Below are 144,179 nucleotides of genomic sequence, written 5' to 3'. Positions count from 1 at the left end.
CTTTAAGATCTGCTAACTTCTTCTCTACCTTGGATCTCACTAGTGGGTACTGGCAGGTTCCTGTAGCAGAGGCGGACCGGGAGAAGACCGCATTCACCACCCCGATGGGACTTAGCGAGTTTACCTGCATGCCGTTCGGACTCTGCAACGCACCAGGAACCTTCCAACGATTAATGGAGTGCTGTCTGGGCCACAGAAACTTCGAGACGGTCCTGTTGTACCTGGACGATGTCATCGTATATTCTAAGACTTATGAGGACCACCTGAAACACCTGGCGGAAGTGTTCGAAGCTCTGGCAAGCTACGGCCTAAAGGTGAAACCCTCCAAGTGTCACCTCCTGAAACCAAAGGTGCAGTACCTGGGACACGTGGTGAGCGCTGACGGAGTGGCTCCCGACCCTGATAAGATCACCGCAATTAAGGAATGGCCAAGTCCCTCCAGTGTAAAGGAAGTGCGGCAGTTCCTCGGGTTGGTAGGCTACTACCGCAGGTTCATCCCCGGTTTCACCAAAAAGGCAGCTCCTATGCAGGACCTCCTGATAGGCCAGTCCCGGAAGGCCAAGAACCAGAAGCCGCCCTTCAGATGGGAGAAGTTGGAAGAAGAGTCCTTCCGCCAGCTGAAGATGGCCCTCACGGGGGATGAAATCCTGGCATACCCGGATTACAGCCAGCCCTTTATCCTCTACACCGACGCAAGTAACATCGGGCTAGGAGCCGTGCTGTCCCAGATCCAGCAGGGGAAAGAGCGAGTAATCGCTTACGCCAGCCGAAAACTGCGACCCACCGAAAGAAACCCTGAGAATTACAGCTCATTTAAGCTAGAGTTCCTGGCAGTGGTGTGGGCAGTCACCGAACGCTTTAAGCACTACCTCGCTTCTTCCCGGTTCGTCGTGTACACGGATAACAACCCGTTGACACACCTGGACACGGCAAGACTCGGTGCCCTAGAGCAGAGATGGATGGCCCGCCTGTCCAACTACGAGTTCACCATCAAATACCGGGCAGGACGCTCCAATACCAACGCGGACGCCCTGTCCAGGATGCCAAACCTACTGGACGTAGGAGAAGATCCAGAGGGACTGGAAGAAGTCGAACTCCCCGCGTTTCACCGTCATGGGACTATCCAGTATTCCCATCGGGTAAGGAGTAAGCAAGGCGCTACGCTTAACCCCTTACCTCACTACAACTGGGCGGAAACGCAAGACAGTGACCCTGCTGTCCGGCTGGTGAAGGAGATGCTGACTCAGCCAGAGGCTCGCCTTGACCCAGACGCTCCGGAGGAAGCCAAGCAACTGTGGGCAGAAAAGAGTAGACTGTTCCTTTACAAGGGGAAGTTGTGCCGCAGGATGGTTAACTCCCGGACGCATGAACTAATCTGGCAAGTAGTGGTGCCACGACGAGACGCAGCCATGGTGATGGAGGCATACCACGATGGAGCTGGGCATTTCGGATGGAAGAAGCTGGAGTTCCTGCTGCGCGGGCGGTTCCATTGGGTAGGCATGAGGGGAACCATCGAGAGGTGGTGCAGAGACTGTGGCCCGTGCAACCTGAGGAGGAAGGACCGTGCCAGCCAGAAGACTCCCCTGCAGTCCATCGTCACCCGGCAGCCGTTGGAACTGGTAGCCTTGGATCATGTAAAACTGACCCCAAGCAGAAGTGGCTACGTCTACGCGTTAACCATCGTGGATCATTACTCCCGGTTCTTGGTTGTCGTCCCCGTCAAGGACTTAACGGCTCAAACAGCAGCTAGAGCCTTCCAGCAGCACTTCTGCCGTCCACACGGGTACCCGGACCAAGTGCTGACGGACCAGGGACCTGCCTTTGAAGCGGAGGTCTTCCAGGAATTCTGCAATCTGTATGGCTGCCGGAAGATAAGGACGACACCCTATCATCCGCAAACTAATGGACTTTGTGAGAAAATGAACCAGGTGGTAATGGATCTTCTGAAAACGTTGCCCCTGGAAGAACGCAGTCTGTGGCCTGAGAAGCTGCCCGATCTGGTGGACCTATACAACCACATCCCGGTAGGTTCCACCAACTGTACCCCGGCTTACCTAATGAGGGCGAGACCTGGTAAGTTACCTGTTGACCTGGAAATGGGAGTCCTGACACCCGAGGACACTTCACCAGAAGCAGACTGGGACACAGAGAGGCAGCAGCAGTACCGGAAAGTACAGGAGAGCGTGGAGCGAAGTCTCTGTCAGGCTAGGGAGAGACAAGAGAAAACTTACAACCAGTATGCTCCCGCTGTTCCCCTGGTGCCCGGAGAGCAGGTCTTGAAGAGGAAAAGACGGCTCCACAAGTTGGACGACCAGTGGGAGAAGGACCCGTACACCGTACTGCCCTCAAGCCACGAGAACCCGAAGGTCTGTACCATCAGTAAAGACGGAGGGGAGACCACAGCCATTGTATCCCGGGATCACCTGAAGAAGTGTCCTGAACAGCTACGGAACCCTGAAGAGGAACAAGAAGACCATCGACCCGTAGAGGAAAGGGAAGACATGGTTAGTACTGTGCTCGGAGACTTCCCTCGGTCTTGGACTCAAGTCAATGGTGCAGTTGTGGTACCCGTGCTCACCTTCCTCCAACCAGCATCCCAAGCACCTACGGAGCAACAGGTAGAGCTGGAAGAACAGCCGGTCCAGGAGGCAGAAGACCCCACACCAGCAGACCAGGAGGATCAACCCTTTGCTTGCAGTGAGCCTGCCATATCCCTAGTGAGCCAAAGGGCCCGTAGACCGCTGCCCAGTTTACCCTTAACAGCTCCTACACCCTGTAGTTCAGGGCCAGACAGTCAGCTCCGTAGGTCCACTAGGGCCACTAGAGGCCAGTTACCCGCACGTTGGAGGATTTGAAGTGTATAAATTGTTTTATTTGTGGTTACCTGTTTTTCTTGTTGCTTGTGTATAATTATGTGTTTCTAGTTGTTTATAGGAGTCTTTGGTGGATTTACCGGGAATCCTGTGTACATAGTTGGAGCGTAACCCAGGACGGACTAAAGACTGTTAAGGACTCGGAGCAGGACAGACCCCTACCTGGTTACGTCTCCCTGTTTTGGTGAAATGGACACCTTGCTTTCTTCAAAGACTGCACCCAGTTACGGACATGCCGTGACCACCTTTATGTGTTTCTTTATTGTATTGTTATTGTTATATCTTGTTATGTTTTTCTAAAATATGTTTAGTCCCGGAGTACTAAATTTCACTAGGGGGGAATGTGGCACCCCAGGGATCTGGTTTCCACAGTAACAGCAATGTTATGTCTGAGAGCAGGTGGGAGGTCTCTTGGTCAGGAATCCTATGCATGCCACACCCCCTGCCCAGTCCTGGGAGGGGAAGAACTTCCCCTATATAAACCTAGGGCTGAGGCAGGGTTAGTGAGTAGAGAAGAAGTAGAGACAGAGAAAAGAAGCAAATATAGGAACAGAACATCAGGAGCTCTGTGGGAGCAGTGTTACAAGGAGTCAGGGGCTGGCAGCTGCAGAGCTCGCCCTGACTGAGAAGATTTCTTACCGGACCCGGAGTCCGAGGCTGTGGGGACTAACTCCTACCCAGCAGCAGAATCCGTCAGGCAGGGGATTCCAGGTCCTCTGGCCAAGAAACCTGAAGGCACGGTCACACGCATGGGACCAGCACCGCCGTCGTGGAGCGGAAGCTACTAGAAAGGCCCCGAGTCACCGGCCATACGGGTGAGCACCACACGGTACACTCAGGGACGTGGGCTACTTATACCCGCCTCTAGCAAGGTAGCCAGAAGAGTACAGTTAGTTTGGGAGGCCTACAACTCCGCCTGGCCAGGGGAGATCCCATCTGCTCAAGGACTGACCAGGCCCCAATCGCTAGCCAGTACTCCGGGAGGGTCTATCTTTGTCACCAGTAAAGACCCTGAACTACACCGTACCGTCTCCGAGTGGTTCCTGCTACCCCCATCATCCACGTCGGCTGCCCTGAGGCCATACCCCTCCCGTTGGGGGTTATACTATCACGCTGCACAATCCTACCACCGGCCTCAGCGGTCTGCCCTGCAGCAGCAGCTCCTTAGCTGTACTCAACGGGTGGCGTAGTCGTCCAACATCTACCGCTGATACATCGCCGCTCAGTTTGACTCCCTGGGCACGGACCGGGTCACCGCCACGAGACTACAACCCTCAACAGATCCGTCTCCGGGTAAGCTCCCGCGTGCGCAACGCAGCGCGACACAGGCCCAGGGGCGCGTCAGAAAGGTTTTAAAAAAATATATATGATTTCCATTACTCTGTCAGGAGATATTTACGCTACATGTGTCTATATGTGCCCACCCAGATTTCTATGATGTAAGTCGCAGCCTATAATGAAAATAAATTTAAATTAGTATTGTCAAAAAATGGAGTCCTTAAAGGGTTTGGCAGTCCCTAATTAAACACTAAGGTAACCCTCGTAGAAAAAAAAAAGTATACTCACCTCCCAGACTGGCGCCATTCCAGTGATGTCTGGCTGCTGATAATTTACAGAGTTCTGAAAGATGGAACTCCTTCATAGGGAAATATAATGGCTGCAGCCCATCAGTGGCCTCTGATAGGTTGCAGTGCTCACGTGATATAATATGTAATTTCATCTTCTACCTCTGGTTACTGTGAAGTCAGAAAAGACTGAACTGCGAGCGCTGACACTGCTGGAACGGCGCCGATACGGGAGATGAGTATAAGCTTTTTTTATTTTATTGGGGCCAAGCGTGGAGTATTACTATTATATAATAATAATTTATTATTTTAGTTCTTTATTTATTTATTTTTTTAATTATTATTATTATTATTATTACAAAAATAATAATCAAGTGATTTTGGATTTTTGTTCTGCTTATTTGCTTTAGACAACAAACAGACAATACGGTAAAATTTCCAATTTATTACATGTTTACTGCCTTTCTGGAGAGTTCATGGTCCAATAACAAGATGGCTTATGTTTTACAGGTAGCAGAGGCGAGCCAGCAGTGCAGCTGGATCCAGTCACAGTAAATGTAGCAGCATTCACTATCAGCCATGTGTTTCCTGCAGCCTGTGGCTCTGCAATGTAGACATTTTTGGCAGGTTGTTACAGCCGCCGGGGTCTCGCATAGGCATGGCAACAAATCCTTTATTTTATTTCCTTTTGCATTTTTAACAAGTGTAGTTTTGCTGGTGCAGAGTGTGTGATGAGAAGCTGTGCGGGAAAGTCAAGGAACTTTTAGAATTTTATACAGACTATAAAAAAATAGAAGCATTTGAAAACAAAAAAAAAGCGGAAAGCAGACAGGAGTAGAGCAAAAAAAAATTAAAAAAACGTATAAATAAGACTTATAAATTGTGACTACACTGGGCAATCTGAAGATGATAAAATTACATGATTATGAGGATTTTAAAGGAAATCTGTCAGAAGGATCCTCTCTCCTAAGCCATCTATATTTGGAAAGTTGAATAAATAATATCTTGATATCAGCAATGTGATGTTCTGTTCCAGAGAAATCCACGTTTTTCCTAACATGTAAATGTTAAGATCGATGGGTGGGCCTCAGTTGTAACTGAGAGCCTGTCTCTGGGGGCGTGTATCTTTTCCGCCTGTATGACATTGACCAATCATAAGCAGCGAGCTACATGAAGGGGAAAGAAGAACACGCTTCCACAATCGATTATTAGGAGGTTTTTTAGTGTGATACCTAATGCCGGACAGTGTTCTTGTCTGCCTCACCCGCCACACTATCTGCCATGATGGAAGCTAAAGAAGTGTTAATAATCACACTCATTTCTGCTCTACTCCAACCCATATGTTATCACTAGTGTTGAGCGAGCACTAAAATGCTCGGGTGCTCGAAGCTCAGGCCGAGCTCACTGTGATACTCGGGTGCTCGACCCGAGCAACGAGCCCAATGTTAGTCTATGGGAGACCCGAACATTTTTGCGGCGGCTCCCCCGGCAGTCTGTAGAAAGCCTAAAAAGTGCCCAAAACGATAGTGACAGTGCTCAAATGACATGAGGACAGCATGGGGATCGCCCCAGGAAGCATTTCTGACCCCCAGGTCACTGCTGTCAACAACGTGGTCAGAGGTATTAGGCCACTTTTACAGGCTCACAATAAAACGTTCAAAAACGAAAGTGAAAGTGCTTTCCTGTGAAATATGTTAACCCCTTAACGACCATGGGTCTTTCTGTTTTTGTGTTTTCCTTTTTTGCTCCCCTTCTTCCCAGAGCCAGAACTTTTTTAATTTTCGTTCAATATGGCCATGTGAGGGCTTATTTTTTGCGGGACGAGTTGTACTTTTAAACACCATCACTGGTTTTACCATATCGTGTGCTGTAAAATGGGAAAAAAATTCCAAGTGCAGTGAAACTGCAAAAAAAATGCAATTCCACAGTTGTTTTTTGGGTCCTTTTTTTACCACGTTCACAGATTGCTAAAACTGACCTGCCATCATTATTTTCCAGGTCGTTACGAGTTCATAGACACCAAACATGTATAGGTTCTTTTTTATTTAAGCGGTGAAAAAAAAATCCAAAGCTTGCTAAAAAATCAAAGAAAATGACACCATTTTCCGAGACCCTTAGCTTCTCCATTTTTCGGGATCTGGGGCCAGGTGAGGGCTTATTTTTTGCGTGCCGGGCTGACGTTTTTATTGATACCATTTTGGGGTAGATCCGATGTTTTGATCGCCCGTTATTGCATTTTATTGCAAAGTTGCAGCGACCAAAAAAACGTAATTCTGGCGTTTAAATTTTTTTTCTCGTTACGCCGTTTACTGATTGTATTAATTCTTCTTTTATATTAATAGATCGGGCGATTCTGAACGCGGCGATACCAAATATGTGTATGTGTTTTTTTTTTTATATATATATATATATATTTTATTTTGAATGGGGCGAAAGGGGGGTGACTTAAACTTTTATATATTTTTTATTTTTTTTATTTTTTTAAAAACTTTTTTTTTACACTTTCTGCTTGCTTCTATAGTCTCCAGAGGAGACTAGAAGCAGCAGTTGTCTGATTGCTTCTACTGCATACAAGCGATGAGCAGATCGCTTGTATGCAGGAGAAATGCTCACTTGCTATGAGCGCTGACCACTAGGTGGCGCTCATAGCAATTGAGACATGACAACCACAGGCGTCTGCTGCAGACCCTGAGTTGTCATGCCCACCCATTGGTGACCCGCGATCACGTGGCGGGGTCACTGATGGGCGGGGCTTAGGACTCCCGGAAGCGCGAGTTAAATGCCACTGTCAGATATTTAACATGTTAACAGCCGCGGGTGGATTGCGATTCCAATAATCAGCTGACATGTGCTCGCTTCAGTGCGGGCTCACCGCCGGAACCCCCGCTGAACCGACCTTCCCGACCTGGTGCGTACTATTACTGACCAGGTCGGAAAGGGGTTAAGGAACATCCTTTCCAGGGTAAAGACTTGTGTATAAGGTAAAATAAATAACCAAAAACAAAAATACTCCTCCACACCTTGGGCTATGTTCACAAGTAGCATTTTTTATGCGTGTTTGTATTGCTTTCAACCGTGACAAATGCATTCACCGGGAAATGTCATTTTAACATTTTACAACCTTATCTGGCCATGTGCTGTGTGACACATGCATACAGTGCTAAAAAGACATGGGAACAGCATGGGGAAGACCCCTGGAAGCATCTCTGACACCCAGGTCACTGCCTAAAAGTGTGCCCATCAGAAGTGATCCTTGCCGCATCAGAAGATGCAGACTTGCAACTATCCCCGTGCAAGTCCTTGTCCCAGGGCAGTGTTCAATTGTACCTCCCCCATAACTTGCAATACAAGCGCAAGTATGCAGCCTGCCACCCACCCACCCCCAGGCTGCAATACCATACTGCTAGCTTGCTTGCACTTGAAATTGGGCCTTTTAGGCATGTGGAGGTGGAATCTGACCACCACGTCATGGCTGTGTCGGTAGCCTGGTATTCATACTCAGTCCCCAGCCGCCCGGCGGCCGGGTGTCCACGCTTGGTCCCCAGCCACCAGGGAGCGGCCGGGTGTCCATACTCAGTCCCCAGCCACCCCGCGGCCTGGTGCCCACACACAGTCCCCAGCCGCGTGGGGGTGGCCGGGTGTCCATAAACGGTCCCCAGCCGCCCCTATTTGTCCCGGTGCGCCTTATACACAAGTGCGCATACCAAAACATTACCTGTGCCCTCCCCAGTGCATTTAGTGGGAAGGACAGCCTAACCACAAACACGTGGACAAGTGAATGTGGCCAGGAATGGTCCATCTCACTGACGCCTTCACACTGGGTTAATATTGTGGAAGCCGGGACACAGTTGGACACTGGGATGCAACACGTCCTCCAGACATAGAGGATTGCGGGTCCGGGGTCAATCAGGCTTCAACACAAAGTTCAGAAGGTAGACAGCAGCAGTGGTCGGCCTCCTACACAACGAGTAAATTATTCATGATCATGAGGCCATCCACCTCCTTAGCTTTCTGTTCCTTGGAATGCAAGCGCATGTATGTAGTAGCAGCTAGGCCTGAGGTGGTCAGCGTTTTGGCGCATATTCTACCTCCTTCGAGGATTGCTGGATGTTTTCCTGCTACTATCCCAGTTCTATGACTCCCGTTAAAACAAAGCTTCAGGTGATGAATGATGGATGAGGTGGTGGCAAAGGAGAAAGAGCAGGAGGAACAGGGACCATTCACATCAATATCAGGCCAGCCAACCACACATGTCTTGTAGGATATGTTTCTGTACCAAAAGGAGCGGTTCAGCTACACAGTTATAAGGCATACAGTGAATGCAATGCCTACCAAAAATTTCGTGGCACTCCAATGCGCCTTGGAAGTGACATGGAGGTCAGAGGGTTTTAACTAAACCGTTTTTTCCATTTATAGCAACTGGGTCTCCTGTACACTGTTGGCCTAAGCAGGGAATGGAAGGCTTTCCAAAAATTATTAGGCACTGCAATGCCCCTTGAAACAGACGTGGATTACAGCGTATTAAAAACCTTCTACCCATTATTGGGGAGTGGGTCTCCCTTAGTGTTCGCCTATGCATTGAAAAGCAAAAGCTGACAAAAATTAGGAGGAAATGCAATGCCCATTGCAAGAGTCGTGGAGGTTAGAGGTAATTAAAAACAACATGTCAATGCCCCTTGGAAGAGCTGTGGAGTTCAGAGTGGTTTAACAAGACGGTTTTAATGCCCCTTAGAAGAGACGTGGAGTTCAGAGTGGTTTAACAAGACAGTTTTAATGCCCCTTGGAAGAGATGTGGAGGTCACAGTAGCTTAACAAGATGGTTTTAATGCCCCTTGGAAGAGACGTGGAGTTCAGAGTGGTTTAACAAGACAGTTTTAATGCCCCTTGGAAGAGTGGTGGAGGTTACAGTGGAATAAAAAGACAATATTAATGCCCCATGGAAGAGACGTGGAGGTCACAGTAGCTTAACAAGACAGTTTTAATGCCCCTTGGAATAGTGGTGGAGGTCGCAGTGGAATAAAAAGACAATATCAATGCCCCTTGGAAGAGTGGTGGAGGTTACAGTGGAATAAAAAGACAATATCAACGCCCTGTGGAAGAGACGTGGAGGTCACAGTAGCTTAACAAGACGCTTTTAATGCCCCTTGGAAGAGTGGTGGAGGTCGCAGTGGAATAAAAAGACAATATTAACGACCCTTGGAAAAGACGTGGAGGTCACAGTAGCTTAACAAGACGATTTTAATGCCCCTTACAAGAGCCATGTAGTACAGCATATTAAAAACATTATTCCCATTATTGGGGAGTGGGTCTCCCATAGTCTTTGCCTATGCCTTCCAAGCAAAAGCTGCCAAAAATTAGGAAGGGGAAACTTGCAATGTCCCTTACAAGAGCCATGCAGTACAGCATATTACAAACATAAGTCCCTTTATTGGGGAGTGGGTCTCCCATAGTATTTGCTTATGCTTTCCCAGCAAAAGCTGCCAAAAATTAGGCAACATGGACCACGGTCACCCTGGTGGTATAGTGGTCGTGGAGGCTGAGGATAAGGAGAAGAGCAAAAAACAGCCGAAATGAGGAAGCGTATACCCATGTGTGGGTGTGAAGCGATGCATGGGAATACACCTCCCGAAATAACACAGTGGATTTGACTTTATGTTACTCTGCTGTCATTTGGTGGTGATGAGAAGTCTGGCCCAATCCAGCCCTTGTTCATTTTGATAAGGGTCAGCTTGTCAGCATTGTCAGTTGACAGGCGAGTGCGCTTATCAGTTATAATTCCCCCAGCGGCACTAAAAACACGCTCCGATAACACACTAGCGGCAGGGCAGGCCAGGACCTCCAAGGCATACAGAGTGAGTTCATTCCAAGTGTCCAGCTTGGATACCCAATAATTAAAAGGCACAGAGGAATCACGGAGGACGCTGGTACGATCGGCAAGGTACTTCCTCACCATCTTTTGAAACTTTCCACTCCTTGTGAGAGTACCCCACGCCTCAGGGCCTGTAAGCTGGGCGGGTGTCAGAAAACTGCCCCAGAACGTTGACAGTGTTCCCCTGCCTCTGCTGGATTGGAGTTGCATCTCTCTCGCCTGTACGCCTAGGTTGGGCAACGAACTGTGACCTCTGCCGCTAGTGTGTTCAGATGGGAATTTTTTAAGAGTTCTGCAGCAAGGGCCTTCTGGTATTGCCCCATTTTTGTAGACCTCTCCATCTCAGGAATAAGAGAGTGAAAGTTTTCCTTGTAGCGGGGGTCTACAAGTGTCACCAACCAGTAATGACTGTCACCCAACATTTTGACAACGCGAGGGTCACGGTTAAGGCAGCGTAACATAAAGTCAGCCATGCGTGCCAGACTGGTAACGGGCAAGATTTCCGTGTCCTCACCAAGATGACGACTGACCATGCTCTCCTCCTCCTCCTCCTCCTCCTCTTCCTCCTCCCCCCTGTCCTCAGGCCACCCACGCTGAACCAACGGTATGACACTTGTACAGGTACTACCGTCTACAACGCATGATAGCAGCTCCTGTTCTTCCTCCTCCTCCTCCTCCTCCTCTCCCTCATTGTCCCCCAATGCACGTTGGGATGAGATGAGGCTGGGCTATGTGTAATCGCCCGCTACGGCTTCTTGATCCATCTCATCATACTCTGGCTGCATTGCCTCCTCTTTAATTCTCTGCAGAGAGCGTTGCAAAAGACAGACAAGTGGGATGCAGACACTAATGATGGCGTCATCGCCACTCACCATCTTGGTGGCCTCCTCAAAGTTTGTCAGGATGGTACATATGTCAGACATCCAGGTCCACTCCTGAGGTCTTATGTGTGGAGTCTGACCTGAATATCGACGGCCTTGTTGCAGCTGCTACTCCACAACTGCTCTCTTCTGCTCACAAATCCTTTGCAACATGTGGAGGGTAGAGTTCCAACGTGTGGGGACATCACACACCAGTCGGTGTGCCGGAAGCTGCAAACGCTGCTGCAACACAGCAAGGGCGGCGGAAGCTGTAGCCGACTTGCGAAAATGAGCTGACAGGCGGCGTACTTTCACGAGCAGATCTGGCAACTCGGGGTACGATTTAAGAAACCGCTGAACCACGAGGTTAAGCACATGAGCCAGGCATGGTACGTGTGTGATCTCACCTCGCCTCTGAGCCGCCACCAGGTTATGGCCATTGTCACACACGACCATGCCGGGATGTAGGTTCAGCGGTCTCAGCCACAGATCTGCCTGCTCTTTCACAGCTGTCCACAACTCACAAGCAGTGTGAGGTTTATCACCTAAGCTTATGAGTTTCAGCACAGCCTGTTGCCGCTTGGAGGAGGCAGTACTGCAATGCTTCCAGCTTGTAACTGATGTGGTGATATCTGAGATGGAGGCTGAACATGAGGAGGAGGAGGAGGAGGAGGATGTGCAGGAGCTGTACACTGTGGGGGCAACTCTGACTGACATAGGGCCCGCAATCCTCGGTGTGGGGAGGATGTGTTCCGTCCCAAGGTCCGACTGGGTCCCGGCTTCCACTATGTTTACCCAGTGTGCCGTCAGAGAGATGCACCGTCCCTGGCCACAAGCACTTGTCCACATGTCCGTTGTCAGGTGGACTCTCCCAGTAACTGCGTTGTTGAGGGCACGGCAGATGCTTTGGGACACGTGCTTGTGTAGTGCGGGGATGGCACACCGGGCAAAATAGTGTCGGCTGGGGACCGAGTACCGAGGGACGGCCACCGCCATAAGATTGCGGAAGGATTCCGTCTCCACCAGCCTAAAAGGCAGCATTTCCAATGCAAGCAGTCGTGAAATGTGCGAATTTAGGACTGTGGCCTGTGGGGCGTTAGCTGCGAATTTCCGTTTTCGTTCAAAGGTCTGGAATATGGACAATTGAACACTGCGGTGGGACGTGGACGTTGATGCTGTTTCTTGAGAGTAGTATGGACAGGGGATTGCCTTGCACACACAACAGGGGGTTCTATTGCACGCACAACAGTGGAAGAAGCAATGGTGACACCCGCTGACACTGGTCGTGGACCCTGGGTTTCACCCCACAAAGTCGGGTGCTTTGCTGCCATGTGCCTGATCATGCTGGTGGTGGTCAGGCTGGTAGTTTTGTCACCTCTGCTGATGCTGGCATGGCAGGTGGAACATATGGCCTTTTTGGGGTTATCAGCAGAGTCTTTAAAAAAATTCCAGACTCTGTAAGACCTACCACTTGTACTGGCAACGTCCCTCGTGTTGGTGTTACGGGGAACGGTTGCCTGCCTTCTGTCTGCGACCACCACACTGCTTCTTCCTGCCTATTGGGGTACTCTGCCTCCCTCCCCCTGTGTGCTGCTGGCCTCACTTTGCATGTCCTACTTCCACGTTGGGTCAGTTACTAGATCATCCACCACCTCCTCCTCTTCCACTTGCGTACCACGATCCTCCTCCTCACTTCCTGGCAATTGTGTCTCGTCATCGTCCACCTCTTGTGACAGATTGCCAGCGTCGACTTCTTGTGGCCATGGCTGTTCAAATATTTGGGCATCGCAACATGGGATCTCCTCTTCCACCACTTCAAGCGTATCAGGCGAGGGGCCCAAATATGGAAATGGACCAGTGAACAGCTCTTCAGAGTGTCCAAGTGTGGGATCACTTGCTGTCTGACGACACTCGGCATGGTGGGAGGAAGGAACATCAGGGTGAGGAGGAGTATGCGGTCGAGACTCACGGCTACTAAGAGTTGACCGTGTGGAAGACAGACCGGAGGTGGTGGTGCCCAGGTAACAGGAAGTATTGTCTGCTATCCAATTAATAACCTGTTCACACTGATCAGTTCTCAATAGTGGTGTTGTTCTGTGCTTCCCTAGTAATTCGGTCAAGAAGTGGGAGCGAGAAGATGTGGCTGTTGGTTGTGGCACATTTTCACCTTGGCCACGGCCCCGCCCTCTGCACGAACCATCACCAGAACGTCCACTTCCACGTCCCTTGCCACGCACCTTGCCCATTGTAAATGAAGTAAAATAGCTTACACTTGCACTATCAATGGAAAAAGGGTAATAAAGAGTAGATTAGAACCGTGGAAGAGGAAAACCACAGTTATTGTTTACTGGGGTATACCACACTTTTTTAAATAGAGATATTTGTGGCTGAACAGTGAGCGACACACTCAAACTGCTTTTTTTTAGATACCAAAGGCCCAAAACTGGATAGTACAGCGATTTGACCCGTGGAACTGCGAAACCACACTGGGATGTCGGGCCTACACAAGACTATTTTCAACAGATATATTTTTGTGTCACAACAGTCAGGAGACACTACTGTTTTTCTTTACGGAAAAAACTACCAAAACCTGAATAATAGAGATTTTTTACCGTGGGATGGCAAAACCACAGTTATTGTTTACTGGGGTATACCACACTTTTTTAAATAGAGATATTTGCGGCTGAACAGTGAGCGACACACTCAAACTGCTTTTTTTTTAGATACCAAAGGCCCAAAACTGGATAGTACAGCGATTTGACCCGTGGAACTGCGAAACCACACTGGGATGTCGGGCCTACACAAGACTATTTTCAACAGATATATTTGTGTCTGAACAATCAGAAGACACTATTTATTTTTTACGGCAAAAAATGCCAAAAGCAGGATAATAGAGATGTTTTACCGTGGAACAGCAAAACCACAGTTATAATTTACTGGTGTATACCAGACTTTTTTGAATATATATATATATTTGCGGCTGAACAGTGAGCGACACACTCAAACTGTTTTTTTTAGATACAAATGGCCCATAGAACTGCAAAACCACACTTCTATTTCTCTGGCCTACACCAGACTTTTTTCAACAGATATATTTGTGTCTGAAAAATCAGAGGCACACTTTTTTTTTTTTTGGGGGGGTGGGGGGCACCAAAAGGTTAATAAGATGGGTATTTGTACATTGTGAAGGAGGAAAAAAAAAAGAGGATTTAGATAAAAAAAAAGGATTTTTCCTGGCCCCCGGGACCTGGAGCTAAGTCCAGCAATTTCAGCAACAGGAGCAGCACACAGGACTGTAATGCAGCGTTTGCTGGTATAACCACTGCGTCTCCTATACAGCCTGCCTGCCTGCCTGCCTGATATACCTGGGATGGATATTAGTCCTGAGAAGGACTGTTTGTTTGATCTGGCAGCCTTTACAGACCCTACACTAAATATTTTGCAGGATATATCTCTCCCTAAATCAGCAGTGCTGTCCCTACACTGTCTGATCCGGAGCGACTGTGTCCAAGATGGCGGCGCCCGGTTTTAAATACTCGAGGTGACGCTGTGCGGCCAGCCAATCACTGTAATGCCCACAAACAACATGGCTGCGGCATTACAGTGACTTGCTGGCAATCCCTGCATGTTCATTGGCTCTGTAAAGAGCGCCAAACATGTAGGGCGGAGACCCGAGCTCCCGCCCGAGTAACCCGGAAATGCTCGGTGCTCGCCGAACATCCCGAGTAGCGTGATGCTCGGGCGAGTACCGAGCAGTGTCGAGCATGTTCGCTCAACACTAGTTATCACAGAAAGTTCAGTAGGGAAATCGGTGAAGAGAGAAGACTGATGCCACCTTAGTCCTGTAATAGAATGTCATTGTTGTAACAAGTTACATCATGGCTCTCTGCTGACACCATGAATGCAGAATCCAAACCTCCACTGGTATTAACATCAGTACAAAAACGGTGCTCCTCCCGGAATCTTCATGGCCGAGCAGCTGCATGCAGCCTTACATTACCAAGCACAATGCTGAGCATTGGATGGAGTGGTGTAAGGCCACCACCACTGAAACAGTAGAAACATGTTCTGTGGAGTGACAAGTACTGCATCTCTATCAGGCCTCTGATGGACGAGTTTGAGTCCATCAGAGAACCTTACCTGTCTGACTGCATTGTGCCAGTTGTAACGTTTTGTACAGGAAGGAAAATGGTATTGGTTGTTTTCTGTCCCAGCATGACTATGCTCCACTGAACTAAGCAAAGTTCAAAAAGTCATGGTTGGAGAGTTTGGTTTGGAAGAACATGACTGGCCACACAGAGCCCGGACTTCAACCCCATCCAACACCTTGGGATGAAGTAGAAAGGAGATTGTCAACCCAGCCCTCTTTTCCAACGTAAATATCTAACCTCACAAATGCTCTTCTGGATGAAAGGGCGAAACTTCCCACACACCCCTCCAAAATCTTGTAGAAAGTCTTCCCAGAAGAGAGGAAATTGTTATAGCTGCAAAGGAACCAACTACATATTTATGTCTATTATTTAAAATGGGCAATCAGAAAAGCTCTTTTATTGATACAGTGTAAATAGATACCCCAAAAATGTGACCGTCTTGCATCATGTACGTACGGTGGATGATAGAATAAGAGTTTTATATTTATAAAAATGAAGTGTAAATCTATCATTTTTATCCAAGGAAACAAATGAATATAAAAATCCTTTTACACATAAGATAAAGCAGCCGCTAAAATACGACTAGATCATTAACATGCAGCAAGTGCCCAGATACTGTCAAGGTTGATAATTGTTGTTTTGCGTCCAGTTTGAGCCCAGGTGACTCCAAAAATGACTTGTAAACTACACGGGGACACAAACATGCTTGGTCTTCTCAGGAGGTGCTAGCAGCAGAGCAGTCTGGAATGTGCTCCTGTGTTCACCCATCGCAGCATGCCATCAGAAATATTGGATTTAACGTTGTGCATTCTAAGATATAAAATTAGGCCGACAGAAGTCTGGACGGACGCCCTTGTTTCATACTGCTAACTTGTGGAAAGCTTGTAGCCAAAAGTGCTTGGAACAGTCGCCTCTCTCCAGATGCTGCCATTCATTTCTGTGGGAACAGCAACACTTACATCTAATTACAGTTTGTGCTCAAATTAATAGGACGGGGATGACAGGAAAACTTGTCTGCACCACCGAGATGGAAACCTTCAGTTCATGCAGCTTCTGGAGCACTTTTTTTCTCTTTGCCGCCTGTCAACTTTGCAGTTTTGGCCGGTCACCAAGGAGTGGAGGAATTTCTTGTACTTGAAGTTCCATTAAAGGGAACCTGTCAGAAACTTTTACCTCCCTCCAACCCAAACTATTGAAATGATTGTATATCCACTTTTGACCCCAAAGCGCTGATCCAGCAGTGAGAAATTACGCTCTGAATTTGTGTCTGGAAGTGCATTGGGGTGTGACGATGCACTTACAGCTTCTAAGCTTCATGCTGTGTTTCCTACCTAGCGCACCCTCCCCTGTGCTCACTAACCAGTGGTTTGCTCTGGTATATGGCCACTAACCTGTCAATCAGCCAGGGGAAGCTGCTGTTAGGTAGGAAACATAGCCTGAAGCTGAGAAGCTAGAAGTGCATCATCACGCCCCAATGCACTTCCAGACACAACTTTAAAATCTAATTTCTGGCTGCTGGAGCAGCGCTTTAAGATCATAAATGGATCCACTGGCTAATATTTTAAAGGGCTAGATAATTGACTCGCCCCCTGGGCCGTGGGGCACTCGGATCCGGGCAATAGGGAACGATGGGGGTAGTAGTGGCAACCCGGTTCCGTGGCTCAGGGTGGTCAGGCCAGTGGTAGTCCGTTATGTGTTATTAATTATGTCCGACTACGCCACCCGTGGATTGCGGTTATTAGGAACCGCCGCTGCAGGCAGACCGCTGGGGCTGATGAGGTGTGCAGCTAGGGTAGTATGACTCCCCACGGGAAGAGTGCGGCCCCAGGGCAGTATAGTGGATGGTGGGAGTGATGGTAGTGAGAGTCCCAGTGATGACAGTGCTGGAGGAGCAAGGAGCACACAGACAACAGGTTGCAGTCCAGGGTCTTTACTTGAACAGGTAAACTGACCCACAAACAGTCCCAGCTAGGAGGGGACCTGGATGTCTGAGAGCAACGGGGAAATTGGCCCTGGTCAGGGTGAGGGTGTAGGCCTACCGTGCTTTCTGCGCTCCTTCTGGCTATCTCCTCCTGATAGGGTAACAGCCCACGTTTCCGAGCTTTCCGTGCTTTCTCGCCTGTATGGCCTGCGACGTGGGTTCCTTTCTGCTCCCAGCCTTGTACGGCTTCACTGGTCCCTTCGGTTGTGGCAGGGCCTCCAGGCTTCTTAGGCCAAGGAATGTACAGTCCCTTGCGGACTGGTTCTCTGCTGGGGGATGTAGAATCCTTCCAGCCTCAGACACCAAAGTCTGGTAAAGTAAGTCTTTATCTGCCAAGACAGGCTCTCTTCGCCTCTTGTCTCTGGCTGGTGGCTCTCTCCTACTGCCACACTTCCTCTTAGCTGCAATCAACTTTCTGTCCCTGCTCCACTCTGGGACACGTCTCAGAGCTGAAACAGGCAATCCAGTTCTCTCTAACCCTGTCCCCAGTACCAGCTTTTATAGGGGCAGCCAGCTCCCCCTACTGGCCTGAGACAGGAGGCATTGCATGCTAATGTTCCCCTAACCAGAGAACCTCCCCCTTGCTCTCAGACACAGCTTTATTTACACTTGTGGCATCCAGGCCTGGGTGACACATTCCCCCCTAGTGAAATTTAGTACTCCGGGACTAAACAATAAACAAAGACAATATGCATAACAATAAAACATTAATAGACAGACGACGCACAGATTGAGTTCTTTAGGTCACAGTGTGGCCTGTGAATGGGTGTCCATATCACCAAAACAACGGGGAGCCTTAACCAGGTGGGGGTCTGTCCTACCCCAAGTCCTTCACAGTCTTAGTTCATTCCTGGGTTAGGCTCCGAACGCAGTCCATACCAGGTCCCGGTTATAAAAGTCCATAACCTGTGAGTCCTTACGGTAGCTGCAAGAAACTGAAACACACTATCAATAAACATGCAGGTAACTTTGGCAAACAATTCAACATTTGGCAACAGGGTTATTTACAATCTTAGTACACTCTATATTCTCCAGCGAGCGGGTATCTGCCCCTTTGTGCTCCTGGTTGACCTCCTTAACCCACTGTCCGGTGGTGGACCAACCTGGCTTTCCCCACTAGCGTTAGGGGTACAGCTACCAGCTGGGTGTACAGGTAGGGCAGGCAGCTGTCTGCGGGTTCTTTGGCTTACCGCAGGCATGGCAGGCTCACTGTCAGCAGAGGGTTGACTCTCCTGGGCTGCTGGTACAGGCTCTTCTGCCTCTGGAACCGCTTGCTCCTCTTCACCTTCCGGCTCTGGTGTTGATTGTTGCTGTGCCGGTTGCAGGAAATGCAGGACGGGTACCACTATGGCATCATTTATGCGAGTCCAGGACTGAGGGAACTCTCCGAGGACGGTGCTGATCATTTCTTCCTTGTCCTCTGCGGGTTCAAGGTCACTCTGATCCTCTTCTGCACTACGGAGTTGCTCGAGGCACCTTTTGAGGTGGTCTCTGGAGACGACACTAGTGGTTTCTCCTCCGTCCTTGGTGATTATGCACACATTTGGGTTGTCGTGGTCAGACTGCAGTACGGTGTAGGGTTCCCTTTCCCACTGGTCGTCCAACTTATGTAGCCTTCTTTTTCGCTTTAGGACTTGCTCACCAGGTTCTAGGGGACTAGCAGGGGCGTGTTGATTGAAGAGTCTTTCTTGCTTCTCTCTCACCTGGGCCAGGCTCTTCTCCACACTCTCCTGTACCTTCTTGTACTGCAGTTGCCTTTCCGTATCCCAGTCCGCATCCGGGGAGGTGTCCTCAGGTATTAGGACTCCCATCTCCAGGTCTACGGGCAGCTTACCCGGTCTGGCTCGCATCAGGTAAGCCGGGGTGCAGTTTGTAGCCTTCACTGGGATATTGTTGTACATGTCTACCAGGTCCGGCAGTTTTTCCGGCCACAGGTTGCGTTCCTCCAGGGGCAACGTCTTCAGGAGATCAATGACTATATTGTTCATTTTCTCACACATCCCGTTGGTTTGGGGGTGGTAAGGCGTTGTACGAATCTTCTTACAGCCATAGAGGTTGCAGAACTCATGGAAGATTTCAGCTTCAAACGCTGGACCCTGGTCTGTCAGGACCTGTTCCGGATACCCGTGTGGACGGCAGAAGTATTGCTGGAAGGCACTGGCCGCTGTTTGGGCTGTCAAGTCCTCTACCGGGACCACCACTAGAAAACGGGAATAGTGGTCCACGATTGTCAGGGCATAGATGTATCCGGACCGGCTTGGAGCCAATTTGACGTGGTCCAGAGCTACCAGCTCAAGAGGCTGCGTGGTGACGATGGGCCTCAAGGGTGTCTTCTGGCTGGTGCGGTCCTTCCTCCTCAGGTGACAAGGGCCACAGTCTCTGCACCATTTTTCTACAGCTCCTCTCATGCCGACCCAAAAGAATCTTCCTCTTAGCAGGAACTCCAGTTTCTTCCAACCAAAGTGTCCCGCTCTGTCATGGTAAGCCCCCAGGACCATAGCTGCATCTCGCCTTGGGACCACGACTTGCCAGGTCAGCTCGTGCGTCCGGTGGTTGACAATCCTTCTGCACAACTTGCCGTCGTAGAGGAACAGCTTGCTCTTCTCCTTCCATAGCTGCTTGGCTTCCTCTGGGGCATCTGGATCTAGGCGGGCGTCTTCCCGGGTCAGCAGATCTTTCACCAGGCGGACTGCAGGGTCACTATCTTGGGTTTCGGCCCAGCTGTGGTGAGGTAGGGGATTCATCATCACAGTTGTTAGATCCTCCTCCTTCACGCGGTGAGAGTGTTGAGCGGCTCCATACCGGTGAAACGCGGGGAGTTCTACCTCTTCCAGCTCTTCTGGGTCTTCGTCACCTTCAGGTAAGTGTGGCATTCTTGATAGGGCGTCCGCGTTGGCGTTGGTTTTGCCTGCCCGGTACTTGATCACGAAGTCATAGTTGGAGAGACGGGCCATCCACCGCTGTTCCAGGGCACCCAGTCTTGCATTGTCCAGGTGTGTCAACGGGTTGTTGTCCGTGTACACGGTGAACTTTGCGGAGGCCAGGTAATGCTTGAAGCGTTCTGTCACGGCCCACACCACCACCAAGAATTCTAGCTTGAAGGAGCTGTAATTCTCCGGGTTCCTCTCGGTGGGCCTCAGCTTCCGGCTGGCGTATGCGATCACCCGTTCTCTGCCCTGTTGGTTTTGGGACAGTACGGCTCCCAGTCCCACATTACTGGCATCTGTGTGGAGAATGAAAGGCTGGCCGTAATCAGGGTAGGCCAGGATCTCATCCCCCGTGAGGGCCATCTTTAGCTGGCGGAAGTACTCCTCTTCCGGTTTATCCCACTTGAAGGGTGGCTTTTGACTCCTGGACTTAGACTGTCCGATCAGGAGGTCCTGCATAGGAGCTGCCATCTTAGTGAACCCGGGGATGAACCTTCGGTAGTAGCCTACCAACCCGAGAAACTGTCTCACCTCTTTGATGTTCGAGGGGCTTGGCCAGCTCTTGATTGCCGTGACCTTGTCAGGGTCGGGGGCCACTCCTTCCGCACTTACCACGTGCCCTAGGTACTGGACCTTTGGTTTCAGCAGGTGGCACTTCGATGGTTTCACCTTCAGGCCATAGCCTGCCAGGGCTTCGAACACCTCGGCCAGGTGCTTTAGATGGTCCTCGTAGGTCTTCGAATAGACGATCACGTCGTCCAGGTAAAGGAGAACCGTCTCGAAGTTTCGGTGCCCTAGACAGTATTCCATCAGCCGCTGGAAGGTCCCTGGTGCGTTGCAGAGTCTGAAAGGCATGCAGTTGAATTCGCTCAGTCTCATCGGGGTGGTGAAGGCGGTCTTTTCCTTGTCAGCCTCTGCCACAGGAACCTGCCAGTACCCGCTAGTAAGGTCCAAAGTAGAAAAGAAGTTAGCAGATTTTAGTGCGGCTAAAGACTCCTCTATTCTAGGCAGCGGATATGCATCTTTGTGGGTGATACGGTTGATTTGTCTATAGTCCACGCACATTCTCATGGTGCCGTCTTTCTTTTTGACCAGAACCAAGGGGGCTGCCCAGGGGCTACAGCTATCTCTAATGACCCCAGCTTCCTTCATTTCTCTTAGCATGCCCTTTGCGTTCTGATAATGTGCAGGGGGTACAGGTCTGTGTCTTTCTTTTATCGGTGGGTGGCTCCCTGTGGGGATGTGGTGTTCTATCCCCTTTACTCTGCCGAAGTCTAGCGGGTGCTTGCTAAAGACTCTCTCGTACTCCTGTACCACCCGGTAGACTCCTTGTTTTTGGTGCAGGGGAGTGGAGTCAGCACCCACATGGAGTTTCTGGCACCAGTCCTCCTTTTGTTTCTGGGAGCCATTACCCTCCGCCTGTGGAGATGGAGGCAAGGGTTCCACGGCCCTGATAGCTTTGTGTTCGACAACAAACAGTTTGGCGAGTGTAGCGTACCTGGGTAAGTGTACCTCCCTCTCCCCAATGTTGAGAATGTGGACGGGCACCCTCCCATGACGGACATCAACCACCCCCCGGGCTGTCAAAATGGTGGGCCTGCTGTCTGAGTACACGGGTTCTACCATGGCTTGGTAGTCTATACCTCTCAACCCGATTGCAGTCCGACACCAGATCATCATTTCACTTTTGGGAGGCATGGAAATGGGGAATGAGTCGCTCAGTCTTACGCTACCGATCTCACCACCAGACAGTTCTACCTGCTGCCGTCTCATCAGGGCTTTTATCTCCTTGTTGAGGACTCTCTGTTGGCTGGAACTAGCATTCACCGCCACCTGTTGTAGAATTACAATTACCTCTGAAAGACAATTTTCAATTATGTTAGTACCCACAGTTATTTTAGGGTGACTTTCATGACGGTCAATGTCCACAATAATCACTCCCTGTGCCGGCAGTTCAACTTTACCAATTTTAATGGTCATCTCCTTGAACCCCATCTGCGGCACGGGTAAGCCATTACTGGCGATGATGCTCAAGTTACTGTCTGGATACCGTGTGATATCAGCATCAGTCCAATACTGCTTAAAAAGTACATAAGGGATAGTGGTTACTTGCGACCCAGTATCCAGCAAGGCGCTCATGGGGATACCGTCCAGCACCACGGGTAAAACCGGGCGCCCCCCAACGTACTTATCACGCCAATTATAAGGGCCTGGTGTTCTTATGCCTGGGGGTCGGCCCTCTGCCCCAGGTTGGACCCGTTTAAATTACAGTACCTGGAAATGTGTCCGGGCTGGTTGCATCGACGGCAAATGGGCTGTCCATCCTCTGCGTAGCGGTCTGTGGGCCTCCCTCGGAACGACGGGATCCTCCTCTGTCGACGCCACGGGACATCCTCCGGACTTGAAGCCAGCTCGATGGGTCTTGACGGGTCTACTTGCAACGCCTGGACGGTCCTGGTCAACGCCGCGACGCTCCTGGTCAGCTCCTGGACTTCGTGGTGCAGGCCTTTCGACGGGGCTTGGTTCAGGGCCTGTGCATCAGCCTCCACGGAGTCCATAGAGGAGGGCGCCGCCTCCTAGTGGTAGGTGATAGCAGGGCGCCGGGGGTTTATAGCGCCACTGGTTGCAGATTCACGGAGCACCCTTATGGCCCTGTCCTTAAATTGGGCAAAGGTCAGGTCGGGGTTCTGGAAGAACATGAGGCGCAGCTGGGCCCTGTGGGCGCTGGACAGCAGACCCTCTATGAATTGTTCTGTGAGCAGCTTATCGGTTTCCTGCACACTGCCAGGGTCAGTTTGTTGAATAGCCCTCAAGGCTTCCTGTAGATTTAAGGCATAGTCTCTGATGCTGTCCTGTGCCCGCTGCTTACATCCATAGAACCTCATTTTAATCTCAGCGGAGGTACGTGTATCAAAGATACCCCGCAGCCGGGCCAGAATACCCTTCACAGTCCCTTTCTCCTCAATGGGCCATGATTTTACCTCCTTTTGGGCTGCGCCTGTTAACTGCCCTGTCAATATGCTGACCTTCTGTTCCTCTGTCAGGGGGTAAACTTGGAACAAACTATACAGTCTTTCCTTGAAGTCAGTTAGGGCATGGGGCTCCCCTGAATATTTGGGCAGCCAGGCCTCTCCAGGGATGTAGGGCAAGGAAAAGGGCATCACCGCTGCTGCAGCTGCGTTGGTGGTAGTGGGCGCCTCTGTGTCCGACATCTTCCTTCCCCCCTAGTTAAAAGTGGCCTACCTTCCGACGATCCTCTTCTGTAGGCCGCGGTTCCGCTGCTGCTGCTCTGGACGAGGACCTGGCGTCGCGTCCTGATGACGTCAGCGTCGCTCTCTCTCCCTTCCAGGACCTTGCGCAGCGTCGGTGCGTGGGGCGGAGCTTCGGATCTCGCGCGGTTTTGACGTCCACGCCCCTCTTCTTCCCGCGCGGCGTCCTGAAGATGGCGTCCGATGGCGGGAAGACGGCAGAAGACGGCGGGAAACGGTCCAAGATGGCGTCTGATGGCGGGAATCGGCTCCGGATGGCGGGAAACGACTCCGGACAGCGGGAAACGGTCCGAGATGGCGTCTGATGGCGGGAAACTTCTCCACAGGTAAGTTACAACAGTCTTTTTCAGGCACGCAGTACCCGGTGGTTGCGGGCACGAAATCCTGCCGACTACGCCAAAGCTGACTCGCCCCCTGGGCCATGGGGCACTCGGATCCGGGCAATAGGGAACGATGGGGGTAGTAGTGGCAACCCGGTTCCGTGGCTCAGAGTGGTCAGGCCAGTGGTAGTCCGTTATGTGTTATTAATTATGTCCGACTACGCCACCCGTGGATTGCGGTTATTAGGAACCGCCGCTGCAGGCAGACCGCTGGGGCTGATGAGGTGTGCAGCTAGGGTAGTATGACTCCCCACGGGAAGAGTGCGGCCCCAGGGCAGTATAGTGGATGGTGGGAGTGATGGTAGTGAGAGTCCCAGTGATGACAGTGCTGGAGGAGCAAGGAGCACACAGACAACAGGTTGCAGTCCAGGGTCTTTACTTGAACAAGTAAACTGACCCACAAACAGTCCCAGCTAGGAGGGGACCTGGATGTCTGAGAGCAACGGGGAAATTGGCCCTGGTCAGGGTGAGGGTGTAGGCCTACCGTGCTTTCTGCGCTCCTTCTGGCTATCTCCTCCTGATAGGGTAACAGCCCACGTTTCCGAGCTTTCCGTGCTTTCTCGCCTGTATGGCCTGCGACGTGGGTTCCTTTCTGCTCCCAGCCTTGTACGGCTTCACTGGTCCCTTCGGTTGTGGCAGGACCTCCAGGCTTCTTAGGCCAAGGAATGTACAGTCCCTTGCGGACTGGTTCTCTGCTGAGGGATGTAGAATCCTTCCAGCCTCAGACACCAAAGTCTGGTAAAGTAAGTCTTTATCTGCCAAGACAGGCTCTCTTCGCCTCTTGTCTCTGGCTGGTGGCTCTCTCCTACTGCCACACTTCCTCTTAGGTGCAATCAACTGTCTGTCCCTGCTCCACTCTGGGACACGTCTCAGAGCTGAGACAGGCAATCCAGTTCTCTCTAACCCTGTCCCCAGTACCAGCTTTTATAGGGGCAGCCAGCTCCCCCTACTGGCCTGAGACAGGAGGCATTGCATGCTAATGTTCCCCTAACCAGAGAACCTCCCCCTTGCTCTCAGACACAGCTTTATTTACACTTGTGGCATCCAGGCCTGGGTGACACATAATCATAATAACGGTTTTAGGGAGGGGTTAAAAGTTTCCCTTGAAAATACTGTGGATCACTTTAAGAAATATGTTTCTTAAAGGTACTGTCCAAAATTAAGCAAACATGACTCTTTTGTTCCAGAAATAAAGCCACACTTGTCAACAGACTTGGCCCGATTCACTTCAATTAGACTGAACTGCAATATCAGGCAAAACTTAGGATAGGTGTGGAGCCATTTCTAGAAGAAGCAGTCATGTTTTCTTTTTGAAAGTGTAGATTTCTACTGACGCGCCCCTGGGCCTGTGTCGCGCTGCGTTGTGCACGCGGGAGCTTACCCGGAGCCGGATCTCTTGAGGGTTGTAGTCTCGTGGCGGTGACCCGGTCCGTGCCCAGGGAGTCAAACTGAGCGGCGATGTAACAGCGGTAGATGTAGGACGACTACGCCACCCGTTGAATGCAGCTATGGAGCTGCCGCTGCAGGACAGTCCGCTGAGGCCGGTGGATGGATGGTGCAGCGTAGATGGTATAACCCCCAACGGGAGGGGTATGGCCTCAGGGCAGCAGATGTGGATGATGGGGGTAGCAGGAACCACTCAGAGACGGTGCGGTGTAATTCAGGGTCTTTACTGGTAACAACGATAGACCCTCCCGGAGTACTTGCTAGTGAACGGGGCCTGGTCAGTCCTTGAGCAGATGGGATCTCCCCTGGCCAGGCGGAGTTGTAGGCCTCCCAAACTGACTGTACTCTTCTGGCTACCTTGCTAGAAGCGGATATAAGTAGCCCACGTCCCTGAGTGTACCGTGTGGTGCTCACCCGTATGGCCGGTGACTCGGGGCCTTCTAATGACTTCCGCTCCACGATGGCGGTGCTGGTCCCACGCGTGTGACCGTGCCTTCGGGTTTCTGGGCCTAAGGACCTGAAATCCCCTGCCGGTCGGCTTCTGCTGCTGGGTAAGAGTTAGTCCCCACAGCCTCGGACGCCGGGTCCGGTAAGAAAGCTTCTCAGTCAGGGCGAGCTCTGCAGCTGCCAGCCCCTGACTCGTAGTAGTATTGCTTCTGCTGTTTCTTGTCTCTACTCTCCTTGACTCCAGGCTCAGGCCCCTGGACAGGGCCTGCCTGTGGAGCAGAGCCCATAGAGCAGCTCTGCTCCCTGTCTTCTCCTCTCAGAACTCCCTACCCTGCCTCAGCCCCAGGTTTATATAGGGGAAGTCCTTCCCCTCCCAAGACTGGGCAGGAGGTGTGGCATGCACAGGATCCCTGACCAAAGGACCTCCCACCTGCTCTCAGACGTAATATCTCTATCACTGTGGCAACCAGACCCCTGGGGTGTCACATTCCCCCCTAGTGAAATTTAGTACTCCGGGACTAAACATATTTTAGAAAAAAAAACATAACAAGATATAACAATAACAATACAATAAAGAAACACATAAAGGTGGTCACGGCATGTCCGTATCCGGGTGCAGTCTTTGAAGAAAGCAAGGTGTCCATTTCACCAAAACAGGGAGACGTAACCAGGTAGGGGTCTGTCCTACCCCGAGTCCTTAACAGTCTTTTAGTCCATCCTGGGTTACGCTCCACTAACTGTACAAAGGATTCCCGGTAAATCCACCAAGGACTCCTATAAATAACTGGAAACACATAATATTTACAAGATATGGCCGCTCTCAGTCCTCGGCCAGTGGGGATAAGGATTGGCTGCTCACAGTCCTCAGCCTGTGGGGAGATGGGATGGCTGCTCACAGTCCTCAGCCTGGTTAAGGATAGGGGACACACGGGAACAGTTCACACTTGTCCCAACGGGGACCATATTTTAATTAGCAACACAAGTACCCCTACGGGTAACTATGTACAGTTCCACTTTACCGTACTTCAGTAACGGCATCCTCCTGCTCCTTCTTGTGTGTAGGCTTCAGATCCGTCCGGGTCCTCTTGGCTTTCCTCGTATTGGTAGTACTGCAGCTCCTCCTTGGTTAACGTGGAGGGCGTACAGTCCTTTTGCACCTGGGGAGTTCAGGCCTTGCGACCAGGCGTGGAGAGGGTCGCCGTTGATGACGCCCGGGGTCAGAGGGTGCAACTTTGGGCCTGGGCGCGGGCTGGTGGTGGTAGTGCCCAGGGCTGGAGGGCTTGGCCGCAGGGCTTGTTGCGGGGGCTGGAGCAGGTCGGTGTCTGCAGCGCCCGGAATCGGCGGCTCCACCAGGGGGCCCGGGAGCAGGCTGACGCTGGCAGCGTCCGGGACAGGGAGACTCCTCTTACCTGCTCCCGCGACCGCTCCTGCGTCACGCGTCTTCTCCCGGCGCTGGTCGGGGCCGGCGACGACTGGGGCACTGCCGATGCTGGGCAGCTTAGTCTGCTGCCGATCCGCCATCTTGCTGTCCGTTCCTGGTGTCCTCCTCCCCCCTAGTGGACCGTGGCCTACCTTCCGGAGATCCTCTTCCGTAGGCCGCGGCTCCGCAGTCAATCGTCGGGGTAGAGGACCTGGCGTCGCGCTCCTGTGACGTCGGCGTCTGCTGGGCTCCTTCCAGGACCTTACGCAACGTCTGGACGTGAGGCGGGGCTTCAGTTCTCGCGCGCTTTCGGAGTCCACGCCCCTCTTCTTCCCGCGCGGCGTCCTCAAGATGGCGTCCAATGGCGGGAAAACTCCACGGATGGCGGGAAGAAGGCAGAAGATGGCGCCGGATGGCGGGAAACTTCACCGATGGCGGGAATCTTCACCACAGGTAAGTTTGAAAAGTCTCTTTTTCAGGCACGCAGTACCCGGTGGTTGCGGGCACGAAATCCTGCCGACTACGCCAAAGTTGACGCGCCCCTGGGCCTGTGTCGCGCTGCGTTGTGCACGCGGGAGCTTACCCGGAGCCGGATCTCTTGAGGGTTGTAGTCTCGTGGCGGTGACCCGGTCCGTGCCCAGGGAGTCAAACTGAGCGGCGATGTAACAGCGGTAGATGTAGGACGACTACGCCACCCGTTGAATGCAGCTATGGAGCTGCCGCTGCAGGACAGTCCGCTGAGGCCGGTGGATGGATGGTGCAGCGTAGATGGTATAACCCCCAACGGGAGGGGTATGGCCTCAGGGCAGCAGATGTGGATGATGGGGGTAGCAGGAACCACTCAGAGACGGTGCGGTGTAATTCAGGGTCTTTACTGGTAACAACGATAGACCCTCCCGGAGTACTTGCTAGTGAACGGGGCCTGGTCAGTCCTTGAGCAGATGGGATCTCCCCTGGCCAGGCGGAGTTGTAGGCCTCCCAAACTGACTGTACTCTTCTGGCTACCTTGCTAGAAGCGGATATAAGTAGCCCACGTCCCTGAGTGTACCGTGTGGTGCTCACCCGTATGGCCGGTGACTCGGGGCCTTCTAATGGCTTCCGCTCCACGATGGCGGTGCTGGTCCCACGCGTGTGACCGTGCCTTCGGGTTTCTGGGCCTGAGGACCTGAAATCCCCTGCCGGTCGGCTTCTGCTGCTGGGTAAGAGTTAGTCCCCACAGCCTCGGACGCCGGGTCCGGTAAGAAAGCTTCTCAGTCAGGGCGAGCTCTGCAGCTGCCAGCCCCTGACTCGTAGTAGTATTGCTTCTGCTGTTTCTTGTCTCTACTCTCCTTGACTCCAGGCTCAGGCCCCTGGACAGGGCCTGCCTGTGGAGCAGAGCCCATAGAGCAGCTCTGCTCCCTGTCTTCTCCTCTCAGAACTCCCTACCCTGCCTCAGCCCCAGGTTTATATAGGGGAAGTCCTTCCCCTCCCAAGACTGGGCAGGAGGTGTGGCATGCACAGGATCCCTGACCAAAGGACCTCCCACCTGCTCTCAGACGTAATATCTCTATCACTGTGGCAACCAGACCCCTGGGGTGTCACACTACAAATCAAAAAATCCTGTTTTAATACAGTTGCTCCCAAGATATTGTTATTTCACAGGCCCTAGAATGTTCATGGACGTTACATGTGAATGTTAGAATGGAGATCCTTCAAGTGCATGGTACCTAAACATTGTCAACCATGGTCCAACTTAGACCATTGTTTGGACATCAGAATGAATCTCCTAACTCACAGATTACCTCTGGTGGCATTTGTGCCAGAAGAGTATGAATTAATGAGGCTGTCTTATAGCAACAACCTAATTCCATAACATATGGATATCATAAAAGGGGTTGCCTCACTTAGTCCCTTCCCCAATAAGCCATAGTGAAGAGCTACTCGTGGAAAACATCTCTCATTCTGGCAGACTTATGTGACACCCCAGGGGTCTGGTTGCCACAGTGATAGAGATGTTATGTCTGAGAGCAGGTGGGAGGTCCTTTGGTCAGGGATCCTGTGCATGCCACACCTCCTGCCCAGTCTTGGGAGGGGAAGAACTTCCCCTATATAAACCCGGGGCTGAAGCAGGGTTAGGAGTAGAGAAGAAGTAGAGACAGAGAAAAGAAGCAAATATAGGAACAGAACATCGGGAGCTCTGTGGGAGCAGTGTTACAAGGAGTCAGGGGCTGGCAGCTGCAGAGCTCGCCCTGACTGAGAAGATTTCTTACCGGACCCGGAGTCCGAGGCTGTGGGGACTAACTCCTACCCAGCAGCAGAATCCGTCAGGCAGGGGATTCCAGGTCCTCTGGCCAAGAAACCCGAAGGCACGGTCACACGCGTGGGACCAGCACCGCCGTCGTGGAGCGGAAGCTACTAGAAGGCCCCGAGTCACCGGCCATACGGGTGAGCACCACACGGTACACTCAGGGACGTGGGCTACTTATACCCGCCTCTAGCAAGGTAGCCAGAAGAGTACAGTTAGTTTGGGAGGCCTACAACTCCGCCTGGCCAGGGGAGATCCCATCTGCTCAAGGACTGACCAGGCCCCAATCGCTAGCCAGTACTCCGGGAGGGTCTATCTTTGTCACCAGTAAAGACCCTGAACTACACCGTACCGTCTCCGAGTGGTTCCTGCTACCCCCATCATCCACGTCGGCTGCCCTGAGGCCATACCCCTCCCGTTGGGGGTTATACTATCACGCTGCACAATCCTACCACCGGCCTCAGCGGTCTTCCCTGCAGCAGCAGCTCCTTAGCTGTACTCAACGGGTGGCGTAGTCGTCCAACATCTACCGCTGATACATCGCCGCTCAGTTTGACTCCCTGGGCACGGACCGGGTCACCGCCACGAGACTACAACCCTCAACAGATCCGGCTCCGGGTAAGCTCCCGCGTGAGCAACGCAGCGCGACACAGGCCCAGGGGCGCGTCAACTTTGGCGTTGTCGGCAGGATTTCGTGCCCGCAACCACCGGGTACTGCGTGCCTGAAAAGCAAAGACTGTTCAAACTTACCAGTGGTGAGGTTTCCCGGCATCCGGCGCCATCTTCTGCCTTCTTCCCGCCATCCGCGAAGTTTTCCCGCCATCCGGCGCCATCTTCGGCCTTCTTCCCGCCATCCGTGGAGTTTTGCCGCCATTGGACGCCATCTTGAGGACGCCGCTCGGGAAGAAGAGGGGCGTGGACTTCGAAAGCGCGCGAGAACTGAAGCCCCGCCTCACGTCCGGACGTTGCGTAAGGTCCTGGAAGGAGCCCAGCAGACGCCGACGTCACCGGAGCGCGACGGAAGGTCCTCAACCCTGACGATCTACTGCGGAGCCGCGGCCTACGGAACAGGATCATCGCAAGGTAGGCCACGGTCCACTAGGGGGGAGGAAGATGTCGGATACGGAGGAGAGCTTCACTGCCTCAACCCCCGCCAGCGCCACCGCTGCTGCAGTTATGCCCTTCACCATGCCCTATATCCCGGGAGCAGCTTGGCTACCCCAGTACTCAGGGGAGTCACATACCCTGCATGACTTTAGAGAAAAGCTGGATAGCCTCTTCCAGGTGTACCCCCTCACAGAAGAGCAAAAAGTGAGCATCCTGGTGGCCCAACTAACCGGGGCAGCTAAAAGGGAAGTAAAATCCTGGCCACCTGGGAGGAAGACTGTCGCAGGGATACTAACCCGGCTGAAGGATACCTTTGATACCCGCACCTCAGCCGAGATTAAGCTTAGATTCTACGGGTGCAAGCAGCGAGCGCATGAGAGTATAAGGGACTATGCACTAAACCTACAAGAGGCCCTGAGGGCCATTAAGCAGACCGACCCTGATGGAGTGGGAAACGAGGACAGGCTGTTGACTGAACAATTTATAGAGGGACTGTATTGTAATGCCCACCGAACCCAGTTGCGGGCGATGGCCTTACAGGATCCCCATCTGGGCTTTGCACAGTTCAAGGACAGAGCCATCCGGGTGCTCCGAGAACCGGCACCGGGTGGCGTTATGACCCACAGGCGCCCAGCTATTACTTACCACCAGGAGGCGGCGCCCTTGTCGGCAGGGCCTGTGGGAGCTGATGCGCAGGCTTTGGACAATGACGCGGCTCCAGACCTACACCATCAGGTCCAAGAGCTAGCTAAGAGCGTTGCTGCGCTAACCCGAACTGTGCAGTCTTTACAGGTTTCCACCCCAGGGAAGATCCAGCTGGCATCCGGACCGGAGGACATCCCGTGGCGTCGACCAAGGAGGACCCCACCGGCCAGAGGAAGACCCAGTGACCGATACAGCGAGGACGGACGACCCATCTGCCGCCGCTGCAATCAACCCGGACATATGGCAAGGTACTGTTCTTTAAACGGGCACAACCTGGGGTAGAGGGCCAACCCCCAGGAAAAAGATCACCAGGCCCATCGAACTGGCGCGACAGATATGTGGGAGGACGTCCAGTCTTGCCTGTGGTACTGGATGGCATTCCCATGAGTGCCCTACTGGACACCGGGTCACAGGTCACCACCATCCCGTACGTGCTCTTTAAGCAGTACTGGAATGACTCGGATATTACCCGCTACCCTGACGACGACTTGAGTATCATCGCCAGCAATTGCCAGCCCGTGCCACAGATCGGATTTAAAGAGGTGACCATCAAAATCGGTAGAGTCGAACTGGCAGCACAGGGACTGATCATTGTAGATATTGACAAACATGAGAGTCACCCAAAAATAACTCTAGGAACTAATGTAATTGAAAATTGTCTTGCAGAGGTGATTTTCCTTTTACAGCAGGTTGCCAAGAACGCCAGCTCCGGCGAGCAGCGGGTGCTCCAGAAAGAGATCCGGGCACTGATGCGACGGCAACAGGTGGAACTCTCCGGCGGTGAGATTGGTAGCGTAAGAATGTGTGACCCTTTTCCTATTGCCATGCCCCCAAAAAGTGAAATGATGATTTGGTGCCGGGCAGCTATTGGTCTGAGAGGTAGGGATTACCAGGCAATGGTAGAACCAGTTTACTCAGACAGTAGGCCCACCATTTTGACAGCACGGGGGGTGGTTGATGTACGCCATGGGAGGGTGCCCGTTCGCATAATAAATATCGGGGAGAGGGAAGTGTACCTGCCCCGGTATGCCACGCTAGCCAAATTATATACCATTAACCAAAATTCTATACAATCTGTGGAACCCTTGCCTCCATCTCACCCGAAGGAAGGTAACGGCTCTAAGAAAAACATGGAGGACTGGTGTCAGCAACTACATCTGGGTACTGACTCCACTCCCTCACACCAGAAACAAGGAGTCTATCGGGTGGTTCAGGAGTACGAGAGAGTGTTCAGTAAACACCCGTTAGACTTCGGGCGAGTCAAGGGGGTAGAACACCACATCCCCACGGGAGACCATCCTCCTATAAAAGAGAGGTATCGACCCGTACCCCCTGCCCACTACCAACACGCCAAGGGGATGCTTAGAGACATGAAGGAGGCTGGGGTGATCAGGGATAGCTGTAGCCCCTGGGCAGCTCCACTAGTCTTAGTCAGAAAAAAAGACAACACCATGAGGATGTGTGTAGATTACCGGAAAATCAACCGTATCACACACAAGGATGCGTACCCCTTACCAAGGATAGAGGAGTCATTGGCTGCTTTAAGATCTGCTAACTTCTTCTCTACCTTGGATCTCACTAGCGGGTACTGGCAGGTTCCTGTAGCAGAGGCGGACCGGGAGAAGACCGCATTCACCACCCCGATGGGACTTAGCGAGTTCACCTGCATGCCGTTCGGACTCTGCAACGCACCAGGAACCTTCCAACGACTAATGGAGTGTTGTCTGGGCCACAGAAACTTCGAGACGGTCCTGTTGTACCTGGACGATGTCATCGTATATTCCAAGACGTATGAGGACCACCTGAAACACCTGGCGGAAGTGTTCGAAGCTCTGGCGAGTTACGGCCTAAAGGTGAAACCCTCCAAGTGTCACCTCCTGAAACCAAAGGTGCAGTACCTGGGACACGTGGTGAGCGCTGACGGAGTGGCTCCCGACCCTGATAAGATCACCGCAATTAAGGAATGGCCAAGCCCCTCCAGCGTAAAAGAAGTGCGGCAGTTCCTCGGGTTGGTAGGCTACTACCGAAGGTTTATTCCCGGTTTTACCAAAAAGGCAGCACCTATGCAGGACCTCCTGATAGGCCAGTCCCGGAAGGCCAAGAACCAGAAGCCGCCCTTCAAATGGGAGGAGCTGGAAGAAGAGTCCTTCCGCCAGCTGAAGATGGCCCTCACGGGGGACGAAATCCTGGCGTACCCGGATTATAGCCAGCCCTTTATCCTCTACACCGACGCCAGTAACATCGGGCTAGGAGCCGTACTGTCCCAGATCCAGCAGGGGAAGGAACAAGTAATCGCCTACGCCAGCCAAAAACTGCGACCCACCGAAAGGAACCCCGAGAATTACAGCTCATTTAAGCTAGAGTTCCTGGCCGTAGTATGGGCAGTCACCGAGCGCTTTAAGCATTACCTCGCTTCTTCCCGGTTCACCGTGTACACGGATAACAACCCGTTGACACACCTGGACACGGCAAGACTCGGTGCCCTGGAGCAGAGGTGGATGGCCCGTCTGTCCAACTACGAGTTCACAATCAAATACCGGGCCGGACGCTCCAATACCAACGCGGATGCCCTGTCCAGGATGCCCAACCTGCCGGACGAAGGAGAAGATCCGGAGGGACTGGAAGAAGTTGAACTCCCTGCGTTCCACCGTCATGGGACTATCCAGTATTCCCACCGGGTAAGGAGTAAGCAGGCTGCTACGTTGAACCCCTTACCTCACTACAACTGGGCGGAAACGCAAGACAGCGACCCTGCCGTCCGACTGGTGAAGGAGATGCTGACTCGCCCGGAGGCTTGCCTTGAACCAGACGCTCCGGAGGAAGCCAAACAACTATGGGCAGAGAAGAGTCGACTGTTCCTTTACAAGGGGAAGTTGTGCCGCAGAATGGTTAGCTCCCGGACGCATGAACTACTCTGGCAAGTAGTGGTGCCACGAAGAGACGCAGCCATGGTGATGGAGGCATACCACGACGGAGCTGGACACTTCGGGTGGAAGAAGCTGGAGTTCCTGCTGCGCGAGCGATTCCACTGGGTAGGCATGAGGGGAACCATTGAGAAGTGGTGCAGAGACTGTGGCCCGTGCAACCTGAGAAGGAAGGACCGTGCCAGCCAGAAGACTCCCCTGCAGTCCATCGTCACCCGGCAACCGTTGGAACTGGTAGCCTTGGATCATGTAAAACTGACCCCAAGCAGAAGTGGCTACGTCTACGCGTTAACCATCGTGGATCATTACTCCCGGTTCTTGGTTGTCGTCCCCGTCAAGGACTTAACGGCTCAAACAGCAGCTAGAGCCTTCCAGCAGCACTTTTGCCGTCCACACGGGTACCCGGACCAAGTGCTGACGGACCAGGGACCTGCCTTTGAAGCGGAGGTCTTCCAGGAATTCTGCAATCTGTATGGCTGCCGGAAGATAAGGACGACACCCTACCATCCGCAAACTAATGGACTTTGTGAGAAAATGAACCAGGTGGTAATGGATCTTTTAAAAACGTTGCCCTGGAAGAACGCAGTCTGTGGCCTGAGAAGTTGCCCGATCTGGTGGACCTATACAACCACATCCCGGTAGGTTCCACCAACTGTACCCCGGCTTACCTAATGAGGGCAAGACCTGGTAAGTTACCTGTTGACCTGGAAATGGGAGTCCTGACACCCGAGGACACTTCACCAGAAACAGACTGGGACACAGAGAGGCAGCAGCAGTACCGGAGAGTACAGGAGAGCGTGGAGCGAAGTCTCTGTCAGGCTAGGGAAAGACAAGAGAAAACTTACAACCAGTATGCTCCCGCTGTTCCCCTGGTACCCGGAGAGCAGGTCTTGAAGAGGAAGAGACGGCTCCACAAGTTGGACGACCAGTGGGAAAAGGACCCGTACACCGTACTGCCCTCAAGCCACGAGAACCCGAAGGTTTGTACCATCAGTAAAGACGGAGGGGAAACCACAGCTATTGTATCCCGGGACCACCTGAAGAAGTGTCCCGAACAACTGAGGAACCCTGAAGAGGAACAAGAAGACCATCGACCCGTAGAGGAAAGGGAAGATATGGTTAGTACTGTGCTCGGGGACTTCCCTCGGTCTTGGACTCAAGTCAATGGTGCAGTTGTGGTACCCGTACTCACCTTCCTCCAACCAGCATCCCAAGCACCTACGGAGCAACAGGTAGAGCTGGAAGAACAGCCGGTCCAGGAGGCAGAAGACCCCACACCCGCAGACCAGGAGGATCAACCCTCTGCTTGCAGTGAGCCTGCCATATCCCTAGTGAGCCAAAGAGCCGGTAGACAGCTGCCCAGTTTACCCTTGACAGCTCCTACACCCTGTAGTTCAGGGCTAGGCAGTCAGCTCCGTAGGTCCACTAGGGCCACTAGAGGCCAGTTACCCGCACGGTGGAGGATTTGAAGTGTATAAATTGTTTTATTTATGTTTACCTGTGTATTGTTGCTTGTGTATAATTTTGTGTTTCTAGTTATTTGTAGGAGTCCTTGGCGGATTTACCGGGAATCCTTGTGCATAGTTGGAGCGTAACCCAGGACGGACTAAAGACTGTTAAGGACTCGGGGTAGGACAAACCCCTACCTGGTTACGTCTCCCTGTTTTGGTGAAATGGACACCTTGCTTTTCTTCAAAGACTGCACCCGGTTGCGGACACGCCGTAACCATCTTATGTGTTTTTCTTATTGTATTATTATTGTTTTTATCTTGTTATGTTTTTCTAAAATATGTTTAGTCCCGGAGTACTAAATTTCACTAGGGGGGAATGTGACACCCCAGGGGTCTGGTTGCCACAGTGATATAGATGTTATGTCTGAGAGCAGGTGGGAGGTCCTTTGGTCAGGGATCCTGTGCATGCCACACCTCCTGCCCAGTCTTGGGAGGGGAAGAACTTCCCCTATATAAACCCGGGGCTGAAGCAGGGTTAGGAGTAGAGAAGAAGTAGAGACAGAGAAAAGAAGCAAATATAGGAACAGAACATCGGGAGCTCTGTGGGAGCAGTGTTACAAGGAGTCAGGGGCTGTCAGCTGCAGAGCTCGCCCTGACTGAGAAGATTTCTTACCGGACCCGGAGTCCGAGGCTGTGGGGACTAACTCCTACCCAGCAGCAGAATCCGTCAGGCAGGGGATTCCAGGTCCTCTGGCCAAGAAACCCGAAGGCACGGTCACACGCGTGGGACCAGCACCGCCGTCGTGGAGCGGAAGCTACTAGAAGGCCCCGAGTCACCGGCCATACGGGTGAGCACCACACGGTACACTCAGGGACGTGGGCTACTTATACCCGCCTCTAGCAAGGTAGCCAGAAGAGTACAGTTAGTTTGGGAGGCCTACAACTCCGCCTGGCCAGGGGAGATCCCATCTGCTCAAGGACTGACCAGGCCCCAATCGCTAGCCAGTACTCCGGGAGGGTCTATCTTTGTCACCAGTAAAGACCCTGAACTACACCGTACCGTCTCCGAGTGGTTCCTGCTACCCCCATCATCCACGTCGGCTGCCCTGAGGCCATACCCCTCCCGTTGGGGGTTATACTATCACGCTGCACAATCCTACCACCGGCCTCAGCGGTCTGCCCTGCAGCAGCAGCTCCTTAGCTGTACTCAACGGGTGGCGTAGTCGTCCAACATCTACCGCTGATACATCGCCGCTCAGTTTGACTCCCTGGGCACGGACCGGGTCACCGCCACGAGACTACAACCCTCAACAGATCCGGCTCCGGGTAAGCTCCCGCGTGAGCAACGCAGCGCGACACAGGCCCAGGGGCGCGTCACTTACATCCCTCCCAACTCTGAAGAACAGGATTGAAGAACACAACTGCATATTTTCTTACAGTTAAGCTACACATCTAACACTGCCCAGATTTTTATGCACCCACCCAAAAATTAGTAATGCTCCTTCATGTTTCCACACAGTTTAATATTTCTTTTATGGCCACCATGCAGTATCATGCCCCAAATATGCCCCTCATACAGTGTGATTCCCCATCACATATATTATGATGCTCCTAAAAGTACCCAACCAACAAAGTAAGATGCCCCTATAGTGCCCCCCATACATTATGATGCCCCCATAGTGCCCCCCCATACATTATGATGCCCTCATAGTGCCTGCACACAGGATGATATCACAATACCTTCTTTACACATTATGAAAGCCCCACAAGGTCCCCCATAAAATGATGCCAGCCAGCCAGGGACCATGTCGCTTGGGTGATGATGCCTGTCAGGACTGCAAATATTTTTAATTACATTTTGGCCCTTTTTGCCCTCTTTCAAGATGGTGTCTTTTGTCTCATGTGCCCCTTGTCTTCCTGCTTTATAACTCCACCCAGCCTCTAATCAGTGCTAGAGTATTCTGCCTGTGATCTGCTCCAGGTGGTTTCCTATTTTCCTGATCTGCCCTGCAGACTTGTTTGGATCTTCTGTTACCTGCTCTCAGAGACTCTGCTGCATTCAGTTGTTACCAGTATTCTTCCTTCTCCTGGCTGCTCCTGCTGTTACCTCTGAGCCTCAGTCTTCACCTGAATTCTGCTAACAAGTAAGCTGGTTTCTGCTCTGACTCACCTGCTTTAGATAGCTGCAGAGCATGGGACTGTGCTGCACTATCAGGGACTTCCTACCCAGGCCTCCCTGGATTATCTAAATATTGTTTGGACTTCCTTGCATGGACTTGATAAGGACTTCCTTGTTTTCTAGCATCCTCTAGTGTGAACAGTGCTTTACAAACTGCTCTGCTAATTGCATTTTCCCCTGAGTGTTTATGGACTTTGTGTTTTCGTCTGCACTTGTTTAAAACACCATGTGTTTATAATATACACTTTGACACCTATAAGTTGTGTTCTGTTGTATCTTTGCAAAAAGACTCCTGTGGTATCCATTATAATTATTACAATGCCGCTTCTTCCCTCCCAATTCCCCTTGACTGACCAGACTTTCCCTGTGTGTCTATGTAGGAAGAGACCTGACACTCAAATGGATCAGGGTGAGGATAAGCCACCAAGGTTAGGCCTTTTGAACTAGTCTCCCAATTGGCATGGTCTCCTGTCGGGTTTTAAGAAACACTGCTGGGTTCCAGAGAAAAATATACCTGGCTGAACTCATACACCTGGGGTTTTATACATGCGGCCCGTGCTTCGGGCAACAAGAATCAGCTGTCAGGTTCCCTTTAAAGGGACTCTGTCATCAGAGAATGACTGCTCAACCTAAGTACTGGCGCTCGATGCTTCATGGCGGGGCCAGTCATTTAAATACTTGTTCCCACCTACATGGTTTCCATCTCCCTTCTTCTCTGACTCTATGAAGCCATAGCTGTCAATCAAATAAGGGGGAAGGGTGGAGATAGAGGGACAACAAGCAGGTGGGAAGGTGTATTTAAATGTTTTGGCCTCACCATGAAGCACCGTGCGGTAGGACTTAAATGAAACAGTCATTCTGTGCTGACAGAGTCCCTTTAAGTCCTGCCTTGAAAAGGACAGGTGCCACCCCAAAATCACCATGGACTATATACTTTTGGATGGAGTTGGACTAAATTCTACCTAAACACCTCCTGGTTTCTATCCTGAAACGTATACAACTTAATCGCCAAAAAATGTCCTTTTTATAAAGAAAGAGGTGCTGCACAGCACTTAAATACAATAAATTTAACACAACAGCCTGGGAACCATAAAAGATAAGTCCTAAGACAGAAAATATAACTTAAACTAGCAAAAATAGATAAATTACTATGAAACATTTTAAAAAGATGCCTCAGATAGGGGCAGAGTTAGCCTGATTAGAACATGATAGTAAACTAGCACATAAGCACAGTATGGATAGGAGAATAGCATTTGTCCAGGATATAAATAATCATTAGTTTGAACCTGCTCTTTGCCCATACCTCAATGTAAATGCAGCATGTAATTGAAATTGCAGTTGTTCTAGAGTAATATTATCTTATCAAGTGAATCTGCCACTGCACAAGTGTGTCAGGCACTATGCCTCTCCACCCTGACGCACGTTTCACCCAGCTTCTTCAGGAGGCACAACTATGCACTTGAAACCCCCCTTTAATAATCCAGCATTTTCTACTGATGCATATAAAAATATACATATAGATCAGGGATGTTAAACTCAAATACACAGAGGGCCAAAATTAAAAACTTTGAGAAGTCGTGTGCCAACCTTGATATTTTTTAATATTTTATTTATTAAAAAAATGTCTACAATGGAGAACATTTATCCTTATCATCAAATATAATGATGAAACTTTTCATATGGAAACAAACTTAAAGGGCTTGTCTTTGAATAAAATTAGCACATAATCACAAATGGGGCATACTGGAATAATATAATATGTTATGTAAGAGCAGTAAAAAGCATATGACCCAATGGCTTAATTTAAATATGTAATAACAAAGAATAAAAAACCTTGAATTAATAAATAGCACATATAATACAGTATTATGCCAACAAAAGTGCCCCCCAAGCACAGTATGATACCCCCACAGTGAATTCCTCCACAGTACCCTGCATGCGCACAGTATGATGCCCCAACTGTCATCCCCATACAGACCTACACACAGTATAATTGGCCCACATAGTTCTCCACAGTATAATGAGCCCCACATAGTCTTCCATACAGAATAATGGGCCCCACATAATCCTCCATACAGAATAATGAGCCACACATAGTCCTCCATACAGAATAATGGGCCCCACATAGTCCTCCATACAGAATAATGGGCCCCACATAGTCCTCCATACAGAATAATGGGCCCCACATAGCCCTTCATACTGAATAATGGGCCCCGCATACTCCTCCATACAGAATAATGGGCCCCATATAGTCCTCCATACAGAATAATGGGCCCCACATAGTCATCCATATAGTATAATGGGCCCCACATAGTCCTCCATACAGAATAATGGGTCCCACATAGTCCTCCATACAGAATAATGGGTCCCACATAGTCCTCCACATAAAATAATGGGTCCCACATAGTCCTCCACACAGAATAATGGGCCCCACATAGTCCTCCATACAGAATAATGAGCCACACATAGTCCTCCATACATAATAGTGGGCCCCACATAGTCCTCCATACAGAATAGTGGGCCCCACTCTAACATACCTGGCGGCGTTCTTGCATAGTGGTCCATCTCCCACTGTGCTAGAGCGCGCACTTGATTTCCAGTCCAGACTGCCACTCTGGCTTCTTTCCATACTGTCTGCTTTGCTCTGCTTTGGCTGCTTAGGGCGACGCCCGCTGAACTTCCTGTTTCTTGTAGCTGTTGCAGACACACCGCTAATGCGTCCTCAGCCTATTGCTGTCTGTCACCTGGTATTTTAACCAGCTCCTCCTTGGAATCCATGCCTGAGCATCTTGTTCTGTCAGTTGGCTTCTTGTCACTGATATGCCAGGTCCTGTCTATGTTTCCTGCCTTACGGTATCAGTTCCCGTGTCTGAACTGTGTCCTGTCTGTGCACTCTAGCCAGCTGTCAGTCTGCCTTCCTGGAGGCTGTATTTCCAGGCCTGTCTGAACACGCTCCTAGCCTGTTCGTCTCACCCTCTGGGGGCCGCATACATTGACTCGCTCCTGTATTTGTTGCAGTACAGTTCCTCTCTGAACTGTCTCCTAGCTTCCTTCCTGTTTTGTCTTTATGTCCGTTTGTTCCCTTTTTCTGCAGTGTCTGAACCAGCACTTGGCTTTACCTAGGCTCGTTCCTGCATTTTGTTGCAGTAACTGTTCTTGTCTGAACTGTCTCCTAGCTTCTTACCTGTTTTGTCTTTATGTCCGTTTGCTCCCTTTTTCTGTAGAGTCTGAACCTCCACCTAACTTCTACTCGTTGTCATTGTACTTCCGTTTGTGAGTTGGAGTCCTTTCGCTACTTCTTTGCAAGTACCTTGTGTGTATCTGGTTCTGCCTTTCTTTTCCAGTCTGTTCCGTGTGAACAGAGCCCTGTCCCCTTTGCTTTGTCTTTATTTACCACTTCGGCGATTTATCTCTGTCCTGTCTTACTTACCGATTCGGCGGTTCCTGCCTGCTCAGCCTTGTCCACCACACTTGAGGTTTTGCTCTGCTCAGCCCGGTCCACCGCGTCTGCTGTTTTGCTCTGCTCGGCCTTGTCCACCGCGTCTGCGGTTTTGCTCTGCTCAGCCTTGTCCACCGCATCTGCGGTTTCGCTCTGCTCAGCCTTGTCTACCGCGTCTGCGGTTTCGCTCTGCTCAGCCTTGTCTACCGCGTCTGCGGTTTCGCTCTGCTCAGTCTTGTCTACCGTGTCTGCAGTTTCGCTCTGCTCAGCCTTGTCTACCGCGTCTGCAGTTTCGCTCTGCTCGGCCTTGTCCACCGTGTCTGCGGTTTTGCTCTGCTCGGCCTTGTCTACCACACCTGCTGTTTCGCTTTGCTCTGCTTGATTACCACATCTGCGGCTCTGAACCCGTCTCCCAGTCTGTACTGGACCTTACCCAGCCTGCACTCTAGCCTGCCTGTTCCTGTATTCCCTAGTGTGGGTCAACAGCCGTGTCCGGGGTCTGACCTGGAGTGGCACCTGGTCCTTCTGCTCGGTTCCTCCCTGGTGCACTGGTGTCATATGCCGTCATGCGACCTTGGTCGGATCGGACAGATACTTAGTTACGCCCCTCCAGGCACTCTCCGGTTCATGGCACAGTGGAATCACTAATCACGCACACGCCAGTCAGTCCGGGCGTGTGCATTACAGCATGCTCAGGCCATGGTTCCCGTTGAGCCCCACGGCCTTTGCTCTCTGAGACTTTTTCCAGCGAATACGTGCATCTAGAAGAAATTTATTCTTTTTTTTTTTGCTACTAGCTGAGTTCCAGGCGAATTACGCACCCGTCCAGATGGAGCTTTTGCACCCATTCCTGCGGATCCGCCACGGTACTATGGGGATCCAAGACAGAGTCGTGCATTTGTGGAGCAATGCATGCTACACTTCAAGTTCTACCCTCTTTATTTTCCCACCGATCGGGTTAAGGTAGGATTCATGATGTCTTACCTAGCGGGTTATGCCTTGAAATGGATCACCCCCCTATGGGACGCACAGGATCCTATCGTCCTGGACCTGCAGGCCTTTCTGGTGGCCTTTCTAATGGTCTTCGTTGACCCTAACTCGGAAGCCCCTGCTGAAGCTTCACTTCCCAATATCCCGGAGCATCCCCGATGGGTAATGTGTGTGGGTAGCGCACTAGTCCTCCTGCCCGAAGAGACTACTGCCCACCCAGAATTCACACAGGATGACTATGCTCTCCGGAATACTTCTCCCAACCTCAAGAGGCAGTCCAGACGTGCTAGGCATAGAGGCAAGCCGTCATGCCAGGGTCTGTCCTCCCAAAGACCTCCTGACCCCATCCTTGAAGTCTCTGCTGAAGCTTCACTTCCCAGTATCCTGGAGCCACCCCGACGGGTAATGTGCGTGGGTAGCGCACCAGTTCTCCTGCCCGAAGAGACTGCTGCCCACCCAGAATCCACACAGGAGGACTTCCTGCACCCGGTATCTGATACTTCACCCACTTTACTCGGTGAGCCTGTCCAAGGGTACTCCGAAGCAGTGATTACCTTCGAGTCCGTGCACCTCTACAACCTGGCGGAGGACCCCCTGTTGCTTCCTGAATCCTCCGGGATACCACTTGATGACAAATGGAGAGAGACTTCCCTACACTCGGTACCTGATACCTCGCCCGCTTCGTCCAGTGAGTCCGACCTAGTGTACTCCAAAGCAGAGGTTACCCCCGAGTCTCTACACCCCTCCGACCCGGCGGAGGACCTCCAGTTATTTCCTGAATCCTCCGGGGTACCACCAGATAACAAAGGGACAATGACTTTTCTACACCTTGTACCTGATACCTCGCCCATTTCATCCTGTGAGCTTGACAAGATGTACCCCGAAGCAGAGGTTACCCCCGAATCTCTGCACCCCTCTAACCCAGCGGAGGACTTCCAGTTGTCTCCTGAACCCTCTGGGGTGCTACCTGATAATAAGTGGAGAGAGACTTCCTTGTGTGCTGTTCCTGGTACTCCACCTGTTTCGTCTGTTGCTGAGGATGGCTGGATAGGAGGAAGCATCCTAGCTACCCAGATGAGACCAGTTTTGTCTCTTCCTGTGGACAGTAGAAGTAATCTCCTTGAAGAGAAGGATTGGCCCTCAAATTCCCTGCGGAAGATTTTGGCAGGCCTGAAGAAGAGGGGGCGTAAGGTGGGGTACTGTAACATACCTGGCGGCGTCCTTGCATAGTGGTCCATCTCCCACTGTGCAAGAGCGCGCACTTGATTTCCAGTCCAGATTTCCACTCTGGCTTCTTTCCATACTGTCTGCTTTGCTCTGCTCTGGCTGCTTAGGGCGACGCCCGCTGAACTTCCTGTTTCTTGTAGCTGCTGCAGACACACCCCTAATGCGTCCTCAGCCTATTGCTGTCTGTCACCTGGTATTTTAACCAGCTCCTCCTTGGAATCCATGCTTGAGCATCTTGTTCTGTCAGTTGGCTTCTTGTCACTGATGTGCCAGGTCCTGTCTATGTTTCCTGCCTTACGGTATCAGTTCCAGTGTCTGAACTGTGTCCTGTCTGTGCACTCTAGCCAGCTGTCTGTCTGCCTTCCTGGAGGCTGTATTTCCAGGCCTGTCTGAACACGCTCCTAGCCTGTTCGTCTCACCCTCTGGGGGCCGCATACCCAGACTCGCTCCGGTATTTGTTGCAGTACAGTTCCTGTCTGAACTGTCTCCTAGCTTCCTTCCTGTTTTGTCTTTATGTCCGTTTGTTCCCTTTTTCTGCAGTGTCTGAACCAGCACTTGGCTTTACCTAGGCTCGTTCCTGCATTTTGTTGCAGTAACTGTTCTTGTCTGAACTGTCTCCTAGCTTCTTACCTGTTTTGTCTTTATGTCCGTTTGCTCCCTTTTTCTGTAGAGTCTGAACCTGCACCTAACTTCTACTCGTTGTCATTGTACTTCCGTTTGTGAGTTGGAGTCCTTTCGCTACTTCTTTGCAAGTACCTTGTGTGTATCTGATTCTGCCTTTCTTTTCCAGTCTGTTCCGTGTGAACAGAGCCCTGTCCCCTTTGCTTTGTCTTTATTTACCGCTTCGGCGATTTATCTCTGTCCTGTCTTACTTACCGCTTCGGCGGTTCCTGCCCTCTCAGCCTTGTCCACCGCACTTGCGGTTTTGCTCTGCTCAGCCCTGTCCACCGCATCTGCGGTTTTGCTCTGCTCAGCCTTGTCCACCGCGTCTGCGGTTTTGCTCTGCTCAGCCTTGTCCACCGCGTCTGCGGTTTCGCTCTGCTCAGCCTTGTCCACCGCGTCTGCGGGTTTGCTTTGCTCAGCCTTGTCTACCGCGTCTACGGTTTCGCTCTGCCCAGCCTTGTCCACCGCGTCTGTGGTTTCGCTCTGCTCAGCCTTGTCTACCGCGTTTGTGGTTTCGCTCTGCTCAGCCTTGTCTACCGCGTCTGCGGTTTTGCTCTGCTCAGCCTTGTCTACCGCGTCTGCGGTTTCGTTCTGCTCAGCCTTGTCTACCGCGTCTGGGGTTTCGCTCTGTTCAGCCTTGTCTACCGCGTGTGCGGTTTCGCTCTGTCCAGCCTTGTCCACCGCATCTGTGGTTTCGCTCTGCTCAGCCTTGTCTACCGCGTCTGTGGTTTCGCTCTGCTCAGCCTTGTCTACCGCGTTTGTGGTTTCGCTCTGCTCAGCCTTGTCTACCACATCTGCGGTTTCGCTCTGCTCAGCCTTGTCTACCGCGTCTGCGGTTTCACTCTGCTCAGCCTTGTCTACCGCGTCTGCGGTTTTGCTCTGCTCAGCCCTGTCCACCGCATCTGTGGTTTTGCTCTGCTCAGCCTTGTCCACCGCGTCTGTGGTTTTGCTCTGCTCGGCCTTGTCCACTGCGTCTGCGGTTTTGCTCTGCTCGGCCTTGTCTACCGCACCTGCTGTTTCGCTTTGCTCTGCTTGATTACCACATCTGCGGCTCTGAACCCGTCTCTCAGTCTGTACTGGACCTTACCCAGCCTGCACTCTAGCCTGCCTGTTCCTGTATTCCCTGGTGTGGGTCAACAGCCGTGTCCGGGGTCTAACCTGGAGTGGCACCTGGTACCTCTGCTCGGTTCCTCCCTGGTGCACTGGCGTCCTATGCCGTCGTTCGACCTTGGTCGGATCGGGCAGATACTTAGTTACGCCCCTCCAGGCACTCTCCGGTTCATGGCACAGTGGAATCACTAATCACGCACACACCAGTCAGTCCGGGCGTGTGCATTACACCCACATAGTCCTCCATACAGAATAATGGGCCCCACATAGTCATCCATACAGAATAATGAGCCCCACATAGTCCTCCATACAGAATAATGGGCCCCACATAGTCCTCCATATAGAATAATGAGCCCCACATAGTCCTCCGTAAAGTATAATGGGCCACACATAGTCCTCCATACAGAATAATGGACTCCACATAGTCCTCTATACAGAATAATGAGCCCCACATAGTCCTCCATACAGAATAATAATGGGTCCCACATAGTCCTCCATATAGAATAATGAGCCACACATAGTCCTCCATACAGAATAATGGGTCCCACATAGTCCTCCATACAGAATAATGGGTCCCACATAGTCCTCCACATAAAATAATGGGTCCCACATAGTCCTCCATACAGAATAATGAGCCACACATAGTCCTCCATACAGAATAGTGGGCCCCACATAGTCCTCCATACAGAATAATGGGCCCCACATAGTCCTCCACACAGAATAATGAGCCCCATATAGTCCTCCATACAGAATAATGGGCCCCACATAGTCCTCCATATAGAATAATGAGCCCCACATAGTCCTCCGTAAAGTATAATGGGCCACACATAGTCCTCCATACAGAATAATGGACTCCACATAGTCCTCTATACAGAATAATGAGCCCCACATAGTCCTCCATACAGAATAATAATGGGTCCCACATAGTCCTCCATATAGAATAATGAGCCACACATAGTCCTCCATACAGAATAATGGGTCCCACATAGTCCTCCATACAGAATAATGGGTCCCACATAGTCCTCCACATAAAATAATGGGTCCCACATAGTCCTCCATACAGAATAATGAGCCACACATAGTCCTCCATACAGAATAGTGGGCCCCACATAGTCCTCCATACAGAATAATGGGCCCCACATAGTCCTCCACACAGAATAATGAGCCCCATATAGTCCTCCATACAGAATAATGGGCCCTGCATAGTCCTCCATATAGAATAATGAGCCCCACATAGTCCTCCATACAGTATAATGGGCCGCACATAGTCCTCCATACAGAATAATGGACTCCACATAGTCCTCCACACAGAATAATGTACCCCACATAGTCCTCCATACATAATAATGGGCCCCACATAGTCCTCCATAAAGAATAATGGGTCCCACATAGTCCTCCATACAGAATAATGGGTCCCACATAGTCCTCCATACAGAATAATGGGTCCCACATAGTCCTCCACATAAAATAATGGGTCCCACATAGTCCTCCATACAGTATAATGGGCCCCACATAGTCCTCCATACAGAATAATGGGCCCCACATAGTCCTCCATACAGTATAATGGGCCACACATAGTCCTCCATACAGAATAATGGGCCCCACATAGTCCTCCATACAGAATAAAGGCACCAAATAGTCCTCCATAAAGAATAAAGGCACCAAATAGTCCTCCATACAGTATAATGGGCCCCACATAGTCCTCCATACAGAATAAAGGCACCAAATAGTCCTCAATACAGTATAATGGGCCCCACATAGTCCTCCATACAGAATAATGGGCTCCACATAGTCCTCCATACAGAATAATGGGCCACACATAGTCCTCCATACAGTATAATGGGCCCCACATAGTCCTCCATACAGAATAATGGGCCCCACATAGTCCTCCATACAGAATAATGGGCCCCACATAGTCCTCCATACAGAATAATGAGCCCCACATAGTCCTCCATACAGAATAATGAGCCCCACATAGTCCTCCATAAAGAATAATGTGCTCCACATAGTCCTCCATACAGTATAATGGGCCACACATAGTCCTCCATACAGAATAATGGGCACCACATAGTCCTCCATACAGTATAATGGGCACCACATAGTCCTCCATACAGTATAATGGGCCCCACATAGTCCTCCATACAGTTTAATGGCCCCATATATACTCCTCCATACAGTATAATGGTCCCACAGAGTCCTCCATACAGAATAATGGGCACCACATAGTCCTCCATACAGTACAATGGCCCCACATAGTCCTCTATACAGTTTAATGGGCCCGACATAGTCCTCCATACAGAATAATGGGCTCCACATAGTCGTCCATACAGTATAATGGCCACACATAGTCCTCCATACAGAATAATGGGCACCACATAGTCCTCCATACAGTATAATGGGCCCCACATAGTCCTCCATACAGAATAATGTGCCCCACATAGTCCTCCATACAGTATAATGGGCCACACATAGTCCTACATACAGAATAATGGGCCCTACATAGTCCTCCATACAGAAAAATAACCCCACATAGTCCTCCATACAGAATAATGGGCTCCACATAGTCCTCCATACAGTATAATGGGACACACATAGTCCTCCATACAGAATAATGGGCCCCACATAGTCCTCCATACAGAATAATGGGCCCCACATACTCCTCCATACAATATAATGGTCCCTCATAGTCCTCCATACAGTATAATGGCCCCATATATACTCCTCCATGCAGTATAATGGTCCCACAGAGTCCCTAGCATCGCGGGCCAAATATACTCACTCTGAGGGCTAGATTTGGCCAGGGGGCCAGAGTTTGACATGTGTGATATAGATAGATAAAGTGATGGATAGACAAATAGTTTGATAGATCAATAAACAGATAGAGATATGAGTGGGATAGATTTGTATATTTTGGGAGGTCTTCATGTCAATAATGCCACTTGCAGTCCTCTTGTAATCATTTCCAAGCATACATGGATACAGTCCAAGTGGTTTCCGGCTATGTTTTTAATAGTAAAATGTTTCACAATTTCCAATGATAAATTAAGAAAAAGATTATTGCATTTTCATGTGTTTTCAAAAGTACCCACAACAAGCTCCAATCCTGTCTTGTGGCACTGAGCGCTCGTTCCTTCAGATGCTGAAGTCCTAATCCTCTCAAATATTGGCTGTCATGGAACGAGTCCAGGAACATTTACACTAGTTTATTTTAATGCATAATCGCTGTTAATAATGGCAGCACCGTCATTCACAGAATTATCTTTTCTTGAAAAAAGATTTAGGAACTGTTACACCCTTGTAAATTCATGTCAATTTTTCATATTTTCTATTTAACTGGGTGAAAACTTAATGAAATTCTTTCTGCATGTTGAATGCAGTATCGTGCCATGTTTTTCTCAGCGAAACTGTCCCTAAAAGCCAAATAATATTGGCAAATGATTATTAGGCAACGAGCAAATGTTGTCATGATGGGCGTAATATGGCAAAATCTTTTGTGAACAGATTTCGCTCAGTAGATTGCATCCAACAAAGAGCTGCAGGACAACAGTAACTCATGACCGAGGAAAGTAGGACATTCTACCTCTGGATGTCACTCCGAAGACCCCCGATTGCCAAGACTATGAAACATTTATACCCTTCTACATTCCCTGTGATGCAAAATTCAAATTAGATCGTGTCTCATTATTGGTTTCCAAAAACTCATGGGGTTGTTCTGTGAACTGATGCTGTCTCCAAAATAGCATGGTCAAAAATTCACTAAAAGTTGACAAGTTGGAAAAGTTTTACTCAAATTTCTCACTGCCACAGTATAAAAAAAAAGAGAATAATACAAATTCTAAAGTAGCAATGGATAATCAGTAGCATTGCTATATATATATATATATATATATATATATATATATATATATATATATATATATATACAGTACAGACCAAAAGTTTGGACACACCTTCTCATTTAAAGGTTTTTCTGTATTTTCATGACTATGAAAATTGTACATTCACACTGAAGGCATCAAAACTATGAATTGCACATGTGGAATTATATACTTACAAAAAAGTGTGAAACAACCGAAATATTCTAGGTCCTTCAAAGTAGCCACCTTTTGCTTTGATGACTGCTTTGCACACTCTTGGCATTCTCTTGTTGAGCTTCAAGAGGTAGTCATCGGAAATGGTTTTCACTTCACATGTGTGCCCTGTCAGGTTTAATAAGTGGGATTTCTTGCCTTATAAATGGGGTTGGGACCATCAGTTGTGTTGTGCAGAAGTCTGGTGGATACACAGCTGATAGTCCTACTGAATAGACTGTTAGAATTTGTATTATGGCAAGAAAAAAGCAGCTAAGTAAAGAAAAACTAGTGGCCATCATTACTTTAAGAAATGAAGGTCAGTCAGTCCGAAAAATTGGGAAAACTTTTAAAGTGTCCCCAAGTGCAGTTGCAAAAACCATTAAGCGCTACAAAGAAACTGGCTCACAAGAGGAAAGGAAGACCAAGAGTCACCTCTGCTTCTGAGGATAAGTTTATCCGAGTCACCAGCCTCAGAAATCGCAGGTTAACAGCAGCTCAGATTAGAGACCAGGTCAGTGCCACACAGAGTTCTAGCAGCATACACATCTCTTCAACAACTGTTAAGAGGAGACTTTGTGCAGCAGGCCTTCATTGTAAAATAGCTGCTAGGAAACCACTGCTAAGGACAGGCAACAACAGGCAACAAGCAGAAGAGACTTGTTTGGGCTAAAGGACACAAGGAATGGACATTAGACCAGTGGAAATCTGTGCTTTGGTCTGATGAGTCCAAATTTGAGATCTTTGGCTCCAACCACCGTGTCTTTGTGCGACACAGAAAAGGTGAACGGATGGACTCTACATGCCTGGTTCCCACCGTGAAGCGTGGAGGAGGAGGTGTGATGGTGTGGGGGTGCTTTGCTGGTGACAAAGTTGGGGATTTATTCAAAATTGAAGGCATACTGAACCAGCATGGCTACCACAGCATCTTGCAGCGGCATGCTATTCCATCTGGTTTGCGTTTAGTTGGACCATCATTTATTTTTCAACAGGACAATGGCCCCAAACACACCTCCAGGCTGTGTAAGAGCTATTTGACCAAGAGGGAGAGTGATGGGGTGCTACACCAGATGACCTGGCCTCCACAGTCACCAGACCTGAACCCAATCGAGATGGTTTGGGGTGAGCTGGACCGCAGAGTGAAGGCAAAAGGGCCAACAAGTGCTAAGCATCTCTGGGAACTCCTTCAAGATTGTTGGAAGACCATTTCTGGTGACTACCTCTTGAAGCTCATCAAGAGAATGCCAAGAGTGTGCAAAGCAGTCATCAAAGCAAAAGGTGGCTACTTTGAAGAATGTAATGCACACGCCCGGACTGACTGGCGTGTGCGTGTATATGTAGTGATTCCACTGGACCGTACCAGAGAGTGAATGCCTGGAGGGGCGTAACTAAGTATCCACCCGATCCGACCGAGGTCGCACGACGGCATACGACGCCAGTGCACCAGGGAGGAACCTAGCAGAGGGACCAGGTGCTACTCCAGGTCAGACCCCGGACACGGCTGTTGACCCACACCGGGGAATACTGGAACAGCCAGGTTAGGCTGGCACACAGACTGGTGGGAACAGGCAGACATGGCAGGTATGCAGACGGGTGGATGCTGGCAAGCACGACTGGTATGCAAACAGGGAGGTACTGGCAGGTGCGGCCGGTATGCAGGCAGGTGGATATTGGTAAGCACGACTGGTATGCAGGCAGGGAGGTACTGGCAGGTACGACAGGTTGGAGCACAGAGTGGATAGGACCCAGTACAGACTGGGACTCAGGAACAGAACCGCAGATGCGGTGGACAAACACAGCAGAGTGAGGCCGCCCGGAGTGGCGAGCAAGAGCAGAGCAAGACGAGACCGCCTGGAGCAGCGAACAAAGGGTCAGAGCAGAGCGAGACTGCCGGAGCAGCGAGCAAAGGGTCAGAGCAGAGCTAGACTGCCGGAGCAGCGAGCAAAGGGTCAGAGCAGAGCGAGACTGCCGGAGCAGCAAGCAAAGGGTCAGAGCAGAGCGAGACTGCCGGAGCAGCGAGCAAAGGGTCAGAGCAGAGGGAGACTGCCGGAGCAGCGAGCAAAGGGTCAGAGCAGAGCGAGACTGCCGGAGCAGCGAGCAAAGGGTCAGAGCAGAGCGAGACTGCCGGAGCAGCGAGCAAAGGGTCAGAGCAGAGCGAGACTGTCGGAGCAGCGAGCAAAGGGTCAGAGCAGAGCGAGACTGCCGGAGCAGCGAGCAAAGCAGGGAAGAGGGGACCATGCTCTGTTCACACGGAACAGACAGGAAGGGGAAGGCAGAACCAGATACCCACAGGGTACTTGCAGTGAAGTAGCGAGTGGACCACAAACTACAAACGGAAGTACAGTGACAACGAGCAGGAGTTAGGTACGAGTTCAGACTCTACAGAAAAAGGGAAGATATGGGCATAGAGAGAAACGGGAAACAGGCTGGAAGATGGTTAGAGCAGGAACAGACACTGGGAAAAGACACAGACAACAGATCTAGGTATACGGCCCCTAGAGGGCAGAAGGAACAGGCAAAGAGCGTGTTCACACGGGCCTGGAAATACAGCCTCCAGGAAAGGCAGCTGGCTAGAGAACACAGACAGGACTCAATTCAGACATGGGAACTGATACCGCAAGGCAGGAAACATAGACAGGACCTGGCACATCAGTGACTAGAAGCCAACTGACAGTACAAGATGCTCAGGCAAGGATTCCAGGGAGGAGCTTGGTTACATACCAGGTGACAGACAGCAATAGGCTGAGGAAGCATCAGGGGTGTGTCTGCAGTAGCTATAAGAAACAGGAAGTTCACCGGGCGTCGCCCTAAGCAGACAGAGCAGAGCAAAGCAGACCATATGGAAAGAAGCCAAAGTGATAGTCTGGACTGGAAATCAAGTGCGCGCTCTTGCACAGTGGGAGATGGACCACTATGCAAGGACGCCGCCAGGTATGTTACAGTACCCCCCCCCCTTACGCCCCCTCTTCTTCAGGCCTGCCAGAATCTTCCGCAGGGAATTCAAGGGCCAATCCTTCACTTCAAGGAGATTACTTCTGCTGTCCACAGAAAAAACTGGTCTCATCTGGGTAGCTAGGATGCTACCTCCTATCCAGCCATCCTCAGCAACAGATGAAGCGGGTGGAGTACCAGGAACAGCACACAAGGAAGTCTCTCTCCACATATTTTCAGGTGGCACCCCAGAAGGTACAGGAGACAACTGGAAGCCCTCCGCCGGGTTGGAGGGGGGCAGAGACTCGGGGTTAACCTCTGCTTCGGGGTACATCTTGTCAAGCTCACAGGATAAAATGGGCGAGGTATCAGGTACAAGGTGTAGAAACGTCACTGTCCCTTTGTTATCTGGTGGTACCCCGGAGGATTCCGGAAACAACTGGAGGTCCTCCGCCGGGTCGGAGGAGTGCAGAGACTCGGGGGTAACCTCTGCTTCGGAGTACACTAGGTCGGACTCACTGGACGAAGCGGGCGAGGTATCAGGTACCGAGTATAGGAAAGTCTCTGTCCATTCGCTACCAGGTAGCACCCCGAAGGGTTCTGGAGACAACTGGAGGTCCTCCGCCTGGTCGGAGGGGTGTAGAGACTCGGGGGTAACCTCTGCTTCGGAGTTCACTAGGTCGGACTCACTGGACGAAGCGGGCGAGGTATCAGGTGCAGAGTATAGGAAAGTCTCTGTCCATTTGCTACCAGGTAGCACCCCGAAGGGTTCAGGAGACAACTGGAGGTCCTCTGCCTGGTTGGAGGAGTGTAGAGACTCGGGGGTAACCTCTGCTTCGGAGTACACTAGGTCGGACTCACTGGACGAAGCGAGCGAGGTATCAGGTACCGGGTGTAGGGAAGTCTCTCTCCATTTGTCATCAAGTGGTATCCCGGAGGATTTAGGAGGCAACAGGGGGTCCTCCGCCAGGTTATAGAGGTGCACGGACTCGGAGGTAATCAGTGCTTCGGAGTACCCTTGGACAGGCTCACCGGTTAAAGTGGGTGAAGTGTCAGATACCGGGTGCAGGAAGTCCTCCTGTGTGGATTCTGGGTGGGCAGCAGTCTCTTCGGGCAGGAGAACTGGTGCGCTATCCACGCACATTACCCATCGGGGATGCTCCGGGATACTGGGAAGTGAAGTTTCAGCAGGGACTTCAAGGTTGGGGTCAGGAGGTCTTTGGGAGGACAGACCCTGGCTTGACAGCTTGCCTCTACGCCTAGCACGTCTGGACTGCCTCTTGAGGTTGGGAGAAGTATTCCGGAGAGCGTAGTCATCCTGTGTGGATTCTGGGTGGGCAGTAGTCTCTTCGGGCAGGAGGACTAGTGCGCTACCCACACACATTACCCATCGGGGCTGCTCCGGGATATTGAGAAGTGAAGCTTCAGCAGGGGCTTCCGGGTTAGGGTCATCGAAGACCATTAGAAAGGCCACCAGGAAGGCCTGCAGGTCCAGGACGATAGGATCCTGTGCGTCCCATAGGGGGGTGATCCATTTCAATGCATCACTCGCTAGGTAAGACATCATGAATCCCACCTTAACCCGATCGGTGGGAAAATAAAGAGGGTAGAACTTGAAGTGTAGCAAGCATTTCTCCACAAATGCACGACTCAGTCTTGGATCCCCATAGTACCGTGGCGGATCCGCAGGAACGAGTGCAGATAGCTCCATCTGGACGGTTGCGTAATTCGCCTGGAACTCAGCTGGTAGCAAAAAAAAAAAAATTTCTTCTAGATGCACGTATTTGCTGAAAAACGTCTCAGAGAGCGAAGGCCGTGGGGCTCAACAGGAACCATGGCCTGAGCATGCTGTAATGCACACGCCCGGACTGACTGGCGTGTGCGTGTATATGTAGTGATTCCACTGGACCGTAACGGAGAGTGAATGCCTGGAGGGGCGTAACTAAGTATCCACCCTATCCGACCGAGGTCGCACGACGGCATACGACGCCAGTGCACCACGGAGGTACCGAGCAGAGGGACCAGGTGCTACTCCAGGTCAGACCCCGGATACGGCTGTTGACCCACACCGGGGAATACTGGAACAGGCAGGTTAGGCTGGCACACAGACTGGTGAGAACAGGCAGGCACGGCAGGTATGCAGACGGGTGGATGCTGGCAAGCACGACTGGTATGCAAACAGGGAGGTACTGGCAGGTACGGCCGGTATGCAGGCAGGTGGATGTTGGTAAGCACAACTGGTATGCAGGCAGGGAGATACTGGCAGGTACGACAGGTTGAAGCACAGAGTGGATAGGACCCAGTACAGACTGGGACTCAGGAACAGAACCGAAGATGCGGTGGACAAACACGGCAGAGTGAGGCCGCCCGGAGCGTCGAGCAAGAGCAGAGCAAGACGAGACCGCCAGGAGCAGCGAGCAAAGGGTCAGAGCAGAGGGAGACTGCCAGAGCAGCGAGCAAAGGGTCAGAGCAGAGCGAGACTGCCGGAGCAGCGAGCAAAGGGTCAGAGCAGAGCCAGACTGTCGGAGCAGCGACCAAAGGGTCAGAGCAGAGCGAGACTGCCAGAGCAGCGAGCAAAGCAGGGAAGAGGGGACAGGGCTCTGTTCACACGGAACAGACAGGAAGGGAAAGGCAGAACCAGATACCCACAGGGTACTTGCAGTGAAGTAGCGAGTGGACCACAAACTACAAACGGAAGTACAGTGACAACGAGCAGGAGTTAGGTACGAGTTCAGACTCTACAGAAAAAGGGAAGATATGGGCGTAGAGAGAAACGGGAAACAGGCTGGAAGATGGTTAGAGCAGGAACAGACACTGGGAAAAGACACAGACAACAGATCTAGGTATATGGCCCCTAGAGGGCAGAAGGAACAGGCAAAGAGCGTGTTCACACGGGCCTGGAAATACAGCCTCCAGGAAAGGCAGCTGGCTAGAGAACACAGACAGGACTCAGTTCAGACACGGGAACTGATACCGCAAGGCAGGAAACATAGACAGGACCTGGCACATCAGTGACTAGAAGCCAACTGACAGTACTAGATGCTCAGGCAAGGATTCTAGGGAGGAGCTGGATTAAATACCAGGTGACAGACAGCAATAGGCTGAGGAAGCATCAGGGGTGTGTCTGCAGTAGCTATAAGAAACAGGAAGTTCAGCGGGCGTCGCCCTAAGCAGACAGAGCAGAGCAAATCAGACAATATGGAAAGAAGCCAAAGTGATAGTCTGGACTGGAAATCAAGTGTGCGCTCTTGCACAGTGGGAGATGGACCACTATGCAAGGACGCCGCCAGGTATGTTACAAAGAACCTAGAATATAAGACATATTTTCAGTTGTTTCACACTTTTTTGTTAAGTATATAATTCCACATGTGTTAATTCATAGTTTTGATGCCTTCAGTGTGAATGTACAATTTTCATAGTCATGAAAATACAGAAAAATCTTTAAATGAGAAGGTGTGTCCAAACTTTTGGTCTGTACTGTGTGTATATATATATATATATATATATATATATATATATATATATATACATACAGTGTGGTCCAAAAGTAGGTGGACAGAAAGTATAATACGGTTATGAAGGGGGAGATTTATCAAACATGGTGTAAAGTGAAACTGGTTAAGTTGCCCTTAGCAACCAATCAGATTCCACTTTTCATTCCTCACAGACTCTTTGGAACATGAAAGGTGGAATCTGATTGGTTGCTAAGGGCAACTGAGCCAGTTTCACAGATCTAGTTTTCACAGATAGATCTCCCCCAAATCTGTTTTCTTTTCAGATAATTCAGATAACACATAATGGCAAATAATTTAAATACAGATCAAAGAAAATTGATTTTAACAGAGTATTGGAAATCTCAAAATACTGAAACCGTTAGAGCAAATTGGGTTGAAACATTTGGTACTCAAGCCCCAAAGAAACAAACCATTTACCGCATTCGTGACAAATTCAATGCCACTGGCTCAATCCTTAATGCCCCAAAAACAGGTCGACCGAAAACAGTCTGTACAGAAGATAATAAACAACTTGTTGCTGAAACATTTGTTCAGAGTCCAAAAAAGTCCACCAGAAGAGCCGCTTTGGAATTGGGAATTTCACGAGCTTCTATCATGCGAATCCTGAAATCTATTGGGTGGAAAGCTTATCATCCACGTCTAATTCATGGTTTATTGGAGGATGATCCAGACAGGCGGCTGCAATTTAGTGTTTGATAAATCTCCCCCTTCATAACCTTATTACACTTTCTGTCCACCTACTTTTGGACCACCTTGTATATATATACAGTATATACAGTATATATATTTTACAAGAGGGTATTGTAGGAATTATATTTTTGATATTTTTTTTCTCTATGGATATGCGTATGGAAGACTTCAGGATAATTAAAGTGGGATTTCAAGTGCATAGGTGCCTGTAGCATTGACAATAAAACTCTTCTCCTTCTTAGGGTAGAAAGTTGGCAAAGTTCATACAGCCAAAGTACATAACACATTTTCACATAGGGTGGCTGAGGAGTTAGTGACGTTATTTCTGTCATACCGGTGGTCTTGTTGGTCTAGATTGGTGGTCTACAGTGGTTTAGTAGTTAACACCTAATATCACTAAAAGTCTAGAATGATGAAGGGTTTCCTTTAGATGTGCATTAACTATGACAATCCAGGACTGTTGTGTTGGAGTGTGCAACAGTTGCAGGCTTGTGCTAAGGGATGTTGTGCTGAGTACATGGCAGATGGTGCCAAATAAAAAAAAGCAGTTCACCCTCCTACAATGTCTGAGCACTGATAATTCTGCAGAAATCTGCAACAAGTTGTGGGTAGAGATAAGCAAAAGGAATTTTTGTCAAATTTTAAGAAATTCACTCGAACATACAAATTTGAACAATTCAAATAGAAAACTACTAAAAAAGCCACTGCCATTTTAAATAGGACAGAAAATGAGTCAGAACGGGTTAACATTACTACAGGCATGGCCGAGTGAGATTCTTTAAAATGACTTGCAGCTATCACATAGTACACTACAACCAATCATAAGGGAATATCGCAGCCTGTATAAAAGCAGAGGCAAGGAATGCAGCAGCCACTTTGTAGTGAATATTAAAGAAGCACTCCCATCAAAATCTCTTTTCCATTAGGTCTATGACATCACGTGATTAAAAACTGACTAGCTGAATCTTTCTAAGCTCTATGTAGAAATATGAGGTCAATTTTCCCCGTATGAGTCATGAATCACTGCAAAAGTCCCTGGCAGGGTGGAGAAGGGAGTAACTGGGTCAGGAGTTGAAGATTGGAATGATAAATGCAGGGACAGGAGACTTTTTACATAGAGCAGAGAAAAGAGAAGAATTAACTGGGTAAAAGGGCAAAATGAGCAATTGTAAGTACACAGTGCTACATAATATGATGACTGCAATATATTAAGAGGATAAAAACTTTGATTGGAGAAGTTTTTCTTTAATAGTGAGAGGATGTCATAACTCCGAGATTAGCAATCGAGATAAGGAGAGAAAGCCATAAACTCTGAATAAACATTACAGATAGTGTGTGATAGCACAGCAGTGATTAAAAGCTACCATTTATTCACCCATAGTCATATATGTTGAGGTCACTTTGACATTCCTAAGGCTGCATTAGTGTTAGGCCGGTTTCACACGTCCTTATATTTCCGGTACCGGAAAAAACAGTACCGGAGATATCCGTGTCCGAGTGTCTGTGTGCACCTGGTAACACACGGGTGCCGCCTATGTGCCGCATCAGGGTCACACGTACCGGAGCCTGGGAATCAGCGATACAGTTATCGCTGATCCCAAGTGCTGGGTGCTGAACGCTGCCCTCATCATTGTCTCCTGCCGGTGCTGCAATCAGCATCAGTAGGGGACCATGAAGAGAGTAGTTGTTTGTCCCCGCAGTGTTCACATGTAAAAAAGATAAAATAAAAAAATCCATGTACTCACCTATCCTAAGTGTCCCCTGCTCTAATCCATGCGACCGCTCAGAAGAGGAATTGGGGAGGATGACTCCTGCAGCGAGCGGGCCTTGGAGCTGCGCGGTGTCCTGTCACTCACTGAGCTCAGCGCAGCTCCAAGGGCGGGCCTTGGAGCTGCGCTGAGCTCAGTGAGTGACAGGACACCGCTCGCTGAGCACAGCTCCGGGGCCCACTCTCTGCAGCAGTCATTCTCCCCGGCTCCTCGGCATCAGCCGTCAGAGGATTACAGCGGGGGACACTTTGGACAGGTGAGTACATGGATTTTTTTTATTTTATTCTTATTTTTACTGATGGACACTGCGGGAGCAGACTACAACTCTCATCATTATCCATGCTGGTGCTGATCGCAGCGTCGGCAGGGTACTATGATGAGGGCAGAATTCAGCACCCGGCGCTTTGGAACAGCGCTAACTGTACCGCTGATTCCCAAGCGCCAGTACGTGTCACACGGATAGCATCCATGTGCGGTACATGTTTACACGGACCCATTGCGTTGAATGGGTCTGTGTCATCTGTACTGCTGGCAAAAAATGAACATGTCTACATGTGGATCACACGGACACAGGATCCTTCGAAACCCACTGCCATGTGTCTCCAGTACGTGTGGAAACTGTCACCACACGTGCCGGACACACTGACGTATGAAAGAGCCCTTAAGGAGATTGAATGGTGTTCAATTCAGTCCTAGGGGACCTCAGAGCGTTACACGTGTTTTCAGAGCAATTAGAGGCTTTCCCCTTCTTGCAAATCAAACTTTTTTGAAAAATTAATCAAAACTGGCAAATTTGAATGTAATAACATTGTCTCATCTCTAGTTGTGGGTTGTGATGTTTAATATCCCCCGAGGTCTAGGATGATTATTGAATAATATTTAATATTATGTAATTAATTAATTACAGCATATAAATCTGATATAATTTAAGACTGGAAAACGATAAGGAAACGTCTTTTTCTATGGTTTTTTTCAAACAAAATATGTTCAGATTTTTTTCAAAGATTGAAACTCTGTGTTTTTTTTTATTCTTAGCTCTAAGTTACCTGCTTCTCACGCAAGCATCCAGTTCATTGATAACATTCTGTGTGTTTGCCTCTGACACTAGAGGGAGCTCTCTGTCTAAAGGTTAATACCGCCTCGGTTAGTCTTCTTAAGGCAGGCAGACAGAGAAGCTTTTCCAATGAGATCCTTGTCACTACATGTGCCAAAAAGTCAAGTTTGGGAAAAAATGTGGATCTGTATATATCCCTAGACAAAGAGCTCCCCCTAGTGGTGGCTGCATGAAAACCAAATTTTATTATATAAGTTCATGGCTGTGTGCATAATTGGACTGTATCATTAAAACAGAGCTCTGAACTATATAAGAATAGGATATATTTAGATTTGATAGAATTATATCCAAAATACCGTATTTTTCGGACTATAAGATGCACCGGACCTTAAGACGCACCTAGGTTTTAGAGGAGTAAAATAAAAAAAAAATTAAGCAAAAAATGTGTTCATGATGCACTTTTAAGGGGGAGGGGGTCTTCTTCTGACACTGGTATAGGGGTAATGTCCCCCAATTCTGACAATATCCCCCATCCTGGTTTATATGCCCCCCCTTCCTTTTATACATGGTCCCCATCCCCATCCTGGTATGCCTGGCATCCCTCCATCCTGGTATGCATGGAACCCCTCCATCCTGGTATGCATGGCATACCTCATCATTATCCTGGTATGCATGCCACCCCTCATCCCTATCCTGGTATGCATGGCACCCCTCATCCCTGTGCTGGTATACATGGCACCCCTCATCCTTATCCTGGTATGCATGGCACCCCTTATCCCTATCCTGGTATGCATGGCACACCTCATCCTTATCCTGGTATGCATGGCACACCTCATCTCTGTCCTGGTATGCATGGCACCCCTCATCCCTATCCTGGTATGCATAGCACTCCTAATCCCTATCCTGGTATGCATGGCACATCAATCCCCATCCTGGTATGCATGGCACCCCTCATCCTTATCCTGGTATGCATGGCACAGCAATCCCCATCCTGGTATGCATGGCACCCCTCATCCTTATCCTGGTATGCATGGCACAGCAATCCCCATTCTGTTATGCATGGCACCCCTCATCCCTATCCGGGTATGCACGGCACAGCAATCCCCATCCTGGTATGCATGGCACAGCAATCCCCATCCTGGTATGCATGGCATCCCTAATCCCTATCCTGGTATGCATGGCACACCTCATCCTTATCCTGGTATGTATGGCCCCTCATCCTAATCCTGGTATGTATGGCTTCCTCATCTTTATCCTGTTATGTATGCCCCCCTCAGCGTTATCCTGGTATGTATGGCCCCCTCATCTTTATCCTGGTATGTATGCCCCCCTCAGCGCTATCCTGATGTGTATGGCCCCCTCATCTTTATCTTGTTATGTATGGCCCCCTCATCTTTATCCTGTTATGTATGGCCCCCTGATCCTTACCCTGGTATGTATGGCACCTCATCCTTATCCTAGTATGCATGGTCCCCCTAATCCCCATCATGCTGCACATAAAAAAAACCACTCCTACTCACCTTTCTTCTCTCCTCCAGCGCTGCGTCCGGTCTGCCCGCACTGATCTCTCCATGTGAGCCGCGCATGACGTCACTACCATGCGCTGCTCACAAGGAGAGATCAGCTGCCAGAAGTCACTGCTCCCCACGCCGGGACTGTGTGCGCGGGCAACAGTGACTTCATGTTCCTTCATAGCCGGCACACAGCGTAGCCGCGCTGCGGCTTCTGCTGCTGCCGGGCTATCGCATGTGCCCGCTTATTAAAGGGCATGAATATTCACCCCCTCCCCACGCCCATGGGCGTGGAGAGAGGTTGAATATTCATGCCCTTTAACAGCGGGCACAGGCCACTCCGGCAGCAGCAGAAGCCGCGCAGCGGCTACACTATGTGCTGCTATTAAGGAGCATGAATATTCAGTGCTCCCCACGCCCCATGGGCGTGGGGAGCGGTGAATATTCATTTTCTTTAGCAGCGGGGACAGTGTAGGCTGCAGCGGGCGGCTGCTGCCTCCTGTGCCCCGCTTCTCCCCCGCTACCGCTCCCCTCACACCCCACATATATATACACCCCCCCAACATTCAGACTATAAGACGCACCCCACATTTTCCTCCAAAATCTTGGAGGAAAAAAGTGCGTCGTATAGTCCGAAAAATACAGTATATAGTTATTTCAGTCACTTTTAATTTTTCATGAAATAATAATTCTATACAATTTTCTATACAACTCACAGTGCCAGATTGTGCTAGGACACACCCTCATGACAAATGAAAATGGTAACGCCCAGTTGTAGATTTCTCTGTTATTTCTCCTGGAAATGCAAGAATAAAAGGCATAATGCAGTGTAACACAATATAAGTATAGATGCTGCAGCATTGTTATTTTATGGGGAATGCAAGTATTTACTAAGACAGACGTGTCTGGGAAGCAGATATGCCCTCTTTAATGGGAATGCGTCATCAGAAAATGACCAATTATTTATATCGGGCCTTTATGATTATTTTATGCGTTTTTTTATTATTATTTTTCATACTTTTTCATATATTTTTAAAACAATATCTTCAAATTTTCACACTGGCCACTATGCAGAATATTTGACTCTTACTGTCTGTTAATCACATGGACATTAGAAGCCGTAAAGTAAGTCAGACTCTGTTTGTATAGAGGCATTATCTGAACATGCTCTACATTAGGCAAAGGTCATTGTGAAGGAAGGAGGAGGTGAGCTGTGACCACCTATTGTGAATGGTGGATCTTGTGTTATCTACTCTATATAGGGGCATTATCAGTCATTGTACATTGGGGGGAGGAGGTAAGCTGTGACATCGCCTATTGTGAATAGTGCATCCTGTACTGTATATAGAGGTTTAATCAGTTATTGTAGGAGGGGGAGGAGGTGAGCTGTGACATCTATTGCGAATGGTGGATCCTGTGTTATCTGCTGTATATAGAGGTGTTATCAGTCATTGTACAGGAGGAGGAGGTGAGCCGTGATATCACCTATTGTGAATGCCGGATTCTGTGTTATCTACTGTATATAGAGGTGTTATCAGTCATTGTACAGGATGGGGGAGGAGGTGAGCTGTGACATCACCTATTGTGTATGGTGGATCCTGTGTTATCTGCTGTAATAGAGGTGTTATCAGTCATTGTGCAGATGGGGCAGGAGGTGAGCTGTGACATCACCTATTTTGAATGGTGCATCCTGTGCTATCTACTGTATATAGAGTTGTTATCAATCATTGTACAGGAGGAGGAGGTGAGCTGTGACATCACCTATTGTGAATGGTGAATCCTGTGCTATCTACTGTATATAGAGATGATATCAGTCATTGTACAGGAGGAGGAGGTGAGCTGTGACATCATCTATTGTGAATGGTGAATCCTGTGTTATCTACTGTATATAGAGATGCTATCAGTCATTGTACAGGAGGAGGAGGTGAGCTGTGACATCACCTATTGTGAATGGTGGATCCTGTGTTATCTACTGTGCATAGAAGTGTTATCACTCATTGTACAGGAGGAGGAGGTGAGCTGTGACATCACCTATTGTGTATAGTGGATCCTGTGTCATCTACTGTACATAGAGGTGTTATCAGTCATTGTACAGGAGGAGGAGGTGAGATGTGACATCACCTATTGTGAATGGTGGATCCTGTGCTATCTACTGTATATAGAGATGATATTGTGTCACCCAGGGGGACTATAGGGGACTTGGTACCCGGGCCTTTTACCTTGTTTAGGAGGTCACAGCAGTCGGCTCCCGGGCCCATACTCTGGGTCTCTCTTTAAAAAGGGGTTTTAGTATACAGTTTGTATCGTGACGCCACCTGTGGTTTCCGGTAATGGTTATCGGCGCTGCTGCAGACCTCCGGGGGGGTGATGGGATGGTAGCTGGGATGTTTCTGCTCCCCACAGGTGGAGCGGGCCCCCGGGGCAGTGTAGGTGCAGATGGTGGTGATGCTGGGGCTTGTAGTGCAGGAGAGATGGCGCAGCAGGAGTAACTGACAGAGACAGGGGATTCACTTCAGTACCTTTACTGGTGCAAATGTCAGGTACGGTCCAGGGTACTCGTAGGAAGGGTGCACTTCGGGACTTCTCCCCAGTGAGCGGGTATAAGGCCTCCTGGTCCATGTCTCCCAGCCTGAAACTGGGCCTAGCTTCTGTGTCGTGCTGTTCCTTCACCTGTCGCTTGGCAGTAGGACCTTTTTCTGGCAACCACTATCCCTGGACGCCGGGGCCTTCATGGTTCCTAGTCCTGTCAAGGGTTTAGCTTCAGGTCGACCAGGGACTTGTAGTCCTCCTGGTATGCCGGTGATCCCTACTGGGTATAAAGGACCCTGTAGGCGTGGACCCGGTGTCCGGTTCGTGTCTTGGGGTGAGCCTATGATGCTCCTCTGCCCGCTCAACTCCTCTCTCCTCTCCTCCTTGCCTCCGGCCATACTCGGGACCCTCAATACAGCAGAAGACGTGCTGCGTCTTCACTGCTCTCAGTGGCAGCACACTCTCAGACTAAAACTCTCTCACTGCCTGGTTCCACCCTCCATATATATATCCCTAACAGGCTCCCTCTGGTGGTATGAGGTGGAAGGGTGGAGGTGTTTGTTTGTAACGAGGGCCTCTTGTGGAGAAGTCCGTCCATGCACCCTTTTGGGTCCTGTGGTACATGTGAACAGCAGGGTGCCACAATATCAATCATTGTATAGGAGGAGGAGATGAGCTGTGACATCACCTATTGTGAATGTGGATCCTGTACTGTAAATAGAGGTTTTATCAGTTATTGTACAGGAGGGGGAGGAGGTGAGCTGTGACATCATCTATTGTGTATGGTGGATCCTGTGCTATCTACTGTATATAGAGATGATATCAGTCATTGTATAGGAGGAGGAGGTGAGCTGTGACAACACCTATTGTGAATGGTGGATCCTGTGCTATCTACTGTATATAGAGGTGTTATCAGTCATTGTATAGGAGGAGGAGGTGAGCTGTGATATCACCTATTGTGAATGGTGGATCCTGTGCTATCTACTGTATATAGAGATGCTATCAGTCATTGTACAGGAGGAGGAGGTGAGCTGTGACATCACCTATTGTGAATGGTGAATCCTGTGTTATCTACTGTATATAGAAATGCTATCAGTCATTGTACAGGAGGAGGAGGTGAGCTGTGATATCACCTATTGTGAATGGTAGATCCTGTGTTATCTACTGTATATAGAGGTGTTATTGTGTCACCCTACCTGGATGCCACAAGTGTAATAAAGCTGTGTCTGAGAGCAAGGGGGAGGTTCTCTGGTCAGGGGAACATTAGCATGCAATGCCTCCTGTCTCAGGCCAGTAGGGGGAGCAGGCTGCCCCTATAAAAGCTGGTACTGGGGACAGGGTTAGAGAGAACTGGATTGCCTGTCTCAGCACTGAGACGTGTCCCAGAGTGGAGCAGGGACAGACAGTTGCATTGTAACCTAAGAGGAAGTGTGGCAGGAGAAGAGCCACAAGCCAGAGACAAGAGGCGAAGAGAGCCTGTCTTGGAAGAGAAAGACTTAGCTTTACCAGACATTGGTGTCTGAGGCTGGAAGGATTCCACATCCCCCAGCAGAGAACCAGTTCGCAAGGGACTGTACTTTCCTTGGCCTAAGAAGCCTGGAGGTCCTGCCACAACCGAAGGGACCAGTAAAGCCGTACAAGGCTGGGAGCAGAAAGGAACCCACGTCGCAGGCCATACAGGCGAGAATAAACGGAAAGCTCGGAAACGTGGGCTGTTACCCTATCAGGAGGAGATAGCCAGAAGGAGCGCAGAAAGCACGGTAGGCCTACACCCTCACCCTGACCAGGGCCAATTTCCCCGTTGCTCTCAGACATCCAGGTCCCCTCCTAGCTGGGACTGTTTGTGGGTCAGTTTACCTGTTTAGTAAAGACCCTGGACTGCAACCTGTTGTCTGTGTGCTCCTTGCTCCTCCAGCACTATCATCACTGGGACTCTCACTACCATCACTCCCACCATCCACTATACTGCCCTGGGGCCGCACTCTTCCCGTGGGGAGTCACACTACCCTAGCTGCACACCTCATCAGCCCCAGCGGTCTGCATGCAGCGGCGGTTCCTAATAACCGCAATCCACGGGTGGCGTAGTCGGACATAATTAATAACACATAACGGACTACCACTGGCCTGACCACCCTGAGCCACGGACCCGGGTTGCCACTACTACTCCCATCATTCCCCCTATTGCCCGGATCTGAGTGCCCCACGGCCCAGGGGGCGAGTCAGCTTTGGCGTAGTCGGCAGGATTTCGTGCCCGCAACCACCGGGTACTGCGTGCCTTAAAAAAGACTTTTGTAACTTACCTGTGGCGAAGTTTCCCGCCGTCCGGAGTCGTTTCCCGCCAACCGGAGCCGATTCCCACCATCAGACGCCATCTTGGACCGTTTCCCGCCGTCTTCTGCCGTCTTCCCGCCATCCGCAGCTGTTTCCCGCCATCGGACGCCATCTTCAGGACGCCGCGCGGGAAGAAGAGGGGCGTGGACGTCAAAACCGATCCGAAGCTCCGCCCCACGCACCGACGCTGCGCAAGGTCCTGGAAGGGAGAGAGAGCGACGCTGACGTCATCAGGACGCGACGCCAGGTCCTCGTCCATAGCAGCAGCAGCGGAGCCGCGGCCTACAGAAGAGGATCGTTGGAAGGTAGGCCACGCTTAACTAGGGGGGAGGAAGATGTCGGATACAGAGTCGCCCACTACCACCAACGCAGCTGCAGCAGCGGTGATGCCATTTTCCCTGCCCTACATCCCTGGAGCGGCCTGGCTGCCCAAATACTCAGGGGAGCCCCATGCCCTAACTGACTTCAAGGAAAGGCTATACAGTTTGTTCCACGTTTACCCCCTGACAGAGGAGCAGAAGGTCAGCATATTGACAGGGCAGTTAATTGGCGCAGCCCAAAGGGAGGTAAAATCATGGCCCATTGAGGAGAAAGGGACTGTGAAGGGTATTCTGGCCCGGCTGCGGGGTACCTTTGATACACGTACCTCCGCTGAGATTAAAATGAGGTTCTATGGATGTAAGCAGCGGGCACAGGACAGCATCAGAGACTATGCCCTAAATCTGCAGGAAGCCCTGAGGGCTATTCAACAAACTGACCCAGGCAGTGTGCAGGAAACGGATAAGCTGCTAACAGAACAATTCATAGAAGGTCTGCTGTCTAGCGCCCACAGGGCCCAACTGCGCCTCGTGTTCTTCCAGAACCCCGACCTGACCTTTGCCCAATTTAAGGACAGGGCCATAAGGGTGCTCCGTGAATCTGCAACCAGTGGCGCTATAAAACCCCGGCGCCCTGCTATCACCAACCACCAGGAGGCGGCGCCCTCCTCTATGGATCCCGTGGGGGCTGATGCACAGGCCCTGAACCAAGCCCCGTCGAAAGACCTGCACCACCAAGTCCAGGAGCTGACCAGGAGCGTCACGGCGTTGACCAGGACCGTCCAGGCGTTGCAAGTGGACCCATCAAGACCCATCGAGCTGGCTTCAAGTCCGGAGGATGTCCCGTGGCGTCGACAGAGGCGGATCCCGTCGTTCCGAGGGAGGCCCACAGACCGCTACGCAGAGGATGGACAGCCCATTTGCCGTCGATGCAACCAGCCCGGACACATTTCCAGGTACTGTAATTTAAACGGGTCCAACCTGGGGCAGAGGGCCGACCCCCAGGCATAAGATCACCAGGCCCTTATAATTGGCGTGATAAGTACGTTGGGGGGCGCCCGGTTTTACCCGTGGTGCTGGACGGTATCCCCATGAGTGCCTTGCTGGATACTGGTTCGCAAGTAACCACAATCCCTTATGTACTTTTTAAGCAGTATTGGACTGATGCTGATATCACACGGTATCCAGACAGTAACTTGAGCATCATTGCCAGTAATGGCTTACCCGTGCCGCAGATGGGGTTCAAGGAGATGACCATTAAAATTGGTAAAGTTGAACTGCCAGCACAGGGAGTGATTATTGTGGACATTGACCGTCATGAAAGTCACCCTAAAATAACTGTGGGTACTAACATAATTGAAAATTGTCTTTCAGAAGTAATTGTAATTCTACAACAGGTGGCGGTGAATGCTAGTTCCAGCCAACAGAGAGTCCTCAACAAGGAGATAAAAGCCCTGATGAGACGGCAGCAGGTAGAACTGTCTGGTGGTGAGATCGGTAGCGTAAGACTCAGTGATCCATTCCCCATTTCCATGCCTCCCAAAAGTGAAATGATGATCTGGTGTCGGACTGCAATCGGGTTGAGAGGTAGAGACTACCAAGCCATGGTAGAACCCGTGTACTCAGACAGCAGGCCCACCATTTTGACAGCCCGGGGGGTGGTTGATGTCCGTCATGGGAGGGTGCCCGTCCGCATCCTCAACATTGGGGAGAGGGAAGTACACTTACCCAGGTACGCTACACTCGCCAAACTGTTTGTTGTCGAACACCAAGCTATCAGGGCCGTGGAACCCTTGCCTCCATCTCCTCAGGCGGAGGGTAATGGCTCCCAGAAACAAAAGGAGGACTTGTTAGAACCTTGCTGTTAGGTTTTTTTTCCTTTGCTGGTCACATGACTTTGTTGGCCTATTTAATCCTGCTCCGCCCTTCTGGCTTTGCTGGACTTCATTGTATATCTACTTTCTAGCTAGCCTGTGCTCTGTATCTAACTCTGTTAGTTTGCTTGGTCTACGGACCTCTATGTTCTATCTATTTTGTTTGTTCGTCTGTCTGCTACTATTTCTGTTAGGAGGTGTCCCATATTCCTCCCAGTCCTTAGTACTTGTAGGGATTCCCTCCCCACATCTATAGGTCTTCGTACAGACTAGATTAGGACTTTAGCAGGTCTGATCGCAGGATCAGGTTCCCTGTTACATCGTAGGGATTCAGCTGAGTCTTATAGTAGGGACAGATCTCCTCTCTTTCCTTAGCTTTGGTAGCAGAACATAACAGTAAGTCCAGCCTGCAAATTCTCTAAGGAAAGATTTTTCTGTTCCATCATGGTGTCGGTTCAGGATTTGGCTCATCGCCTGCAGGGACTCTCTCTGGAGGTGGCCGAACTCCGTCAGCACGTGAGTAACTGTCCTGGAGCACATTTCTTGGAGCCTAAGGTATGTTTGCCGGATTTATTTTTTGGTGAACACCGAGAATTTTTTTCATTTAAAAATGCTTGCTTATTGTATTTTCGTTTGAGACCTAAGTCCTCTGGGGATGAATCCCAGCGCGTAGGGTTCATAATGTCACTTTTGCGCAAAGAGCCTCAGGAGTGGGCCTTTTCTTTGCAACCTAGTGATTCATGCTTCAGATCAGTGGATAGTTTTTTTTCTGCTTTGGGACTATTATATGATGATCCTGACCGTGTCGCATCAGCTGAGACTGAGTTGAGACGTCTAAAACAAGGATCGGGTAATGTGGAAAAATATTGTACACATTTTCGTCGTTGGTCTACTCAAACAGGGTGGAACGATTCTGCTCTGAAAAGTCTATTTCTTGCTGGGCTCAGTGAAAGGGTTAAAGACCTGCTAATTGCTTATCCTACACCTGAGGATTTGCAACAGGCTATGCAATTAGCTATACGGGTGGATAGAAGACTGCGTGCTAGGGTTAATGAGAGCAAATCCTCTGCTATGTCAGTTTCTGGTTATGATAATGTGTGTACTAACAGTGGTGAACCGATGGAGATTGGATCGGTGGCACCTCGCTCTCAAGAAAAAGACCGTCGTTTTTCGGAAGGCTTGTGCTTCTATTGTGGAAAATCTGGTCATTTGATTAAAGGCTGTGAGCTTCGGATGAAGAAAGAAAAAAAAATGGTCAGTCACGCCCGTATTGCCTGTTTAAATTCCAAGGGTATATTTTTAGCTGCTTCCACGATTGCTCAGAAAAAATTAATGGAATTTCGGGTGTTTGTTGATTGCGGGTCTACACTGAATGTAATTGATGGGGGATTCGTGGAAAAACTCAATTTAAAACCTGAACCTTTATCATCCCCCATTGCTGTGGTTTCTGTGGATGGCTCCCCTTTGAAGAATATTACTCTCAAGGTCAGTGAATTTCCTCTCACTATTAATGGTGTTCACCATGAGAAATTGGATTTGGTAGTGTTGAATAACTTGCCTTCTCCAGTAATATTGGGTTTGCCCTGGTTAAAATTTCACAATCCTGTACTGGATTGGTCTACCAGTGAAATTAAATCCTGGAGCCATAAATGTTATGACAAGTGTTGTAATGGGCGTATTGCAGCTTTGGATAGGGGAGAATTGCCTGTTCCTATTCAGGATTTTTGGAGAGTTTTTTCTGAGAAGGAATCGCAGGTTTTGCCTCCCCATAGAGACTATGATTGTTCTATTGAATTTGTCCCTGGAGCGACTCTTCCTAAAAGTCGTTTATTTAACCTTACTATTCCTGAGAGGAAGGCTTTGGAGGAATACATACAGACAAGTTTGGCCGCCGGTCACATTAGGCCCTCTAAGTCTCCTGTGGCGGTTGGATTTTTTTTTGTAAAAAAAAAGGACGGCGGTTTACGTCCTTGTCTGGATTTTCGTGAGATTAACAAAATTACGGTACGCAATCCTTACCCACTGCCATTGATTCCTGATCTGTTTAACCAGTTATTGGGGGCCAAGTGGTTCTCTAAAATTGACCTTAAGGGGGCATACAATCTGTTGCGCATGAAGGAGGGTGATGAATGGAAGACTGCTTTTAACACTCCTGTGGGTCATTTTGAGAATCTGGTTATGCCTTTTGGTCTTACTAATGCTCCTGCATTTTTTCAGAATCTGATTAATGACATCCTTAGACCTTTGATCGGTAAAAATGTGGTTGTGTATTTGGATGACATTTTGATTTATTCGCCAGATCTGGAGTCTCACTGGCGGAGCGTGCGTGAGGTATTACAGTTATTAATGGACAATTCGCTTTTTGCTAAGCTGGAGAAATGTGAGTTCGCTGTACAGAGAATTAGTTTTTTGGGCTACATTATCTCCAGCAAAGGTTTTGAGATGGATCCGGTTAAGGTTCAGGCTGTGCAGGAATGGCCTAGGCCTATTGGTTTGAAATCGATACAAAGGTTTTTGGGTTTCGCCAATTACTACAGAAAATTCATAAAAAATTTTTCTAGTATTGTCAAACCTCTGACTGATCTCACCAGGAAAGGTGCTGATGCGGTTCAGTGGACTTCTGAGGCCATTGAAGCTTTTGTGTATCTCAAGGAGAGGTTCACCTCTGCTCCCATCCTTATGCAGCCTGATGTTACTAGGCCGTTTTTGGTTGAGGTTGATGCTTCCTCTATGGGGGTTGGCGCAGTATTGTCTCAGGATAACGGGGATGGATTACATCCCTGTGCCTTTTTTTCAAAAAAATTTTCGGAGACTGAACTGAATTACGATATTGGTAATCGGGAATTATTGGCTATTAAACTCGCATTTGAACACTGGCGCCACTTCTTGGAAGGTGCGGAATTTCCCGTTCAGGTTCTTACGGATCATAAAAATCTGATATATCTTGATGCTGCCAAGCGCCTGAATGCCCGTCAGGCTAGGTGGGCACTGTTTTTCTCGCGGTTTAATTTCTCCGTTACTTACATCCCTGGTACTAAGAATGTTAAGGCGGATGCCTTATCTCGCAGTTTTTCTCCCATAGTCGGTGCTGAGAAAGAGGAAAACATTTTACAAGAAGGTGTTGTGATAGCTGCTTTAGACTCCGTTTTGGAAGATGAGATTCTTAAAGCTCAGGAGAATGCCCCATCTAACACTCCTCATGGGAGGTTGTTTGTGCCTGGGACCTTTAGGAGAGATTTGTTTGTTGAGTGTCACGAATCTCGGTTGGCAGGTCATCCCGGAATCTCTGAGACCAAGAGACTGGTGGGTCGCAGTTTTTGGTGGCCTGGATGGCAGAAGGAAGTCATTAAGTGGGTGCGCCAATGTACTATATGTGCTAGATCTAAGTCCTCACATACTCCTGCTGCGGGGTTGCTTTGTCCTTTGGAGGTCCCCAGTGCTCCTTGGACACATTTGGCTATGGACTTTATAACTGACCTTCCCCCCTCTGAGGGTTTTACTGTCATCTGGGTGGTCGTGGACCGTTTTAGCAAGATGTGTCACTTGGTTCCCTTCGTCAAACTGCCCTGCGCTAAAACTCTCGCTAAGGCCTTTGTCAAGGAAATTGTCAGACTTCATGGCGTTCCTACTGACATTGTTTCTGATAGGGGTCCTCAGTTCGTGGCTCGTTTTTGGCGTGCCTTTTGTGACAGGTTGGGAATTCATTTGTCGTTTTCGTCCGGATATCATCCTGAATCTAATGGCCAGACAGAAAGGAAAAACCAGGATGTTGAGCAGTTCTTGCGTTGTTTTGTGGCAGACAATCAAGAGGGGTGGTCTGAGTTTCTGCCACTTGCCGAATTTGCTCTGAACAATCATACATCTTCTTCTGCTGGTTGTTCGCCTTTTTTTTGTTGTTCTGGGAGACATCCGTCGTTTGGGTCGTTCTCCAAGTTGGGATCTGCCGTGCCTGAGGAGGAGAATTTTTCCGGTGATTTGGAAAGAGTTTGGACGGATGTGCGTGGTAATCTTCAGGAGGCCAACAGAAAATCTAAAGACTACTTTGATAGGAAACGACAGGAGGTTTTGTTCGCTGTTGGTGACATGGTTTGGTTGTCCTCTAGGAATCTGCGGTTGAGGATTCCTTCTAAGAAATTGGGTCCCAAGTTTGTAGGGCCCTTTAAGGTGCTTCAGGTTGTCAACCAATCTGCTGTTAGGTTGGAGGTTCCTACCTCCTGGAGAATTAATCCGGTCTTTCATGTCTCTCTGTTAAAAAAAGCTGTTGTGTCGGATGGTGACGCCTCTGCCTCTGTTCCTCCGGTGGTGGAGGACGGGGAATATGAAATTTCTCGCATCCTTGACTCTAGATGGTATAGAGGTAGTTTGCAGTATCTTGTGGCCTGGAAAGGTTTCGGACCCGAGGATAACTCTTGGGTGAGGTCAGATGATGTTTCCGCGTCCAGACTTATCAGAGCGTTTCACAGGAGATTTCCTGATAAGCCTGGTCCTAGGGGATCCTGAGGATCCTCTTAGAAGGGGGGGTACTGTTAGAACCTTGCTGTTAGGTTTTTTTTCCTTTGCTGGTCACATGACTTTGTTGGCCTATTTAATCCTGCTCCGCCCTTCTGGCTTTGCTGGACTTCATTGTATATCTACTTTCTAGCTAGCCTGTGCTCTGTATCTAACTCTGTTAGTTTGCTTGGTCTACGGACCTCTATGTTCTATCTATTTTGTTTGTTCGTCTGTCTGCTACTATTTCTGTTAGGAGGTGTCCCATATTCCTCCCAGTCCTTAGTACTTGTAGGGATTCCCTCCCCACATCTATAGGTCTTCGTACAGACTAGATTAGGACTTTAGCAGGTCTGATCGCAGGATCAGGTTCCCTGTTACATCGTAGGGATTCAGCTGAGTCTTATAGTAGGGACAGATCTCCTCTCTTTCCTTAGCTTTGGTAGCAGAACATAACAGGACTGGTGCCAGAAACTCCACGTGGGTGCTGACTCCACTCCCCTGCACCAAAAACAAGGAGTCTACCGGGTGGTGCAGGAGTACGAGAGAGTCTTTAGTAAGCACCCGCTAGACTTCGGCAGAGTAAAAGGGATAGAACACCACATCCCCACAGGGAGCCACCCACCAATAAAAGAGAGGCACAGACCTGTACCCCCTGCACATTATCAGAACGCCAAGGGTATGCTAAGGGAGATGAAAGAAGCTGGGGTCATTAGAGACAGCTGTAGCCCCTGGGCAGCCCCCTTGGTTCTGGTCAAAAAGAAAGACGGCACCATGAGAATGTACGTGGACTATAGACAAATCAACCGTATCACCCACAAAGACGCATATCCGCTGCCTAGAATAGAAGAGTCTTTAGCCGCACTAAAATCTGCTAACTTCTTTTCTACTTTGGACCTTACTAGCGGGTACTGGCAGGTTCCTGTGGCAGAGGCTGACAAGGAGAAGACCGCCTTCACCACCCCGATGGGACTGAGCGAATTCAACTGTATGCCTTTCGGGCTCTGCAACGCACCAGGGACCTTCCAGCGGCTGATGGAATGCTGTCTAGGGCACCGAAACTTCGAGACGGTCCTCCTTTACCTGGATAACATGATCGTCTATTCGAAGACCTACGAGGACCACCTAAAGCACCTGGCCGAGGTGTTCGAAGCCCTGGCAGGCTATGGCCTGAAGGTAAAACCATCGAAGTGTCACCTGCTGTAACCAAAGGTCCAGTACCTAGGGCACGTGGTAAGCGCGGAAGGAGTGGCCCCCGACCCTGACAAGGTCACGGCAATCAAGAGCTGGCCAAGCCCCTCGAACATCAAAGAGGTGAGACAGTTTCTCGGGTTGGTAGGCTACTACCGAAGGTTCATCCCCGGGTTCACTAAGATGGCAGCTCCTATGCAGGACCTCCTGATCGGACAGTCTAAGTCCCGAAGTCAAAAGCCACCCTTCAAGTGGGATAAACCGGAAGAGGAGTCCTTCCGCCAGCTAAAGATGGCCCTCACAGGGGACGAGATCCTGGCCTACCCTGATTATGGCCAGCCTTTCATTCTCCACACAGATGCCAGTAATGTGGGACTGGGAGCCGTACTATCCCAAAACCAACAGGGCAGAGAACGGGTGATCGCATACGCCAGCCGGAAGCTGAGGCCCAACGAGAGGAACCCGGAGAATTACAGCTCCTTCAAGCTAGAATTATTGGCGGTGGTGTGGGCCGTGACGGAACGCTTCAAGCATTACCTGGCCTCCGTAAAGTTCACCGTGTACACGGACAACAACCCGTTGACACACCTGGACAATGCAAGACTGGGTGCCCTGGAACAGCGGTGGATGGCCCGTCTCTCCAACTATGACTTCGTGATCAAGTACCGGGCAGGCAAAACCAACGCCAACACGGACGCCCTATCAAGAATGCCTCACTTACCTGAAGGTGACGAAGACCCAGAAGAGCTGGAAGAGGTAGAACTCCCCGCGTTTCACCGGTATGGAGCCGCTCAACACTCTCACCGCGTGAAGGAGGAGGATCTAACAACTGTGATGATGAATCCCCTACCTCACCACAGCTGGGCCGAGACCCAAGATAGTGACCCTGCAGTCCGCCTGGTGAAAGATCTGCTGACCCGGGAAGACGCCCGCCTAGATCCAGATGCCCCAGAGGAAGCCAAGCAGCTATGGAAGGAGAAGAGCAAGCTGTTCCTCTACGAAGGCAAGTTGTGCAGAAGGATTGTCAACCACCGGACGCACGAGCTGACCTGGCAAGTCGTGGTCCCAAGGCGAGATGCAGCTATGGTGCTGGGAGCTTACCATGACAGAGCGGGACACTTCGGTTGGAAGAAACTGGAGTTCCTACTAAGAGGAAGGTTCTTTTGGGTCGGCATGAGAGGAGCAGTAGAAAAGTGGTGCAGAGACTGTGGCCCTTGTCACAAGAGGAGGAAGGACCGCACCAGCCAGAAGACACCCTTGAGGCTCATCGTCACCACGCAGCCTCTTGAGCTGGTAGCTCTGGACCACGTCAAATTGGCTCCAAGCCGGTCAGGATACATCTACGCCCTGACAATCGTGGACCACTATTCCCGTTTTCTAGTGGTGGTCCCGGTAAAGGACTTGACAGCCCAAACAGCGGCCAGAGCCTTCCAGCAATATTTCTGTCGTCCACACGGGTATCCGGAACAGGTCCTGACAGACCAGGGTCCAGCGTTTGAAGCTGAAATCTTCCAGGAGTTCTGCAACCTCTATGGCTGTAAGAAGATTCGGACAACGCCTTACCACCCCCAAACCAACGGGATGTGTGAGAAGATGAACAATATAGTCATTGATCTCCTGAAGACGTTGCCCCTGGAGGAACGCAGCCTGTGGCCAGAAAAATTGCCGGACCTGGTAGACATGTACAACAACATCCCGGTGAACGCTACAAACTGCACCCCGGCTTACCTGATGCGAGCCAGACCGGGTAAGCTGCCCGTAGACCTGGAGATGGGAGTCCTAATACCTGAGGACACCTCCCCGAATGCGGACTGGGATACGGAAAGGCAACTGCAGTACAAGAAGGTACAGGAGAGTGTGGAGAAGAGCCTGGCCCAGGTGAGAGAGAAGCAAGAAAGACTCTTCAATCAACACGCCCCTGTTAGTCCCCTAGAACCTGGTGAGCAAGTCCTAAAGCGGAAGAGAAGGCTACATAAGTTGGACGACCAGTGGGAAAGGGAACCCTACACCGTACTGCAGTCTGACCACGACAACCCAAAGGTGTGCGTAATCACCAAGGACGGAGGAGAAACCACTAGTGTCGTCTCCAGAGACCACCTCAAAAGGTGCCCCGAGCAACTCCGTAGTGCAGAAGAGGATCAGAGTGACCTTGAACCCGCAGAGGACAAGGAAGAAATGATCAGCACCATTCTCGGAGAGTTCCCTCAGTCCTGGACTCGCATAAATGATGCTATAGTGGTACCTGTCCTGCATTTCCTGCAACCGGCACAGCAACAACAAACACCAGAGCCGGAAGGTGAAGAGGAGCAAGCGGTTCCAGAGGCAGAAGAGCCTGTACCAGCAGCCCAGGAGAGTCAACCCTCTGCTGACAGTGAGCCTGCCATGCCTGCGGTAAGCCAAAGGACCCGCAGACAGCTGCCTGCCCTACCTGTACACCGAGCTGGTAGCTGTACCCCTAACGCTAGTGGGGAAAGCCAGGTTGGTCCACCACCAGACAGTGGGCTACGTAGGTCAACCAGGAGCACAAAGGGACAGATACCCGCTCGCTGGAGAATATAGAGTGTACTAAAAATTGTAAATAACCTTGTTGCCAAATGTTGAATTGTTTGCCAAGTTACATGCATGTTCGGTAATTCTGTGTTTCAGTCTCTTGCAGCAACCGTAAGGACTCACAGGTTATGGACTTTTTATAACCGGGACCTTGTATGGACTGCGTTCGGAGCCTAACCCAGGAATGAACTAAGACTGTGAAGGACTTGGGGTAGGACAGACCCCCACCTGGTTAAGGCTCCCCGTTGTTTTGGTGATATGGACACCCGGTCACAGGCCACACTGTGACCTAAAGAACTCAATTTGTGCGCCGTCTGTCTATTAATGTTTTATTGTTATGCATATTGTCTTTGTTTATTGTTTAGTCCCGGAGTACTAAATTTCACTAGGGGGGAATGTGTCACCCTACCTGGATGCCACAAGTGTAATAAAGCTGTGTCTGAGAGCAAGGGGGAGGTTCTCTGGTTAGGGGAACATTAGCATGCAATGCCTCCTGTCTCAGGCCAGTAGGGGGAGCAGGCTGCCCCTATAAAAGCTGGTACTGGGGACAGGGTTAGAGAGAACTGGGTTGCCTGTCTCAGCACTGAGACGTGTCCCAGAGTGGAGCAGGGACAGACAGTTGCATTGTAACCTAAGAGGAAGTGTGGCAGGAGAAGAGCCACAAGCCAGAGACAAGAGGCGAAGAGAGCCTGTCTTGGCAGAGAAAGACTTAGCTTTACCAGACTTTGGTGTCTGAGGCTGGAAGGATTCCACATCCCCCAGCAGAGAACCAGTTCGCAAGGGACTGTACTTTCCTTGGCCTAAGAAGCCTGGAGGTCCTGCCACAACCGAAGGGACCAGTAAAGCCGTACAAGGCTGGGAGCAGAAAGGAACCCACGTCGCAGGCCATACAGGCGAGAATACACGGAAAGCTCGGAAACGTGGGCTGTTACCCTATCAGGAGGAGATAGCCAGAAGGAGCGCAGAAAGCACGGTAGGCCTACACCCTCACCCTGACCAGAGCCAATTTCCCCGTTGCTCTCAGACATCCAGGTCCCCTCCTAGCTGGGACTGTTTGTGGGTCAGTTTACCTGTTTAGTAAAGACCCTGGACTGCAACCTGTTGTCTGTGTGCTCCTTGCTCCTCCAGCACTATCATCACTGGGACTCTCACTACCATCACTCCCACCATCCACTATACTGCCCTGGGGCCGCACTCTTCCCGTGGGGAGTCACACTACCCTAGCTGCACACCTCATCAGCCCCAGCGGTCTGCATGCAGCGGCGGTTCCTAATAACCGCAATCCACGGGTGGCGTAGTCGGACATAATTAATAACACATAATGGACTACCACTGGCCTGACCACCCTGAGCCACGGACCCGGGTTGCCACTACTACTCCCATCATTCCCCCTATTGCCCGGATCTGAGTGCCCCACGGCCCAGGGGGCGAGTCATTATCACTCATTGTAAAGGAGGAGGAGGTGAGCTGTGACATCACCTATTGTGAATGGTGGATCCTCTGTTATCTGCTGTAAATGGAGACATTACATATCATTGCAGTCCTGTCTGTTATGATGAGACTGTTTCACAGAACAGAAACTGGGGTTTAGTATAAGGTCTAGTGGTCCGAGTGAAAATTGCAAGATTTCCAATTTATTTTTGTATAAAGATAGTGATATGGAAAATGTAAGAAAAAAAACAATTATCAAAAAGATTTTAAAAAATATATTTAACACAAAAATCACGATTTAAACAATAGGACATTTTCTGAATATATATTACTTTAAAATTTATTTTTAAATTTGTGAAATAATGATGAAACATTTTTTTAATAAAAATCTAATCTCTTTAAACAGGGCTCTTCCATGAAGTGCAGCATATCAGCCAAGTATGGATATGGCTATGTTTTATGATTGATATATATTAGTGTTTGACTAGCATACGATAAACCCCATCATTATATGATTAATGAGTATTAATGTATCTAATGGTATTCCTCTAGTCTCCTATGTCTGCCATGTTGGACAGTTTTTGGTAAATTCTGATTACGATTTAGTTATGCATTGCAGCAGGTATCTGACATTCTGTGAAGGTATAATGTAAGGGTTCTTGGCACGTAAACAATCATACCATTGGGGCTTTATTACATTTTAGACACAAGTAGATGGAGATGCAGAGGGATGTTACATTTATAAATTCAGGATTAACATAACATTGAATAGATCTGGACCGCGCTGCGCTTTAAATTACATTCAGAGCATCCTACTTCTGATGCCACTGACATACAAAAAAGCATTTTAATTGTACATTTGGCTGCTGGAAGTGGATCTTTAAATTGCAAGGAAAAGAAAGATGGATTCATTGCATTCGGTAATCTGTAAATAGACTGACTCTCCATGAAATGTGGCATCAATTGCAGAAGCTCCCATTTAGTTTTAGTTGAATAAAGCCCGTGCTAAATACACAAATAACATCAAAACTTGCTGGATTAGAGTGGGGCAACTTGTACTTTAAATCACAATTGTCAATCATCACCCAGGATTAAGGGATATAGTTTAAAAACCTAAAAGCAAGCACTTCCTTTTAGCTGCTGCCTACTGGGCATTTTGGATTTGTGCCCAGGAACAGATTTGCTTGAAACAAGACTGCCCCCCTTCTTCCATCTGAGAGTAATGCATTAGTGCCATCTGCTACTCGGCGGCCGGGATGAGATCAGCGGGTAGAGCAAACTGCGGCTCGCGGCTCAGTGTCGGCCGTGTGCAGTGTCCTGGTAAGAGGACAGGTTACACTGTGATCGCCGCTCCGAGGGTGCGATATTCATGATGATCATTCATGGTACCATGTCAGGAGATGCGGCCATGTTGGAATATGAGATAAATTGGTGGATTATTCAATTTTTCTGTACGTTTCTGTCTGTGCTGGTCATATGGATACATGGCCGAGGGAAATTGATAATATTATGCAATATGAAAAGAAGTGATTTTCGGTACAAGTGGAAAAATTATCCTGCTATAATATGATATTGGGATGGGCTGTCTATTAATGGACATACTCCGCTACAGTATATTGGACGACAGAATTAAACACATGACGATCATGATGAGCGATGTTTAATTGCACATATAGTCATATGTTATCTATCTATATCTATCTATCTATAGTATCTATCTATCTATCTATGTACTATCTATCTATCTATCTATCTATCTATAGTATCTATCTTTCCATTGATCCACCCCATATCTATCTATTTACAGTATCTATCTATCAATCAATCAAATGGGCTTTATTGGCAGGACTAAGTACATGTTAGCATTGCCAAAGCAATTGGTATAATAATGGGGGGATGGGGATAGGGACACATCCAGGGTGGAGTATCTGGGTCTATCTATATCTATCTATCTACAGTATTTATCTAACTATATCTATATATAGTATCTATCTATAGTATTCTATCTATCTATCTATCTACAGTATCTATCTATCTATCTATCTATCTACAGTATCTATCTATCTATCTATCTATCGTATTCTATCTATCTATCGTATTCTATCTATCTATAGTATTCTATTTATCTATCTATCGTATTCTATCTATCGTATTCTATCTATCTATCTATCCATATATCTATCTATCTATCTATCTATCTATCTATCTATCTATAGTACTCTATCTATCTATAGTATTCTATCGATCTACAGTATCTATCAATAGAATACTATCTACACTATCTATCTATAGTATTCTTTCTATATACAGTATCTATCTATCTATGTACAGTATCTATCTACAGTATCTATCTATCTATCTATCTATCTACAGTATCTATTTATCTATCTATCTATCTATCTATCTATAGTATTCTATTGATCTACAGTATCTATCTAAAAGAAAGCGCAGCAGCACTCCATTATGGCTAAGATACATAAAGACAATAAAAACATATGATCCAAACTGTGTTATTACTCAGTAAGCTTTACTTACAAAAAATGGAGGTTCTTAGCTCATAAATTGGCCAATTCATGTGTGCCCATCAACCGCTGCAAGGTGGCCTCCCGTCTGATGGGTACTACTCTGCATAAATGCCACTCTTGGGCTACAAGCCTACAACTCTGGACAAACATGTCACTTCTGGGCTAAAACACCTACTATTTAAATGGGCTGGTAGAATAGAATATACATCACCTGCTGGTTAAATGGCAGGAGTGCAAGGTCAAGGAGAGCTGCTGCACTTTCTTTTCATATATATTGTGCAGTTTCTGCAGCTGGCACCTGTTCACACTCAGGATGTGCTGGTCAGTTTTCTTATTACATATTACTATAGGAGGTTGTAACTGCCTCCTGTCTTTAATCCATATTGGTCACAGATGGTGTTCTTGCTAGTCAAATGCGAATGTATTGAGTTTTTGCATTTCTTCTGCATTCCTTTTTGTGAAAAGAGAATGATTGTTTTCTAAAAATACAAAATAAAATGATCCAAAATCCAGATGTCTAACTGTGACTATCTAAAAGAAAAGTGTTGCAAACAATTTTATTTTTTGCACATCTCTTTTACATCTGTGCACACCAATACAGCTCCCTTCTGCAGGTGCTAGATTTTTGCACTTGTACTTACCTAGCATGTCTTATTACAACATTTTCTGGGAAGGGGTTGAATTTTATTAAAAATAATACAACCAAAAAATGATGTATAACTGTGCAAGCCTGTTTTTGCACACCTGCTTTAGTAGTGTCTTCTGAGTATATAATGATTTTGTAGGATACATCTTGGATGCTTTTTTTTTCAGGTGTCCCCCTCCCATGCCTTTCCTCTGTCTTGTGTCTCACTACTTTAATAACGTGTTCTCTTTTTACAGTTTTTATTACTTAATAAGGTGATTGACTTTTTATTTTTCTTTAATGTCTTGCATATCTTTGTATTATTTGGGCTACAACACTCATCTTAGTTACATCACAATGATGTTACCTCTGTCAGCGACACCATCAGTTTGAGTCAGTGTTCTGTACAGAATGGTCTGCCTGATCACAAATTACTAAGAAAGGGATAATTTGAAACTGTTTTTAATTAAAAACAATTATGAAAATTCTGTCAGTATGCTGTTATTAAATGGGCTGTTACAATTCGTTTCTATGGTGAAGTCACTTTGACATTACTAAGGCTGTGCTTGTTTTAAAGGGTTTGAAAGTTGTTGAATCTAGTTCTAGGAGACCTCAAAGCGTCTTTTCAGGGCCAGTGGAGCTTTTGCATTATTTAAATACAATATAAGGCAGCTGCTATGACTGAATCCATTTTGAAATTAGGTGACTCCAAAAATTACTTGTAAGCAACACGAGGACATGGATATGTTTGAAGTCCTCAAGAGACGATACCAGTGGAAAAGTCTGGAATGGGCTCAGTGATTGGCATTGTTCTTTTCCTTGAACTACTGTAATCACATCACAACATTCCAACTGGGCTGGTTGTGTTATTTCCACTGTGATCCAAATCCATCATTTGCAGGTTTTCTTTACATGACTTTTATTTTTTGTCTTTTGGTATTCATTGTCACTTTTTTTCACCAAATTCTTCAGAATAGCATTTGCACAAAATCAAAGATGGTCTTTTTTATTCTTACTTTTTGACCCTTTAAAATGTTGCCCTTTCTTATCAACAATACAAAATAAATTAGACAGATTTTGCACTCCACTAGTGTGCTAGGTTCACATTTTGCGACATTTCAAAAATTTGAAAATTAATTAAGCTAAAATATTTAGAAAAAGGAAAATCACACCCACGATGTCTAACAAAAAGAAAAAACAAACAGAGGGAACCAAGTAAAATGAACTTAAAAAAGCTCAAATTATATAATGAGTAAATGACAAAAATAGAAGTTAAAATATATCAATAAACAAAATATGTGAAAAGTAAAAAAATCCTTATACCTACCTTACCGCTCATCTCGGCACACAATCAGATTGCTGCCGCTAAGGCTAAAGTCCCTGGGCCTCTTATGTATGGACCAGGACTTCCTGTTTTGATGTGGGTTTTACGCATGTGAGCAAAAATTCACGGCACATGCCATGGCACCACAAGGTTTTGCATGCTTGCCCATAACCTTTCTAGTGACTTCAGCGCGAGCAGAGGTAATCTGAAGATGCATGTCACAGGTGTGTCAGAGGTGACAGACAGTCACCCTGCAGTTGGTTGCAGAAAATCTCTACGTTTTGCATTACAGACATCTTCTTAGATGCTGGCTGTCTCTAGGACCCAGTGGCTACCTCTCTCTGGCTAATTAGCTCCCTGGCCTGAGTGTATAAATACCTGGTGTGTCTGAGAGGGAGGTGCTGGCGATATTCATTACTACTTGTGAGGCTTAGCAAGAGCAGTACTTCGTTCCTTCTGGAGCTTGAGGCCGTGTGCGCATTTGTCTGGAGTCGCCTAAAGCTAAGCTATCCCCCCCCTGTTTGTCTACTCCTGTTGTCTATAGAGTTTAGTGGCAATATCCTCCCTTCCCTAGCCTTAGCCATATGCCAGGGAAAATAGAGCAAGGCACGCGTGCGGCGATTGGTGAAGAGCCAATATAGGGACAGTAGTTGACACAGGGTGACACTGGACCAGACTAAGAGGTCTCCACTCCCCCCTTGCCCTAGTGTCTGGGCTCCCTTTCCCTCTTTCCTCTGTGTTGCACTAAGTCTTCCCCACACCCTGCGTGACATTGCATCGATGACCAGACAGGTGACGTGAAGGAGCCGGAGAGGTGAGTATAAGGAATTTTTTTTAACATTTTAACATTTTGATGGCAGCTGAATTTTGCTGAATCGACCTGGAAGCAAATTAAAAAAAAAAATACACATTATGGCAAATGCAAATTTTGGTAAAATTTTAGTAGAATTCAATTCCACTCAGATTTATTCTTTCATTTCTTCTCATCTCTTCAATTCTATGCAGATCTAGTGCAGAAGTTCCATTAGTCCCTGCAGGTGTATGCATACAATGGCTCTCCCGGGGACTGCGTGATATTTTTGGTGATAGGATGTTATGCTGCATGTCAGCTATAGAAAAATGCCACTCCAGTATTTAAAGGGGTAACCACTTCAAGTATAACTTTTTCAGATCTACCAGAAACCTAAATATTAGGAAACTTGCCAATATGTATTTTTAGAGTTTTTTTTCTCAATTTAAGATACTTTCTTAAGCCATAATCCCCTTATGCTGCTCCCATCCTGGAAATGGCCAAGGAGGGACATGCCATAAGATATGAAATATTGTGCTAGTTTCCTAAAAATCTGGAACCGACACAAGCACAATAATGTTGCTGATTAATGTGTCGAGTCACACTTTCCTCCATTTGCTCCAGACAGGAGAAGCAGTCAGGACAGAACACTTTGCTAAAAAGGTTACATGGCTTCAGAAAATATAAAAAAAAATACCCAGAACATCTAATAAAGATATATTAGTAAATTGCCTAATCAAGTTTTAAAGCATACTAGAAAAAAAAGTCTGTGTAAAACAGACAACCCCTTTTAGGGCACAGGTAATAAACATTGCATATATTACCAAGACAAAGAAAACTGCACATTGGCTCTCTGTATTGAAATATGCTAAATCCAATCTTATGGATAAAAGAAATGTTAATAAGATTATTGAAACAATGTGTTAATTTAAGAATAGTTCAGCATTCTAATAAGTTACAAACAGTACATTAAATTACAACCCAACAGGTAGCATTATTGAATTCATACAGGCGCCCTTGGCAGAGACATTCCAAATTTAAACTTAATTAATAATCCTAGTCCTGGTTTCCATAGTTTCTTTTTAAACATGAGTACCAGTAGAAACTGGCAGTAACTTTCCTCATATTCTCGGCAATAAACCCCCTCCGGCTGGCAGCATGTATGAAAGGAGAAACATTCCGCATACCTCGAACAGCCTGTCATTCTAGTGCCTTTTGTCAAGAAATCTGCTGCTGAGTTGTGTTATTTTGTATTATTAGTATTATTTTATGTTAGTTCCCTTTTGCTACATAATTATTCCCTTTAGCAATAAGCTAGTGACCGTGCTCCTAATACGCTGCCGCTGCTGCTTTACTTGATTGTGGAGGATGTTTACAAGACTGTTTTTTGCTTTTATTTTCTTCTTTAACCCAGAATTCTGGAGAAGTAGATGTGCAGATCAGAAATATTGTAATAGGTATCAAAACATCAACCTGAAATAATACAATATATACTATATAAACAAAAGTATTGAGCATTGACATTGACATTGCACCTACAGGAGCTTTCATGACCTCCCGTTGTAAATCCATAGGCATAGGTTTTGGTCCTCGCTTTGTAGCTACATCAGCTTCCACTCTTCTGGGAAGGCTTTCTACAACATTTTGGAGCGTGTTTATGGGAACTTTTGCCCATTAGTCCAAGAGAGCATTTGTCTTGTTTGGCACTCCTGTTAGGCAAGAGAGTCGGGTTCAAAATTTCTCTTCTAGTTCATCCCAACGGTGTTGGATGAGGTTGCGGTCAAGGATCTGTGGGGAACAGCCAAGTCACTGGTGGACACAGACAGAAGAGGTCGCTGGGCATGAACAATATATGGGCCCTTTGCTCATCCAATAGCTCATTAAAATGCATAATTCCACCAGCTTTGCAGATGGTAATGGCCCTCTTACCTCTTGGGCTCCCCCAACCATACCTTTATGGACATTGCTTTGTGCACTGGCACTGTCATGCTGAAGAAGAAAAGGGCCTTCTCCAAACTGTTTCCACAGAGTTGGAAGCTGCAATGGTCCAAAATGTCTTGTGCTGAAGCATTAAAATCTCCATTCGCTGGAATGAAATATCCTTGGCCAACCCTTGAAAAACAAGCCCATAGTGTTATCTCTCCTCCATCAAACGTTACAGCTTGGAAAACACATTCTCCTGGCATTCAAAAAACTCAGACTCATCCATCATACTACTGTATATGCCAGATAGAAAAACGCCGTGCGTCACTCCACAGAACACGTTTCCACTGCTCTAGAGATCACACTTTACACCACTCCATCCAGCTTTTGGCATTGTGCTTGGTGATGTAAGGCTGCATGCATGTGCTTGGCCATGAAAGTTCCTGGTGCAGTTTTGTGCTAATAATACCAGAGGAGGTTTGGACTCTGCAGTTATGGAGTCAGGTGACTGTTATGCACTATCCACCTCAGCATTGAGCGACATACAGTGCTGCTCACCATTATTGGCACCTCTTCATTTTTTAATAGATTGTACAATATCTTCAGAAATAAATGGAAATGTACCAAAGTTATATCCTCAGGATTTTTTTAATTAGTGGCCCAAAGTAATACAGCAATAAAACATTGCAACATGGAAGTTGAAAAACAGTTTCAAAGAAGAAACAGATTAAACAGCATGTGCAGCAATAAAGGCGCCCCTAATTAATACTTGGTTGCCCCCCTAATTAATACTTAGTTGCAGACCCTTTGGCATTGCTGACAGCCTTCAAACGTTTCTTGCAGCCATCTATAAGCTTCATGCACTTCTCAGATGGAATTTTCTCCCACTCTTCCTTTGCAGTTTGTTCAAGCTCTTTAATGTTTGCAGGATTCTTTTTCCCAATGGCAGATTTCAGCTCACCCCAAAGATTTTCAATGGGATTGAGGTCAGGACTCATTGCTGGCCATTTTAAAACAGTCTATTTTTTCTTTTTCAACCATTCCTGTGTACTTTTGGATGTGTGCTTTGGGTCCTTGTCTTGCGGGAGGACCCATGATCTTTGACTCAAACCAAGTTTTCTTACACTGGGTAGGACATTTCGCTCTAAAATCTCTTGATAATTCTCTGATTTCTTGAGGGCAAACTGGGTGACTGCTCGGAGACCGGAGCCAGTTTGCCCCCATTGTATTCCAAAGTGCCACCATTGTTTCAGAAAGTCAGGCAGTGCTTCTTGCAACTCTACACATCTTGAGGATGCGAATTCAATTGAATATAGCACCAATGCATTAAGAAGTTTTGCATGGCTTCCTGCCCAGTGCCATCTTTAGGACACCGGTAGAATGATGATGTCATTGCGCTTCCCGCATCATTCAGGATCCTGGCCAGAAGAGACCTTTATCACTCACAGAAGCAGCACTAAAAGGGGGCGCCAGAAGGTGAGCGATTTTTTTTTTCAATTTGTCTGTTGCAATGAATTAATTAAGTTATATATTCTAAGGAGGCATGGTTAAAGGAACTGCAAGGGAAGAGGTACAGTGGGTAATGAATGGGGGTGAAAGTTATATTTGATAATGAATAGGGGCAGTGGTAATTAATTGTTTGGGAGATAGAGAGTGGATAATGAATTGGGTGGAAGTACAGTGGGTAATGAATTAAAGGGAGTGGCACAGTGGGTAATGAATAGGGTAAGGCATACGCAGCAACATGTTAATTGGGGGTATGTATAGCACTATTCCCAGGTTGTGTAGTGTCATCCTTTATTATGTATAGCAACCTCACTTGTCAAACAGTGTCATCCCTTATTATATTTAGTGCTTTATTACATTGTGTCCCATTTATTATTTATAGCGCTGTCACTTATTACATGCGCTACACATAATAACTGACACTATCCCTTATTACATAGTGTCTTCTCATATTATGTATAGCGGCAACCCTTATTACATGTAGTATTCTCCCTTATTATGTACAGCGTTTTCCATTATTACATGTGTTGTCTTCAATATATATAGCGCCATGCATTATTAAATATAGTATAGTATTCTACCTTATTGTGTATATTTTTGTCTTTTATAGCAGAGCCCTTCCTTATATATAGTACTGTCAATCATTACATAGTGTCCACCATTATTATATATAGCGCTGTCCATTATTGCATTGTGTCATCCCTTATTATACATATAGCACCTACAATTATTACATATACTTCCCAACCTTATAATTTAAAGAGTTGTCCATTATTACCTGATGTCCTCCTTTATTACGTATTATGTTGTGCCTTTCTGAGTCCAGTGAGCTTTTATTCCATCCTTAAAATCACATGGCGAAAATACAGAATTGAGGTAGACAATGCGACGCTTCGGCCATAATAGTCCTTTATCAAGCTAGAAATAGAAATGATAAAAATTCAGCCATAATGCTGTGCCTTATTACAAAATGTCTTCCCTAATTATGCACATAGTACTGTTTCTTATTACATAATGTCCTCCATTATTGTATGTAGAACCATTATTACATACAATTCCTCCCTTATTATGTATTGCCCTGTTTATCATTATTTTGTGCCATCCATAATTACATAGTGTTTTCTACTAAATATACAGCACTGTCCATTATTACAGTGCCCTCTGTTACTATGCATAGTGACATCACTTATCACATAAAGTGTCCTTTTTTTAAAGTATTTTTCTTTATTACGTACAATGTCCTCCTTGATTATGTATGACGCTGTCCATTATCAAACTGTGTCCATATTGCAAAATGTCTTCCCTTATTATATATATCATAATGTAGTATTAGATTCAGGTCCTGCCTTTTTATGTGTACTCCCCTCCATTACTAAATTGTGTCTTTTGTTAATACATATAGCACTGTCTCTTGTTACATGCACTGTCCTCTCTTACTGTATGTATAGCACCATCCTGTGTTATATACCGTGTCCTAACTTATTATATAACTTTCTTATTTACTACAATGTTCTTCTTTATTACATTGTGTCCTCCCTTATTATTTATAGCACAACGCATTTTTACAAACACTGCCCTGTCTTTTAACGTAAAGGACTCTGGCTGGGCCAGTCAAGAATGGTTATAGAGTTGTTCTGAAGCTACTCCTTTGTTATTATAGCTGTGTGCTTAGGGTCATTCTCTTGTTGGAAGGTGAACCTTCGGCCAAGTCTGAGGTCCAGAGCACTCTGGAAAAGGTTTTCATCCAGGATATCTCTGTACTTGGCTGCATTCATGGTTCCTTCAATTGCAACCAGTCGTTCTGTCCCTGCAGCTGAAAAACACCCCCATAGCATGATGCTGCCACCACCATGCTTCACTGTTGGGATTGTATTGGGCAGGTGATGAGCAGTGCCTGTTTTTTTCCACACATACCACTTAGAATTATCACCGAAAAGTTCTATCTTCATCTAATCAGACCAGAGAATCTTATTTCTCATAGTCTGGGAGTCCTTCATGTGTTTTTGAGCAAACTCTATGCGGGCTTTCATATGTCTTGCACTGAGGAGAGGCTTCCGTCGGGCCACTCTGCCATAAAGGCCCAACTGGTGGAGGGCTGCAGTGATAGTTGACTTTGTGGAACTTTCTTCCATCCCCCTACTGAATCTCTGGAGCTCAGCCACAGTGATCTTGGGGTTCTTCTTTACCTCTCTCACCAAGGCTCTTCTCCCACGATTGCTCAGTTTGGCTGGACGGACAGGTCTAGGAAGACTTCTGGTGGTCCCAAACTTCTTCCATTTAAGGATTATGGAGGCCACTGTGCCCTTAGGAACCTTGAGTAATGCCGAAATTCTTTTGTAACCTTGGCCAGATCTGTGCCTTGCCACAATTCTGTCTCTGAGCTCCTTGGGCAGTTCCTTTGAGCTCATGATTCTCATTTGGTCTGACATGCACTGTGAGCTGTGAGGTCTTATATAGACAGATGTGTGCCTTCCAAATCAAGTCCTATCAGTTTAATTAAACACAGCTGGACTCCAATGAAGGAGTAGAACCATCTCAAGGAGGATCACAAGGAAATAGACAGCACGTGACTTAAATATGAGTGTCTGAGCAAAGGGTCTGAATACTCATGACCATGTGATATTTCAATTTTTCTTTTTTAATAAATTTGCAAACTTTTTTACGTTTCTGTTTTTTTTCAGTCAAGATGGGGTGCAGAGTGTACTTTAATGAGAAAAAAAATGACCATTTTAGAATGTACCAAATGACTGCAATGAAACAAACAATGAAAAATTTAAAGTGGTCTGAATACTTTCCGTACCCACTGTATGTTTTCAGTATTTGATACACTGATGATTTTGCTCGTTTTCCCACCTACAAGAAATGGAGCGGTCTGTAATTTTTATCATAGGTACTCTTCAACTGTGAGAGACAGAATCTTAAAAAAATCCAGAAAATCACATTACATAAATAATTTGCATTTTAATGCATGAAATAAGTATTTGATGCAATAGAAAAACAGAACTTAATATTTGGTAGGGAAACCTTTGTTTGCAATTATAAAAGTCAGAAGTTTCCTGTAGTTCTTGACCAAGTTTGCAGACACTGCAGCAGGGATTTTGGCCCACTCCTTTATACAGATCTTCTCCAGATCCTTCAGGTTTCTGGGCTGTCGCTGGGCAACATTGAGTTTCAGCTCCCTCCAAAGATTTTCTATTGGGATCAGGTCTGGAGATTGGCTAGGAAATTCCAGGACCTTGAAATGTTTCTTACAGAGCCACTCCTTAGTTGCCCTAGCTGTGTGTTTTGGGTCATTGTCATGCTGGAAGACCCAGCCATGACCTATCTTCAATGCTCTTAATGAGGGAAGGAGGTTGTTGGCCATAATCTCATGATACATTACCCCATCCATCCTTCCTTCAATACGGTGCAGTCGTTCTGTCTCCTTTGCAGAAAAGTACCCCCAAAGTATGATGTTTCCCCCAGCGTTACGGTTGGGACAGTGTTCTCGGGTTGTACTCGTCCTTCTTCTTCCTCCAAACACGGCGAATGGAGTTGATACCAAAATGTTCTATTTTAGTCTCATCTGACCATATGACATGTGTTTGTTCCTTGAATATATACCGTTAGGTCCATATATATTTGGACAGAGACAACATTTTTCTAATTTTGTTTCTAGACATTACCACAATGAATTTTAAACAAAACAATTCAGATGCAGTTGAAGTTCAGACTTTCAGCTTTCATTTGAGGGTATCCACATTAAAATTGGATGAAGGGTTTAGGAGTTTCAGCTCCTTAACATGTGCCACCCTGTTTTTAAAGGGACCAAAAGTAATTGGACAATTGACTCCAAGGCTATTTCATGGACAGGTGTGGGCAATCCCTTCGTTATGTCATTCTCAATTAAGCAGATAAAAGGCCTGGAGTTGATTTGAGTTGTGGTGCTTGCATTTGGAAGGTTTTGCTGTGAAGTAAACATGCGGTCAAAGGAGCTCTCCATGCAGGTGAAACAAGCTATCCTTAAGCTGCAAAAACAGAAAAAACCCATCGGAGAAATTGCTACAATATTAGGAGTGGCAAAATCTACAGTTTGGTACATCCTGAGAAAGAAAGAAAGCACTGGTGAACTCATCAATGCAAAAAGACCTGGGCACCCACGGAAGACAACAGTGGTGGATGATTGCAGAATAATCTCCATGGTGAAGAGAAACCCCTTCACAACAGCCAACCAAGTGAACAACACTCTCCAGTAGGTAGGCGTATCAATATCCAAATCTACCATAAAGAGAAGACTGCACGGTGCAAGCCACTCATAAGCATCAAGAATAAAAAGGCTAGACTGGACTTTGCTAAAAAAACATCTAAAAAAGCCTGCACTGGGTCACTAGTGTTTATTGATGATGTGACACAAGACAGAAGCAGCTGAATGAATTCTGATGTATTCAGAGCCATACTGTGTGCTCAGATCCAGCCAAATGCAGCCAAACTGATTGGTCGTCGTTTCATACTACAGATGGACAATGACCCAAAACATAAAGCCAAAGCAACCCAGGAGTTTATTAAAGCAAAGAAGTGGAATATTCGTGAATGGCCAAGTCAGTCACCGGATCTCAACCCAACTGAGCATGCATTTCACTTGCTAAAGACTAAACTTCAGACAGAAAGGCCCACAAACAAACAGCAACTGAAAACCACCGCAGTGAAGGCCTGGCAGAGCATCAAAAAGGAGGAAACACAGCGTCTGGTGATGTCCATGAGTTCAAGACTTCAGGCAGTCATTGCCAACAAAGAGTTTTCAACCAAGTACTAGAAATGAACATTTTATTTACAATTATTTAATCTGTCCAATTACTTTTGTCCCTTTAAAAACAGGGTGGCATATGTTAAGGAGCTGAAACTCCTAAACCCTTCATCCAATTTTAATGTGGATGCCCTCAAATGAAAGCTGAAAGTCTGAAGTTAAACTGCATCTGAATTGTTTTGTTTAAAATTCATTGTGGTAATGTCTAGAACCAAAATTAGAAAAATGTTGTCTCTGTCCAGATATATATGGACCTAACTGTACATTTGTATGTTTATGCTCTGTTTTTATACATATGTGTTTGCAATATTGCTCTCACGATTAGCCAAAGCATCCTTTTTAATCTTCCGGTTCTTAATGGACGCTACACCCTGACGAAGCACTCCTGTTTGAAAAGCGCGTCGGAGTTGCGTCGCACAGTTTTGGTAGAGCCGCTCAGGTAACCTGTTGTACTTCTTGCCTACCTATCTACAGTGGAGAAAAAAAGGTATTTAGTCCACCATCAATTGTGCAAGTTCTCCCACTTAAAAAGATGAGAGCGGCCTGTAATTGACATCATAGGTAGGCCTCAACTACGAGAGGCAAAATGAGAAAACAAATCCTGAAAATCACATTGTCTGATTTGGAAACAAATTTTTTCAAATTTTGGTGGAAAATAAGTATTTGGTCACCTACAAACAAGCAAGATTTCTGTCTCTCACAGACCTGTAACTTCTTCTTTAAGAGGCTCCTCTGTCCTCCACTCATTACCTGTAGTACTGGCACCTGTTTGAACTTGTTATCAGTATAAAAGACACCTGTCCGCAACCTCAAACAGTCACACTCCAAACTCCACTATGGTGAAGACCAAAAAGCTGTCGAAGGACAACATAAGCAAAATTGTAGCCCTGCACCAGGCTGGGAAAACTGAATCTGCAATAGGCAAGCAGCTTATGTAATATTTATCTGATCTTTCATAATATATTTTTAGTATGACATATGTACATTATCTCCTTTGCGGTCCTCCATTTCTTTGTTGTTGACACTTTGTTTTTGATTTATGATATTTTAGTGCGGCACTCTTGTGCATGTAGCACCACTATACCGTTTGTCCAAAAAAGGTTTTATATCTTTTCCAATAATTGTCTTATTGATTTTTGGACTCAACATTCGATGTTTCTCTTTGCTGGTTTGCAGTTTGTATTTACATGTGTGTAAATTTGTTGTATATATATATATATATATATATATATATATATATATATAATACATGTATGTGTATACGCTATATATTGTCATGCTGGTGACTCGCAACAGTTTGTAAGCGTCATACTCACTGCATGCACCACTCTGCTACTCCCAGTGTCTGACCATCTCGCTGAGCTGCCACAGGCAAACACTTCCAGCATTGCTACATCCTCCTGTTGCTGGAAAGTTGCACCCAGCTATTGAGAAGCGCGGACAGATTCTGCAGGAATTAAAAAACCACTGTGTTCTTCAGAGTTTTGCTTCCCTGGCTTATTCCCTGCCAGCAGTGGATATATTAGGCAGCTCCTCCCTTTATACCTTGCCTGAGCATAGGTTCTGCCTGCAGTTCATCACTAGTGATGAGCGAATGTGCTCGCCACTGTTCGGTACTCGCCCGAGCACCACGGTGCTCGACAAGCTCGGCGAGTATTTCCGGGTTGCTCAGGCGGGAACTCGGTTCCCAGCCCTGCATGTTTGGTGCTCTTTAGAGAGTCAATGAGATTTGCTTGTTTATAGTTAGTATGGGCATTCCACAACATGTATATATGTATTGTAAGGTAGCGCTATTCATCATGCTGGGGGGCACTCTCTTCACCGGGTCAATTAAAGCACACATGCAACGTTTTTCCAGTAATTCGCAGTCCAGCAGTTTATTACATCTCATAAACCGCTCAAAACATAGTCCATCTCAGTGGCTCGCCGACATGTTACACATAATATCCCAGAGCCTTTCTAGTGACAGACATGCCCACTTGGCTCCAGACACAGCCTTCAGCAAGGTAACAATATCAATGTCCACATCAAGCAGCGTTTTTACCTTTGCCGGGTCGTAGCTGCTTCAGTCAGCTCGGTTGTGCCACACCTGTGGCTTTAAGGCTTCCCAGATGGGGCCTCCGGGCCACGAGCCTTCCAAGGCTACTGGTATCTCAAACACAGGGGATCCAGCCTCTACCTTCCAGGCTAGTGGAGTCCCACACAGGGACCAGGCCTCTCACCCTCCAAGGCTACTGGTATCTCAAACACCGGGGATCCAGACTCTGCTTCCAGGCTTCACCAGGCCTCTCTTTCTAGGCCTCACCAGGCCACTTTTTCTCTCCCTGTTTCAAAAACTACCAGGGTTTATATATCCTTTTGTGCACACAGGACCTGTGATGATGTCACAGTCACGTGATCAGTCACCTGAGGGGGAAGTAATTCGTCAGCTAGAGCACACCCCCTGGACATTCTAGCAATGCAGCAAGCTGCTGCATTACATATCCCCCCCCCCTCTGTTCAAACTTGTGGGGTTGAACACATAGCATACATAATTACATTATAACCCACGGTTCACACAGAGACCACGTACTTAACAATTACGCTGCTCAGCCCCTGGAACATTAGTCATCAACATTATCCCATTCCTTAGGGACCTACCATCTGTCATTGTCACTAACTTCGTCAAGTCACATTTCCGAGTTGTAACCTTGCGCCGTCGACGACGAGAGGGGGACTTTCTCACCTCGTCTAGCTCCTCCTGACTGAACTCTCTTTCTACTTTCGTAGTGTCACCGTCAGCTATGGGGTCTGTGTCACTCCCCATGGTGTTGTGGACCAACAAGTTACCTTCCACTTTGACGTCAACCCCTTCTACTGGAGCTACCCCGTTATCAATGGTCCAATTGTCATTTTTAGGCGGTACCAACCCACAACCAGTAACCAATTTTGGTTTTCTATACTCTACACTCTTTTGAAACTCCGCCCCCTTTTGAGACCCCGCCCCCTTTTGGACACCCACACCTGTAGGAGGATTTTTACAACAAAAACCAGCAATAGTCTTAGGACCCAGTTCACAACATCTCTTACCACCTCCCCGGGCACTCTGGGACAATACCGGCGCCCCAGGAGAACTCACAGAATGGTCCTCTGCTGCCATTCTGTCCAACAGCTCCTGCCGTTCCCGCAGCAGTTCCTGAGGTCGTTTGTCAAATGCTTGCTGCGAGTCCTGTTGCTGTTTCTCAAATGCCTGCTGCTGCGCTTTTGACAGGCACTTTAATCGCTCAATAGCTTCAGTCTCATTTGCTGCTCCTTTCACAGCCATCTTTATCAGCTCCTGCATTTCTTTAGGACACTCCATTATGCCGAAGAGCGTTTGCACCCGGTCATCCAACCACTTCTCCATTCTTTCTGGGGATACTGCTCCATTCATAGCCAACGCGGTACACTGTTCACACTAGACAATTCACAATGCTCTCCCCAGAAAATTTTCGTGGCCATACCAAGCCACAGCAAACCAGGTTTGAGTGCGACGACAATTTTCGTAACCCCACCGAGTTACAGCAAGATGTTTTAATCTTCGTGACCCCGCTGAACCACAGCAAACCAGGTTTGAGTGCGACGACAATTTTCGTAACCCCGCCGAGTTACAGCCAGATGCTTTAATCTTCGTGACCCCGCCGAGCCACAGCAAGATGCTTGCATCCACAATCGTCGTCCTGTGCCGTTACCCCTAGCAACCAGGCTGCAGTTGCCGGCATTCTCCACCACATGTAAGGTAGTGCTATTCATCACGCTGGGGGGCACTCCCTTCACCGGGACAATTAAAGCACACATGCAACGCTTTTCCGGTAATTCGCAATCCAGCAGTTTATTACATCTCATAAACCGCTCATAACATAGTCCATCTCAGTGGCTCGCCGACATGTTACACATAATATCCCAGAGCCTTTCTAGTGACAGACATGCCCACTTGGCTCCAGACACAGCCTTCAGCAAGGTAACAATATCAATGTCCACATCAAGCAGTGTTTTTACCTTTGCCGGGTTGTAGCTGCTTCAGTCAGCTCGGTTCTGCCACAGCTGTGACTTTAAGGCTTCCCAGATGGGGCCTCCGGGCCACTTACCTTCCAAGGCTACTGGTATCTCAAACACAGGGGATCCAGCCTCTGCCTTCCAGGCTAGTGGAGTCCCACACAGGGACCAAGCCTCTCGCCCTCTAAGGCTACTGGTATCTCAAACACCGGGGATCCAGACTCTGCCTTCCAGGCTTCACCAGGCCTCTCTTTCTAGGCCTCACCAGGCCACTCTTTCTCTCCCTGTTTCAAAAACTACCAGGGTTTATATATCATTTTGTGCACACAGGATCTGTGATGATGTCACAGTCACGTGATCAGTCACCTGAGGGGGAGGTAAATGGTCAGCTAGAGCATACCCCCTGGACATTCTAGCAATGCAGCAAGCATTAAAATACCCATCTGAACTAACAGTCCTTCTGAGGACTAATCCAGCTGCATATATTCAATGGTGATAGCAGGAGTTAGGGAGGCAGGAAGTGTATGTGGCAGACTACAGTGCATATAGTGCAAGAGGGTCCATAGCACTTTCCTGCTGCCGCTGTTCTTACAGATATTTCTACACATAGCCCCAGGTATCAGGGGGCAGGGCAAATTTTTTATTTTTTATTTTAATTCTGGTTATTTGCTTGAAAACCAAGGCAGTCAGGGTATGTGACAGACAGCAATGCATGATACCGCACAAGAGGGTCAATTGCACATGTTCAACTTCTGAGTGATGCTGCTGTGACAAATATTTGTAGACATAGCCCCAGGTATCAGGGGCCAGGGCAATTTTTTTTTATCTTAATCCTGGTTATTTGCTTAAAAAGCAATTCAGGGTACTCCATTTTTCTGCTCTATTTGCTTGTTAGCACTGCAGAATACAGCCAGATCTTTTACATATTACAGCGATAAGAATCCAGAAATTTGAACTGAACGTGGAAAAATATTGGCCTCCTTTTCCATTTTGTTGCAGTGTGTCAGTCAAGCTATGCACACTAGGTCTCTGTGAAGAATAGTATTAGTAAACTACAGGCCTGCTATTTAAAACCGCGGTTCTCTGTCAGACGTATCACATATAACAGCGTTCCAAAATTAGCCATTTCTGCCTTCCATTTCATTGCAGTGTGTCAGTCAAGCTATTCACACTAGGTCTCTGTGAAGAATATTATTAGTAAACTACAGGCCTGCTATTTAAAACCGTGGTTCTCTGTCAGATGTATCACATATAACAGCTTCCAAAATCAGCCATTTCTGCCTTCCATTTTGTTGCAGTGTGTCGGTCAAGTTATTCACACTGGGTCTCTGTGAAGAATAGTATTAGTAAACTACAGGCCTGCTATTTAAAACCGTTGTTCTCTGTCAGATGTATCACATATAACAGCTTCCAAAATCAGCCATTTCTGCCTTCCAATTTGTTGCAGTGTGTCGGTCAAGCTATTCACACTGGGTCTCTGTGAAGAATAGTATTAGTAAACTACAGGCCTGCTATTTAAAACTGTGGTTCTCTGTCAGATGTATCACATATAACAGCGTTCCAAAATCAGCCATTTCTGCCTTCCATTTCGTTGCAGTGTGTCGGTAAAGCTATTCACACTAGGTCTCTGTGAAGAATATTATTAGTAAACTACTGGCCTGCTATTTAAAACCGTGGTTCTCTATCAGATGTATCACATATAACTGCATTCCAAAATCAGCCATTTCTCGTGAACGTGGAAAATATTGTCCTCCATTTAAAATGGGCAAGGTGCGTGGCAAGGGACGGGGAAGTGGAAGTGATGGTGATGGTGCATGCAGAGGCCAAGGCCGAAGAAGTGGTCATGGGCAAGCTGAAATTGTGCCATAACAAACAACCACATCTTGTCGCTCGACCTTCCTGTCCCAATTACTAGGGGACCGCAGCACACCACTATTGAACCCAGAACAGTGTCAAAAGGTCATCCTGAGTCTGGTTGTTTTTTAAAGACTCTGCAGATAACCCCAAAAAGGCCATTTGCACCACTTGCCAGGCCAGCATCAGCAGGGGTAGCAAAACTAGCAGCCTGACCACCATCAGCATGACCAGGCACATGGCAGCAAAGCACCCGACTAAAGTGGGTCAAACCTCAGGGTCCAGAAACTTTGTCTGCGGGTGACACCACTGTTTCTTCCGCTGTTGTGTGTGCATGCCAATCCCTTGTCAATGGCTCATGCGAATATGCCTCCTGCCCTACAGGTGTCGTACACTTTCAACTAGCTCCATCAGCAAGCACATCCACGTCCTTGTCCCAGCGCAGCGTTCAGTTGTCCCTACCCCAGTCCTTGGAACACAAGCACAAATATTCAGCCCACTCCCCACAGGCCACAATACGAAAATTCCCACATTTCGCGAATGCTTGCACTCGTAATGTTGCCTTTTAGGCTCATGGAAACAGAAGCTTTCCACAACCTGATGGCGGCGGCCGTCCCTCAGTACTCGGTCCCCAGCCGCCACTATTTCTCCCGGTGTGCCATTCCCACATTAAACGTGCACGTGTCCCACAACATTAGCTGTGCCCTCAAAAACACAGTTACTGGGAAAGTCCACCTAACCACGGACACGTGCTTGTGGTCAGGGACGGTACATCTCACTGACGGCACACTGGGTTAATATAGTGGAAGCCGTGACCCAGTTGGACCTTGGGATGGAACTCATCCTCCCGACGCCGAGGATTGCAGGCCCTGGGTCAATCAGGGTTGCCTCCACATTCTACAGCTCCTGCACCTCCTACTCTTCAGCCTCCATCTCCGAAATGACCACATCAGTCAGCTGGAAGCTGGAAGCACTGCAGCACTGCCAAGTGCCAAGTGGCAACAGGCTGTGCTGAAGCTAATATGCTAGGTGACAAACTGCACAATGCTGAAGAGTTGTGGACAGCTTTGAAAGAGCAGGCAGATCTGTGGCTGACACTGCTGACCCTACAGCCAGGCATGGTCGTTTGTGACAATGGCTGGAAACTGGTGGCGGCTCTGAGGCAAGGCAAGCTCACACAGGTACCGTGCCTGGCCCATGTGCTTAACCTTGTGGTTCAGCAGTTTCTCAAAACCTACCTGGATCTGCTTGTCAAAGAACAGCGTGTGTGCCCATTTTAGAAAGTCTGCTCTGCCCTTGCCGTGCTTCAGTAGTGTTTGCAGCTTCAAGCTCACCGACTGATATTCAGGTCAGATTCCACGCATGAGACCTCAGGAGTAAACATGGATGTCAGACATCTGTACCATACTCCAAAACTTGGAGGACTCCACGAACATGGTGAGCGGCTATGACGCCATAATTAGTGTCACCATCCTACTTCTCTGTCTTCTGAAATGCTATCTGCTCACAATTTAAGAGGATGCATTGCACGATGAGATGGAGCAAGTAACGATACACGGTGATTCCACACATCCCAGCCTCAACTCATTCCAATGTGGATTGGGTGACAATGAGGAAAAGGAGGAGGAGGAGGAAGAACAAGAACTATTTCCTGCGCTATAGACGGTACTACCTGCATAACTGTCTCACTATCTGTTCAGCGTGGATGGCCTGAGGACAGGGGCGAGGAGGAGAGCATGGTCAGTCGTCTTCTTGGTGAGGACATGGAAGTCTTGCCTGTTAGCAGTCTGGCACATATGGTTGAGTTTATGTTACGCTGCTTTTCCAGTGATCATCGCATTGTCCAAATTTTGGGTGACAGTCATTACTGGTTGGTAATACTTCTAGACCCAAGCTACAAGAACTTTCTGACTCTTATTCCCATGCCAGCCAGGCCTCATAAAATGGGGAAGTACCAGAATGCCAGAAAGTTCGTTGGACAACCGAGGAGTACAGACGAGAGAGAAACAAATGCAATCCAGTAGAGGCAGGGGAACACTGTCAAAGTTCTGGGACAGTTTTCTCAGACGCTCCCATCGCACAAGCCCTGAGGCGCAGGGTACTCTCACAAGGAGGGAAAAGTTTCGGAAGATGCTGAGGGAGTACCTTGCTGACCGTACCAACATCCTCCATGATTCATCTGTGCCTTATAATTATTGGGCATTCAAGCTGGACACGTGGCATGAACTGGCTTTCTACGCCTTGGAGGTCCTGGCCTGCCCTACAACTAGCATTTTGTCAGAGTGGGTTTTTAGTGCCACTGGAGGAATTATAAATGATAGGCGCATCCGCCTGTCAACTGAAAATGCTTACAAGCTGACACCTATAAAAATGAACAAGGGCTGGATTTGGCCAGACTTCTCAACACCACCGAATGATAGCAGCGTAACATAAACCCAAATACAGTGTCTTTTTGGGAGGTCTAGCTCTATTCCCATGCACCTCTGTCTTCATACCCAGACATGGGTATACGCTTCCTGATTTTGTCTAATTGCTCTTGTCCTCCTTCTCATCCTCATCCTCCACCACCATATCACCACAATGTCTACCATATCACCATATCTATATTTCTTGCAAGGGGCATTGGAGTTCCTCCAAATTTTTGCCAGCCGTTGCATTCACTGCATAGGCAAACAGTATGGGAGACCTACTTCGTAATAATGGTAACATTGCTTTCAGGAGGCTTTTCGAACTTTACGTCTCTTGCAAGGGACATTGGAGTTCCCCCAAATTTTTGGCAGCTGTTGCATTCACTGCATAGGCAAACAGTAAGGGAGAACCACTTTCTAATAATGGTAACATTGTTTTCAGGAGGCTCTCTAACCTCTACGTCTCTTGCAAGGGGCATTGGAGTTCCTCCAAATTTTTGGAAGCTGTTGCATTCACTGCATAGGCAAACAGTATGGGAGACCCACTTCCTAATAATGGGAACATTGATTTCAGTAGGCTCTCCGGCCTCTACGTCTCCTGCAAGGGGCATTGGAGTTCCTCCAAATTTTTGGCAGCTGTTGCATTCACTGCATAGGCAAACAGTATGGGAGACCCACTTGCTAATAATGGGAACATTGTTTTCAGGAGGCTTTTCGACCTTTACATCTCTTGCAAGGGACATTGGAGTTCCTCCAAATTTTTGGTAGCCGTTACATTCATTGCATACGCAAACAGTATGGGAGACCCACTTCCTAATAATGGGAACATTGTTTTCAGGAGGCACTTCGACCTCTACGTCTCTTGCAAGGGGCATTGGAGTTTGTAACATCCCTGCCGGCATGCTGGCATGGCTTACCACTTCCCACCATGCAAGACCGCCATCTTACCTATCAGTCCAGGCTGCACACTTTGCTCCAGTACCTGCTGTGTCTCTTGTCTGATTGCTTAGGGTGGCAGCGCGGTTACTGCCTGATTCTTATAGTTACTGTGTGCGCACACCTAATGCCTCCCCAGCCTATTGCTGTGAGTCACAGGATACTTAACCCCCTCCACCCAGTAGGGGGTCCCTGAGCAACACTTTCTTTCAGTGTGTTCTGTGCAACTGAGTTGCCAGGTTCTGTCCTGTATCTTGTCTGTTTCCGCCATCCTGGGGGCTGTATACCCAGGCCTGTTACCTGTGACTTCTAGTCTGTTCCGCCAACCTGGGCGCTGTATACCCAGGCCCGTTACCAGTGCCTTCTAGTCTGTTTCCGCCACCCTGGGGGCTGAGTTCCCAGGCTCGTTCCTGTATCTTGTTCCTGGTTCAGTTTCTGTCTGAACAGTGTCATAGCCCGTTACTTGTTTGTCTCTATGTCCGTATCTTCACTTTTCTTGCAGTGTCTGAACCTGCACCTAACTCCAACTCGTTGTCTCTGTACTCTTGCTTGTGAGTTTAGTGTCCACTCGCTACTTCATTATAAGTACCTTGTATGTATTCGCTCTGCTCTGCTTGTCCACCGCAGATGCGGATTCGCTCTGCTCTGCTTGTCCACCACATCTGCGGTTTCACTCTGCTCTGCTTGTTCACCGCACCCGCGGTTTCGCTGACACCTATAAAAATGAACAAGGGCTGGATTTGGCCAGACTTCTCAAAATCACCGAATGATATCAGCGTAACATAAACCCAAAAACAGAGTCTTTTTTGGGAGGTCTAGCTCTATTCCCATGCACCTCTGTCTTCATACCCAGACATGGATATACGCTTCCTGATTTTGTCTATTTGCTCTTCTCCTCCTCATCCTCATCCTCCACCACGATATCACCACAATATCTACCATATCACCATATCTATATCTCTTGCAAGGGGCATTGGAGTTCCTCCAAATCTTTGGCAGCCTTTGCATTCACTCCATAGGCAACCAGTATGGGAGACCCACTTCCTTATGATGTGAACACTGTTTTCAGGAGGGTCTCCGAACTCTACGTCTCTTGCAAGGGACATTGAAGTTCCTCCAAATTTTTGGCAGCCGTTGCATTCACTGCATAGGCAAAAAGTATGGGAGACCCACTTCCTAATAATGGGAGCATTGTTTTCAGTAGGCTCTCCGACCTCTACGTCTCTTGCAAGGGGCATTGGAGTTCCTCCAAATTTTTGGCAGCTGTTGCATTCACTGCATAGGCAAACAGTATGGGAGACCCACTTCCTAATAATGGGAACATTGTTTTCAGGAGGCTTTCCGACCTCTACATCTCTTGCAAGGGGCATTGGAGTTCCTCCAAATTTTTGGCAGCTGTTGCATTCACTGCATAGGCAAACAGTATGGGAGACCCACTTCCTAATAATGGGAACATTGTTTTCAGTAGGCCCTCCGACCTCTATGTCTCTTGCAAGGGGCGTTGGAGTTCCTCCAAATTTTTGGCAGCTGTTGCATTCACTGCTTAGGCAAACAGTATGGGAGACCCACTTCCTACTAATGGGAACATTGTTTTCAGGAAGCTTTCCGGCCTCTACGTCTCTTGCAAGAGAAATTGGAGTTCCTCCAAATTTTTGGCAGCCGTTACATTCACTGCATAGGCAAATAGTATGGCAGACCCACTTCCCAATAATGGGAACATTGTTTTCAGGAGGCTGTCCGAACTCCACGTCTCTTGCAAGGGTCATTGGAGTTCCTCCAAATATTTGGCAGCTGTTTCATTCACTGATTAGGCAAACAGTACGGGAGACCCACTTCGTAATAATGGGAACATGGTTTCAGGAGGCTCTCCGACATCTACGTCTCTTGCAAGGGTCATTGGAGTTCCTCCAAATTTTGGGCAGCTGTTGCATTCATTGCATGGGCAAACAGTATGGGAGACCCACTTCCTAATAATGGGAACATTGTTTTCAGTAGGCTCTCCAACCTCTACGTCTCTTGCAAGGTGCATTGGAGTTCCTCCAAATTTTTGGCAGCCGTTACATTCACTGCATAGGCAAATAGTATGGGAGACCCACTTCCTAATAATGGGAACATTGTTTTCAGGAGGCCCTCCAACCTCTATGTCTCTTGCAAGGGACATTGGAGTTCCCCAAAATTTTTGGCAGCTGTTGCATTCACTGCATAGGCAAACAGTATGGGAGAACCACTTCCTAATAATGGGAACATTGTTTTCAGTAGGCTCTCCGACCTCTCCGTCTCTTGCAAGGGACATTGGAGCTCCTCCAAATTTTTGGTAGCCGTTACATTCATTGCATAGGCAAACAGTATGGGAGACCCACTTCCTAATAATGGGAACATTGTTTGCAGGAGGCACTTCGACCTCTATGTCTCTTGCAAGGGGCATTGGAATTTTTAACATCCCTGCTGGCGTGCTGGCATGGCTTACCACCTCCCACCATGCAAGACCGCCATCTTACCTATCAGTCCAGGCTGCACACTTTGCTCCAGTACCTGCTGTGTCTCTTGTCTGATTGCTTAGGGTGGCAGCGTGGTTACTGCCTGATACTTATAGTTACTGTGTGCGCACTCCTAATGCCTCCCCAGCCTATTGCTGTGAGTCACAGGATACTTAAACCCCCTCCACCCAGTAGGGGGTCCCTGAGCAACACTTTCTTTCAGTGTGTTCTGTGCAACTGAGTTGCCAGGTTCTGTCCTGTATCTTGTCTGTTTCCGCCATCCTGGGGGCTGTATACCCAGGCCTGTTACCTGTGACTTCTAGTCTGTTCCGCCAACCTGGGCGCTGTATACCCAGGACCGTTACCTGTGACTTCTAGTCTGCTTCCGCCACCCTGGGGGCTGAGCTCCCATGCTCGTTCCTGTATCTTGTTCCTGGTTCAGTTTCTGTCTGAACAGTGTCATAGCCCGTTACTTGTTTGTCTCTATGTCCGTATCTTCCCTTTTCCTGCAGTGTCTGAACCTGCACCTAACTCCAACTCGTCTCTGTACTCCTGTTTGTGAATATAGTGTCCACTCACTACTTCATTGTAAGTAGCTTGTGTGTATTCGCTGTGCTCTGCTTGTCCACCGCAGATGCGGATTCGCTCTGGTCCACTTGTCCACCGCATCTGCGGTTTCGCTCTCCTCTGCTTGTTCACCGCACCCGCGGTTTCGCTGACACCTATAAAAATGAACAAGGGCTGGATTTGGCCAGACTTCTGAAAGCCACCGAATTATAGCAGCGTAACATAAACCCAAATACAGTGTCTTTTTTTGGGAGGTCTAGCTCTATTCCCTTGCACCTCTGTCTTCATACCCAGACATGGATATACGCTTCCTGATTTTGTCTATTTGCTCTTGTCCTCCTCCTCCTCCTCATCCTCCACCACCATATCACCACAATATCTACCATATCACCATATCTATATCTCTTGCAAGGGGCATTGGAGTTCCTCCAAATTTTTGGCAGCTGTTGCATTCATTGCATGGGCAAACAGTATTGGAGACCCACTTCCTAATAATGGAAACATTGTTTTCAGGAGGCCTTCCGACCTCTACGTCTCTTGCAAGGGACATTGGAGTTCCCTCAAATTTTGGCAGCTGTTGCATTCACTGCATAGGCAAACAGTATGGGAGTACCACTTCCTAATAATGGTAACATTGTTTTTAGAAGGCTCTCTGACCTCTACGTCTCTTGCAAGGGGCATTGGAGTTCATCCAAATTTTTGGAAGCTGTTGCATTCACTGCATTGGCAAACAGTACGGGAGACCCACTTCCTAATAATGGGAACATTGTTTTCAGTAGTCTCTCCGACCTCTACGTCTCTTGCAAGGGACATTGGAGTTCCTCCAAATTTTTGGCAGCTGTTGCATTCATTGCATAGCCAAACAATATGTAAGAACCACTTCCAAATAATGGTAACATTGTTTTCAGGAGGCTCTCTGACCTCTACATCTCTTACAAGGGGCATTGAAGTTCCTCCAAATTTTTGGCAGCTGTTGCATTCACTGATTAGTCAAATAGTACGGAAGACCCACTTCCTAATAATGGGAACATTGTTTTCAGGAGGCTTTTCGACTTCTACATCTCTTGCAAGGGACATTGGAGTTCCTTCAAACTTTTGGCAGCCATTACATTCATTGCATAGGCAAACAGTATGGGAGACCCACTTCCTAATAATGGGAACATTGTTTTCAGGAGGCTCTCTGACCTCTATGTCTCTTGCAATGGCATTGGAGTTCCTCCAAATTTTTGGCAGCTGTTTCATTCACTGCATAGGCAAACAGTATGGGAGACCCACTTCCTAATAATGGGAAAATTGTTTTCAGGAGGTCCTCTGACCTCTACGTCTCTTGCAAGGGATATTGGAGTTCCTCCAAATTTTTGGCAGCTGTTGCATTCACTGCATAGGCAAACAGTATGAGAGACACACTTCCTAATAATGGTAACATTGTTTTCAGGAGGTTCTCTGACCTCTACGTCTCTTGCAAGGGGCATTGGAGTTCCTCAAAATTTTTGGCAGCTGTTGCATTCACTGATTAGGCAAACAGTACGGGAGACTGACTTCCTAAAAATGGGAACACTGTTTTCAGGAGGCTCTTTGATCTCTACGTCTCTTGCAAAGGGCATTGGAGTTCCTCCAAATTTTTGGCAGCTGTTGCATTTACTGCATAGGCAAACAGTATGGGAGAACCACTTCCTAATAATGGGAACATTGTTTTCAGGAGGCTCTCTGACCTTTACATCTCTTGCAAGGGGCAATGGAGTGCCTCCAAATTTTTGGAAGCTGTTGCATTCACTGCGTAGGCAAACAATATGGGAGACACACTTCCTAATAATGGGAACATTGTTTTCAGGAGGTTTTTTGACCTCTACGTCTCTTGCAAGGGACATTGGAGTTCCTCTAAATTTGTGGCAGCCGTTACATTCATTGCATAGGCAAACAATAAGGGAGACCAACTTTCTAAAAGGGAAACATTGCTTTCTGGAGGCTCTCAGACCTCTACATCTCTTGCAAGGGGTATTGGAGTTCCTCCAAATTTTTGGCAGCTGTTGCATTCACTGCATAGACAAACAGTATGGGAGACCCACTTCCTAATAATGGGAACATTGTTTTCAGTAGGCTCTCTGACCTCTACGTCTCTTGCAAGGGGCATTGGAGTTCCTCTAAATTTTTGGCAGCTGTTGAATTCATTACATAGGCAAACAGTATGGGAGACCCACTTCCTAATAATGGGAACATTGTTTTCAGGAGGCTCTCTGACCTCTACGTCTCTTGCAAGGAGCATTGGAGTTCCTCCAAATTTTTGGCAGCTGTTGCATTCACTGCATAGGCAAACAGTATGGGAGACCACTTCCTAATAATGGGAACATTGTTTTCAGTAGGCTCTCCGACCTCTACGTCTCCTGCAAGGGGCATTGGCGTTCCTCCAAATTTTTGGCAGCTGTTGCATTGACTGCATAGGCAAACAGGATGGGAGATCCACTTCCTAATAATGGGAACATTGTTTTCTGGAGGCTTTTCGACATCTACGTGTGTTGCAAGGGACATTGGAGTTCCTCCAAATTTTTGGCAGCCGTTACATTCATTGCATAGGCAAACAGTATGGGAGACCCACTTCCTAATAATGGTAACATTGTTTTCAGGAGGCTCTCTGTCCTCTACGTCTTTTTCAAGGGGCATTGGAGTTCCTCCAAATATTTGGCAGCCGTTATATTCATTGCATAGGCAAACAATATGGGAGACCCACTTTCTAATAAGGGAAACATTGTTTTCAGGAGGCTCTCCGACCTCTACGTCTCTTGCAAGGGGCATTGGAGTTCCTCCAAATTTTTGACAGCTGTTGCATTCATTGCATAGGCAAACAGTATGGGGACCCACTTCCTAATAATGTGAATATTGTTTTCAGGAGGTCCTCTGACCTCTACGTCTCTTGCAAGGGATATTGGAGTTCCTCCAAATTTTTGGCAGCTGTTGCATTTACTGCATAGGCAAACAGTATGGGAGAACCACTTTCTAATAATGGTAACATTGTTTTCATCAGGCTCTCTGTCCTCTACGTCTCTTGCAAGGGGCATTGGAGTTCTTCCAAATTTTTGGCAGCTGTTGCATTCACTGATTAGGTAAACAATATGGGAGACCGACTTCCTAATAATGGGAACACTGTTTTCAGGAGGCTCTTCGATCTCTACGTCTCTTGCAAGGGGCATTGGAGTTCCTCCAAATTTTTGGCAGCTGTTGCATTCACTGCATAGGCAAACAGTATGGGAGAACCACTTCCTAATAATGGTAACATTGTTTTCAGGAGGCTCTCTGACCTCTACGACTCTAGCAAGGGGCATTGGAGTACCTCCAAATTTTTGGAAGCTGTTGCATTCACTGCATAGGCAAACAGTATGGGAAACCAGTTCCTAATAATGGGAACATTGTTTTCAGTAGGCCCTCCGACCACTACTTCTCTTGCCAGGGGCATTGGAGTTCCTCCAAATTTTTGGCTGCTGTTGCATTTACTGCATAGGCAAACAGTATGGGAGAACCACTTCCTAATAATGGTAACATTGTTTTCAGGAGGCTCTCTGACCTCTACGTCTCTTGCAAGGGGCATTGGAGTTCCTCCAAATTTTTGGAAGCTGTTGCAATCACTGCATAGGCAAACAGTATGGGAGACTCACTTCCTAATAATGGGTACATTGTTTTCAGGAGGCTTTTCGATCTCTACGTCTCTTGCAAGGGACATTTGAGTTCCTCCAAATTTTTGGCAGCTGTTACATTCATTGCATAGGCAAACAGTATAGGAGACCCACTTCCTAATAATGGGAACATTGTTTTCAGGAGGCTCTTTGACCTCTACGTCTCTTGCAATGGGCATTGGTGTTCCTCCAAATTTTTGGCAGCTGCTGCATTCACTGCATAGGCAAACAGTATGGGAAACTCACTTCCTAATAATGGGTATATTGTTTTCAGGAGGTCCTCTGACCTCTACGTCTCTTGCAAGGGATATTGGAGTTCCTCCAAAATTTTGGCAGCTGTTGCATTCACTGCATAGGCAAACACTATGGGAGAACCACTTCCTAATAATGGTAACATTGTTTTCAGTAGGCTCTCTGACCTCTACGTCTCTTGCAAGGGGCATTGGAGTTCCTCCAAATTTTTGGAACCTGTTGCATTCTCTGATTAGTAGTGTTGAGCATTCCGATACTGTAATATCGGGTATCAGCCGATATTCGCGGTATCGGAATTCCGATACTTAATTCCGATACTTTTACAATATCGAATACCGGAATCGGAAGTTCCCATAATGCCTGCGCTCTGCAGTGTCTGTGAAGGATGACAAGTTGGATGGCAGCGCGATCCAGCCTGTCATCAGAATGCCATCCCAGCGGGGGAGAATTCTCCTGATTGTTTAAAAGCCGGCGCGCGGTAAAAAGCCGCCGGCTTTTAAACAATCACACAGCCCCATACTGCTTCCCCGCAGCCTCCCACCCCGATCCTCCGCTCCCCTCGCCACCTCCAATCCCAATCGTAAATTAGGACCGGGCGGGGAGCGCAGCACCAAGGAGCGAAGGACCCGGGCGGGGAAGCCGGCAGTGAAAAGACTTCACCGCCGGCTTTCCCGTTCTGTGCTGCGCTTTCCCGCCGGTTATTTCAAATGAACAGCTGAGGTATCAGCTGATGCCGACCAGCTGTTCATTTGAAGTAGCCGCGGTGCCCTCAGAGGGTTCATGTGAGTTCATGCTTGACTGCATGAACTCACATGAACTTTCCCACGGCCGCACAGGTCAGCCTCACCTCCCAGACCATCAGACCCGTCATGATTAGTGTGTGTGCGGGTGTGTGTGCGGGGTGTGTGTGCGGGGTGTATGTGCGGGGTGTCTGTGCGGGGTGTCTGTGCGGGGTGTCTGTGCGGGGTGTCTGTGCGATGTTTGTGCGGGTGTGCGCGGTGTCTGTGCGTGCAGGCAGACATAGGCCGATGTGACACTACTACTCCCATCGGCCTATGTCTGTCCCCCGTCCACTCGTGCCAGCAGGATCAGCTCGATGGGAGCAGTAGTTCCCATCAGCCTGATCCTGCTATTTAAATTGCCCTACTGTGTCCCCAATAAATGTTAGATACATGTCATTGGTGGCCAGTGGTTACCTAAAAGAAATTAGTTCATACATTACCTGTCCCCACCGAACGCCACCTAAAATAAAGTAAAAAATAAAAAACTGCACCTATACTCACCTAGACACCTAATTCCCCGAAGCCATCGATCTCCTGTAATAAAATATAAAATAATAAACCACAACCTTATCCTTACCCCTCCGGAGTAGTCCACGAGTGTCCCACGAAGATCTCCAGTTCAGAGCAGCCACATAGAATGTGACCGCTCTGAACCGCTGCCGCCGCTAGAATGACGGGGCCGTAAGGGTTCACCGGAGTTCAGGCAGCGCTGCTCCGGTTAGCTCCTTTACGGCCCTGCTGTATCGTGAGAAATTCCCACGGTACAGCAGTGCCGTAAAGGAGGTCTCCGGAGCTGCGCTGCCTGAATGCACTCCGGTGACCTCAGTCAGTGGCTCCCGCTGCCGGGAGCGGACGTGTTCCCGGCAGCGTGAGCTTACAGCAGCCATGCACTGCTGTCACCATCTCCAGATGTGACAGCTGTGCATGGGAGATCAGCGCAGGAACGTGGACAGGTAACTATTATTTTTAGTAAACTAAGAATTAAATAAAATGGTGTGTTTTATTTCAAATAAATTATTTTTTTCTGGGTGTAGTGTGTTTTTTCTTTTTAACACTTTGTAGGTTAGTAATGGGGGTGTCTTATAGACGCCCATCATTACTAACCTGGGCTTCATGGCAGCTGGCGCTGACATGAACCCCACCACTATTACCCCCTGCCACCGCTACAGGGCAGCGTGGAAGAGCGAGGCTAAGTGCCAGAATTGGCGCATCCTATGGATGCGCCATTTCTGGGGCGGCTGACAGCTGGTGTTTCTAGCCTGGGAGGGGGCCATTATTGATGGCACCCTTCCTGGGCTATTAATATCAGCCCCCAGCTGTCTGCCTAGCCTTTGCTAGCTATTAAAATAGGGGGGACCCCACGTCATTTTTTTGGGGGGGGTCCCCCATTTTAATAGCTAGTAAAGGCTAGGTATTCAGCTGGGGGCTGATATTAGTAGCCTGGGAAGCTCCGTGGGTTTTACCCCCTTCCCAGGCTTCAAACATCTGCCCCAGCCGTCTGCTTAACCTCCGCTAGAGACTAAAATTATGGGGGATCCCACGCCATTTTTTTTTAAAATAAATCCTTTATTTTAACACTAAATGACATTTGAGGAGTTAATAAAGATGCAGTCTCTAAATTATTATTTATTTTTTAATTAATTTTTCCCAAAACTTTTGACGTGGGCTTCGCCATATTTTTGTATGCCAGCCAGGTACAGCATCCAGCTTCTATGAACGCACCATTTTCCGGGGCGGCTGCGGACTGCAATTTTCAGCGGGGGGGGGGGGCAGAAAGCTTGGGCCTCCCTGCGCTGCAGATTCCATCCCCCAGCTGCCTAGTTGTACCTGGCTGGACACGAAAAATAGGGAGAAGCTCCACGTTTTTTTTTTTTTTTATTATTTCATGAAATTCATGGAATAATTAAGAAAAAAAGGGCTTCCCTATATTGTTGTGTCCAACCAGGTACAAATAGGCAGCTGGTGGTTGGGGGCAGCCCGTTCCTGCCTGCTGTACCTGGCTGGACACAAATATAGTGCAAAGCCCCACGTCAATTTTTTTTTAATTATTTCAGGAAATTCATGAAATAATTAAAAAAAAATTATGTGGGGCTTCGCCCTATATTTGTGTCCAGTCAGGTACAGCAGGCAGGAACGGGCTGCCCCCAACCACCAGCTGCCTATTTGTACCTAGCCGGACACAACAATATAGGGAAGCCCTTTTTTTCTTAATTATTCCATGAATTTCATGAAATAATTAAAAAAAAAAATACGTGGAGCTTCGCCCTATTTTTGTGTCCAGCCAGGTACAACTAGGCAGCTGGGGGCTGGAATCCGCAGCGCAGGGAGGCCCAAGCTTTCTGGGCCCCACCCGCTGCAAATTGCAGTCCGCAGCCGCCCCGGAAAATGGCGCGTTCATAGAAGCGCCATCTTCTGGCGCTGTACCCAACTCATCCAGGGCCCTGGTGCGGTGGCTCACTGGGTAATAAAGGGGTTAAGGCCAGCTTGGCATTATCAGCTGGCCCTAAGCCCGAAATTCATGGGGTCACACCAATATTAGACATGACCGCCATGAATTTCTAGTAAAGTATTTAAAAAAAACACAAACACCCAGAAAAAAGTCCTTTAATTGAAATAAAGACACAATTCTTTATTGTTCTAAATTAAACCATACTTACCATCACACCCATTCCAGCTGAAGCCAACGATCTCCTGCAATAAAAGAAAAATAATAAAGCAACCTCATCCTTACCTTTCCATGGTTCCCACGACAGCTTCAGCTCTGCTACATCGAGATGACAGGCTGGACCGCAGCAGAACGCTGCCATCCAGCCTGTCATCCCGCAGACACTGAGAAGCGCAGGCATACTTCCACTCCTTAGTGTCTGGCTGTGACGGCATAAAGATGAGCCGAGGTCATGTCCGATGAACTCAGCTCACCTCATGCACGTCACTGACAGCGTGGGAAAATTCTCCTGCACTCAGCTCTTCAGCGTGAGAATTTTCCCACGCTGTCAGTGACGTGCATGAGGTGAGCTGAGTTCATTGGACATGACCTCACCTCATGTATGTCACTGACAGCGTGGGAGAATTCTCACGCTGAAGCGCTGAGTGCAGGAGAATTTTCCCACGCTGTCAGTGACGTGCATGAGGTGAGCTGAGTTCATTGGACATGAACTCGGCTCATCTGGATGACGTCACAGAGAGACACTGAGGAGCGCAAGCAAGCCTGCGCTTCTCAGTGTCTGCGGGATGACAGGCTGGATGGCAGCGTTCTGCTGCGGTCCAGCCTGTCATCTCGATGTAGCAGAGCTGGAGCTGTCCTGGGAACCATCGAAAGGTAAGGATGAGGTTGCTTTATTATTTTTCTTTTATTGCAGGAGATCGTTGGCTTCAGCTGGAATGGGCGTGATGGTAAGTATGGTTTAATTTAGAACAATAAAGAATTGTGTGTTTATTTCAATTAAAGGACTTTATTCTGGGTGTTTGTGTTTTTCTTTAACTTTGACTATGGGGTTAGTAATGGGGGTGTCTTATAGACGCCTCTCCATTACTAACCTGGGCTTGATGTCATCTGGCATTATAAGCTGACATCAACCCCAGCCCTATTACCCCACTGCCACCGCTACAGGGCAGTGGGAAGAGCGAGGCTAAGTGCCAGAATTGGCGCATCCTATGGATGCGCCATTTCTGGGGCGGCTGACGGCTGGTGTTTCTAGCCTGGGAGGGGGCCAATATTCATGGCACCCTTCCTGGGCTATTAAAATCAGCCCCCAGCTGTCTGCCTAGCCTTTGCTAGCTATTAAATTAGGGGGGACCCCACGTTATTTTTTTGGGGGGGTTCCCCCATTTTAATAGCTAGTAAAGGCTAGGTATTCAGCTGGGGGCTGATATTAGTTGCCTGGGAAGCTCCGTGGGTATTATCCCCTTCCCAGGCTTCAAACATCTGCCCCAGCTGTCTGCTTAACCTCCGCTAGAGCCTAAAATTAAGGGGAACCCCACGCCAATTTTTTTTTAAATAAATCCTTTATTTTAACACTAAATGACAAGTACAGTAATCAACACTGTCACTGTACTTCATATATATGTGACTGACATGTTTCTATCTATCTAATCTATGTATGATTCTCTATTCTTTCTATTCTAAATTGTCGGGTACAGATGCTGAATTGCCGGCCGGCTTTCTTAAAGAGACGGTGCACGAAAACACTAATATTTTTTTAAATAAATCCTTTACACTAAATGACAAGTACAGTAAGCAACACTGTCACAGTACTTCATATATATATGTGACTGACATGTTTCTATCTATCTAATCTATGTGTGAAGCTCTATTCTGTCTGTAATAAATTGTCGGGTACCGCTGCTGAATTGCCGGCCGGCTTTTTTAAAGAGACGGTGCACGAAAACACTAATATTTTTTAAAATAAATCCTTTACACTAAATGACAAGTACAGTAAGCAACACTGTCACTGTACTTCATATATATGTGACTGACATGGTTCTATCTACCTAATCTATGTGTGAAGCTCTATTCTTTCTGTTGTAAATTGTCGGGTACCGGTGAATGCCGCTGATGAATTGCCGGCTTTTCATGTCATTCTACATTATTCTTAGTTGTTTTACTTCATGTAGAATTAACCTACAAGGAAAGAAAGGGTTTATTTTCATTCCGATATTTGTGTCCCATTGACTTGCATTGGTTTCCGGTATCGGAATCGGCGATATCCGATACTTTTTGGGTATCGGCCGATCCAATCCGATAAGATATTTCCTGATATCGGAAGGTATCGCTCAACACTACTGATTAGGCAAACAGTACGGTAGACCGACTTCCCAATCATGGGAACACTGTTTTCAGGAGGCTCTTCGGCCTCTACGTCTCTTGCAAGGGGCATTGGAGTTCCTCCAAATTTTTGGCAGCTGTTGCATTTACTGCCTAGGCAAACAGTATGGGAGAACCACTTCCTAATAATGGGAACATTGTTTTCAGGAGGCTCTCTGACCTCTATGTCTCTTGCAAGGGGCATTTTAGTTCCTCCAATTTTTTGGAAGCTCTTGCATTCACTGCATAGGCAAACAGTATGGGAGACCCACTTCCTTATAATGGGTACATTATTTTCAGGAGGCTCTTTGACCTCTACGTCTCTTGCAATGGTCATTGGAGTTTGTAACATCCCTGGCGGCGTGCTGGCATGGCTTACCACCTCCCACCATGCAAGACCGCCATCTTACCTATCAGTCCAGGATGCACACTTTGCTCCAGTACCTGCTGTGTCTCTTGTCTGATTGCTTAGGGTGACGGTGCGGTTACTGCCTGATTCTTATAGTTACTGTGTGCGCACTCCTAATGCCTCCCCAGCCTGTTGCTGTGAGTCACAGGATACTTAAACCCCCTCCACCCAGTAGGGGGTGCCTGAGCAACACTTTCTTTCAGTGTGTTCTGTGCAACTGAGTTACCAGGTTCTGTCCTGTATCTTGTCTGTTTCCGCCATCGTGGGGGCTGTATACCCAAGCCTGTTACCTGTATCTGTAACTTCTAGTCTGTTCCGCCACCCTGGGGGCTGTATACCCAGGCCCGTTATCTGTATCTGTGACTTCTAGTCTGTTTCCGCCACCCTGGGGGCTGAGTTCCCAGGCTCGTTCCTGTATCTTGTTCCTGGTTCAGTTTCTGTCTGAACAGTGTCCTAGCCCGTTACTTGTTTGTCTCTATGTCCATATCTTCCCTTTTCCTGCAGTGTCTGAACCTGCACCTAACTCCAACTCGTTGTCTCTGTACTTCTGTTTGTGAGTTTAGTGTCCACTCGCTACTTCATTGTAAGTACCTTGTGTGTATTCGCTCTGCTCTGCATCTCCACCACACCTGCGGTTTCGCTCTGCTCTGCTTGTCCATCGCATCTGCGGTTTCGCTCTGCTCTGCTTGTTCACCGCACCTGCGGTTACTCTCTGCTCCGCTTGTTCACCGCACCTGCGGTTTCGCTCTGCTCTGCTTGTTCATCGCACGTGCGGTTTCGCTCTGCTCTGCTTGTTCACCGCACCTGCGGTTTCACTCTGCTCTGCTTGTTCACCGCACCTACGGTTTCGCTCTGCTTGTCCACCGCACCTGCGGTTTCGCTCTGCTTGTCCACCGCATCTGCCGTTTCGCTCTGCTCTGCTTGTCCACTGCATCTGCAGTTTCGCTCTGCTCTGCTTGTTCACCGCACATGTGATTTCGCTCTGCTCTGCTTGTTCACCGCACCTGCGGTTTCGCTCTGCTCTGCTTGTTCACCGCACGTGCGCTTTCGCTCTGCGCTGCTTGTTCACCGCACCTGCGGTTTCCCTCTGCTCTGCTTGTTCACCGCACCTACGGTGTCGCTCTGCTCTGCTTGTTCTCCGCACTTGTGATTTCGCTCTGCTCTGCTAGTCCACGGCATCTGCGATTTCGCTCTGCTCTGCTTGTTCACCGCACCTACGGTTTCGCTCTGCTCTGCTTGTTCACCGCACTTGCGATTTCGCTCTGCTCTGCTAGTCCACCGCATCTGCGGTTTCGCTCTGCTCTGCTTGTTCACCGCACGTGCGTTTTTTCTCTGATCTGCTTGCTTACTGCATCTGCGGTTCTGCTCTGCTAGTCCACCGCACCCGCGGCTCTGTTACTGTATCCCAGTCTGTAGTGGTCCCTATCCAGCCTGCGTTCATACCTGCAAGTACTCGCCTGTCTGCATACCAGCCGTGCCTGCCAGTACCCGCCTGTCTGCATACCAGCCGTGCCTGCCAGTACCTACCTGTCTGCATACCAGCCGTGCCTGCCAGTACCCGCCTGTCTGCATACCAGCCGTGCCTGCCAGTACACGCCTGTCTGCATACCAGCCGTGCCAGCCAGTATCCACCTGTCTGCATACTAGCTGTGCCTGCCCATTCCTGCATTCCCCGGTGTGGGTCAACAGCTGTGACCGGGGTCTGACCTGTAGTAGCACCTGGTCCCTCTGCTCGGTTCCTCCCTGGTTCACGGAGTCGACTGAGCTGCCATGCGACCTTGGTCGGACCAAGTTGATACTTAGTCATGCCCCTTCAGGCACTCCTCGGTTCATGGTCCAGTGGGATCACTAACAACACTCACGCCAGTTAGTCTGGGCATGAGCGTAACAGAGTTCCTCCAAATTTTTGGCAGCTGTTGCATTCACTGCATAGGCAAACAGTATGGGAGACCTACTTCCTAATAATGGGAACATTGTTTCCAGGAGGCCCTCTGACCTCTACGTCTCTTGTAAGGTGCATTGGAGATCCTCCACATTTTTGGCAGCCGTTGCATTCACTGCATAGGCAAACAGTATGGGAGACCCACTTCCTAATAATGGGAACATAGTTTTCAGGAGGCCCTCTGACCTCCACATCTCTTGCAAGGGACATAGGAGTTACTCCAAATTTTTGGCAGCTGTTGCATTCACTGATTAGGCAAACAGTATGGGAGAACCACTTCCAAATAATGGGATCATGGTTTTCAGGAGGCTCTCTGACCTCTATGTCTCTTGCAAGGGGCATTGGAGTTCCTCCAAATTTTTGGCAGCTGTTGCATTCACTGCATAGACAAACAGTATGGGAGACCCACTTCCTAATAATTGGAACATTGTTTTCAGGAGGCTTTTCGACCTCTACGTCTCTTGCAAGGGATATTGATGTTCCGCCAAATTTTTGGCAGCCGTTACATTCATTGCATAGGCAAACAGTATGGGAGACCCACTTCCTAATAATGGGAACATTGTTTTCAGGAGGCTCTCTGACCTCTACGTCTCTTGCAAGGGGCATTGGAGTTCCTCCAAATTTTTGGCAGCTATTGCATTCATTGCATAGGCAAACAGTAATGGAGACCCACTTCCTAATAATAGGAATATTGTTTTCAGAGGTCCTCTGACCTCTACGTCTCTTGCAAGGGATATTGGAGTTCCTCCAAATATTTGGCAGCTGTTACATTCACTGCATAGGCAAATAGTATGGGAGAACCACTTCCTAATAATAGGAACATTGTTTTCAAGAGGCTCTCTGACCTCTACATCTCTAGCAAGGGGCATTGGAGTTCCTCCAAATTTTTGGCAGCTGTTGCATTCACTAATTAGGCAAACAGTATGGGAGACCCACTTCCTAATAATGGGAACAATGTTTTCAGGAGGCTCTCCGACCTCTAGGTCTCTTGCAAGGGGCATTGGAGTTCCTCCAAATTTTTGGCAGCTGTTGCATTCACTGCATAGGCAAACAGTATGGGAGACCCACTTCCTAATAATGGGAACATTGTTTGCAGAAGGCTCTTTGACCTCTACGTCTCTTGCAATGGGCATTGGAGTTTGTAACATCCCTGGCGGCATGCTGGCATGGCTTACCAACTCCCACCATTCAAGACCACCATCTTACCTATCAGTCCAGGCTGCACACTTTGCTCCAGTACCTTCTGTGTCTCTTGTCTGATTGCTTAGGGTGACGGTGCGGTTACTGCCTGATTCTTATAGTTACTGTGTGCGCACTCCTAATGCCTCCCCAGCCTATTGCTGTGAGTCACAGGATACTTAAACCCCCTCCACCCAGTAGGGGGTGCCTGAGCAACACTTTCTTTCAGTGTGTTCTGTGCGACTGAGTTGCCAGGTTCTGTCCTGTATCTTGTCTGTTTCCGCCATCCTGGGGGCTGTATACCCTGGCCCGTTACCTGTATCTTGTTCCTGGTTCAGTTTCTGTCTGAACGGTGTCCTAGCCCGTTACTTGTTTGTCTCTATGTCCATATCTTCCCTTTTCCTGCAGTGTCTGAACCTGCACCTAACTCCAGCTCGTTGTCTCTGTACTTCTGATTGTGAGTTTAGTGTCCACTCGCTGCTTCATTGTAAGTACCTTGTGTGTATTCCCTCTGCTCTGCTTGTCCACCGCACCTGCGGTTTCGCTCTGCTCTGCTTGTCCACCGCATCTGCGGTTTTGCTCTGCTCTGCTTGTTCACTGCACCTGCAGTTTCGCTCTGCTCCGCTTGTTCACCGCACTTGCGGTTTCGCTCTGCTCTGCTTGTTCACCGCACGTGCGGTTTTGCTCTACTCTGCTTGTTCACCGCACCTGCGGTTTCCCTCTGCTCTGCTTGTTCACCGCACCTGTGGTTTCGCTCTGCTTGTCCACTGCACCTGCGGTTTCGCTCTGCTCTGCTTGTCCACCGCATCAGCGGTTTCGCTCTGCTCTGCTTGTCCACCGCATCTGCTGTTTCGCTCTGCTCTGCTTGTTCACCGCACCTGCGGTTTCACTCTGCTCTGCTTGTTCACTGCACCTGCGGTTTCCCTCTGCTCTGCTTGTTCACCACACCTACGGTTTCGCTCTGCTCTGCTTGTTCACCGCACCTGCGATTTCGCTCTGCTCTGCTAGTCCACCGCATCTGCGGTTTCACTCTGCTCTGCTTGTCCACCGCGCCTGCGGTTTTGCTCTGCTCTGCTTGTTCACCACATCTGCGGTTCTGCTCTGCTAGTCCAGAGCATCCGCGGCTCTGTTCCTGTATCCCAGTCTGTACTGGTCCCTATCCAGCCTGCGTTCATACCTGCCATTACCTGCCTGTCTGCATACCTGCCGTGCCTGCCAGTACCCGCCTGTCTGCATACCAGTTGTGCCTGCCAGTACCTGCCTGTCTGCATACCAGCCGTGCCTGCCAGTACCCGCCTGTCTGCATACCAGCCGTGCCTGCCCGTACCCGCCTGTCTGCATACCAGCCGTGCCTGCCAGTACCCACCTGTCTGCATACTAGCTGTGCCTGCCCATTCCTGCATTCCCCGGTGTGGGTCAACAGCTGTGACCGGGGTCTGACCTGGAGTAGCACCTGGTCCCTCTGCTCGGTTCCTCCGTGGTTCACGGAGTCGACTGAGCCGCCATGCGACCTTGGTCGGACCGAGTTGATACTTAGTCATGCCCCTCCAGGCACTCCTCGGTTCATGGTCCAGTGGGATCACTAACAACGCTCACGCCAGTTAGTCCGGGCATGAGTGTAACAGAGTTCCTCCAAATTTTTGGCAACTGTTGCATTCACTGCTTAGGCAAACAGTATGGGAGACCCACTTCCTAATAATGGGAACATTGTTTTCAGGAGGCTCTCTGACCTCTACGTCTCTTGCAAGGGGCATTGGAGTTCCTCCAAATTTTTGGCAGCTGTTGCATTCACTGCATAGGCAAACAGTATGGGAGACCTACCTCCTAATAATGGGAACATTGTTTCCAGGAGGCCCTCTGACCTCTACGTCTCTTGCAAGGGGCATTGGAGTTCCTCCACATTTTTGGCAGCCGTTGCATTCACTGCATAGGCAAACAGTATGGCAGACCCACTTCCTAATAATGGGAACATTGTTTTTAGGAGGCTGTCCAACCTCTACGTCTCTTGCAAGGGGCATTGGAGTTCCTCCAAATTTTTGGAAGCTGTTGCATTCACTGCATAGGCAAACAGCATTGGAGACCCACTTCCTAATAAAAACATTGTTTTCAGGAGGCCCTCGGACCTCTACGTCTCTTGCAAGGGGAATTGGAGTTCCTCCAAATGTTTGGCAGCCGTTGCAGTCATTGCATACGCAAGAACAGTATGGGAGACCAACTCCTTTCTAATGGGAACATGTCATTACTGTGGCCCAGCTCTATGTGTCTTTAAATTGTTATTGGGGTATTCCCTAAATTTTGGCAGCCGTTGAACTCACTGCATACCCTATAACTGTACAGCAGATCCGCTCATTTCTAATGGGAACATGTCATTACTGTGGCCCACCTCTTTATATCTTTAAATTGGTATTGGGGTTTTTCCCAAATTTTGGCAGCCTGTGCAGTCACTGCATGGGCATTACCACTATAGGAGACCCACTCCTTTATAATGGGAACATTTTTTTTTACTGAGGCCCTCCTCTATTTCTTTGCAAGTGGGTATTGGGGTGCGGCCAAATTTTTGGCAGCCCTTGCAGTCACTGCATACCCAATAACAGTATAGGAGACCCACTCTTTAATAATGGGAACAACAAAGCATAGCCGACTGCTGGCCCTTTAAGAATAGTAAGGGCCGCCTGATGGCCCTATAAAAATAGTGTTTGTGACTTTCAGAGTCCCCCCTTCATAAATGAAACAGGATGTGTGTAATCATGTCTCACAGACCACATAGCAAGATAAGATAGTAAAATGTTAAAATGACATTTACCAGTGAATGTATTTTTCACCATTGAAAGCAATGCAAAAGTGTAAAAACGCATCAAAAACGCTACGTGTGAACATAGCCCAAGGTGTGGAGGAGCATTTTTGCTATTGTATATTTATTTTGCCTTATGTACAAGTCATTACCCTGGAAAGGATGTTCCTTAACATATTTCCCAGGAAAATCCATTTTTTGGTTTTGTTTTTGTATGTTTTATTGTGAGTCCGTAAAAATGGCGTACTACTCTGACAACATTGTTGACAGCAGTGACCTGGGAGTCAGAGATGCTTCCAGGGGTCTTGCCCATGCTGTTCCCATGTCATTTGAGCACTGTTCCCATCGATTTAGGCAATTTTTAGGCCCTCTGCAGACCGCCGAGGAGGCCGCCGGAAAAATGCTCTCGTCTCCCATAGATTTACAGTGGGCTCGTTGCTCGGGCCGAGCACTTGATCATTTCATTTTGCTCGACCTGAGCAACGAGTACCCGAGCATTTTAGTGCTCACTCATCACTATTCATCACTAGTTCCCTGACTATGTGCATTTTTGTTTTTACTCTTCTGTTACTGACCGGGCTAGTTTACTCATATAGTCTGATATCCCGCCCTTGACAACGGCTTCGTACTTTGAACCTGTGCTGCCCGCCCCGTCCTCAGACTGTCTGACCAGATCTATTTATTCACCCTCTCTGCCTCGTATTTGTGCCTTTGACCGGCTGGTCAGCTGCTGCATGTCCAGGCACTACCATGAAGTAGCACCTGGTGGCTACCTTAACGACCCAAGCCTATCCTCACCAGACTAGATAGTCACTTGGTTACACCCCTCCAGGGTATGCCCGGCCGGTGGCGCAGTCACTGTCATCACATATATACACATGCAGTATATGCTATGTGCATATATATTTGCGTGTATGTGCACATACTTACTGTATATGTGTGTGCTATGTGTGTGTATATACAGCTCTGGCAAAAATTAAGAAACCACTGCAAAATTTTCAGTTTCTCTGATTTTTCTCTTTATAGGTATATTTTTGAGTAAAATGTACATTATTGCTTTATTCTATAAACTACTGACAACATGTCTCCAAAATTCAAAGCTAAAAATTTTGTATTTATTTGCAGCAAATGATAAAGCGTCAAAATACTAAAAAAGAAACAGTGCTTTCAAGACCTCAAATTACTCACGTTTTAACTTAGGAAGAGTTCAGAAATCAATATTTGGAGGCAGGGTCGGTCTGGGCTGGCGGGATTCCGGGAATTTTCCCGGTGGGCCCCGCCCCCTGCTGCAGAGGAGAGGGGGAGAAGAGAACAAAAAAATATCCTGCGGTTTTAAGGGGCACGGGCCCTTTAAAAGCGCAGGCACAGTGTATGCAGGGACGTGCGCACGCAGCGTTCATTACCTGAACCACCGCGGCGCATGTCCCAGTAAAGCAGCTGAAGCTGCGTGTCTCCCTTCGCCGGCCGGCGTATGACGTCATCGTCATGTGCCTGCTGTGAAGGAGGCGCGCAACTCAGGAGTAGGAGGACACCGCACGGGAGCGCAGGAAGGTAAGAGTTGTGTGTGTGTGTGTGCGTGCGCGCACGTGTGTGTAATGGTCTGGACGCACTGGCTGGACACACAAGGGGGTGCCCAGCTGGACACACAAGGGGGGGCCCAGCTGAACACACAAGGGGGGGCCCAGCTGGACACACAAGGGGGGGCCCAGCAGGACACACAAGGCGGGGAACAGCTGGACACACAAGGGGGGACCCAGCTGAACACACAAGGGGGGGCCCAGCTGGACACACAAGGGGGGGCCCAGCTGGACACACAAGGGGGGGCCCAGCTGGACACACAAGGGGGGGCCCAGCTTGACACACAAGGGGGGGCCCAGCTGAACACACAAGGGGGGACCCAGCTGAACACACAAGGGGGGGCCCAGCTGAACACACAAGGGAGGGCCCAGCTGGACAGACACACAAGGGGGGGCCCAGCTGGACAGACACACAAGGGGGTAGCCTGGCTGGACACACAAGGGGCAACCCTGGCTGGACACACAAGGGGGGCCCAGCTGGACACACAAGGGGGGAACCCTGGCTGGACACACAAGGGGGGAACCCTGGCTGGACAAACAAGAGGGGGCCCAGCTGGACACACAATGGGGGAACCCTGGCTGGACACACAATGGGGGAACCCTGGCTGGACACACAAGGGGGGAACCCTGGTTGGACACACAAGGGGGGAACTCTGGATGGACACACAAGGGGGAACCCTGGATGGACACACAAGGGGGGAACCCTGGCTGGACACACAAGGGGGGAACCATGGCTGGACACACAAGGGGGGAACCCTGGCTGGACACACAAGGGGGAACCCTGGCTGGACACACAAGTGGGGGGCCCTGGCTGGACCCAGGCAAAGGGGGATGGGTATATGGGGGGGCAGGCTGGACAAATGGAGGCCAGGATGTATATATGGGGGGGAGGCTGGACACATGGAGGCCAGGATGGATATATGGGGGGCAGGATGGATATATGGGGGGCAGGCTGGACACTTGGAAGCCAGGATGGATATATGGGGGGCAGGGTGGACATATGGAGGACAGGATGGATATATGGGGGGGCAGGCTGGACACATGGAGGCCAGGATGGATATATAGGGGGCAGGATGGACACATGGAGGCCAGGATGGATATATGGGGGGGCAGGCTGGACTCATGGAGTCCAGGATGGATATATGGGGGGGGGGCAGGCTGGACTCATGGAGGCCAGGATGGATATATGGGAGGGGGCAGGCTGGACACATGGAGGCCAGGATGGATCTATGGGGGGGAGGCTGAACACATGGAGGCCAGGATGGATATATGGGGGGGGCAGGCTGAACACATGGAGGCCAGGATGTTTATATAGGGGGGACGACAGGCTGGACACATGGGGGGCTAGGATGGATATGTGGGGGGGCGGGCTCGATACATGTGGGCTAGCATAAATATATGGAGGGGCACGCTGGATATATGGGGGGTGTCAGGATGGATATATGCAGGGGGTAAGGGCAGTATGGATATATGAGGGCGGAGGCTGGACACATGGAGGCCAGGATAGATATGTAGGGGGAGCAGGCTGGACACATGGAGGCCTGGATGGATATATGGGTGGGGCAGGCTGGACAAATGGAGGCCAGGATGGATATGTAGAGGGGCAGGCTGGACACATGGAGTCCAGGATGGATATATGGGGGAGGGGTGTCAGGATGGATATATGCAGGAGGGAAGGGCAGGATGGATATATGGGGGGAGGCTGGACACATGGGGGCCAGGATGGATATGTAGGGGGCAGGCTGGACACATGGAGGATATATGGGGGGATATATGGGGGGGCAGGCTGGAAACATGGAGGCAAGGATGGATATGTGGGGGGGGCAGGTTGGCCACATGGGGGAGGCTAGGATGGGTATATGGGAGGGGGCAGGCTCGATACACGTGTGCTAGGATAAATATATGGAGGGGTCACACTGGACAAATGGGGGCCAGAAGGGACATATGGGGGTGCCTGGCTAGACAAGGGACTTAATTACTGTTTGGGGGCCAGATTGAGGAACATACTTTATTAGTTTATGGTGGCCAGTGGGGAACATTATTACTTTAGATTCCAATTATTATTATTACATTATTACTTCTGTAATATAATTTACTTTTTAGGAAATTGTTTTCCACGGGATGGGACAAAAGAGGGCTCCTGTTACTGTGCCGGACGGCACTATGTTGCTTTTTTTCTTCAACTGGTATAGTGTAGTAGTCGGGGATGGGGGGGGAGGGTGGGAATATTCTCTAGAAGAGATCAGTTATTGATAACTGTGTGTTATTTTCTGCAGAGATGATTCCTGGCTGGAAGAAGTGATGGCTGTCTGTGCCAGATGAAGAAGAAAAGCGAAGATAAAGGACTTCACCTAGAGACGTCACTGGTGAGTCAGTGTATTACATGTACACTTACACTACACACGTGGTCAAAATTGTTGGTACCCCTCGTTTAATGAAAGAAAAACCCACAATGGTCACAGAAATAACTTGAATCTGATAAATTTTTGAAAATGAACAAATGAAAGTCAGACATTACTTTTCTGCTTCCACAGAATTAAAAAAAAAATTAAACTCATGAAATCGGCCTGGACAGAAATGATGGTTCTTCTTAACTTAATATTTTGTTGAACCTTTTGAGGCAATCACTGCAATCAAACGATTCCTGTAACTGTCAATGAGACTTCTGCACCTCTCGACAGCCATTTTGGCCCACTCCTCATGAGCAAACTGCTCCAGTTGTCTCGTGTGTGAAGGTTGCCTTTTCCAGACGGCATGTATCAGCTCTTTCCAAAGATGTTCAACAGGATTTAGGTCAGGGCTCATAGAAGCCACTTCAGAATAGTCCAAGGTTTTCCTCTTCGCCATTCTTGGGTGTTTTTAGCTGTGTGTTTTGGGTCATTATCCTGGTCCAAGACCATGACCTGCGACTGAGACCAAGCTTTCTGACACTGGGCAGCACATTTCTCTCTAGAATCCCTTGATAGTCTTGAGATTTCATTGTACCCTGCACAGATTCAAGACACCTGGTGCCAGATGCAGCAAAGCAGCCCCAGAACATAACAGCCTCCCCCATGTTTCACAGTAGGGACAGTGTTCTTTTCTTGATATGCTTCATTTTTCCGTCTGTGAACATAAAGCTGATGTGCCTTGCCAAAAACTTCCATTTTTGTCTCATCTGTCCATAGTACATTCTCCCAGAAGCTTTCTGGCTTGTCAACATGTAGTTTGGCAAATTCCAGTCTGGCTTTTTTATTATTATGTTTTTTCAACAATGGTGTTCTCCTTGGTCGTCTCCCATGAAGTCCACTTTCGATCAAACAACGACGGATGGTGCGATCTGACACTGCTGTTCCTTGAGCTTGAAGTTCACCTTTAATCTCTTTAGAAGTTTTCCTGGACTCTTTCGTTACCATTCATATTATCCGTCAATTGGTGATCAATTTGTCATCAATTTTCCTCCTGCGGCCATGTCCAGGGAGGATGGCTACAGTCCCATGGATCTTAAATTTCTGAATAATATGTGCACCTGTAGTCACGGGAACATCAAGCTGCTTGGAGATGGTCTTATAACCTTTAACATGCTTTTCTATAATTTTCTTTCTAATCTCCTGAAACAACTCTTTCCTTTGCTTCCTCTGGTCCATGTTTAGTGTGGTACACACCATGTCACCAAACAACACAGTGAGTATCTGTAGCCCTATATAGAAGCCCACTGACTGATTACAAGATTGTAGACATCTGGGATGCTAATTAGTGGACACAACTTGATTTAACATGTCCCTTTTGTCACATTATTTTCAGGGGTACCATCATTTCTGTCCAGGCCGATTTCATGAGTTTATTTTTTTAAAAATTCAGTGGAAGCAGAAAAGCAATGTCTGACTTTCATTTGTTCATTTTCATAGATTTTTAATTTATTATTACTTTTGTCAGATTCAAGTTATTTCTGTGACCATTGTGGCTTTTTCTTTCATTAAACAAGGGGTACCAACAATTCTGACCACGTGTGTATATAGTATATACAGAGCTCCTGTGTATGTCACTGGTGATCACTGTATTACGTATACACTATATACAGAGCTTCTGTGTATAATGTCACTGGTGACCACTGTATTACCTGTACACTATATACAGAGCTCCAGTGTATAATGTCACTGGTGATCACTGTATTACCTGTACACTGACACTATATACAGAGCTCCTGTGTATAATGTCACTGGTGTTCACTGTATTACCTGAACACTGACACTATATACAGAGCTCCTGTGTATAATGTCACTGGTGATCACTGTATTACCTGTACACTATACACTATATACAGAGCTCCTGTGTATAATGTCACTGGTGATCACTGTATTACCTGTACACTGACACTATATACAGAGCTCCAGTGTATAATGTCACTGGTGATCCCTGTATTACCTGTACACTATACACTATATACAGAGCTCCTGTGTATAATGTCACTGGTGACCACTGTATTACCTGTACACTATATACAGAGCTGCTGTGTATAATGTCACTGGTGACCACTGTATTACCTGTACACTATATACAGAGCTCCTGTGTATAATGTCACTGGTGATCACTGTATTACCTGTACACTATACACTATGTACAGAGCTCCTGTGTATAATGTCACTGGTGACCACTGTATTACCTGTACACTATATACAGAGCTCCTGTGCATAATGTCACTGGTGATCACTGTATTACCTGTACACTATACACTATGTACAGAGCTCCTGTGTATAATGTCACTGGTGACCACTGTATTACCTGTACACTATATACAGAGCTCCAGTGTATAATGTCACTGGTGATCACTGTATTACCTGTACATTGACACTATATACAGAGCTCTTGTGTATAATGTCACTGGTGATCCCTGTATTACCTGTACACTGACACTATATACAGAGCTCCAGTGTATAATGTCACTGGTGATCACTGTATTACCTGTACACTGTATACTATATACAGAGCTCCTGTGCATAATGTCACTGGTGATCCCTGTATTACCTGTACACTGACACTATATACAGAGCTCCAGTGTATAATGTCACTGGTGATCCCTGTATTACCTGTACACTATACACTATATACAGAGCTCCTGTGTATAATGTCACTGGTGACCACTGTATTACCTGTACACTATATACAGAGCTGCTGTGTATAATGTCACTGGTGACCACTGTATTAAGTGTACACTGTATACTATATACAGAGCTCCTGTGTATAATGTCACTGGTGATCCCTGTATTACCTGTACACTGACACTATATACAGAGCTCCAGTGTATAATGTCACTGGTGATCCCTGTATTACCTGTACACTATACACTATATACAGAGCTCCTGTGTATAATGTCACTGGTGATCCCTGTATTACCTGTACACTATACACTATATACAGAGCTCCTATGTATAATGTCACTGGTGACCACTGTATTACCTGTACACTATATACAGAGCTCCTGTGTATAATGTCACTGGTGACCACTGTATTACCTGGACACTATATACAGAGCTCCTGTGTATAATGTCACTGGTGATCACTGTATTACCTGTACACTATACACTATGTACAGAGCTCCTGTGTATAATGTCACTGGTGACCACTGTATTACCTGTACACTATATACAGAGCTCCAGTGTATAATGTCACTGGTGATCACTGTATTACCTGTACACTGACACTATATAAAGAGCTCCTGTGTATAATGTCACTGGTGATCCCTGTATTACCTGTACACTGACACTATATACAGAGCTCCAGTGTATAATGTCACTGGTGATCCCTGTATTACCTGTACACTGACACTATATACAGAGCTCCTGTGTATAATGTCACTGGTGTTCACTGTATTACCTGTACACTATATACAGAGCTCCTGTGTATAATGTCACTGGTGATCACTGTATTACCTGGACACTATACACTATGTACAGAGCTCCTGTGTATAATGTCACTGGTGACCACTGTATTACCTGTACACTATATACAGAGCTCCAGTGTATAATGTCACTGATGATCCCTGTATTACCTGTACACTGACACTATATACAGAGCTCCAGTGTATAATGTCACTGGTGATCCCTGTATTACCTGTACACTGACACTATATACAGAGCTCCTGTGTATAATGTCACTGGTGTTCACTGTATTACCTGTACACTATATACAGAGTTCCTGTGTATAATGTCACTGGTGATCACTGTATTACCTGTACACTATACACTATGTACAGAGCTCCTGTGTATAATGTCACTGGTGACCACTGTATTACCTGTACACTATATACAGAGCTCCAGTGTATAATGTCACTGGTGATCACTGTATTACCTGTACACTGACACTATATACAGAGCTCCTGTGTATAATGTCACTGGTGATCCCTGTATTACCTGTACACTGACACTATATACAGAGCTCCAGTGTATAATGTCACTGGTGATCCCTGTATTACCTGTAGTGTTGAGCCACCCCCGTAGTGTTCGGGTTCGGTTCGGTTCGTCGAACACCGGGATGTTCGAGGAACTGTTCGTCGAACTGTTCGTCGAACACCTTAGAACACCGTCGAACACCGTTAAAACCAATGGCAGGCAAACAAAAACACATAGAAACACATAGAAAACACCTGCAAAGGTGTCCAAAAGCTGACAAACTGCTCAGAAGACACTCTCTTTAAAAAAGCCGGCCGGCAAATTCAGCAGCGGCATACACCGGTACCCGACAATTTAGACAAGAAGGAATAGAGCATCACACATAGATTAGATAGATAGAAACATGTCAGTCACACATATAAGAAGCACAGTGACAGTGTTGGTTACTGCACTTGTCATTTAGTGTAAAGGATTTATTAAAAAAAATATTAGTGTTTTCATGCACTGTCTCTTTAAAAAAGCCGGCCGGCAATTCAGCATCTGTACCCGACAATTTAGAACAGAAAGAATAGAGCTTCACACATAGATTAGATAGATAGAAACATGTCAGTCACATATATAATAAGTACAGTGATAGTGTTGCTTACTGTACTTGTCATTTAGTGTAAAGGATTTATTTAAAAAAATAATAGTGTTTTCATGCACTGTCTCTTTAAAAAAGCCGGCCGGCAATTCAGCAGCGGTACCCGACAATTTAGAACAGAAAGATAGAGCATCACACATAGATTAGATAGATAGAAACATGTCAGTCACATATATATGAAGTACAGTGATAGTGTTGGTTACTGTACTTGTCATTTAGTATTAAAATAAAGGATTTATTATTAAAAAAATTGGCGTGGGGTTCCCCTTAATTTTAGGCTCTAGCGGAGGTTAAGCAGACGGCTGGGGCAGATGTTTGAAGCCTGGGAAGGGGGTAATACCCACGGAGCTTCCCAGGCTACTAATATCAGCCCCCAGCTGAATACCTAGCCTTTACTAGCTATTAAAATGGGGGACCCCCCAAAAAAAATGACGTGGGGTCCCCCCTAATTTAATAGCTAGCAAAGGCTAGGCAGACAGCTGGGGGCTGATATTAATAGCCCAGGAAGGGAGCCATGAATATTGGCCCCCTCCCAGGCTAGAAACACCAGCCGTCAGCCGCCCCAGAAATGGCGCATTCATAGGATGCGCCAATTCTGGCACTTAGCCTCGCTCTTCCACGCTGCCCTGGTGCGGTGGCAGGGGGTAATAGGGTTGGGGTTGATGTCAGCTTATAATGCCAGCTGATGTCAGCTTATAATGCCTGCGCTTCTCAGTGTCTGCGGGATGAGAGGCTGGATGGCAGCGTTCTGCTGCGGTCCAGCCTGTCATCTCGATGTAGCAGAGCTGAAGCTGTCGTGGGAACCATGGAAAGGTAAGGATGAGGTTGCTTTATTATTTTTCTTTTATTGCAGGAGATCGTTGGCTTCAGCTGGAATGGGCGTGACGGTAAGTATGGTTTAATTTAGAACAATAAAGGATTGTGTCTTTATTTCAATTAAAGGACTTTATTCTGGGTGTTTGTGTTTTTTTTAACTTTGACTATGGGGTTAGTAATGGGGGTGTCTTATAGACGCCTCTCCATTACTAACCTGGGCTTGATGTCAGCTGGCATTATGAGCTGACATCAACCCCAACCCTATTACCCCCTGCCACCGCACCAGGGCAGCGTGGAAGAGCGAGGCTAAGTGCCAGAATTGGCGCATCCTATGAATGCGCCATTTCTGGGGCGGCTGACGGCTGGTGTTTCTAGCCTGGGAGGGGGCCAATATTCATGGCTCCCTTCCTGGGCTATTAATATCAGCCCCCAGCTGTCTGCCTAGCCTTTGCTAGCTATTAAATTAGGGGGGACCCCACGTCATTTTTTTTGGGGGGTCCCCCATTTTAATAGCTAGTAAAGGCTATGTATTCAGCTGGGGGCTGATATTAGTAGCCTGGGAAGCTCCGTGGGTATTACCCCCTTCCCAGGCTTCAAACATCTGCCCCAGCCGTCTGCTTAACCTCCGCTAGAGCCTAAAATTAAGGGGAACCCCACGCCAATTTTTTTAATAATAAATCCTTTATTTTAATACTAAATGACAAGTACAGTAACCAACACTATCACTGTACTTCATATATATGTGACTGACATGTTTCTATCTATCTAATCTATGTGTGAAGCTCTATTCTGTCTGTTATAAATTGTCGGGTACAGATGCTGAATTGCCGGCCGGCTTTTTTAAAGAGACGGTGCATGAAAACACTATTATTTTTTTTGATAAATCCTTTACGCTAAATGACAAGTACAGTAAGCAGCACTTTCACTGTACTTCGTATATATGTGGCTGACATGTTTCTATCTATCTAATCTATGTGTGATGCTCTATTCTTTCGGTTCTAAATTGTCGGGTACCGGTGTATGCCGCTGCTGAATTGCCGGCTTTTCATGTTTCACTGTTGGCACTGTTCCCATCGATTTGGGCAATCACTGTAATGCCACAACCACCATGGCTGTGGCATTACAGTGAGTGGCAGACAATCCCTGCATGATTGGTGCTCTAAATAGCGCCAGACATGCAGGACACGCTTTTGGTGCACGAACAGTTATCGAACATAACCTCGAACAGCCGAATTTTTTGCAAATCGTTCGGGTTCGTCGAACAACTCGAACACCGCCCAAAACAGCTCGAATTTGAGATTGGCGAACAGTTCTAGTCGAACACCGCTCATCTCTAATTACCTGTACACTGACACTATATACAGAGCTCCAGTGTATAATGTCACTGGTGATCACTGTATTACCTGTACACTGTATACTATATACAGAGCTCCTGTGTATAATGTTTACTGGTGATCTCTGTATTACCTGTACACTGACACTATATACAGAGCTCCTGTGTATAATGTCGCTGGTGATCACTGTATTACCTGTACACTAACACTATATACAGAGCTCCTGTGTTTAATGTCACTGGTGATCCCTGTATTACCTGTACACTATACACTATATACAGAGCTCCTATGTATAATGTCACTGGTGACCACTGTATTACCTGTACACTATATACAGCGCTCCTATGTATAATGTCACTGGTGACCACTGTATTACCTGTACACTATATACAGAGCTCCTGTGTATAATGTCACTGGTGATCACTGTATTACCTGTACACTATACACTATGTACAGAGCTCCTGTGTATAATGTCACTGGTGACCACTGTATTACCTGTACACTATATACAGAGCTCCAGTGTATAATGTCACTGGTGATCACTGTATTACCTGTACACTGACACTATATAAAGAGCTCCTGTGTATAATGTCACTGGTGATCCCTGTATTACCTGTACACTGACACTATATACAGAGCTCCAGTGTATAATGTCACTGGTGATCCCTGTATTACCTGTACACTGACACTATATACAGAGCTCCTGTGTATAATGTCACTGGTGTTCACTGTATTACCTGTACACTATATACAGAGCTCCTGTGTATAATGTCACTGGTGATCACTGTATTACCTGTACACTATACACTATGTACAGAGCTCCTGTGTATAATGTCACTGGTGACCACTGTATTACCTGTACACTATATACAGAGCTCCAGTGTATAATGTCACTGGTGATCACTGTATTACCTGTACACTGACACTATATAAAGAGCTCCTGTGTATAATGTCACTGGTGATCCCTGTATTACCTGTACACTGACACTATATACAGAGCTCCAGTGTATAATGTCACTGGTGATCACTGTATTACCTGTACACTGTATACTATATACAGAGCTCCTGTGTATAATGTCACTGGTGATCCCTGTAATACCTGTACACTGACACTATATACAGAGCTCCTGTGTATAATGTCGCTGGTGGTAATAACAGTGCTGTTAGTATTGTGGTTTGTTTTCATGATCAGTATTGTAGTATTTGGTCACTTTGGGGTGGTAATATGTGGTCTGGTCATGGTGTGGCCGTATTTGTTCCTTGTATGTGGTATTATTCGGTCACTATGTGGTGGTAACATGTGATCTAGTCATGGTGTGGCGATATTTGTCCCTTTTGTATGTGGTATTATTGGTGTTGATATAGTGAACTGTGTTGTGTATGGCGGTCATTTTGTTCTTGCTGATATTAACTAGGAAAAGATTTTTTTCCATTAGGCCACAGCCCCACCATTAGTATTTGGTTAGTATTTTTTCTCAGGAGTCTCCGCCAAAACAAGGCGTGGGAGATAAATGCAGAATTGGTGACTTGTTTCTATTCTACCTTTTCTCTGATTGTTCCTCACCTGGTTTTGGCTCCCACTCCTGAGAACAAATACTTACCAAATACTGATAGTGGGGCCGTGACCTTAGAGATTAAATACTTGGACCAGAGCGGCAGAGATGCACTTACAGGGGTTCTCTGGTGAAAAGAAGTATTCACCTCTCTACAGGATCAGTGATAATATTGATTGGTGGGGGTCTGACTGCTGGGACACAATCGGCAGAATGTGAAGCTTTTCTCCCCATTAGACTGGAGTGGCATGTGAGATGTGACCACTGATCCATTCATTCCCTCAGTGACTGTGAGCGCTGCTCTTTTTTGGAAGCCCCCAAGAGAATGAATGAGGTTGCAGTCAGATGTCCCACCTGTCGCTGCATTTTAAAATGGGGATAAGTGTCCTGTCAGGGATAAGCGTTCCTCATTTTTCCGATCGGTGCAGTTTCCAATGTTCGGACCCAAACGATCAATAAGTGATCACCGATCCTGTGGATCCCATGGATCGGTGATAACTAGTGTTGAGCGATACCTTCCGATATCAGGAAATATCGGATCGGATTGGATCGGGCCGATACTCAAAAAGTATCGGATATTGCCGATTCTGATACCGGAAACCAATGCAAGTCAATGGGACACAAATATCGGAATGAAAATAAACCCTTTCTTTCCTTGTAGGTTAATTCTACATGAAGGAAAACAACTAAGAATAATGTAGAATGTAATGGGGGAGATGGATGCCCAAATCGATGGGAACAGTGCTCACAGTGAAACATGAAAAGCCGGCAATTCAGCAGCGGCATACACCGGTACCCGACAATTTAGAACAGAAAGAATGGAGCTTCACACATAGATTAGATAGATAGAAACATGTCAGTCACATATATAAGAAGTACAGTGATAGTGTTGATTACTGTACTTGTCATTTAGTGTTAAAATAAAGGATTTCTTAAAAAACAATTGGCGTGGGGTTCCCCGTAATTTTAGTCTCTAGCGGAGGTTAAGCAGACGGCTGGGGCAGATGTTTGAAGCCTGGGAAGGGGGTAATACCCACGGAGCTTCCCAGACTACTTATATCAGCCCCCAGCTGAATACCTAGCCTTTACTAGCTATTAAAATGGGGGACCCCCCCCAAAAAAAATGACGTGGGGTCCCCCCTATTTTAATAGCTAGCAAAGGCTAGGCAGACAGCTGGGGGCTGATATTAATAGCCCAGGAAGGGTGCCTTGAATATTGGCCCCCTCCCAGGCTAGAAACACCAGCCGTCAGCCGCCCCAGAAATGGCGCATCCATAGGATGCGCCAATTCTGGCACTTAGCCTTGCTCTTCCCACTGCCCTGTAGCGGTGGCAGTGGGGTAATAGGGCTGGGGTTGATGTCAGATTATAATGCCAGCTGACATCAAGCCCAGGTTAGTAATGGAGAGTAGTGTTGAGCCACGCCCGTAGTGTTCGAGTTCGGTTCGGTTCGTCGAACACCCGTGTGTTCGCCGAACTGTTCGTCGAACTGTTCGTCGAACACCTTCGAACACCGTTAAAACCAATGGCAGGCAAACAAAAACACATAGAAACACATAGAAAACACCTTCAAAGGTGTCCAAAAGCTGACAAACTGCTCAGAAGACATAACTAACACATGGAAAAGTGACAAGTACATATAGTCATGCGAAAATAAAAGAGGTGGAGGAGTAAAAGGAGGGGGAGACATAGATATAGGCATGTCATGCCCTTCTAAAATCCAAAAAGTGAGAAGCCGACACGGCCAGTCCGCTCCTGCCCGTGCCACCTCCGTGTCGCCGGGTTTGTGCCAGAGCCGCGGTGAACCCTGACGGCCAGCCCCCCTCTCCCAATACTGGTGCCTGTCCGCTGGTGGGTCGAGCGAGCCCCCCTGTGGTGGAGGCAGCTCTAAGCTTTTTAATTTAAATTGTCTCTCTAATTTGAATGAATACACTTTAAATCCATTTACAAGGATCTATTGGAGGGCAAGTCTCATGCCAGCAGCCGCGGTAATTCCAGCTCCAGTAGCGTCCACTAAAGCTGCTGCAGTTAAAAAGCTTTTATAAGGATCGAGCTCGGCTGTCCACCGCAAGGCATCCTACTGCCTGTCCCAGCCCCTATGCCTTGGGGTGCCTCCTGATGCTCTTCACTAAGTATCCCATGGTCCCGAAGCATTTCCTTTGAAAAAATTAAGTGTCTAAACTACAGGTGGTGTAGCTTGCTTAACAGCCGGGATAATCCGCTGACTAGCAGACACTGCTACTAGGCACAAAGTATTTCCTGGGCTAGATGCAGTTAAAAATTTGTAATTAGATACTCTCGTTGGATGCTGAGAAAGCATTCCATAGAGTCTCCTGGCACGCCATATATGATTCTCTTAAAAAGCTTGGGGTAGGGGTCTAGGGGACCCTTTTATAGCCAAAATCACGGCCCTGTATCGCAATACGTCACCTAGGCTGAAGATAAATGGAACTGTAGCACCCTGAGGGCTCGGTTGCTACAGACGTATTGCACCTCACCCAGAGGTGTGATATCTCACTCTCAGGTAAGGATGGAGTGTGGATCAGGACCCGACACCTGCATGCATTACACCACATTGCCGTGGGGCAGGGTGACCAATATGCCCCTGAGATGGGCACGACAGTCCCTGTCCCTGGCTGGAGTGGGGGGAGGGAACACTGAGGAAGGGGAATCCTGTAGTGCAGGAGCAGGGAGGTAGCAGTTCCTGGGTGCATTGAGAAGGGAGTATAAAAGGTGGGCACCATCTTAGTTCAGTGCAGAGAAGTCTGAGCAGAAGTGGCAGGGAGCAGGGGCTCTGCATGAGCTCTGCTCCGGAGGCGGGCCTAGTAACAGAGGCCCAGGCCTGGAAGAGGGAGAAGGAAGGAAGAGGAGTGGAGAAGGCTCCAGGAACGAGGAATGAAGGGATCCCAGGGGTGCGGACGGGCGAGTCGCCACCGCACGCCCGAATCCACCTGCGTGGAGGGGTCAGGCCAAAGGGGGAGACCGGTCCCCGAACTAGTGGAGGCAGGAAACGACCCTCAGCTAGAAACCGGAGGCTCTGACATTTTATGTGGCGCAGCCCCTCGCTACACCCGCTAGGAAGGCACCACATAGGGTCAGGGAAACTGGCGCCAAGTTTACCAAGAGGAGGCCCGAGGCAGCCGGACAGAAGTGTTGGTAAGAAAGGCCAGACAAAGGACACACAAAGGGGGTCCTGTGAAGTGCTCCAAAGTTATCTGGGAGTTGTCTGAGCCCCTCACCTGGTGAGCACAGTACGACGTGGGCAGCCGTTACCTGCAGACGTGGTCTGGATAATAAGAACTGTGAGTAAAGGCCCTGGACTGCATCACTGACTCCGTGTTGTTACTGCTGCTGCCCTGCACCATCACCCCCATCCTCCGCATACACTGCCCTGAGGCTATACTCCTCCCGTGGGGAGTTATGCTACGCTCTGCTGCACCCACAACACCAGCCTCAGCGGTCTGCCCTGTAGCGGCGGTTCACTCTGACCGCAATCCACGGGTGGCGTAGTCGGACATTTAAACATCAAAACCACATAAATAGCTCCGCCACTGGTTTGACCGCCCTGAGCCACGGAACCGGGTCGCCGCCACGAAGACTACAACCACCAGCATCCACCAAAAAGGGTCCGGCTCCGGGTGTCCCAAGGCCCAGGGGGTGCGTCAGAACATTTTCATCACCTTTCACAATCACCAATGGGACAAGGCAGGGATGTCCTCTGTCCCCTCTCTCATACATCCTAGTGACGGAGCACCTGCTCTCATCAATTCGCCATAACCCCAATATTAGGTGGATTGAGGTGGGAGGCACCGAGTACAAGTGCTCTCTATTTGCTGATGATGTCCTAGTATATATCACTCAATCACATATATCCATCCCTGCTGTTATGGCTGAAATAGATCACTTTGTTACATGGTAAAATTTTAAAATCAATGCAGCGAAGTCTGAGGCCCTCGATGTCTCCCTCCCCAAATCCATATAGGATTCCATCCAGTCCAACTTTCCCTTTGCCTGGCCCTCACAGGGTATCAAATACTTAGGAATTCCTATTCATAGAGACCTCTCCCATCTATGTTATCTTAATTTTGGGCCCTTTATTGAACAATTCCATACAGACCACGGTTGGCAAGTTAGAACTGTAAGATTCACTACGTGAACCACTGGTGTTTTGTGGAAAAGCACATGTACACTGTGTTCCAAATTATTATGCAAAAAGTGTTTAGGAGTGATAAGGGAAGAATTTGTTTGTTTGTCAGTTAAACTCATTGATGGTGATGTGTGTCAGGGCTCTTTATATCACTGTAAGCAATTGCAGACACCTGTGCTAATTAGTTTGGCAGGTGTGTCCAATGAAAGGCAAGACTACTTAAGAAGGCTCTCTCACATTATTAAGCAGCCTACATTTTCTGCCAAAATGGGAAAGAAAAAGGATGTGTCGGCTGCTGAGAAGCAACAAATTGTGGAGTGTTTAGGTCAAGGCATGACTACAATCAACATTGTGCGATGATCAGGATGAAGTGTCTTGGCAATCAAGAAGTATGTAGCTGATTCACAGTACACACGTGTGCGTGCTGATAAGGGCAAATTGAGGACTCTTTCCTACAGGCAATTACGTCAGGTTGAAAGAGCAGCGGCAAAAAAGCCTTGTCATAGCAGCAGACAAGTTTTTGAAGCTGCTTGTGCCTCCAACGTCCCCCGAACAACAAGATGCAGGGTCCTTCAGAGGTTTGCAGCTGTGCATACGCCATCCTGTCGACCTCCTCTATCCACTTCACACAAGCAGAAACGGCTCCAGTGGGCCAAACATTACATGAAGACTGATTTCAAAACTGTTTTGTTCACGGATGAGTGCCGTGCAGCGCTCGATGGTCCAGATGGATGGAGTGGAGGATGGCTGGTTGATGGACACCTCACGCAAACACGGCTACAGCGCCAACAAGGAGGAGGTGGAGTAATGTTTTGGGCTGGAATCATGGGGAGAGAGATTGTCGGCCCCTTTAGGATCCCTGAAGGCGCTAAAGATGAACTCCATAATGTATGTGGATTTTCTCAAACAGCACTTCCTGCCATGGTTCAAGAAGAAGAACCGTGTATTTCACAGCAAGATCATTTTTCTGCATGATAATGCACCATCTCATGCTGCACATAAAACATCTGCATCTCTGGCTGATATGGGCATAAAAGGGGACAAACTTATGGTGTGACCCCCATGCTCCCCTGACCTCTACCCCATTCAGAACCTTTGGAGCATCATTAAAAGGAGTGTCTATGATGGCGGGAGGCAGTTCACATCTAAGCAACAGCTCTGGGAGGGTATTCTGTCCTCATGCAAAACAATTGAAGCAGAAACCATCCAAAACCTGACAAATTCAATGGACGAGAGAGTTCAGAAGCTCCTTTCGAACAAGGGGTCCTATGTGAAAATGTAACATCACCTAGAATAAAGTTTTGAGTTGAAAACTGTTTGATTTCAGTTTCTAACAACCTGCTAATGCTTATAATTTCAAAAATGACCATTTTTTTGGTCTTTATTAAAATGAAAAGGTTGATCGAAAAGTTTGGGGGATCTAAGAGTGTGGCAACCCAGTAGTCATGATTACTTCGAATTCTGACAATATGAGGGTCATGCTGCAGGTAGTGCAGCAAGAAGGCACTTATGTGTCTTGCGCATCTCGGAGCCCCAAAATTATTTTCCGGGCTAGATGCAGCTAAAAATTATTTTTAATTTTAAATCTGGTGGAGCTTATTATAGATGGCCTAATAGGATCAGTGCTGCACACTGCTACAAAGCCCAAATTATTTTCCAGTCAAGATACAGATAAACATGATTAGTAATTTGAAAGCTTAAAACGGTTGATAGGGTGATTTTAACCAATCATCAAGCTTTTACTCTCCCCAGGATGACACAGGGGTAGAAAAGTCGTTTCGGATCCATGATTTGTTCATCTTTATGAACGTGAGTCTGTCTACATTATCAGCGGAGAGCCGCGTGCGCTTATCTGTCAGCACACCACCAGCAGCGCTGAACACACGTTCAGACAGAACGCTGGCTGCGGGGCATGACAAGATCTCCAAGGCGTAAGTGGCTAGCTCCGGCCATTTATCCAGATTGGAAGCCCAAAAAGAGCAAGGGTCCAGTGACACAGTCGTGGCTTCAATGTTTACTTGGAGATACTCCTGTACCATCGTCTCTAGGCGTTGACTATGTGTCAGACTTCTTGTCTCCTGTGGCCTTGCAAAGGATGGGCTAAAAAAGTGGTGAAATGATTCCGCAAAATTGATGTTACCAGCAGATACTGTGGTTCTGTTACGGTTTGAGTGCTGAACACTTGACGGTCCCACGGTTGGCAAGTTGGAACTGTGAGATTCACTACGTGCACCACTGGTATTTTGTGGAAAAGCACATGTAAGATTCTGCAACAGTCTCTGCTGATACTCCTGCATGCGTGCATCCCTTTCTATGGCAGGAATAATTTCTGCAAATTTACTTTTGTGCCGGGGATCTAACAGTGTGGCAACCCAGTAGTCAGGATTATTTCTAATTCTCACAATTCGAGGGTCATGTTGCAGGTAGTGCAGCAAGAAGGCACTCATGTGTGTTGCGCATCCAGGAGCACCAAGTCCCTGTTGTGTTGGTGGCGAGGTAACAATCATGCTTCCTTCCTCTGTCCTCTCCCCCCAACCTCGCACAACAGAAATGTGATCAAGGTCTCCCTCATCTGATGAGTCTTCCATCAGTTCGTCCTCCACTTCTTCCTGGGCTCCTGCACCTTCCTCACTAGTTTAGCTGCTGCCATGCGCCCTCGTAAAACCATCTCCCCCACCCTCACATGCCTGCCGCCTTGGTGCTGCCGACCGTCTGGACCTTGCAGATGTTAGCCCTTCCGCATACAACTCCTCCTCCTCTACTTCCTCCACCTCCTCTTGTGCCACCACCTGACTCCGAATTCTGTTTAACATGTGCTCCAGCATGTAAATCACCGGAATAGTCATGCTGATAATGGCATCATCAGCACTAAACATCTTCGTCGCCATTTCAAAACTGTGCAGAAGGGTGCATAGGTCCCTGATCTGAGACCACTCCTCCAGCGTGATTTGCCCCACCTCTGGATCTCGTTGGCCCAGGCTATACGTCAGAACGTATTGCACCAGGGCTTGTCGGTGCTGCCACAGTCACTGCAACATGTGCAGAGTTGAATTCCACCGGGTAGGCACATCGCATTTTAGCCGGTGAAGTGGCAGGCCCAACGACTTCTGTAGAGATGTAAGTCGCTGAGCTGCGGGATGCGAACGGCGGAAGTGAGCACACAGCGACCGTGCCCTCTGCAGAAGGCCATCTAGTCTGGGATAGTGGGCTAAAAATTGCTGGACAACCAGGTTCAACACGTGAGCCATACAAGGCACGTGTGTGACATTGCCCCGGCGAAGGGCCGCACCCAGGTTTGCAGCATTGTCGCACACGGCCTTCCCTGGTTTCAGGTCCAGTGGAGACAGCCATTCATGAAATTGGTTCTCCAGAGCTGACCACAACTCCTCAGCTGTGTGACTCACATTTCCCAGACATTTCAAAGTAAAAACCGCCTGATGACGTTGAGCCCTACTGCCAGCATAGTAAGGAGGTGTGCAGGATCCCTTCTGCGCAGTTAGAAAGCTTGTGGCATGACCAGACAGGCTTTGGGTGCAGGTGGAAGACCGAGAGGAGGTTGAGGAGGCAGAAGCAGTGGAGGAACTTTGACATAAAGAGGATTGACGCACAACTCGTGGGGACGGCAAGACTTGGACAGCAGCCCCTTGTCCTGCTGTCACCATAGTTACCCAGTGCCCAGTCAGCGACATGTAACGCCCCTGTCCATGCCTACTCGTCCAAGTGTCTGTGGTGAAATGCACCCTGTCACACACAGAGTTTCTCAAAGAAGCGGTGATGTTGTGTGCGACATGCTGGTGGAGCGCAGGCACACCTTTCTTTGAGAAGTAGTGCCGACTGGGCATCTGGTACTGGGGCACTGCGACGGACATAAGGTCTCGAAAATCCTCTGTGTCCACCAGGCGGAAAGGCAGCATTTCTGTAGCCAAGAGCTTGCAGATGGTGAAATTCAACCTCTTAGCTTTCTCATGGCTAGGAGGAAATGGTCTTTTACTTGTCCACATCTGAGGGACCGAGGGCTGGCTATTGTGCTTAGACGGGGTTGATAAGGGTGTCCCCGGCAAACTGCCGGTCTGTGAGGAAGATGCAGGCGGACATGTTAGGTTGCCTTGATCCAAAGGTGGTGCTATCGATGTCGGACAGCGCTCAACACCAGCTGGTGTTACCACCTCCAAAGAAAATGATGACCTGCCAATCACGCTGGCTGTTGCGGGTAAAGAGGTGGCAGGTCTGCGCCCCAAAACAGGTGTGACTGCTGTCCCCCCAGTCACAGAGGATGAAGAGGCCGCGGATGCACAAGATATGGCAGACGGTGGTTGGCCCGGCCGGCTAGGCCGCATTGTAGCACACTGAGCTTCCCACTGCAACTTATGCTTCATGTCCATGTGCCGGTTCATGCATGAAGTACTCAAACTATGTATTTTTTGGCCTCTACTTAGCTTTTGCTGACAAATGTTACAGATAACACGAGTTGGGTCATCTTTATCGATCTGAAAAAATGCCCAGGCTATGCAAGGCTTAGCACCCATGCGACCTGAAGAGCCACCACGACTTGTGGTGAGAGGCAGAGTTGTGTTTGAGGATGCAGTTGTTGACGTGCTTCCAGTACTACGTCTCTGTCCAGGAAGGCGCAACCTGACCTCGTCGTCACTAGCATCTTCCTCCACCTCCTCTGCTGACCTCATCTCTTGGCTGACTGTGGGTTGACAGTAAGTGGGATCTCCAACCTCATCATCATCACCCTGTGTGTTATCACACCCGTCGTCCTCAGAGCCAACCTGTTCCTGCCCTGACAAAAAACTAAAGTTGTCGCTCCAATCAGGTATTTGAGTCTTATCATCGTCTTCCTCATTGTCTCCACCAACAGGAGTTACAGTTTGGGAATGAGGGTCTACATTATGGTCAGAACCTTCTGCGTCTGGTCCTGGATCTGACTCATAAAGATTCTGGGCATCAGTGCAGATCATTTCCTCGTCTGGATTCACAGAAGCGCTGGAGTCGACCTCTGATTCCCAGGCTATAGTATGAGTAAACAGCTCTGCAGACTCAACCATCTGTTCTACCTCATACTCAGACGGGCAGCTGGAGATTTGGGAGCTGTGAGGAAGCAAGTGCGATTTGGGTGACACCTTTGAGGACTGGAGTATTTGTGATGTTGAAGTTGATGTGGAGGAGAGCCCACTTAAAGGAGCACTTGATATCCGTTGAAGCACCTGCTGTTTTTGTGCCTCATCTGGAATTTGTAGCGATTGGCGTGGCCGTAAGAAAGGGATCTTATCACATTGTCCGCTAAAAGAAGTAGACATTTTAGTTTGGCTGGAACATGGTCTTTCTTCTGCAGATGTTACTGTTGCTTTAACACCTACCCCACGGACACAACCTTTTTTCCCCTTCCCAACATGCCTATTCCCCTTTCCACCAGCAGCAGGCCTTTTTCCACTCATTTTGGTGGTTAACTAATTCACAACTCTGGAGTTGTTTGCACAAAAAAACAATGGATGGTAACCGAGCAGAGCTGAGTGGCCAAACTGTGGTATTAGGCCAAAACTATTGGCTGGGTTAGATGCAGAAAAAAATTATATTCAATTTGCAACCTGATGGAGGTCAGTATAGATGGACTAATACAAGTCCCACACACAGCTAGAAGCCCAATATTTTTTCAGAGGTAGATGCAGAAAAAAATATATTCAGTTTGCAACCTGATGGAGGTCAGTATAGATGGACTAATACAACAAGTCCCACACACAGCTAGAAGCCCAATATTTTTTCAGAGGTAGATGCAGAAAAAAATATATTCAGTTTGCAACCTGATGGAGGTCTGTATAGATGGATTAATAGAACAAGTCCCACACACAGCTAGAAGCCCAATATTTTTTCAGAGGTAGATGCAGAAAAAAATATATTCAGTTTGCAACCTGATGGAGGTCAGTATAGATGGACTAATACAACAAGTCCCACACACAGCTAGAAGCCCAATATTTTTTCAGAGGTAGATGCAGAAAAAAATTATATTCAGTTTGCAACCTGATGGAGGTCTGTATAGATGGATTAATAGAACAAGACCCACACACAGCTAGAAGCCCAATATTTTTTCAGAGGTAGATGCAGAAAAAAATATATTCAGTTTGCAACCTGATGGAGGTCAGTATAGATGGACTAATACAACAAGTCCCACACACAGCTAGAAGCCCAAATATTTTTTCAGAGGTACTGTAGATGCAGATAAAAAATATTTTTAATTTGCAACCTGATGGAGGTCAGTATAGATGGACTAACAGAGAAAGTCCCACACACTGCTAGAAGGCCAAATATTTTTTCAGAGCTAGATGCATACAAAAAATTATTTTGAATTTGCAACCTGATGGAGGTCAGTATAGGTGGACTAATAGAACAAGTCCCACACACTGCTAGAAGGCCAAATATTTTTTCAGAGCTAGATGCAGAAAAAAATTATATTCAGTTTGCAACCTGATGGAGGTCTGTATAGATGGATTAATAGAACAAGACCCACACACAGCTAGAAGCCCAATATTTTTTCAGAGGTAGATGCAGAAAAAAATATATTCAGTTTGCAACCTGATGGAGGTCAGTATAGATGGACTAATACAACAAGTCCCACACACAGCTAGAAGCCCAATATTTTTTCAGAGGTAGATGCAGAAAAAAATATATTCAGTTTGCAACCTGATGGAGGTCAGTATAGATGGACTAATACAACAAGTCCCACACACAGCTAGAAGCCCAAATATTTTTTCAGAGGTACTGTAGATGCAGATAAAAATTATTTTTAATTTGCAACCTGATGGAGGTCAGTATAGATGGACTAATAGAGAAAGTCCGACACACTACTAGAAGGCCAAATATTTTTTCAGAGCTAGATGCAGAAAAAAATTATATTCAGTTTGCAACCTGATGGAGGTCAGTATAGATGGATTAATAGAACAAGACCCACACACAGCTAGAAGCCCAATATTTTTTCAGAGGTAGATGCAGAAAAAAATATATTCAGTTTGCAACCTGATGGAAGTCAGTATAGGTGGACTAATAGAACAAGTCCCACACACTGCTAGAAGGCCAAATATTTTTTCAGAGCTAGATGCAGAAAAAAATTAGATTCAGTTTGCAACCTGATGGAGGTCAGTATAGATGGACTAATAGAATGATGCTATGCCCAAAAGATTTTACTTCACTAGGTGCAGTAAAAAAATTGGTATTCTATACACAGGTGGTATATCTTGCAACACAGATAGGCTACTCCACTGACTAACACACTCTGCAATAGGCCAAAAAGGATTAGCTTTGCTAGATTCAGCCAAATGCTGTGAAAAAAACTTGCACAGCACTGGCACAGACCTGCCTGGCAAAAACTGATAGGAACTGATGTAACCTAGTCCTGAAAAGGACTCCAATTACAATTAGTCTTTACTCCCACAACCTATCTATTTAAGAGCACAGACCTGCCTGATAAAAGTCGTAGGAAATGCTGTAACCTAGTCCTTAAAAGGACTGCAATCACAACTATTCCCTACTCCCAAGCTATCTGTATATTTGTGCGAAAATTGGCTTGAAATTATCAAGGTATAGCGCACACAGCAACAGCGGTGCCGTCTAACACGCAGCTGCAGCAGTGAGAAAATGGTGGCGACGGGGAAAATGGCTTGGTCTTATAGGGCAAGGACATGTGACATACACTGCCAATGACACATGCCCTTGCTTGTGTGAAAAAAAGCACTTCGCTCCGTGTGTGCGCTGCTGATAGGCTGACAGATTGCACCTCCCCACTGTAAATGCGGGAAAGAGAAAAAAAAATGGAGATCTTCATTGTTCCTGCAGAGATCCATCCCCTGCCCCTCCCCCCACCCCGCTGTACACTCAAACTGCGTATTAACATTAATTTTCATCGTTACTGAGAAAAAATCCAGTTATGATTTTGGTGCACGAACAGTTATCGAACATAACCTCGAACAGCCGAATTTTTCTCAAATTGTTCGTGTTCGCCGAACGGCTCGAACACCGCCCAAAACAGCTCGAATTTGAGATTGGCGAACAGTTCGAGTAGAACAACGCTCATCTCTAATGGAGAGGCGTCTATAAGACACCCCCATTACTAACCCCATAGTCAAAGTTAAAAAAAAAACCACAAACACCCAGAATAAAGTCCTTTAATTGAAATAAAGACACAATTCTTTATTGTTCTAAATTAAACCATACTTACCATCACGCCCATTCCAGCTGAAGCCAACGATCTCCTGCAATAAAAGGAAAATAATAAAGCAACATCATCCTTACCTTCCCATTCTTCCCAGGACGGCTCCAGCTCTGCTACATTCACATGACAGGCTGGATCACAGCAGAAAGCTGCCATCCAGCCTGTCATGCCGCAGGCAGACACTGAGAAGCGCAGGCATGCTTGCGCTCCTCAGTGTCTGGCTGTGACGGCATCCAGATAAGCCGACAATGAACTCAGCTCACCTCATGCACGTCACTGACAGCGTGGGATAATTCTCCTGCGCATGCGGTGAGCGTGAGAGACTCGGCTCATCTGGATGCCGTCACAGCCTGACACTGAGGAGAGCAAGCATGCCTGCGCTTCTCAGTGTCTGCCTGCGGCATGACAGGCTGGATGGCAGCTTTCTGCTGCGATCCAGCCTGTCATCTCGATGTAGCAGAG

The sequence above is a fragment of the Phyllobates terribilis genome, unplaced genomic scaffold (genome assembly GCF_046119375.1).
Source record: "Phyllobates terribilis strain yellow unplaced genomic scaffold, ASM4611937v1 Scaffold_7__3_contigs__length_470593459, whole genome shotgun sequence".
In the NCBI taxonomy this organism is placed as follows: domain Eukaryota; kingdom Metazoa; phylum Chordata; class Amphibia; order Anura; family Dendrobatidae; genus Phyllobates; species Phyllobates terribilis.
The sequence above is the reverse complement of the archived record's forward strand: the minus strand, read 5'-3'. Positions refer to the sequence as shown.